General features: G+C 43.2%; 1 pseudogene; it reads right to left on the reverse strand.

The window, feature by feature from the left end:
• Window positions 1-10,856: 10,856 nt before the first annotated feature.
• On the reverse strand, window positions 10,857-106,237 carry LOC136577871 (serine hydroxymethyltransferase, cytosolic-like; annotated as a pseudogene).
• Window positions 106,238-141,054: the final 34,817 nt, after the last annotated feature.

The following is a 141,054-nucleotide window of genomic DNA, read 5'->3' on the forward strand; positions in this document are numbered from 1 at the left end:
AAATGTTCATGTGCAGGAAATGTGTCATGTTTGGAAAGATTACGCCAAGGGGGAGATCATGTATGCAGCACGATCTAGGTATGGGTACGGGGGAGTGAGGGGTTTAGGTCCAAGGGGAATCCCCGAGCTGAACTTTTGCACCCGGGCCCCTGAGCCTTTAGGTACGCCCCTGCTGTATGGTATAAGCTGCCATCAGTCACTGTGGTAGGAGGCGGCGCGCTCTCATTATACTTCTTATATGGAAACTAAAGACTTTTGCAATTTTTGTTTGGCTCCCAATGAACATCGACTTGTATAAAGACTATGGCGCTGATGAATGAAAACCATCTGTGAGAAGAGCTGTCTTTATTGTCCACATCAACCAATCATGGAGCAGCCTTCACTTTACCACAGCAGTATACAACCAATAACCGAACGGCCTTCACTTTACCACAGCAGTAAACAATCAATCACAGAGCAGCCTTTATTTTACCACAGCAGTAAACAACCAATCACAGAGTAGCCTTTATTTTACCACAGCAGTAAACAGCCAATCACAGAGCAACCTTTATCTTACCACAGCAGTAAACAACCAATTACAGAGCATCCTTTATTTTACCACAGCAGTAAGCAACCAATCACAGAGCAGCCTTTATTTTACCACAGCAGTAAACAACCAATCACAGAGCAGTCTTTATTTTAACACAGCAGTAAACAACCAATCCCAGAGCAGCCTTTATTTTACCACAACAGTAAACAACTAATCACAGAGTGGCCTTTAATTTACCACAGCAGTAAACAACCAATCACAGAGCGGCCTTCATTTTACCACAACAGTAATCAACCAATCGCAGAGCAGCCTTTTTTTTTTACCACAGCAGTAAGCAACCAATCACAGAGCAGCCTTCATTTTCCAACAGCAGTAAACAACCAATCACAGAGCAGCCTTTATTTTACCACAGCAGTAAACAACCAATCACAGAGCAGCCTTCATTTTACCACAGCAGTAAACAACCAATTACAGAGCATCCTTTATTTTACCACAGCAGTAAGCAACCAATCACAGAGCAGCCTTCGTTTTTACCACAACAGTAAACAACCAATCACAGAGCAGCCTTTATTTTACCCCATAGTCTCGGGGATCGGCAGTATCACACAGAACTCTAGCCTCTATATCAATAAGGTCCTCCGTAATTTTGTGGAGTCTTTACCATCCTATGTCCAAGACACGACAGACGTTCTGAGAAAATTGGAAGGAATACATGTTTCCGAATCAGTCTACCTGGCTAGTTTAGACGTGGAAGCCTTGTATACGTCTATCCCTCATTCAGGTGGTTTAAAAGCAATACAATATTTTCTCAACCAGAAAGGAAGACATTTTGACCGACACAATGAATTCGTACTGGAGCTTCTACGTTTCATACTTGAACATAACTACTTTCTATTTAATGACAAATTCTCCCACCAGCTCAGGGGTACCGCGATGGGGAGCCCTTGTGCCCCCACTTACGCTAACCTGTACCTGGGCTGGTGGGAGGAAAAATTTGTCTTCAGCGAGTCCAATGCTCAGTGGACCTCTATGGTAGAAATTAGGCTCAGATACATCGATGATGTTCTGATTCTGTGGTCGGGTGAGATCGATTCCTTCAAAAACTTTGTGAGCCATCTTAATAAGAACAACCTCGGATTGAACTTCACCTATGAGATTAACCTCCAATCCATCACATTCCTAGACCTGCGAATCACCAAAACACCAGAGGGATCTCTAGAAACAACTATCTATAGAAAACCCACGGCCACGAATAGCTTATTACATTATCAAAGTCACCATCCGTGGGCCCTCAAAAAAGGCATCCCGAAAGGGCAGTTCTTGAGAGCAAAAAGAAACTGCTCAGAAAAATCTGAATATGAGGCAAGGGCTACAGACATGGCAGAAAGGTTTAGGAAACGAGGTTATCCGGACGAGGTCATCAGGGAGGCACAGACAGCAGCATCAGATAAAACAAGAATAGACCTCCTGACAAGAACAAATAAAAAACAAGATGAGGGCGTTATAAGACTGGTAGCTACCTACGACGACAAGTCAAGCAAAGTCAGAGGAATTATCCAAAAATATTGGAATATCCTCAGACGGGACACGAATCTCATCGATTGTCTATCTGAGAAACCCTCAATAACCTACCGTAGGGGGAGAAGCCTAAAAGATAGACTGGTGCATAGCCATTACGTGTCTCCGCCAGATACACGGAATTGGCTAAATAGTCACCCGATCTTGGGCTCGTACCGATGCTCTGGCTGTAAAGCATGCCCGTTCATGGAAAGAACTAACTCCTTTACCAGCTCGGCTACGGGAGAGACATACACCATAAGAAGCTTCATAAACTGTAGAACTACCTGTGTAGTATACCTGGCGACATGTCCTTGCCCCAGGGATTATGTTGGAAAGACGATCCAACAATTGAGAAGAAGGGTTCTGTCACACATTGGTAACATCTGCCGCGGTGAAAGTACAAGTTTGGCTAACCACATACGTGACATGCATGGAAATGACCCCCACACGGTAACATTTAGAGGTATTGAAGCTCTAAGACCCACAGCACGTAGGGGCCATTTGGATCGCAAACTTCTACAGAAAGAATCACAATGGATTCATCGCCTTAACTCGGTAGCTCCAAATGGTCTAAACGAATGTCTGTCTTTTGTCCCCTTTATCTGAGGTAATTACTACTTACAAGTCATACAAGAATACCTATACTCCTAACAAAAAGATAAGAGCCTCGTGTGGTGCGGAGTGTGGGCTCTCGCCTGCGACCTGGGGGTTGCGGGTTCGGTCCCCGCGTGCGTCGGGTGGCCGGCTCGGGGTTGACTCGGCCTTCCATCCTTCTGGGGTCGGTGGAGTGGGGGCCCAGCTTGGTGGGGGGTAATTGGGTAGTAGTTACCTGAAGGTGCTGCGTGGTGGGTTGGCGCTATACAGATACCAGGATTTATTTATTTATATTAAAAAGCACACCTGTTGAGTCCTCAGTAAGTGTTAAAATGAATTAAATAACAGAACAGAACCATTATATCGGTACCAACGAGATACTAGGATACTTACCTGCATCATCAGGCATCATGACATCCTCATATTTATCCTTTTTTTTTTTTTATTTTTTTATTATGCACTAACCAAATAATGCAAAGTGCTAAATATCATGAAAAACATCAAGGGACAATTTAAACACACTTGTCATCTATGGGGATCTCTTGATTTAGATTTGAGATTGATGCCAAGTGATTATGGAACAGGTTATCACACAGAGAGACACCATCTCCCCTGTTCAGATGCAGAGCGCTCCAGTATATCAAGCGCAGGCGCAGAGCATAGTTGAACGACACTTTGTCCTCTTACAAGCGCCGCGCTCCTGCACGATGTGCGTGTGCGCGTACTCGGCGGCACGTACCGTAATCTTGCATTAGTTACATCTATTTTCAACAGGTCACATGACCGGAGTCCTTAGAAACGCCCCTTGATGACTCGCTTGGCAACTATTGGTGGAGGACAGCACGAGCCCCCAGCAGAGGCGGTGCCAATTGTATTTAAACTCTGGCAGCCAGGCTCGTACCAGGTCTGCCAGAATATCATGAGACACAGATCTCAGCGGTTGCTCTGCGATTGTGTGTGTGTATGTGTGTACATTTGGAGTGGGCAACATCAAGCTAAACACTCCAAACGTTTGCAAAGGCATGAATCAACTTAGGAGGTTAGCTGATTTCCAATGAGCAATGTTATCTAGCTCAGTCAGCTACCTCAGCTGTTTCATAGCACTTGAATAATTTCAATGGGCTATATAGTGGTGAGCTGACCCCCAATGAGCAATATCACCTAGCTCATGCAGCTACCTCACCTGATGCATAACACTTGAACAATTGCAATGAGCTACATAGTGGTTTGCTGACCTTTAATGAGCAATAGTATCTAGCTCATTCAGCTACCTTAGCTGATTCATAGCGCCTCAATTATTTCATTTGAGCTATACAGTGGTTAGCTGACTTTTCAATGAGCAATGTTATCTAGCTCATTCAGCTACCTCAGCTCATTCTCGGCGTTTGAATAACCTTACAGCACTATATGGTGGAAACATATACACTCATCTATAATTGCCTCTTTAACGGCAAACATAACACGCATGACAGCACCGCAGTGCATTACATGTTTCTATGATTGCGACCTAAATTCATCAGACGTCATCATAGACTCAATCGCATATCTGTATCTGAGCAAACATCTCTTTTTCCAGTAAAGTAGCCTCTAACTTGGTAACCAAAGTGGGCTATTATTGCTAGGAAAATTAACTGCTCTTTATCGTAATTTGAGCATCACGCCCCTCGTGCGATCTTGTAAACACCCAGTTATATATCCCTGAGTGGACAATAATACAACATGATACTCTGATCCTGATGAATCGGCTAAATAATTAGGAGCCGAGGAAACGCGTCGATCGTTTTAACAAAAGAAGGCGCATCGATTGCAAAAAAATATCAATCATTGCGCCTTAGGAGTGCAATATCTTCCTAAATATCCACGTTTTTTTGAGAATAACTACGTGTGTACCAGTTTCAACAAATTATAATAAACTGCACCAAAGTAGTGGAATAATTATACGAGACCTTCGGTTTATTCCTTAATACAGTCAAGGCCGAATCTGGGCCAACTGGTTACTCTGTGACCCTTGTATCTCTGGGTGTTCCCTATTACACTTTGATACCTCCACAAAAGAAATAACAAATATCAAAATTACTGTTATTCTTTGCTAACACAGCATTGATAACGGAGGCATTATTTTTAAAAAAAAATTTTGTTGTCATATATGTTTGTCAATTTTTAATAGGATAAATAAAAGTTATTTTTTAATAATAAAAATTAGATTTTCTAGTGGGTCCTTTTCAGTGAATTAATCTATACAATACTAGAACCCTACTGTCTCAGTGAATAGTCTTCCCCCTTGCCGGTTGACATAGGCCACCGCTGTGGCGTTGTCCGTCTGGATGCGTACGCTTTTTCTCTCGAGACTGGGCCCGAAGTGTCGGAGAGTCCGGTAGATGGCTCGCAGTTCCAGGATGTTTATGTGAAGCCTTGCTTCTCTTTGTGACCAAACTCCTTGAACAGATTGGTCCCTCAGTGTTCCGCCCCAACCCGAAAGGCTGGCATCCGTCGTCACTACTGTCCATCGCCTGGGGCCCAAAGGTCGTCCCGCCTGAAGCCTGCCAGGTTTCAGCCACCATTTCAGTGACCCTCGGACCTGAGGGGTTATCTGGATCCGCTGTTCCAGGGTCATCCGGGACCCATTCCAGCGCGACAGTATCAGGTGTTGTAACATCCTTGATCGGAACTGGGCGAAGGGGATTGCCTCGAATGCTGCCACCATCTGGCCCAGGATAGCCATGCAATGTCTGATGGTTAGTGGTTTCCCCTGCATTAGGGACCGAACGCTCTGCCGGAGCTTGTGTGCCTTTGCTTGAGGTAGCAGGATCCGGTGGTGTCTGGTGTCGAATATCATGCCCAAAAATTCCAAACGTTGTGTTGGTATTAAGCATGACTTTTCGCGGTTCACTATCCAGCTGAATTCTTCTAAGGTTTTTATTGTAACGTTCAAGCTCCTGATGTTGTCGTCCCACGATGGTGCTTTTATTAGTATGTCGTCTAGGTATGGAATGGTCGATATACCTTCCGCATGAACTAGCGCCATCACTGCTGCTAGTACCTTCGTAAAAACTCTTGGCGAAGTAGACAGGCCGAATGGCAGCGCCGTAAACTGAAAGTGCCTTCCCTGTGTTTCGAAGCGGAGGAATTTTTGATGTGTTTCCCGAATCGGAATATGAAGATAGGCGTCCTTGATATCTATCGAGGACAGGAATTCCCCCGGCTGCATGGATGTTATCACGGACTTGATTGACTCCATCCGAAAATGTTTTGTCTTGACGAATCGATTCAACCTCCTTAAATCCAGGACCGGCCTCACTCTGCCATCTTTTTTGGGTACTAGAAAAAGGTTCGAGTAGAACCCCTGCCTCTCCTGAACTCCTGGCACCGGTTTCACAACCCCTTGTGCCAGTAGATTCTGTACTGCTTGTTGTAGGTTGGCTACCCCTTCCGGGGTGGTAGGCACTCTGGACTTGCAGAAAAAATTCCGAGGGAAGGTCGTGAATTCGATTGAGTACCCGGATGTCACAATCTCCTGTACCCACTTGTCGTTCACGTGCCTCCCCCATGTCTCCCAAAATTGGGAGAGCCTGCCCCCCACCCTGGTGACACTAGATGGGGGCAGTGTCTCACGCCACGTTTTTTGATCCCGCCGTTTTAGATGTTCCGGGCCGGGATCGCCATGTTTGTTTTGTTTTGAAGGAGGGGCCCCTCTTTGACTCTGTCAGGGTTCTCGTAGATTGGGACCACTGCCCCGACCCTGGGCGGGATGAGAGACGTCGAAAGGGCCTAAAAAACGGCTTCCTTTTTAATGGGACCTTCTCCTTTCTTGCCGGCATTTGCGGTAATGACGTGCTCTTGCCGCCCATGGCGTCCTTTATCATGTCATCCAGTTTGGGCCCAAATAGCCTGTTTCCTTCAAAGGGCAATTTTGTTAGCGCCATCTTGGACGCTGTATCAGCTGACCAGCTCTTCAGCCAGAGTGTTCTCCTTGTCGCTACCAATGCGGCGGACGCCCGGGCCACAAATTTGGCTGCGTCAAGTTGTGCTGTGCATACAAACTTGTTTGCCTGTATGACATTGTCTGTCAGCTCGAGCAACTCACTTGGTGGAGCGCCTGCTATGATGTCTTTTCGTAATTGTTTGGCCCAGGCTGTGAATGCCTTACTGACCCATGCAGCCGCAAAAATCGGTTGCAAGGCCGTGCCTGTGGCTTGAAATACTGTTTTTGCCAAAGTGTCCAGCTTCCTGTCTTGCGGGTTAGCTAGCGTCGCTACTTCGGCTGTTGGCAATGCTGTGCTTCTAGCTAGTCGTGACACGGGTGGGTCGACTACTGGAGGTACCGCCCAACCCTTCTTCAAGCCCCCTGGGAATGGGTACGTAATTTCCCAAGTTTTCCCGGGTTGCCTAAATTTTTTGTCCGGGTTCTGCCATTCCTTGTTCAGGACATCCGAAAAATCCGGGTGGTCAGGAAAGACCTGCCGTGATTTCCTCTGCCGTCTAAACGACACCGTGGAAGGCGCCGTCTCTACTGTTTCCTCCGTAACCTGGAGGGTTTCTCTTACGGATATCACCAGGCTATCCATTAGGCTGGCTAGGCGCGACACTTGCTCCTCGTCTAATTCAGAAGCTGACGAGCCCGCTGAGTGGTCGTAGTCTTCCGACCCACTGTCCTCGCCTGCTGTTTGGGCCGTGTCCTGGGACGCCCGTGAGCAAGACACTCGTGGGGAGTCATGGAGAGACCGGGCCGGTCTCGCAGAATACCGGGACCGTGACGACTGCCTTGATCTATGGTACGTATGCACGGATTCCCTGGAGCCATGAGAGTCCCTGGACCGCCTGGACTTGGAGGATCTGTCTGACCTCCTGGTGCGTCGCGATCTCCGGGGGGAGTCCTCGCTACTGCGGGACCTCCTTTTTTTGCGTGCCCTCCCTCGTGCGTATTCTGAGGACGCGTCGGAGCTGGGCTCTAACCGGCGTAAAATTGCCGCAGAGGATGTGGCTAAGCCGGAAACGGCAGCGGCCAGGGACCTTGCCCATTGGGGTTCAGGCCCTGGCTCCACAGGGGCGGCGGGGGGCACCGGGGTCCCTGGAGCTGCACGTGCCGTGGTACATCTCGCGCAGCGGGGGTCGGTTTGACCGCACGCAAACTTAACGCTGCAAATAGAGCAAGCGTAATGCTTCACCCTCCCTTTGGCCGGGCTGGAACCCTCTGATCTGGGGTTAGACATGGCAAGAGCAACAGCTTCCCGGTATCGGGGCGGCTACGTACTGTTACAGGAAACACGCCTGCAGGGGGGACAGGGAGGGGTGGGGAAACACCGCAAAGTGCTTTGCCTTGGGCAGGGCTTACCCGGTCTAGCAGCTGTTTCCGCAGTTCCCCTGGTCCAGCTGGAGTCTCTGGTCCTGACGCTTGGATGCTGTCGGAGGTCGACGCGGGTCCACCGCACGGTCTGGTAGCGTAGGTGACCCGGCAGGTGTTGTGGCAGGGACTGCTGCGGGGTAGTTGCAGCTATTGGTGCCCGAGACAGGAGGTGCTGCTGCTGTCCGGGTGTTTTTTCTCCGTGGAGGTCTGGATGGCTGCGATGCTTGCCCTCTGATGGTCAGAAGAAACATGCAGTGCTGGGCTCCGGGGTGCAGGCAGAACTAGGTTCAGCTGCTGAGAGCAGTCAGACCCCTGTCTGCCTGCTCTTTTTAAACTTGTCGCGGTCGGAGGGGGCGTGGCTTGCCCTGGAAGTCCGTCCGTGACCCGGAAGTGATGTTTTCCGGCCGGCCGACGGCGCCCCGCCCCCCGGAGCGCCGCGACCGGAAGTGGCTTGCCGGCCGGCGTCCCAGCGTCCTGTCAGCTGCCCTGCTTCAGACCTTGTCCGGGACAGATGCTGCTGCTACTGCTGTACTGCTGCTGCTACTGCCTGCTGCTGCTTCTGCTGAAGGTACCGTGCCTTGCCACTGCCGCCGCTGCTGTCCGTATGGAGTCCCGATGGGGTCTTGTCCGGGGGGCCACAGCCTGTCCGCGCGTCGACCACTCCAGCAGTGCTGCCCCCTATGTGTCACCGTCAGACAGTGCGCACTCCAGGGAGGGGGAGCCCTATGGCTGGCGGGTAACCGACTCAGATGCGCATTGCATGGTCGGGCCCCTTTTTCTTCTCTGGGTGAGACGCCGCAGTAGTGGTGGAGACACCCCCTGCCTGCGTCTCCCCCGGGAGGCCAGTAGAGCCAGGGAAAAGCCCCGACTCCCCGGATTCCCGCAAATAGCCACGTCTGCCTCCTAGCAGACACTAAGCTAAAGACTAATTAGCTGAGTGCCTGCAGGGGGGATATAGCCAGGGGGGAGGATCTAACACTTTTTTGCTTAGTGTCGCCTCCTAGGGCAGTGGCTATATCCCATGGTCTAGGCTGTGGCCCCCAATGATACGGACGAGAAATAATGCCTACATGCCATTTTTCGAGGCGGGGGGGGGGGGGGTTGGAGGAGGTTGTTCTTGTAGCGTACATAGTGACTTAAAAATGACCTTAAAGGGGTTGTCCCACGAAAGCAAGTGGGGGTATACACTTCTGTATGGCCATATTAATGCACTTTGTGATGTACAAATAATGCATTATTAATCACTTACCTGCTCCGTTGCTGGCGTCCCCGTCTCCATGCTGCCGTCTAATTTCAGCGTCTAATCTCCCGATTAGACGCGCTTGCGCAGTCCAGTCTTCTCCCTTCTGAATGGGGCCGCTCGTGCTGGAGAGCTGCTCCTCGTAGCTCCGCCCCGTCACGTGTGCCGATTCCAGCCAATCAGGAGGCTGGAATCGGCAATGGAACGCACAGAGCCCACGGTGCACCATGGGAGAAGACCTGCGGTCCACCTTGGGTGAAGATCCCGGCGGCCATCTTCGCAAGGTAAGTAAGAAGTTACCGGAGCGCGGGGATTTGGGTAAGTACTATCCGTTTTGTTTTTTTTTAAACCCCTGCATCGGGTTTGTCTCGCGCCGAACGGGGGGGCTATTGAAAAAAAAACGTTTCGGCGCGGGACAACCCCTTTAACTTCATTCTATATGTCAGTACCATTACAACGATTCTATATTTATAGAGGTTTTTTTTATGTTTTACTACTTTAAAAAAAAAAAATCCCTTTTTTTGAAAAAGAAAGATGCTTTCTGTAGTTATATTCTGAGCCCCCCGACACCTGTACTCTTCCCTCGATGGGCTGTGATGACTTGTTTTCTGCAGAGCGAGCCGTAGTTTTTAATGCTACCCTTTTTGAGTACAAACAACTTTTCATCACTTTTTATTTATTTTTATTGTGCAGTGGGGTCACCAAAAATGCTATTTTGGCATTATGTTTTTTTCTTTTTTAACAGTGTTTACTGTGCGAGATAAAAAATGTGATACTTAGGAAGTTCAGGCTTTTTCAGATGCGGTGACGACACTTGTGTTTATTTTTTATCATTTTGTGGAAAAATGAGAAAAGGATTTTTTTTTTTAATTTTCCACTTATTTTTTTTTATATTTTATTTCACTTAAATTATACATTTTTTTGTGTTCTTAAGGGACATGAACTTGCAATTGTTTAATCACTTCTACAATATACTGCAATACTTCAGTACTGCAGTATATTGTATTTTTTACATTTACATATTAAGGCCTGCAAAGGCAAGGATTAATATGAATAAAGGGGTTGTCACAGATGTACCACCTCTGCATAACCCCTTCCCCATGCACTAACATACCAAACTGTCAACCCCGGTGTCAGAGACAGAAAGTATTTGCATTCTGCAGGCAGATGTCTTTTATGTGTATCTGACAATTTCTGCACACAGTTCCTGTTTTTCGTGCATGAGGGTCTCCGCACAAGGACCAGTGCTGTGTGCTTGCCCCGAGGTTAAAATTTGGCAGCCAGCCCCTGAGTGTCATTCTAATGCAAAGGAAACCTCTTTGACCAGTGTGTATGGCTGTTGTAGCATAACAATACCAGTAGAGGGAGCTCTTAAGGTCCATACTAGTTTGCAATGAATCCCGTAAGCGTCACGCTGCCGTTGGTCATTAAGAAAATATCCAAAGCTGACAAATACTGCCGCTCTAATAACAACCTGGAAGCATTCCTGTGTGACTGGCATCCTAGAGATCGCTTGAGGGTCTTCATAGGTACATCTAGATTTCTCCACGGCTAATGAGTCATGTGACCACAATGTACAACTTGGACTTCTAAATTGAATACTTTCTGCTGGGAGATTCTTTTTGTATAGCCGGTTCTTGATTGGTCTGTGAATGAGAGATGAGATTTATTAAAACAAGTGCATTAAAAAAGCAGATGATTGGCCCACAGCTAGCAGATCAGCACTTACTGTTCAGAGGCCTTGGGCCCTTTGGAAGGGTTGTTATAGGCAACGGCTCCATTATTTATTTCAACGGTTTTGATAAAACTCTTTTAGATTACTGATTTAATTTACTATCATTTCTGCTCAGCCACAGTGGATACACACACCCAAATCTGCATGTGCAGCTATACCCCGGGCCATCCAACAGGGGGCAGTGAAGGCTGCAAATTATTTTATACATCAATCTGAATTTTTTACACTACAGGTATAGAGGATATATGTTTGATTGGTGGGGTCTACTACTTATTATAAGAACAGGGGTCCCATGCACCTCTTGAATGAATAAAGCAGCGGTCAGGCAACTGCTGGGGACTGCTAGGCACCTATATTGGACTATGTTCGGTAGTCAAATTAAGATGAATATGGCCCCTTATTGACAAGAATATAACTACTATAATACTGCTCCCTATGTGCAAAAATATGTAACTACTATAATACTGCTTCTATGTACAAGAATATCACTATTATAATACTGCCCCAATGTACACGAATATAACTACTATAATACTGCCCCTACGTACAAGAATATAACTACTATAATACCGTCCCCTATGTACAAGAATATAACTACTATAATACTGCCCCCTATGTGCAAGAATATAACTACTATAATACTGCTCCTATTGTCACCGTAGCAATGAAATCCTTTTTCAACTTTAATGAAACTTGTCACCGAAAGGACCAAAAATAATAAAACTTAGGTTTTATTGATTTTTAAATAATAAAAAGGCGTCCTTATATTTTCTCATATGTGCTAAAAGTCACACAATAATTAAAAACAGTAGGGCTTAGATATATAGATGAATACTGCTCTGTCCCAACAATCTAGGTGCATTGGCCGGGAATCAAACCCGGGCCTCCCGCGTGGCAGGCGAGAATTCTACCACTTTTGTATTCCCTGATGTCTTTTTCTATCCAGGGTTACTCAGATTTCTATTTGTCAATGACTTGCGCCACCAGATGTTTATTAAAGTGTGGTGAGGCACTCACTGTCAGTGACCTTGAACACTTTTAATTCTCTATCACAGGGTAGACCTGATGTCCTCTGATTAGTCACGGTACAGTGATGTCTGTTAATTTACAGTCAGTAATATTGTACCTGACACACACATTTACTAGTACTGTCGTCCCATTTATAACAGTTGCTCATTAATATTGCTTGGGTCGTATTTGTTCTTATTATTTCTAGAACAATATCGCGGTGATTGATTTATATAGAAATCACCCCGATATGTCACCATTAGGTGTTAAGTCCGGAGTATGTTTTTGTATAACGCAGACCCAAGCTTATATTGGCTTGATACTCTATGGTATTCCCTTATGCCTATGACTGATCGCATGAGCCATTCATTTCTTATGGCTCATGTGATTATATACCAAGGTTAATTGCAACCAGACGACAGTTTCAGTGATTATCAAGGATAGAGATAAGTTGTTCCAAATAATAGTGTGTTTTCAATATGTTCTCTCTCCTACTTATACATAGGCTCTATTCCGGAGAGATGATGCTCCCACTTGTATAAGTGATTATTACAGGTAGAACATATATAAGATGAATAAAGACAGTGGCTGCATTAAATGGAACAGCTGCAGTATTCATCTATGAGCTACTCATCCTTCAGGATTTAAATAGCTGCAATAAAATGCTCTGTCCCAACAATCTAGGTGCATTGGCCGGGAATCGAACCCGGGCCTCCCGCGTGGCAGGTGAGAATTCTACCGCTTCTACCACTTTTGTATTCCCTTACGTCTTTTTCTATCCAGGGTTACTCAGATTTCTATTTGTCAATATGTTCTCTCTCCTACTTATACATAGGCTCTATTCCGGAGAGATGATGCTCCCACTTGTATAAGTGATTATTACAGGTAGAACATATATAAGATGAATAAAGACAGTGGCTGCATTAAATTGAACAGCTGCAGTATTCATCTATGAGCTACTCATCCTTCAGGATTTAAATAGCTGCAATAAATTGCACATAGATAGTTTGGTGGTAGCCCAGAATGAATTCTAGGCTATCACCTATATCCAATGCCCTTTTGGATAAATCTCTGTCTCTGTACATGCAGTCTGTTGTGATGCACCAACAGCTGCTGACTAGAGTGATAATGATAGACTCTGTCTGTTATAGTTGTAGTTGTATATGTCTACGTGGGTTGCATTATGATGAACATACAACCCCCACATAGATTAGTTCTTATGGAGAGAATCGGCCCATGGAACCTATCCCTCCCTCTCCATCTACGCGTTTCCACAACCTTAGAGATGGTTGCTTCCTCAGGATGGAGCTAACCTAACATGACCAGCCTCTCAGGCTGTCAGGATGTAAAATGAGCAGAGATGGTAAGTGTTGCTATCCCAAGGGTTCTTATACCCAAGGCTCCGCCTACTTCAGGGCGGGGCTTGTATTGTAGGAGCGAATCAGGCTGCAGTCCAATATTTCTCACATTTCCCTTGCGCTCATTTATATGCGCTTATTCGAGTATTACACTTGGCTCCTCCTCGCAACGTAATCACGTAATCCAGGAACATGTCATGGACCGCAGCGTAGGCTGCTCTGTTTGACTGTCTGATCACGTGATGTCATGACGTGCGGGGGGCGTGTTAGACCGGAGGTCCGATCATATACATTTTCCTTATACTCATCTGTAAGTGCTTCTTCGGGTGTTGCCTCCCCGCAGCGTGATCAGCGATCAAAGGACATGTCATAGAGCGCAGCATGAGCTGCTCCGTTCTGACTGTCCGATAGCATGATGCCATAGCGTGCGGGGGGCGTGTCAGACCGAAGGCACGATCATGTGATGCCGTGACGTGCGGGGGGGGGGGGGTGTCCGCTGGCCTGGCACTCCGATCACGTGACATCATGATGTTCGGAGTGTCTATTGGCCTGATCATCCGGTCCCCTGCTCCTGTAAGTTACAGATGGGCGTGTCAGACCGAAGGCACGATCATGTGATGCCGTGACGCGCGGGGGGTGTGTTCCGCTGGCCTAGCACTCCGATCACGTGACATAATGATGCTCGGAGCGTCTATTGGCCTGATCATCCGGTCCCCTGCTCCTGTAAGTTACAGATGGTATTAAATATTCAACCAGCTGTCTCACAGGAGACTCTTAGGGATCGCAGCGAACATTTTAATCCTTCATTCACCTAAACCTGTGACACATAGTTGGACATATTCCTCAGACTGGTAGTCACCCAGTCATACAATGCGCAGAAGATTGGTATCTTTACCGCACCTAGCGATTATCTCACCGAAATTGTGTGTCACTTCGGTTGTACAACTCAAGTGATATATCCGTTATAGGTAATTAGCATATGTTAGACTGCAGCATAATTATTCATGAACACTACAAGACGTTAGTAATCCACCGACTGATTATATATGTGGCAAAAACATTTTCTCTGTTTTTGATATTATGAATCTCGCATTCTGTGACCAGACAGCTGATTCTCTCTCAAGATCAGAGTGTTTGCTTCATCCATAGGGGGTAATAATGGGAATCAATGTCTCATATATGCAAGGACGCATACTTTATAGACGATGAGGTTTATTCTATTGTCAATATCATCAGTTTTTACGTGAGACCATCAAATCAACTTCATATCGATTCTTTTGGGGACATTAATCTCCTTTTACCTCATAGACGAGTCAAAAACAAATGTTACTCATCATTTAGGGATTACGGAGGAATTCCACTAGATTGTCTCGCCAATCTTCAAACATCCCCTCTTCACTGTGGCCTAGTTTTAGTTCTGTATTATACTATTTTCAGACGAATGATGCAAAGGAGAGACATTCATTTAAACCCTTAGGATGAATGGTTTCAAGTCTATATATCCATCCGCACTCTTTTTGTAAAAGCTTCCGGTCCAGATTTCCTCTCCGTCCATTTGGCTTAATCATTTCAATTCCACGGAAGGTAAGTACATCCGGATTGTTTCCGTGCTTGTCCCTAATATGGTTTGCCACACTAGTTTGTTCCCCCCGATTTATGTTCCCTATATGCGCTAATACCCTCCTGCGCAGTTGTTGAGTTGTTCTCCCTACATAATCGAGGGGGCAGGGACACGATGCTACGTAGACCACACCACTGGTTTTGCAGTTGATGTAATCACGTATTTGATATACTTTTCTGGTCGCAGAGCTTACAAAAGATGATTCTCTTTGCATATATTTGCATGCCTTACAGCCTGCACATCTGAAAAAGCCTCTTGGTGGATTACCTGTTACCCAAGTTTGAAGTGTGTTTGGTGTTGATAGATGGCTCCTAACTAGTCAGTCCCTTAAATTCCTGCCCCTTTTGAAGGTTATCAGGGGTCTCTCAGGTAGGTATTGTGCTAGATCTTTATCTTTCAAAAGGATTCCCCAATGTTTGTTTAGAATCTGTCTTACTTCAGCTGAGTGATCGTCATAAGTACCGATTATCCTTATTTTGCCGTCTCCTTCTTTGCTACTTTTATGTTGCAATAAGGTTTCCCTATCCAGATTTTTTACGTGATCACTCGCTGTTGAGATCACTTCTTCTGGATAGCCTCTCACTTCAAAACGATGTGCCATTTGCTTCATCTTTTCCTGGAAATCTTCCTCCCGGGAACAATTCCGTCACGTTCTAATCATTTGCCCCTTCGGAATCCCCTTCTTCAGGGGTATTGGGTGGTGGCTATTATAATGAAGCAAAGCATTCGTTGCAGTGGACTTACGAAAGATTGTTGTTTCCAGAGTTCCTCTTTCGTTTTTTTCAATACATAGATCCAAGAAATTGATGGATATTGAGTTAATCTCTGCCGTAAAAAACAGGTTCAGACTATTCCTGTTCAGGCGTTGGACAAACTCCAAAAATTTTTCTTCGGATCCGGTCCACAATATGAGGACGTCATCTATGAACCTAATCCATAGGTCCACAGATGACGTCCACTCCTCATTCTCCTCATTTTACATCCTGACAGCCTGAGAGGCTGGTCATGTTAGGTTAGCTCCATCCTGAGGAAGCAACCATCTCTAAGGTTGTGGAAATGCGTAGATGGAGAGGGAGGGATAGGTTCCATGGGCCGATTCTCTCCATAAGAACTAATCTATGTGGGGGTTGTATGTTCATCATAATGCAACCCACGTAGACATATACAACTACAACTATAACAGACAGAGTCTATCATTATCACTCTAGTCAGCAGCTGTTGGTGCATCACAACAGACTGCATGTACAGAGACAGAGATTTATCCAAAAGGGCATTGGATATAGGTGATAGCCTAGAATTCATTCTGGGCTACCACCAAACTATCTATGTGCAATTTATTGCAGCTATTTAAATCCTGAAGGATGAGTAGCTCATAGATGAATACTGCAACTGTTCCATTTAATGCAGCCACTGTCTTTATTCATCTTATATATGTTCTACCTGTAATAATCACTTATACAAGTGGGAGCATCATCTCTCCGGAATAGAGCCTATGTATAAGTAGGAGAGAGAACATATTGAAAACACATTATTATTTGGAACAACATATCTCTATCCTTGATAATCACTGAAACTGTCGTCTGGTTGCAATTAACCTTGGTATATAATCACATGAGCCATAAGAAATGAATGGCTCATGCGATCAGTCATAGGCATAAGGGAATACCATAGAGTATCAAGCCAATATAAGCTTGGGTCTGCGTTATACAAAAACATACTCCGGACTTAACACCTAATGGTGACATATCGGGGTGATTTCTATATAAATCAATCACCGCGATATTGTTCTAGAAATAATAAGAACAAATACGACCCAAGCAATATTAATGAGCAACTGTTATAAATGGGACGACAGTACTAGTAAATGTGTGTGTCAGGTACAATATTACTGACTGTAAATTAACAGACATCACTGTACCGTGACTAATCAGAGGACATCAGGTCTACCCTGTGATAGAGAACTAAAAGTGTTCAAGGTCACTGACAGTGAGTGCCTCACCACACTTTAATAAACATCTGGTGGCACAAGTCATTGACAAATAGAAATCTGAGTAACCCTGGATAGAAAAAGACATCAGGGAATACAAAAGTGGTAGAAGTGGTAGAATTCTCGCCTGCCACGCGGGAGGCCCGGGTTTGATTCCCGGCCAATGCACCTAGATTGTTGGGACAGAGCAGTATTCATCTATATATCTAAGCCCTACTGTTTTTAATTATTGTGTGACTTTTAGCACATATGAGAAAATATAAGGACGCCTTTTTATTATTTAAAAATCAATAAAAGCTAAGTTTTATTATTTTTGGTCCTTTCGGTGACAAATAATACTGCTCCTATGTGCAAGAATATAACTACTATAATACTGCCCCCTATGTACAAGAATATAACTACTATAATACTGCTCCTCTGTGCAAGAATATAACAACTATAATACTGCTCCCTATGTACAAGAATATAACTACTATAATACTGCTCCCTATGTACAAGAATATAACTACTATAATACTGCTCCTATGTACAAGAATATAACTACTATAATACTGCTACTATGTACAAGAATATAACTACTATAATACTGCTCCCTATGTACAAGAATATAACTACTATAATACTGCTACTATGTACAAGAATATAACTACTATAATACTGCTCCCTATGTACAAGAATATAACTCCTATAATACTGCTCCTATGTACAAGAATATAACTACTATAATACTGACCAATATGTACAAGAATATAACTACTCTACTACTGCCCCTATGTACAAGAATATAACTACTATAATACTGCTCCTATGTACAAGAATATAACTACTATAATACTGCCCAATATGTACAAGAATATAACTACTACAATACTGCCCCCTCTGTACAAGAATATAACTACTATAATACTGCCCCCTATGTACAAGAATATATCTACTATAATACTGCTGCTATGTGCAAGAATATAACTACTATAATACTGCCCCCTATGTACAAGAATATAACTACTATAATACTGCTTCTATGTAAAAGAATATAACTACTATAATACTGCCCCCTATGTACATTATATTACTACTATAATACTGCCCCCTATGTACAAGAATATATCTACTATAATACTGCTGCTATGTGCAAGAATATAACTACTATAATACTGCCCCCTATGTACAAGAATATAACTACTATAATACTGCCCCCTATGTACACAAATATAACTACTCTACTACTGCTCCCTATGTACAAGAATATAACTACTATACTACTGCTCCCTATGTACAAGAATATAACTACTATAATACTGCCCCCTATGTACAAGAATATAACTACTATAATACTGCCCCCTATGTACAAGAATATAACTACTATAATACTGCCCCCTATGTACAAGAATATAACTACTATAATACTGCCCGCTATGTACAAGAATATAACTACTATAATACTGCTGCCTATGTACAAGAATATAACTAATACTGACCAATATGTACAAGAATATAACTACTATAATACTGCCCCCTATGTACAAGAATATAACTACTATAATACTGCTCCCTATGTACAGGAATATAACTACTATAATACTGCCCCTATGTACAAGAATATAACTACTATAATACTGACCAATATGTACAAGAATATAACTACTATAATACTGCTCCCTATGTACAAGAATATAACTACTGACCAATATGTACAAGAATATAACTACTACAATACGGCCCCTTATGTACAAGAATATAACTACTATAATACTGTCCCCTTTTGTACAAGAACATAACTACTAAAATACTGCCTCCAGTGTACAAGAATATAACTACTATAATCCTGCCCCGTATGTACAAGTATATAACTACTATAATACTGCCCCTATGTACAAGAATATAACTACTATAATACTGCCCCCTATGTACAAGAATATAACTACTATAAGACTGCCCCCTATGTACAAGAATATAACTACTATAATACTGCCCCCTATGTACAAGAATATAACTACTATAATACTGCCCCCTATGTACAAGAATATAACTACTATAATACTGCCCCCTATGTACAAGAATATACCTACTATAATACTGCCCCCTATGTACAAGAATATAACTACTATAATACTGCCTTCTATGTACAAGAATATAACTACTATAATACTTCCCCCTATGTACAAGAATATAACTACTACTGCTCCCTATGTACAAGAATATAACTGCTATAATACTGCTTCTATGTACAAGAATATAACTACTATAATACTGCCCCCTATGTACAAGAATATAACTACTATAATACTGCCCCCAGTGTACAAGAATATAACTACTATAATACTGCCCCCTGTGTACAAGAATATAACTACTATAATACTGCCCCTATGTACAAGAATATAACTACTATAATACTGCCCCCTATGTACAAGAATATAACTACTATAATACTGCTGCCTATGTACAAGAATATAACTAATACTGACCAATATGTACAAGAATATAACTACTCTACTACTGCCCCTATGTACAAGAATATAACTCCTACAATACTGCTCCCTATGTACAGGAATATAACTACTATAATACTGCCCCTATGTACAAGAATATAACTACTATAATACTGCCCCCTATGTACAAGAATATACCTACTATAATACTGCCCCCTATGTATAAGAATATAACTACTTTAATACTGCATCTATGTACAAGAATATAACACTGCTCCTATGTACAAGAATATAACTACTATAATACTGCTCCTATGTACAAGAATATACCTACTATAAATCTGCCCCCTATTTACAAGAATATAACTGCTATAATACTGCCCCCTATGTACAAGAATATAACTACTCTACTACTGCTCCCTATGTACAAGAATATAACTACTATAATACTGCTTCTATGTACAAGAATATAACTACTATAATACTGCCCTCTATGTACAAGAATATAACTACTATAATACTGTTCCCTATGTACAAGAATATAACTACTATAATTCTGCTCCCTATGTACAAGAATATAACTACTATAATACTGCCCCCTATGTACAAGAATATAACTACTATAATACTGCGCCCTATGTACAAGAATATAACTACTATAATACTGCCCCCTATGTACAAGAATATAACTACTATAATACTGCCCCCTATGTACAAGAATATAACTACTATAATACTGCCTCCTATGTACAAGAATATAACTACTATAATGCTGCCCCCTAAGTACAAGAACATAACTACTATAATATTGCCCCTATGCACAAGAATATAAGTACTATAATACTGCCTCCTATGTAAGTGAGCGGTTGCAGCAGAGTGTGAGCGGTTGCAGCATCGGGTGAGTGGTTGCAGCAGCGTGTGAGCGGAGTGTGAACAAGTCTTTCTTCACTACTTCCACAAGTAAATTGTAGATCCCCATTAGGATGAGCTCCATGTCTGGCAATGTCATCCAGTGTGCTACTTGTGCAATGTATGCGGTCCTTGATCAGCCGATCGAGGGTGCATACTGTTGCGCAAGATGCGTGCACGTCGCACATTTAGAAGCCCAAATTCTGGATCTAAATGGGCAACTGGCAACACTGAGAGCCATTGACATCATGGAAAGGAGTTTGGTGCTCACTGAGCAGACACTCGCTGGGGTAGAGGCGGGGGCGGATGGTAGTACGGAAGAGCAGGGGGAGCAGGCAGTCAGCTGCGTGTCAGATAGAAGGAGGCGTAGAGGGAAAAGAACCAGGGAGGCTAGTCCTGAACTGGCACAACCCAACATGTCTGCAACGTTGGCAGATGAGGGCGATGCCATTACAGAGCCAGCACCGCTGCAGCACGACATGACCTCTGAACGCCAGGGGGATGACTGCTACAGTGAGACGGGGACGGGGAGAGCAGGGCAGGCTAGACAGGTTCTAGTGGTGGGGGACTCAATTATTAGGGGGACAGAGAGGGCAATCTGCCATAAAGACCGGGATCGTTGAACGGTGTGTTGTCTTCCTGGCGCTCGAGTTCGACACATCGCGGATCGGATTGACAGATTACTGGGAGGGGCTGGTGAGGATCCAGCGGTCATGGTGCACGTTGGCACCAATGAACAAGTTAGAGGTCAATGGAGGGCCCTCAAAAATGATTTCAGGGACTTAGGGTCCAAGCTCAGGGCGAGGACCTCCAGGGTAGTTTTCTCGGAAATACTACCTGTACCTAAAGCCACACTAGAAAGGCAGCAGGATCTTAGGGAGGTAAACAAGTGGCTCCGGAGTTGGTGTAAGAAGGAGGGATTTGGGTTCCTGGAGAACTGGTCTGACTTTGCTGTCGGCTACAGGCTCTACCGTAGGGACGGGCTGCATCTTAATGGGGAGGGTGCAGCTGTGCTGGGGGATAAGATGGCTAGAAGGCTGGAGGAGTGTTTAAACTAGGGACTGGGGAGGAGGGTAAAATGAGAAATAGTGGGGTAGCCAGTGTAACTAGCGATCCGGGTCCAAGCAAAGGGAATGGGGGTGGAGCTGGGGGTGGGGTTAGTACAGTTAGAACTGATAGATCAGCCATAAGTACGAATAGTAACAAAACAAATTTAAAAAACAAAAAAAATGATATAAATTGTATGACCACGAATGCAAGAAGTCTGATTGGTAAAGTGGGTGAGCTTGAAGCGAGAATGACTGATGAAAACTATGATATAGTCGGAATTACAGAAACATGGCTTGATGATAAGTGCGATTGGGCTGCGAATTTGCAGGGGTACAATCTCTTCAGAAGAGACCGAAGGAACCAGAAAGGGGGAGGGGTATGTCTGTACGTCAAATCAAACTTGAAGCCGAGGCTACGGGAGGATATAGGGGTAGGAGACGAACAGGTGGAATCTCTGTGGGTAGAAATACAGGGAGGAAAAAATAACAAAATCCTGATAGGGGTCTTCTATAGACCACCAAAAGCAACAGAAGAAACTGGGAACTTACTACTAAGGCAGATAGAAGAGGTGTCAAAGCGAAACGAAGTAATTATCATGGGGGACTTTAATTATCCAGATATAACATGGGAAAAGGAAACCTGCAAATCTCATAGGGGTGATGAATTCTTGAGAGTAATTAAAGATAATTACCTGAACCAACTTGTGCAGGAACCAACAAGAGGGAGGGCCATTCTGGACCTAGTGCTAACTAACAAACCGGACCGAATAAAGGGGGTACAGGTCGAGGGGCACTTGGGGAATAGTGACCACAATATAATCAACTTCCAGCTATCAATCAATAGGAAGCCTTATCAGGGAGTGACAAAGAAACTAAACTTTAGTAAAGCAAAATTTGATGAGCTTAGAACTACTATCGGTAACATTAATTGGGACAACATCCTCAAAAATATCAGTACGGAGGACAAATGGGAAAAGTTCAAAAGGATCCTAATCGCCTCATGTGAGCAGTTCATTCCCTTTAAAAATAAAAGAAACTCAACTAAAAGGAAACCAACGTGGCTCGACAAGACGGTAAGAGGGGCAATAAACGAAAAAAAGAAAGCATTCAAATTACTAAAGCAAGAAGGGAGCGAAGAAGCGCTAAAATCATACAGGGAAAAAAAACAAAATATGCAAAGATACGATCAGAACTGCCAAGGAGGAAGCAGAAAGACGGATCGCCAAAGAGAGCAAAAACAACCCGAAGCTATTTTTCGACTACATCAACAGCAAAAGGATTTGCAGGGAGAGCGATGGCCCTTTAAAAAACAATGCAGGAGAAATTATTGATGATGACGAAGGGAAAGCAAATCTACTAAACAGTTTTTTCTCAAGTGTATTCACAAAAGAAAAGGAAATGCCACACGAGATGCAGGGGAATAAAACAAACCCCTCACAAAATATCTCATACCTAACGCAGCAGGAGGTGCGGAAGCGTCTAAAGAAAACTAAAATTGATAAATCGCAGGGCTCAGATGGATTACACCCAAGGATACTAAGGGAACTAAGTGACGAGATAGCTAGGCCGCTATACCTAATATTTCTAGACACTATCAAGACCGGTGTAGTACCATTGGATTGGCGCATTGCCAACGTGGTTCCAATTTACAAAAAAGGGAGCAAAAGTGAGCCTGGAAACTACAGGCCAGTAAGTCTCACTTCAGTAACGGGAAAAATCTTCGAGGGGATTCTGAGAGACGCCATCGATGAGTACCTCAAGGAGAATAAGGGAATAACTCCTCACCAGCATGGATTCATGAAGGGTCGCTCATGTCAGACAAATCTGATCAGTTTCTACGATGAAGTAAGCTCTAAGCTGGACCAGGGAGAATCTATTGATCTTGTATATCTGGACTTCTCTAAAGCCTTTGACACCGTGCCACATAATAGGCTAATATACAAAATGAGGCAGCTTGGACTAGGCGAAAACGTGTGTACGTGGGTAAAAAATTGGCTCAATGATAGAAAGCAGAGGGTGGTAATAAATGGTGCGTACTCTAATTGGACCACAGTCGCTAGCGGGGTGCCACAGGGTTCAGTATTAGGCCCCACTCTGTTCAACATATTTATCAATGACCTTATAGAGGGGCTGCACAGCAAAATATCAATATTTGCAGATGACACAAAATTATACAACATAATTAATGCAACGGAGGACAACGTGCGGCTACAAACGGACATGGATAAGCTGGGGGCTTGGGCAGAAAAATGGCAAATGAAGTTCAATGTTGAAAAATGTAAGACTATGCACATGGGCAGGAGAAACGGATGTCACCAATATTCACTTAATGGGGTACCACTAGGGAAAAGTGATATGGTAAAGGATCTGGGGGTATTAGTGGATAATAGACTAAACTGGAGTAACCAATGCCAGTCAACTGCTGCAAAGGCAAATAAAGTTTTGGGATGTATTAAGAGGTATAGGGGCGAAGGACGAGAACATCATCCTTCCATTATATAAGGCACTTGTCAGGCCTCACATGGAATACTGCGTACAATTCTGGTCACCGGTGCTCAGGAAAGATGTCACAGTGCTTGAGGGGGTTCAAAGAAGGGCAACTAAACTAATACATGGAATGACGGGACTGGAATACCCAGAGCGGCTATCCAAACTGGGACTATTTACTCTTGAAAAAAGAAGGTTAAGAGGCGACCAAATAACCATGTATAAGTACATGCGGGGACAACACATGGATCTCTCCCGCGATCTGTTTACACCTAGGACCACGACGGTAACAAGAGGACACCCGCTACGATTGGAGGAAAGTAGGTTTCATCACCAACATAGAAGGGGATTCTTTACTGTAAGAGCAGTTAGACTGTGGAACTCTCTACCGGAGGAAGTGGTGATGGCAAAATCCACAGAGGCGTTTAAAAGGGGACTTGATGTCTTTCTGGAAAAGAAGGATATTACAGGATATAAATATTAGGTTAAGTGTCAATCCGGGTTTACAGGCAGGTAGGAACTATTAGGGGTTGATCCAGGGAACAGTTTGATTGCCATTAGGGAGTCGGGAAGGAATTTTTTCCCCAAAAGGGCTAATTGGCTTCTGGCCTTGGGGTTTTTTTGCCTTCCTCTGGATCAACACAGTAGGATAGACAGGCTGGACTAGATGGACATTGTCTTCATTCAGCCTTACATACTATGTTACTATGTTACAATGTTACTATGTACAAGAATATAACTACTATAATACTGCTCCTATGTACAAGAATATAACTACTATAATACTGCTCCTATGTACAAGAATATAACTACTATAATACTGCTCCTATGTACAAGAATATAACTACTATAATGCTGCCCCCTATGTACAAGAATATAACTACTATAATACTGCCCCTATGTACAAGAATATAACTACTATAATACTAACCTATATGTACAAGAATATAACTACTATAATACTGCTCCTATGTACAAGAATATAACTACTATAATACTGCTCCTATGTTCAAGAATATAACTACTATAATACTGGCTCCTATGTACAAGAATATAACTACTATAATGCTGCCCCCTATGTACAAGAATATAACTACTATAATACTGCCCCTATGTACAAGAATATAACTACTATAATACTAACCTCTATGTACAAGAATATAACTACTATAATACTGCTGCCTATATACAAGAATATAACTACTATAATACTGCTCCTATGTACAAGAATATAACTACTATAATACTGCCTCTTACGTACAAGAATATAACTACTATAATACTGCCTCTTACGTACAAGAATATACCTACTATAGTACTGCCCCCTATGTACAAGGATATAACTACTATAATACTGCCCCCTATGTACAAGAATATACCTACTATAGTATTGCCCCCTATGTACAAGGATATAACTACTATAATACTGCCCCCTATGTACAAGAATATAACTACTATAATATTGCCCCCTATGTACAAGAATATAACTACTATAATACTGCCCCCTATGTACAAGAATATAACTACTATTATACTGCCCCCTATGTACAAGAATATAACTACTATAATACTGCCCCCTATGTACAAGAATATAAATACTATAATACTGCCCCCTGTGTACAAGAATATAACTACTATAATACTGCCCCCTATGTACAAGAATACAACTACTATAATACTGCTCCTATGTACAAGAATACAACTACTATAATACTGCCCCTATGTACAAGAATATAACTACTATAATACCGCCCTTATGTACAAGAATATAATTACTATAATACTGCCCCTATGTACAAGAATATAACTACTATAATACTGCTCCCTATGTACAAGAATATAACTACTATAATACTGCCCCTATGTACAAGAATATAACTACTATAAGATAAGATGGGGTAAGATGCCCCTATCAGGCAGGTCCAGTCCCATGATCCGTCCATGAGGCTCTACCAGAGCCGTGTACACTGCAAAGTCTGCAGGGGAACCTGAAACCAGAAGATAAAAGTAGAAAAAAGTCCATCAGGTGACGGATCCAGCTCTCCACAACACATCCACAATACCCCGGATGTCCACAGCTTCTGGCAACCTTTATTCAGTCAGGAGCACGTACAAAAGACCCCCGTCTGTGATCGAAGTGTAGCCAGCCCTATATAAGTGACCTGGTCACACTGTAGTTTCTGCACAACGCCTGGTGAGGGCGCTGTTGGGTACGGATAAGCAGTAGAGGGGACACAGTGCTAGATCAGTGCTGCCGTCACTTCATCCACCAGCGAGGAGCCCAGAGATGGTAAAGTGCTGACCTACATTACCAACATATCACCAGTGTATAAGATCGGAAGACTCCCTTAAAGCGACCCTCCAGCCCTGGACAGACGGCCGAGCCGCTATGACTATCTGATGCGCATGTGTGTTAGTATGCAGCCGCAGTCTAAGGATGCGCTCACATGTGTGTTAGTATGCAGCCGCAGTCTAAGGATGCGCTCACATGTGTGTTAGTATGCAGCCGCAGTCTAAGGATGTGCTCACATGTGTGTTAGTATGCAGCCACAGTCTAAGGATGCGCTCACATGTGTGTTAGTATGCAGCCGCAGTCTAAGGATGTGCTCACGTGTGTTAGTATGCAGCCGCAGTCTAAGGATGTGCTCACATGTGTGTTAGTATGCAGCCGCAGTCTAAGGATGTGCTCACATGTGTGTTAGTATGCAGCCGCAGTCTAAGGATGTGCTCACATGTGTGTTAGTATGTAGCCGCAGTCTAAGGATGTGCTCACATGTGTGTTAGTATGCAGCCGCAGTCTAAGGATGTGCTCACATGTGTGTTAGTATGCAGCCGCAGTCTAAGGATGTGCGCACATGTGTGTTAGTGTAAAGCTGCAGTCTAAGGATGCGCTCACATGTGTGTTAGTATGCAGCCGCAGTCTAAGGATGTGCTCACATGTGTGTTAGTATGCAGCCGCAGTCTAAGGATGTGCTCACATGTGTGTTAGTATGCAGCCGCAGTCTAAGGATGTGCTCACATGTGTGTTAGTATGCAGCCGCAGTCTAAGGATGTGCTCACATGTGTGTTAGTATGCAGCCGCAGTCTAAGGATGTGCTCACATGTGTGTTAGTATGTAGCCGCAGTCTAAGGATGTGCTCACATGTGTGTTAGTATGCAGCCGCAGTCTAAGGATGTGCTCACATGTGCGTTAGTATGCAGCCGCAGTCTAAGGATGTGCTCACATGTGTGTTAGTATGCAGCCGCAGTCTAAGGATGCGCTCACATGTGTGTTAGTATGCAGCCGCAGTCTAAGGATGTGCTCACATGTGTGTTAGTATGCAGCCGCAGTCTAAGGATGTGCTCACATGTGTGTTAGTATGCAGCTGCAGTCTAAGGATGTGCTCACATGTGTGTTAGTATGCAGCTGCAGTCTAAGGATGTGCTCACATGTGTGTTAGTATGCAGCCGCAGTCTAAGGATGTGCTCACATGTGCAGTTGTTCAAACTAGAAGTCAACCAAAATGAAGGAAAAAAAATAATAAGGAAGGGGGGGACTGAACCCGTCTTTACGTCTCTCCTTTTATGAGCCTCACCTGTGTGGGCAACTCTGACCAATCACAGCAGGTGTAGTGTCTTAGACTACCGATGTGTACTAATGCACAGTGTGCAGCAGACAGTCAGAGAACCGGTGTGGCCATCTTTGTTTGTCTAGGACTGGAGAGTCACTTTAAGGAGGGTTACATCTAGCTTTAGTTTCCCCACTGAGGCTAGTTTCACACAGCTGAGCGATATTTCAGGCAAGGAAGCTCGTCCCGATATCACGCTTGTGCAATGTCCCCGCGGATGCTAGGCGTTTCGTGTCATAAACGCCTCCCATGACTTCAGTACAATCGCGATCCAATGGGAAACCTCGCATCGCACGCTGTGTGATCTTTCTGGCCCCATTGAAAACGACGGGTGAGGCATTCCGAGGGAACACCCAATCATAGGACATGCAGCGGGGGAGAAGAACAACAAAAAAAAAAGGATGTATATTACCCCGGATCAAAAGAACGTAGTTCATAGTCGTGCGAGATTTGTGCGTCTCACAATACGTGATTTTCTCACCTGTGTGAGGGCAGCCTGAATGACACAAAGACCTCCAATACTGTGGAGTGTAACACGGCATAATGCAGGTGTCCATGACATGCAGAATCCATGGAAAGCTGGATGACAACTGCAATGGCCACCGCAATAGATTCCATTAGTGGTCAGCGCCCAGCATCTATTACCCGATGTAGGGAACCAAGATACCTTGGAGTCTTGGATGTGCAGCTCATTCTTTAAGACCCTTTTACATGGGAACACACATTTGTCAGAAGGTTTATCTCCCCGATCATCGGCCCGCCTGAATGCGCCCCAATCAGCTGATGAACATTCAGAACGCTCGCTCACCGGCTGACTGGATCTTTCATGGGGGCATAAAAATGGTCATTCGTTGGCAGGACATCCTCCGTGTAATTAGGGGGGTGGCTGCTGACAAGAGCTGCTGCTGGTGAAGGATGATCAATATTAGTGACCGGTCGTCCCAATACTAGTGATCCTCCATACCGCGAGCGGCAGAACGAGGACTGATCGGCAGCTACACTGTCAGTCGCTCATTACAGCAATTCACTTTGGTTTAACCCACAGCACACCTCAGGATTCTTCAAACCAATAGAAAAATGACTAATAAGTCCGTGGGATGCACGCCAACAATTTGGGGGTCAGAGCCTCCAGAGACCCCACAAAGATATAGCACAATCTCTCACAAAAAGGTAGTGGCAGCATCCAGGGCGTAGTGCAAAGAAAATGTTTTATTCCTCAGAAAACATGCTACGTTTTCGACCCTCATGGGGTCTTTATCAAGCACTCATTACAGCCAGCAGAGGATCCGTCTTCTGTGTAGAAGCGCCTATAGTGCAGTGAGAGCGCAGCGTCTTGTATGTCTTACCTCTGGATCATTTGTTTCAAGAGGTTCAGGGACCATCTGGTAATGAGATGCCCACAGATCGGCATGCCTGCCATTCATCACCGGGGAGTCGGCCATCATCCTGCCTCAGATACTTCACCCCTGGAACAAAAACACAGTTTTAATCCCGCACCATTTCAAGATCTTTGCTTGCTGTTAATGAATGGAAGCATTCTTGTTTACTCCCAGAGTTGTATCTGGTCTGGGTAATCCTCTGCAAAGCCGGACCAAACAACCAGATACCGGGCTCTAAGGGCACAAGGTAAAGCGTTCTTTAACGCTGCAGGGTGCCGTCTGTTTATTACAGGGAGCCGTGTGGGTGTCATGGTAGCTGGAGGTCTTCTGAAAGGACCCAGGGCTGTGTTCACAGAATGCCTATCAAGCCATCCCTGAGGGGAGGCCAGATCACAGTATGATGTAAAGCATCGCCAGTTGTGGTCCCCTGTGGGGGCTAAAAAGAAAATATTTGAAAAAAAAGTTCATCACTTTATAAAAAAAAATGAGAAAGTAAAAAAACAAACAAACAAACTTTTACCATATTTACAATAAAAACCTAAGTAATAAAACAAAAATACATATTTGGTATCGCTGCGTCCGTAAAAGTCGGATCTATTAAAGTAACACATTATTTATGTCGCATGGTAAAAGTCTGAAATAAAAAAAAACTACAAAATGTCAGAAATGCGCATGTATGTATTCCAAGACGGCACCATCGCAAACTACAGGACAAACCGTACAAAATGAGCCCTCGGACAACGGCGTCGACGGAAAAATAAAAAAGTTACGGCTGTCGGAAGACTGTGGCAGAAAACGATTTAAAAAAATTAAATGTCTGAAAAAAAACAAAAAAAAAACAAAAGTACTACAGCAAAAAAAAAGAGAAAACCTCGCAGTCATCTTACTGACCCATAAAATAAAGTTATGTCATTTTTGTTTCAGTTTTTGTGCCACAGAAACAAGACAAACCAGAAGATGGCGGAATGTAGGCTTTCTTTTTTCATTTTACTCCATTTAGAAATTCTTTAAAAAATTTCAGTACATTAACCCCTTCCCGCTCCAGGACGTACATTTACGTCCTGGAGTGTCCGGGTATGTATGCAGAGAGGGCGCGGGGGGCGACCTCTCTGCATACAGCGATGGCATCAGCTGTTTACTACAGCTGACACCTGCGGGCAATAGCCGCAATCAGCCGTTTGGCCGATCCGGCTATTAACCAATTAAATGCCGCTGTCAGAATACAGCCCAACTCCCCCCCCCCCGCGCTGAGATCGTGGCTGCCAGGGGCCTTCTGAAAGGCCCCAGGGCTGCCTTGAGAGACAGCCTATTAAGCCATCCTCGTGGGGTGACTTGATAGGCTGTCTGTCAGAATGCAGTATGACGTAATGCTATAGCATATTGTAGTCCCCCAGGGGGACTTAAAAGTAAAGTGAAAAAAAGAGCAATGAAGTTTTTTTAATAGTAAAAATAAATAAATAAATAATTTAAAAAAAGGAATAAAAGTTTAAATCACCCCCCTTTTGCCATATCTAGAATTAAAAAGTGTAAATAATAAAATAAAAATACATATTTGGTATCGCCGCGTCCGTAAAAGTCCGATCTATCAATGTAGCACATTATTTACCCCGCATGGTGAACGTCGTCTAAAAAAAAATAAAGAACCCCAGAAATGCACTTTTTCAGTCACCCTGTATCCCCCCAAAAAACGCAATAAAAAGCGATCAAAAAGTCGTATGAATCCCGAATTAGTACTAACGGAAACTACAGGACATCCCGCAAAAAACGAGCCATCGCTGTACTACGTCATCAGAAAAATAAAAAAGTTATTGCGAACACAAGATGACCGCAGAAAATAATTGAAAAAAATTTAATGTCTTTGAAAAAAAAAATAACCCATACAAGTTTGGTATCGCAGTAATCGTACCGACCCATAGAATTAAGTTATCAGGTCGCTTTTCTTGCAGTTTGTGCGCCGTAGAAACAAGACGCACTAAAAGATGGCGGAATGTCGTTTTTTTTTTTCATTTTACTCCACTTAGAATTTTTTCAGTACATTAAATAGCACCATTGAAAAAATACAACTCGTCCCGCAAAAAACAATCATACAGCGAAGGTGATGGGTAAATAAAGGAGTTACGATTTATTTTTATTTTTTTTAAAGGGGAGGAAAAAAATAAAAAAAGTGTTAAAAAATAGGGCGGCATACTTAATGGGTTAAGGGGTACGTTGGGACCAACTTTCATACCCGCTGCGGCTCACCAGCAATCACACAACTGAACTGTACCATAAACTAAATCCATAAGACAACCCCCGTCCACCGGGGCAGAGGCCGACCTCCTCCCCCCTTCCTGACAGCCCCCGCCCGCCGGGAAAGAGGCCGAACACCCTACGACAAACCCCGGCCACCGGGGCAGAGGCCTCCCTCCCTCCCCCCCCCCCTGACAACTCGCATCCGCCGGGGCTGGAGCAGATCTCCCTCCGCTGGGGCCGACCTCCCTCCCCCGACAACCCCCGTCCGCAGCTCCTCCCGGGTGTTATATGTGGTCTCATCCGTCACGTGTGAATACCACCTCACGTGACCCCACTGACAGCCAAATTTATATCACAGTGCGACTGGCCCGCGCACCCCTCAGTGTCCCCAGCTCTTCTGTGGACCCCCTGGCTACCCCCCGTAACCCTCCCCGGTCACTCACCTCTCCGCCGCCCCGTGTCTGCTCCCGACCGCACGACCTTCTCTCTCACACCGTACAACCCGGCACACAGCCTGACAACCCTAGCTGGACGCCGAAATCTCACTGTCCAATCATCCAGAGGCTCATGCAGCGATTGACCAATCACTCTCAAGTATTCCTTCTCACCAGCCAATGAGAGGACGGTAAATTTCACGTGGAAAATAGCAGTTTCTATCAAAGTGACAGGCGGGATGAAGGAAGGAGAATGTGAGAGAGTGATAAATCTCCTGCTGTCCATGCAGGGGCCCCGGCAGCTGCAGCACAGGGGGGCCACAGCTGGACACCATGTGCAGGATATTACCTCAGAAATGCCCTCTAATGGCAGAAGAGGGCAGGACATTGCTGGACTAGCAATCCCTCACACCAGCGTCTGGTCACTGTGTATTACGTCTGCAGTTTGTGGGTGTAATATGCAGGTCCGATCTCCCATAGACTTTACTGTGACTCAGCATGAGAAATACGTGCGCAAAAACATCATGGCGCGCCGCATCTTGGCACACATACCCACCAACACAGGGTATGGGGCATGGCGGCACGCAGCAAGTACCCATGTCACTGCATACCTCCTCGCACACAGCTAACTGCGCCCGTGTGAGAGGCCTTAGGCCGTGTTCACACGCAGCGGATTTGCCGTGGATGTTCCACGCTTTCCCCTCGCACTGACAATCATCCACACGCCGGGGACAAGATCCGCCGCGGACATTGACCTGCGGAGGGGATTGTGGGTCCGCCGAATGCCAATTATAGCGCCGGATTGTGCGCCGATTCACCTCGTCAGATGGGGGTGAATGCTGCACTAAAATCCTCACCAAATGTTGTGCCTTCTGATGCGGATTTTCCCCTGCGGATCGGCTGCGGACATTCCACCGTAATCCGTGCCGTGTGGACATCGCCCTAATGTGCGCAGTGTTACTATGTATTGTACCCCACTCCGAGGGCTTTGGTCCCATTGCAAGACCGGATTCACACCAGTATGTGTTTTTGCGGAATGAAAATTGCGCATTTATACGCGCAACTGCCAAATTAATGTGCGCCAAATATTTTCATTTCCTGCGCTGATGCACAGAAAAATAGAGCATGCTGTGTGTTTGTGTGCACAAAATACGCACTTGTGCGCAAACCCAGTGACATCAATGGGTTCTATTTTCTGCATATTGCACGCACAAAAGTTGAACGCGCACATGCGCCCGTGTGACTCCGGCCTACGGCCTCATGCCCGCGTCGGATTCCGAATGTGTAATCTGGCAGCGTAATCAGATCCAGTGCCCCCCAGAGACCCATACTCACCTGTCCGTGAGTGTCTCGGCCTGCGAGGGGGCGCGCATGCGCAGTGCAGCACATGACGCGCCGGCGCTGGGCTGTGACGTGGATTCCCGTGATACTTCTGTAGTGCTCACAACGGAAGTATCGCGGGACGGGCGGCCTCCATTGACTGCAATGGAAGCCGTCCGTGTGATTTTCCACACAGAACAGAACATGCTGCGATTCTCCCCCGTGAGCGGAATAATCGCAGATGATTTCCGCTCGTGGGCTGCGGAGAATCTTTTGACCTAGTATGTCTACGGACGGACATTGCTGCGGAATTTGTGGTGGTAGGGCGTCTGGCCACGAATACCGCAATGAAAATCCTTCGGTGGGCATTCGGCGTAAGGCTGGTTACAAACGGGCATATATGCATGAAAATTTTGGGCACGCAATGTACAGAAAATAGATCCCATATGCGTTCACGCACAAGTGCGGATTTTGCTTGCGCAATTGCATCTTTCAGAAAAAAAACGCAGCTCGCTCTATTTTTTTTCCACATTTGCAAAAGAAAAGAACACATCGTGACCTCATTACACTGATTGGCCGTTTCATTGGCTGCGGGCATCGTTGCATGTTTTTTTGCACGCACGAATGCACACGCAAATCTTCTTCCGCTGGTGTGACACCGGCCTAAGGCTGGTCTGAGACGCGCCTATTGTAACACGCCCACAATACGTATCCGCCATACGGACATGTCGCAGGTGACATTACAGCCGGACGCCATCAGTGTTTGAGGTTTTGGATTCCGCATATTTTATCTTACTGGACAAACACCGATCCATATCTGTCCAATAGGGAAGAACAACAATACGGAATTCCTGTTTCCTTTGAAATAAACCAAGTGATACAGAAACGGCGAATAACATAAAACGGCGCTAAACGCTGCCGCTGCTTTAAGTAGGAAGAAAACGCATTGAAGAGACCCAAAGCAAATTGTAGAAAGGGGCCCGAGCCGAGAGCCCGTGTGACTATTCTGCTCAGCAGGGGCTGGCTGGCCAAGCACAGAGCACCGGCCCATGAGCAGCGGCCCACCTTGGGGTCTGCTCACACACGGCCGATTTGGTGTGGAATTTCTGTACCATTTTCTGTGGATTTTGATGCGTATTTTGGTGCATATCCACAGCAGATTTCACCCCTTTAACCCCTTAGTGACGGCCCCATCAGGAAACTATGTAGAATTATGCGTCCTCTTAGGATTAATGCCCCTCAGGCTCTGGAAGTGACAGCTCCATGCTGTTCGTGCCCACAGGTAGCCGACAGCATGGAGCTGTCATCCAGGGCTGCGGGCAGTCCCCCCGGCAATGCGATCGGCGCTATCCAATCGATATGCTACTACATTGTGTACGGGCTGCGGGTACCCGGGTCATTGCTAAACGACGGTGCGGGAAATACAAACAAGAAAAAAGGTGTACTGCGCATGACCGCCCGTGTAAGTACGCATTTATGTGCAGTACATTACGCGGCCTTACGCAGGGTCACAGCCGGGCTCACAGCTGGGATCCGCTGCGGGCCTCCGCAAGCGGGTTCCACCTACGGCTGCATGAGCCCGGCGTTATTCAGACCGCTACCTGTAATACGCAATTTACAAGAAGCCCCGGGAACGCTCGCCTTCCTGCAGTTCCAGGAGCAGCTTGTTGAGCGTCTTCTGTGTGAGACTGCCGCACCTCATCAAGCTTACGGAGACTCACGGAACCCCACTTTTTACACCCCATACCCACCACTGAGGTCAAGAAATGACCCCCAAAAAGCATGAGAGGAGGGGAGATACCCGGTTTTATGGCACCATGGGCCCATTCCAACCAGCCTCTGTAATTACCCCTGTCTTCGGAAATATCACACAGTTCGCATTATTACTTTTATCTAAGATTTGGGGAACGCCAAAAAGGGCGCGGAGGGGGGGGTGGTGGATATTTTTAGGGAGTCAATTTTTATTCCATACAAATGAGCAATGCGGCCTGGAATTTATTCAGTTGTGCCCTGCAATTCAACGGGTGTTCCCTCCATTACAGGCCTTGCCATGTTTCCTGTAAGTAGATTAGGGCCACAATGGGTATGTTTTTGAACACGGGACACGTTTGGGGTGAACATCTTCATTCCTATGTACACTGTACAAAAATACTGTGGGGTCAAAATACGCAGTACACACCTAGATGTATTTGTTAAGGGGTCTAGTTTTCAAAGTGGGGTCATTTGTGGGGGTTCTTTATCGTTTTGGCCGCTCAATGGCTCTATAAGTGGGCAATGGGGCCTGGAATTTATTCAGTTGTACCCCGAAATCCGACGGGTATTCCTTTCATTGTAGGCCTAGCCATGTGTCCTGTAAGTCTATTAGGGCCACAATTGGTATGTTTCTGAACACGGGACAAACAGGGGTATCCATTTTGGGGTGAAAGTCTTCATTTATATGTGTGCTGTTCAAAAAAAACTGTTTTAAATTGATGCAATTGCCCAAAAAAGGAAAATCATAATTTTTTCTTACTGCTTTGCTTAGATCTATTCAAAAATTCTAGGGTAAAAATACACAGTACACCCCCAGATGAACGCGTTAAGGGGTCTAGTTTTCAAAATGGGGTCATTTGTGGGGGTTCTCTTGTAGTAGACATGATGATTAGTTAGCGTAAAAGGTCTATTGATTTGTACTAAACTAGAAGTATTACGCAGCTGTAGCGATTTAACTCTATAGAGGCAAATGGCTGCATAATCTCATTATGGTAATTGCTGGACAATGGCATGGTGAAAGATGTGTGTTTTATAACTTCAGCCTAATATAAAGCTCTACTGCATAAGGAAAGAGTTAAATCACATTCCTATACTGTGTGTTTCCCCAGCTCTACCTCCCCTATACCGAAACTTCCCCCCACACAGAAACTTCTCAAACAAAGACTGCCACGTACACTGAGACCGCATGCTGAGAGGACAAAGTCCACACTACACTGGACTTGAGAGAAGGTGGGGAGGGAGGCGGGGAATTCTATATGACCCAGCGAATAAGAAAATGTATACGTTACTGATGTAATCTGTTAAACGCCCATAAAGGGCAGGTATTATGTGTTTCAATAAATTAGGGCTCTGGGGATTATAACTCCAGAGAGACCTGGTTGAGATTCAAGGCTGATGACTTGTGTCCGATTGGTTTCTTTCATTATGTGTGCACACTATACAATTAGGAAGCTACAGAATACCCTGAAACCTGCTGGAGGAAAATATGATCCAGTTCACTCTATGGTTTTAGCCACTCAAGAGCTCTACAAGCGTGCTATGGGGCATAAAAGGTCTTCAAGGAAAATTTATGTTCTAAAAGCCACCGACTACTCCTTTCATTTTGGGCCCCATTGTGCATGCGGACATAATATAAGGGCCACAATGGGTATGTTTCTGAAAACAGCACAAACAGGGGTTTCCATTTTGGGGTGCAAGTCTTCATTCATATGTGTGCTGTACAAAAAAAGCTGTTTCTAAAATGACAGAATTGCCAAAAAAACGAAAATCCCATTTTTTTCCTTTTGCTTTGCTTGAATTCATTCAAAAATTGTCAAAATACACAGTACACCCCTATATAAATTCGTTAAGGAGTCTAGTTTTCAAAATGGGGTCATTTGTGGGGGTTCTCTATGGTTGTGGCCGCTCAAGTACTCTACAAGTGTGCTATGGGGCCTAAAAGGACTTCAAGCAAAATCTATGTTCTGAAAGCCACCAAATACTCCTTTCATTTTGGGCCCCGTTGTGCATCCAGACATAAGATTAGGGCCACATTGGGTATATTTATAAAAACAGGACAAACACGGGGATCCATTTTGGGGTGCAAGGCTTCATTCATGTGTGTGCTGTACAAAAAAAGCTGTTTTTAAAATGACAGAATTGCCACAAAAATGAAAATCCCAATTTTTTCCTTTTCCTTTGCTGGAATTAATTCAAAAATTGTGGGGTCAAAATATGCAGTACACCCTTAGATAAATTCGTTAAGGGGTCTAGTTTTCAAAATGGGTCATTTGTGGGGGTTTTCTATGGTTTTGGGCACTCAAAAACTCTACATGTGTGCTACGGGGCCTAAAAGGACTTCAAGCAAAATTTCTGTTCTGAAAGACACTGACTACTTCTTTCATTTTCGTTGTGCATCGAGACATATGATTAGGGCCACAATGGGTATGTTTCTGAACACGGGACAAATGTGAGTATCTATTTTGGGGTGTAAATCCTCATTTTCATGTAAACTATAGGAAAAAATAGGTCTTTAAAATAACATATTTGCAAAAATATGAAATTTTACTTTTTCTCCTTTAAATTGAATTAATTCCTGAAAAAACTGTGGGGTCAAAATACTCATGACCCCCTTCAGTCAATACATTAAGGGGTGTAGTTTTTAAAATGGGGTCATTTGTGGGGGTATCTATTATTTTGACACTCATGAGCCTTTCCAATCTTGGCTTGGTGTAGGAAAACAAAGTGTTCCTCGAAATGCTGAAAAGTAATGTTAAATTTGTACGTCTCCTAAATGGTTAAAAAAAAACACAATTTTTTTAAATGTGCATCCAGAATAAAGTTAAGTGATTGAAATATATATTAGCAAAAATTTGTACAGTATGTTTGCACATATTTGCGTAATTACCGTTGAAAATGTGAAAAAAATGACAATTTTTTCAAAATTTTCCCAATATTGGCACTTTTAATAAATATTCCTAAATACTATCAGTCTATTTTTTTCACCTATATGAAGTACAACATGTGGCGAAAAAACAATGTCAGAATCACTTGGATATGTAAAGCCTTTATGGAGTTATGCTATGTTAAGTGACACGTCAGATTTTCAAAATTTGGCTCCGTCACTAAGGCGCAAACAGGCTTCGTCACTAAGTGGTTAACTGAAGGAGTTACATCTATTGCAGATCTGCACCCAAATCTGTGTCAAAATCTGCACCAAAAGATGGAGATTTTTGGTGCCGATTTTCTGTAAATTTTTTCAAGGTTAAAGATCCACACAAATCCACTACATGTGAATATATCCTTAGGATGGGAATACACAGCACAGCCGCCGCACCCAGCCAAACCACAGCCACACAAATCCACTGCATGTGAATATATCCTTAGGGTGGGAGTACACAGTGCAGCTGCCGCACCCAGCCAAACCACGGCCACAACAAATCCACTACATGTGAATATATCCTTAGGGTGGCAATACACAGTGCAGCTGCCGCACCCAGCCAAACCACGGCCACAGCAAATCCACGACATGTGAATATATCCTTAGGATGGCAATACATAGTGCAGTTGCCGCACCCAGCCAAACCACGGCCACAGGAAATCCACTACATGTGAATATATCCTTAGGATGGCAATACACAGTGCAGCTGCCGCACCCAGACAAACCACGGCCACAGGAAATCCACTACATGTGAATTTATTCTTAGGATGGGAATATACAGTGCAGCTGCCGCACCCAGCCAAACCACGGCCACAGCAAACCCACTACATGTGAATATATCGTTAGGATGGGAGTACATAGTGCAGCTGCCACACCCAGCCAAACCACGGCCACAGCAAATCCACTACATGTGAATATATCCTTAGGATGGCAATACATAGTGCAGCTGCCGCACCCAGCCAAACCACGGCCACAGCAAATCCACTACATGTGAATATATCCTTAGGGTGGGAGTACACAGTGCAGCTGTTGCACCCAACCAAACCACGGCCACACACATCACTGCAGCCAAGGACCACCGTGGGTGGACGTGGTTTAGCCTAGAGTAGTCAGCACCCCCATTGTCTTTACACCTTTTACCCGTTTACAAATACAGCACCAAAACCACGTTTATACCATAAATACAGCACCACAGCCAAGTTCATACCATAAACACAGCATCAGAGCCAACCTCTAACATGAATACAGCATTAGATCCCAGCTCATAGCATAAATATGGCACCAGAACCAATCTAATTACATAAATACAGTACCAGAAAAAGCTCATAACAAATAAAGTAGCAGTACCAAGCCGATTACATGAAAACAGCCATAGAACAAAGCTCATAACATGAATACAGCACCAGAACCCCTAAATAAAATATATATATATTTTATAAGACAACCTTTATGGCAGACGGTGGATCTGTTGTAGAGTCCAACCATACCCAGGCTGTTTCTTCTGAAAGCACAGACACTTTATTGCACCAGTGCATGGGTTCAGTTGGAATCTCCATAAGACCGAACCAACAACAAATGCCAACATCCTCTCTTAGACAATCAACACAAAGACATTCCTTTGTTACCAAAATACAAGCTAGTTGGTTACACTTCACTACAGTATTAGGCCTCCTTCCCAGTACAGTATTAGGCGGGTCGGACACTGCATTCGGGATTCCCGCAGTGGAGTTCGACCCTGTGCCCAGCCGGTGACTCCTGCATACCTGTCTGGTGGCTTCTGTTCAGTGCTGTAAATGTGTTGCCTGGTATTCCGTCGCACATGCGCAGTAGCCACCGGCGCTGTGTGATGACACGGATCCCACGATACTTCCACAGTGCTCATTGTTGAAGTGCAGTGGGACAGACAGCTTCCAATGACTTTAATGGAAGCTGGACGTGCGAGCCCACACAAAATTGCAGCATGCTGTGATTTCTCACCCGTGAACAGAAAATCGCATTTTGCCATAGCATAACTTTGGGCTGGATTTGCTGTGGAATCTGGAGGCGGAATCCCACTCCGGATTTCACAATACAAATCCGCCCATGTGAAGAAGGCCTTACATAGGCACAGTATGCCTGCCCTAAAATAGGTATACTTCCGCCCTCCTTTTAACAACACCCACCATCTTTCTTTCCTTAACTCTTTCTTATCCTAATCCCAGCTGCCACAGATCAGCTCTAGTATACCTCTAAACGAATGGCGCACTGCCTGAGCATGTGTAGTCGTTGCTTCACTCATTTCAACGGAGCTGACAAAAACATCAAAAAGAGGTGTGGGGACACCTAGAAGGTAAGGAGACTTATAAGGCCATGCAAGCTCTTCTGAGTAATTTATGCAAATAAGGAAGATGGAATTACTACCTCTGCAGCGCCACCACCAGGATAAAAAGCAAACAAAAAACGTAAATCAACATATATTCAATTCAAGGGAAGAGGGAGCTGCCCCTCCCTGTACAGCCGGATGCAAAGTCTGAAATTGAAAGTCCTCCTTTATAAAATAGTTGGTTTTGCTAAAATGGCGCAATTGGTAAATTACTTTATTCCATATATAAATAAAATTAGTCATATATTAAACGCACGCATTAAAAATATTGATGATAATGGTAGAATCAGTATAAAATCTGCCCAGAAGGGCTGCAGCCGACCTCCAGGGATTAGAGATAAAACAAAGACCCCATAAAATCCATCAGCAGGCTAAAAATCACGCTTCTTCTATGAGAAGTCGAGGGAGATGATGACGACTTACCATCTAGAAGCGCTGGCAACGTTTGGACATGTGACCTGGTAACAGAGAAGAGGGGCACTGAGGCTCCCCACAGCGCTAGTCCGGAATATAAGCACTCAGTCCTCGCTGTTCCTTATCTTTCTCCTCCCCTGCCCTAATCTAGCAACCGAACATCACACCACCCTCAGCCATGACAAAGTAACATTAGGCTGTACAAATGCTATATAGAGGACGTGCTTTTTATGTGGATTTTTTTTTGTTTAAGATTTTAATGCTTTAATTACATATTTAACCAGAATGATTTTAAACTCTCAGGAAAAAGCTCTGCTTGAAGCGTCAAATATCTTGACTTCGTACTGAATCCAAAACTTTTTTTAAGCCCGCTGACACCAACAGCTTCCCGAGCTACAAAAGTGCCCACTATAAAAAGTGGAGCACAAATATACCTTACGTCTCGTTCAAAAGACTCCGACGGCCCTGGGAAGCTCTACTGGGTAAATGGATCCCCAACATCCCCAAACACACCCACAAATGGATGTCCTATTGCTTCCTAGCTGTACGGATCGCAGTCGCCCGCTCCTGGAGAAAAACCTCAGTTAGTATGGACTTTGTGAAAACTAAATTATCTTGGATCATGGTCAATGCGAAGCTGGCAGCCATTCTTATGGATCGGGAAGGGTTGTACAAAAAAACGTGGGCGTCCTGGTACCATTATTCGCAGACTATGCCCCTATGGATCCCAACAGCCAGAGCTTTGACCCTTCCAGGGCAGTCTAGTTAACCTTCAAGCATTACATCTAGTCACCCAACAGATCTATAAGGAGCATGGCTCCAGCCAGGTTAATAGAATACATTCATTTTTATTTTTCCTTTTCAGGCTCACCCACATAATAAATCATATTACAGCCTCATCCCTTATTTCCCTTTCGTTTTTCCCTTATGTGTTCCTCTTGTGTTCCCCCACTCGTTACTCTCATTGATGGTTCTCTAATGTTTATACTGATTAATCTGATTAGGAGTTGCAGTAATTGAAGAAGTGAAAATTGACACTTTACTTTTATTTTACTTTGTATGTTTATTAAAAACGATATCTGGCAATATAACTCCTGATGTATCTGTCCAATCTACTTGCCGGTGGACTTTACACATGACTGGAATGTTGGCATTCCTGATTGATATATTTTGGAACATCATAAAACCAATAAATATTTTGTTAAACAAAGACGGAATTGCACAAAAAATGAGAATTTCATCTTTCAAAGTAACACTATAAAGGAGAGGCTCAGACAAAAGGAATCCCCATATAGCCTGGTATCATCAGCATTCACTACATTTAATGAGGCAACTAATGAAACCCAACAAGATTGTTGGAAGAAAAAAGGAGCAGATGAGCAGGACCTCCAGGGATTTAGCCTCAGCCTCATCACAACGTATAATCCCTCGCACTCCGCCATCCGGGAAATACTCAAGAAACGCTGGCCAGTCCTCCTACAGGACCCACACTTGGTAGATGTCATGCCGCCTGAGGCACGTATCACCGTTTGGAAGGCAAAATCAGTTAAGGCTGTGGTCACACGGGGCACAAATATCACGGTATGACCACAGTAGGTACGCATAGAAATACTACGAGATTTCCGCGGCAGAAATGCAGATTCAAAACCCCCGCCATTCACCGCCTGTATTCCGTTGTGGCCATCTCTCCCCATAGAGAGGAGAAAGGCTGCCGCGGAAACGGCGATACAATTGACATGTCGCGGCTTTGAATTCCGCGCGGCATATCAATTTCAGGGCGGCTTGGCCGCAATAGCTTCTTCACAGCGTGTGGACAAGATTTTTGCAAATCTTGTCCACTTTGGTGGTTAGGCTCAGACTTAAGTTTGCCGACGGAATTTCTGTACGGAAAGCTTGCATGGAAATTCTGCTGCAATTCGGCCCCGTGTGAACCCAGCCTAAGAACTGTCTAGCACCAAGCAGACTGAAGGTAGCCAAGATGACCGGACACATTGCTGATAGTTCTTCCCAGATATAGTTGGTTGTTTCAGATGTCTCAAGAAGAACTGCAAATGCTGCTCAAGGATCGTAAACAAAACCACGGAATCTTTGATTTACACTACGGCCGAAAATTGTAAAATACGGTTGTTCACTAATTGTTCTTTGGACTAGCTGTCTGCTCATATATATGTCCTCCTTGGAAGTTAAGATGTGATTTGGGTTAGCTGCATCGGTGGTCAGAGATGGGAGTGTAATTAAAGTCTTCACTCCCATTCAAATCAATCTAAGAAAAAAGTTTTATCGTAAAAAATAAAGGACACGCAAAGTAAAAAAAAAACCTTTTCCTATAATTATAATAAAAAGGTCAAAACAACCCCCCCTCCCCCAAAACATATCAAAACATAACCCAGAGTAGCACTCTTTTGGTCAACCTTGTTTCCAAGTAAAAATATAATAAAAAGCGATCAGAAAGACACATGTGCTCCAGTCATGCCAGTCAGAAGATGCAGAATATGGCAAAAGAAAATCTATATTTTTTAAAAGTAGTACAAGAAAAAAAAATATGTAAATAAATGTGGTATTATCATAATCCTACTGACCCCCATAATAAAGTTACCATGTTATTTTTGGGTCGGGGACATGCGTGTGACATGCGTGTGAGATGAGCTAACACGCAAGAGGAGTTTTGCAACAAAGGTCACAAAAGCCGAGAGTCCATCTGGGCACACAGTTCATGCCACATTCTTCAGCTCCACCCTCCAGCTACTGAGGTGAGCTTGCAGGGGTCATCCTCAGGGGTTGCCGCTGCTTGCTGATCTTCGCCGCGAGTGGAATCGGGGCCTCCTCTCTCCACTTCTGGCAGCTTGGGCAGTGTCACTCCGGACTGCCGACGCTTAGGAAATGCTGCAAGGGTGGTAGCGCTGTTCGCTGGGGCACCTGTGCTCCCTGCTACAGGCGGAAGACCTGCTGAAGTTTAGGCGGTGCCGCGCTGAGACTGTGCCAAAGTACCACTGTAGTGACCCAGAGGGTCTTACAGGGTGGACATACAGGTAACAAATCCCAAATATCCCTGCTATGAGTTTCTTGGGAGACGTAGGAGGTATCCTGAGGGAGAAAGACGTTTTCCTCTACACTTCGGGTTAGAAAATAGTCTGCCTGGCAACAGCTCATTCTAATTGACTGTCTATTAGTAAATTCCCTGATTGGTGGAGTGGAAGGAGACGAGTCAAGTCCGGGAAAGTGAGCAGAGTATAGGAGGAAGTGAGTCAGAGAGAGAAAGAAAAGTTCGGGAAAACTACAGGAAGGGGGAGTGTGTCATTGGAGATGGAGGAGACAGGAGGCAGAGAGATGAGCTGCCGCAACTAAACCGTTACCGGAGGTTAGGAGGGGAAAGAAAGTGACCGGAAACACTGAAAGGAGTAGAGTACAGGAAGGAAAAACCTGCGAAGTGTAAACTTCTCCGTAAAACTAAGAGAAAATGGAAGTGTAGTCAGCCCGGCACTAGTCCCTCCATACTGTTAGTCAAAAAAAGAACCTTCCGGAGAACAACCCCAGATAACAGACCGGCGGGTTCATTTCTCCAAGCAAGGCAAGGAGTCAGTAGTGGTTGTATGCTACTGTTACCTACAGGAAGACTGTACAAGTTACTACTGTGTCAAAATCTGCAAAGTGCATTATTCAAGAGACTGTTTTATAAAGTGTTGAGTAAACTGTGTACCTTCGGGTTACCCCTAATGTACCGTGGATTTGTCTCATCATTCGCACAATATCAACATAAGTCCACCTTCAAAAGGTATTGGCATCACGAATTGACAAGCCCCTTAAACATACAGAAGTTTATTACAATCTGTATACTGCATGAGTAGTTCCCAGAGACGGAGTAGACACCATTGTTGACCACGCAAAAGCTAGCACATCCACTCAGGCTACCTGCACCCTTCTGCTCACTGCACTGTGTCACCAGCATACCCCCGCTGGGGATTCCCCTTCACTGGAAGATGCTGATCTCACTACACCAGGCTGCACTTCAGCAATAAGGCAGGGGATCCTGGCCATCCCCGACTTCCCACAGCCTGTTGGTGCCCCATAATAGAATTCAGGAGACCCAGGAAAGCCCTAGTTTGTTTGGGACTGCGCTACAAGCTATCTCTACAGGAGGCCTGCTTTTCATACACTTTCTTTTCTATTTTATGAGCAATCACTGCCACCATCTGGTATAAATGAATGAATCTACATTTCCATATATAATCTAGGGACACTTTTCATAATGATCTAAAGCACTTTGTTTTAAACAGTTCAAGCAGGGGTTCCTTCTCCTCCAAGTTTGCCAGTTCGGTTTCTTTTCATATCCTATTTTAGACATACTAATTACAAAGATAACAAGAAACAAAAAGAGAGGCGCTAGACCTCCTAAATTGACATATTTTATTGTAGCTGCAGCCAACCCACAACAGGGAGCAGACAACACTGACTGTCGGATCGTCTTCTACACCTCAAGCATCTCAGCTTTCACTCTTACCTAACAAAGTGACCCAGAACACCTTACCTAAGCAATACATTATACCTCAAGATGCTAGCTCATCATCTCCCTGCTCCCAAGATATGAGGACAAGCTATACTCCATCACGCATCCCCTCCTTATGGAGCATAAATCCTATACCTTGTTTAACGAAGAAAGAAGTGTAGTTGCCAGAAGTCTATGATGCTGTCCCCTCCGTAAGTGTCATACATGTAATGTCTTTTGTAGGTGCACTGTGCAAAAGTGTCTTGTCATTCTTTTATGTGTATTGAACAGCTGCAGCAAATGGGGAGATGCTTGCAACATATCAATTTGTGGTGAGAGTGAAGATATAAATAGGAGTGCTTGGAGTGTGTGACAGGGGTTCTGCTTGGTTCTTCGATTCTGGGAGTTCCATTTTGAGAGTGCCAGGCACATGGGAGTACCTTCAACTCCCATGTGGTGAAGAATGGAGAAAGAAGAGCGGTTCCCGAATATCTGTATGCTAGTTACCGTGCCGTAGTTAGCCCCAAGGGAGAGAAAGCATGATTGTGTTGGTGGTGAGTTAAGGCCAAGTCCCCGTGCAGAGGTACTTTAATTCTGCTGTTCCTGCACGGCCATCCTGTGCCTCAGGATCACCCATAGAGGTACTTTAATTCTGCTGTTCCTACACGGCTGTCCTATACCTAGGGATTACCATCTAGAGGTGCTATAATATTGTTGTTTGTCTGCACATCTGTTCTGTGTAAACTGTGCCTTTCATCCAGTGTTTATACGACGTTACGTTTTGCCAGGCCCTAACCCTTCCCAGGGACCTGAGGTACGTTATACCAGTCTGCAGCTCAATACTTTACCGCCAAGGGTCATTCCGGTGGGTAATGGAACGGTGGCGTCAACAGTGACAACCCCTATACCTGTTCGCAAAGTTATCTGGCCATCTCTTTCCGAGTGGTGCCCGGAAAAGGCCCAGCGCTGCCCTGGCTATGTGCATCCCTCTGGGAGGGAGTATGGTTCACTATGACCAGTGTTCATCTTGACTTCCCAGCTCCTCAACATACGCCCTGTGTCCAGGGTCACCCTACGGGACGCTGCATTGGATCACATTTCACCTGAGGCACTAAAAGCTGTTTCATGACCTTAAAGACACCATTCAAAAGATAATAGAGAAGCCATTTCCTCTATTCCCAGTGATATCATGGCCATAGGTGAACGTACTTCACACCTTGAGAAGAAGATGGAGGATTTAGTGACGGCTCACAGCACACTAGGATGCACAGAATGACATTGCAGCAATAACACTGAAGCTGCAGACTTGGAGGATAGATCGAGGAGGAATAATATAAGATTCAGAAACATTCCAGAAACCGTTAATGACTCTCAACTCATAGATTTCCTCACAGATCTCTTTGCTGCTTTTGTTCCTGATGCTCAACAATCCGACCTCCTCATTGATAGAGTTCATAGGGTACCCAAACCTAAAACTATACCTGCAGGAGCGCCCACAGAGGTACTCACAAGGTTACATTTTTTCCATCTCAAGGATGTTCTCCTAAGGCTGGGATCTCACAGGGTGGAATCCCACAGGAAATTTTGCAGTTTGGTCGCAGCGAAAAAGCGCAAGATTTCCTCTGGGAAAGTGCTGCTTCAAGACCTGCAGAACTTAGCCACGGGTTTTGGAGCGGCTTGCTCGCATGCTTTCATGTTGCAGCTGGCACTCCTATAGAGCACTACCGAATTGGGAAAAAAAATTGACATAATGCAGCCAGGGGATCCGCACCACAGTGCCAGCTTCTGCCAGCTTTGCCACAATGGATTGGCTATCCCGTGTGGACAAGATTTTTGACAAATCTCGTCCTCGTGGCTGGCTAATCCAGGGATTAGCATCCACAGGCGGATTTGCAGCAGCGAAATTCCGGACAGAATTTCCGCGCCAAATTTGCCCTGTGTGAACCCCACCTAAAGGCTCAAACTAAAAACCTCCGGGACCCCTTCCAGCAGATTTCCCTTTTCTCAGACCCATCACCTGCCACACTAGCTAAAGGGAGAGAATCTGAAAATTTACATTTCTAAGAGAAGAAAAAATACCCTACAAATTGGGGTTTCTAGTGAAGTTCCAGATTTTCAAAAATGCAGTTATACACAATACCTCTTCTCCTAAGGAATCGGAACCCATGTTCACCAAATAGTCTATTACCACACCCAGGGAAGACTCCAAGACCACACCAAGAAAACGGCCTCCATCCCTTAGTCAGGAATGGTCTAAAGTTCCTCAAAAACATTCCTCCAAAACCTCTGTTTGAAAACACACAATAGTCACTCAATTGTTTCTGCCATGTTTGACATTTCGAGGAACTTGTGTGACCTTTTTTTCCCCTTCTCTTCTTCCAGACACGTAACGTAAAATTCCATATTTGTCCCTCTCTACCCTTGGCAAAGCTTAAGCCTAAGTCTTACGTTTTTTCTTCTGCTGATGTTCACCCCCTCCCGCCTCGAAAGTCTAGTATTAAACAAGGTGCTGCAATAATCTGTGCAGATTTTAATATTGTCCCCAAAAGGGTCATATCTCCAACTAACACAACTCAAGATTCACAAGATCTAATTTTCAAAGATGAGTTGTACGACGTCTGGCGAATACAACTTGCTAATGAATGAGACTATTCTTTCTTCTCACACTCCCATAAAATATATTTATGCATTGATTACTGTATGGTAGATAAATGGCTACTGCAGAAAATTCTGTTCTCTAAGGCCGCCTGCAGACGGGTGGAAATTCCGCTGCGGGATTTCCCACGGAATTTCTGCCCATGGAAGCTGCCATAGGATTGCGTTAACAAATGCAATCCTAGGCAGACGGCCACGATTTGTCCGCGCGAAATCTCGCGTGGCAAACAAATCGCGGCATGCTTTATTTCTGTGCTGGACTCGCAGAGCCCCGCAGAGAAATCTCACTCCCCGGCTGCCGGCTCCGGTCTGCATATGCGCCGGCTGCCCGGCAGCCGGTACATCAAACAGCCGGGGCCACGGGAGCAGGTGAGTATGCGCTGCTCTCTTCAGGGGCTCAGGTCGGGTCCCGCTGTGAGAATTCTCGCAGACGGATCCGACCCGGCCGTCTGCAGGCGGCCTAACATAGATATCATGTTTTGGTAAGACCATGCCCCTATATCTATATGTATTAAAGAGGAATGTAATCTACCCTCGTCATCCTCTTGGAGACTTAATCATTTCCCACTTAATATAAACTTTGGGAAAAATTTGGAGATATACTTCCATTTAAATGACATCAACGATACTTCGAGTACATCTGAACAAATCCCTGGGATCGGACAGTCCAACTAATGAATACCAGTTATTAGTATTACTTATAGTACCAGTGAATTTATAGTGTTGTGAATGACATCATCACATGTAACTCACTGAAGGACCTGTGATGACGGTTGGGGATGGTCAAAATTGAAGGACCTGTGATGATGTCCCCATCATGTGATCAGGGGCGGAGCATGTAACTTACTCTCCATGAAGGATCTTTGATGTTGTCACAGTCATGTGATCAGGGATGGAGCATGTAACTCCCTCACTCACAAACAATTGGTGGTTAGTACTTTGATTATAAAATATCTGCCAGCAGTATTGCCTCATATCTTTTAAAAATCTTTAACCACGCAGTTCAAAAGGACTCCTTTCTGGGGGTGTGGCCTGACCGCGGAGTAAGATGGCTGCATAGAGCTTGTGCTCCATCCCCACGGCACTCTTCTAGGCACCTAACAGCCGCAATCTTCCCGGAAAATGGGAAAACTAACTAAAGAAAAGACCAGAGAACACTCAGGGACCCCCCGTCTCGCCCGAGGTCAGCCTGACATGCAGCGGTACCTCAAGGAGAGGAGCGCCCGCTCTCCACACGCTGCAGGCAAGATGGCGCCGGCGGCTGCAGCGGCGCTGTGCACAGCGCAGGAGGGAGAGATCTCCTCAGATGGAGAAGAGGACAAGCCCCCATCAAAGGGCTTCATGAGAGATCTGCTTGCGACCACCATGGGGCCACTGCTAGCGGAGCTGACAGCTATAAAGGAAGAAGAAGTGAGAAGTATGGGGAGGAGGGTGGAAGACCTGGAGGGCTCCACTGCTAATTTCACTAACCACACAGGAGAACTGGCTGCAGTGGTAAAAGAGCAACACACTCACCTCAACAGAATGCTCCTTATGCAAGAAGACTTGGAGAACAGGAGCCGGCGTAACAACGTACGTATAAAGGGCCTGCCGGAGTCCTGGGCTTCTGAGGCGTTACATAAAGTCACCATGGAAATTTTCGCGGGCTTGCTGGGAGAAGATAGAGCATCGGAGATCTCGATCGAGAGGGTACACAGAGCCCTGAGACCGCAGCCGGCCCTGACAGACCCCCCAAGGGACATACTGTGCAAACTTCTGTCCTTCCCTGACGCGGTCGCAGTTTTGAATGCGGCTCGCAGCACCAGAAACCTCCAATACGAGGGCACAGATATCCAGATTTTTCAAGATCTCTCACCAACAACCTTGGCCAAGCGCAGGCTACTACGCCCTTTATTGGAAGCGCTAAAATCCAAGAATATCAAGTACGCTTGGCTTTTTCCTTTCGGAATAGGAGTGACCCACAAGGGAAAGAGACTTAATATACGATCACCGGAGGATCTACAGGGGAGCTGGCACCATTTGGGTCTGGAACCCATAGACCTCCCCAATTGGCTTCCCTTACCAGAGTTCCCAACTCTTTCCCATCTGCATACACAAGAAGTCTGTCGCACGGCTACGTCCTCAAAGTCTGCCCGTGGCAAGCAGAGAAAGAAGCAAAGAGAAGAGAATGCTACCTGTGACACCTGATCCCTTTGGACAAACGTCCTCTTTTGACACAGGAACATGGGCGACAAAATCTCCTCGACGTCCATGGAGACGTGTTCCTGGAGGATCCGAAGGGGCCTGTTTGCTGGACTCTACCGGTTTGACCTCTGACTCTTACTTTCAAGTTGGTCTTTTCAGTTCTTAGCTTCCAGAAGCGGGACTTTTCCCCCTTTTCTTTTCACTCTTTTGCAAGTGCCTTTTTTGTGCCTCCCCCGATCAGGCAATAGTTAATATTCTTAGTTAATATTATTATTTTTCTCTTTTTTTCGTCACCCCAAGTTTACGGTTGGGCTCCAGTATTTTGTGGAACTCACCCGTAATACCTAAACATTAGATACTGTTGACGCTTTAATCTATTGATATAGTTACTAATATTGTATATACCCTCCTTTCCACTTCCCATCTTTCCTAACCCTTCCCTTCCCTTCCCTCCCCCCTGTCATACAACCCGATAGCAAATTACTATTGATAATAATTCCCGAAGAGGCGGGCCGCCTTGCAACGACTGTACAGGCCCAGATTATACCTACACGTATAGTGCTGGCATTTGACTACCTAATATATATACTTTTCTTGGTTTCAAGGCTGCAACTAACGGTCCGGATCAACAATGAACACCCCGAGGGTCGCGGAGCCATTGAGAGTCACGTCCTTCAACGCCCGGGGCTTGAATACGCCTCAAAAAAGGTATAGTGTATTACACATGGTTAGAAAATTTAACACAAAAATACTCCTCCTACAAGAAACGCACTTTAAAGCTGACAACAGCTACCACCTCCCTGGGAGAATTTTCTCCAAGAGTTTTCATAGCACACATCCCATCTCCGCCTCAAAGGGGGTGTCCATTATGCTCCATAGGTCTATTGCATTCTCCCTGAAGGCTAAATACTCAGATAAGATGGGCAGAGTATTATTCTTAAAAGGTTCCATAGAAAACAAAAAGTTAACAATAGCGAATTTATACGCTCCCAATTCCAACCAAGTAGGTTGGTTGATCGAACAACTCAACACTTTAAAAGAATAAGCCGAGTGCCCAATTGTGCTAGGAGGGGACTTTAATGTCTTCCTCAATCCCACATTAGACTCATCTAAAGGCAGATCGTGGATCGCCCAGAGACAAGTTAGTAAACCTATTAAAGTACTCCAGGAGGTGGGAGTCGTGGACACGTGGCGAACAATCAACCCCTCGACAAAAGATTTTACATTTTTCTCCCAAGTCCACACCTCTTTCCAGAGACTGGACCACATATTTGTCTCTCAAGACATTTTGACAAAGGTAAAGGGGGCTAGAATAGAACCTATTTCCATCTCGGATCATGCCCCAATACATGTAGACCTTAGCCTCACTGCGGAAGGACACAGGGAATGGATTTGGAGATTGAACACCTCCCTATTAGACTCGGGGCTGGAGAGGGACCGCCTTCTCATGTATGCTAGAGGAATTCTTCCAATTAAATGACACCGGCGACCTAGATTTCCTGGTTGTATGGGAGGCTCACAAGGCGTACATGAGGGGCCTGTTCATCTCCTGAGGCTCAAAAATTAAAAAGCAACAACAGCTCGAGATCGACAGACTCCTAACTAGGATAGCGAAAACGGAACGACTTTCCAAACTATCCCAAGTAATAAACAACCTGGAGGAACTAACGGATTTAAGACGAGAACTTAAGTCCAGGCTAGATTCTAGATACAACAAGAAGCACTTGTACCTTAAATATAAGTTCTATGCCCATGGCAACAAAGGGAGCAAGTTGCTCACATCTATGATTAAGAAGGCCAAAACCAAAAACCACATTTCTTCCATTAAAGATCACACAGGGAAATCCAGATCCTCATCAAAAGAAATAGCAGAGGCCTTTCAAAGATTCTACACAGAACTTTATAACTTAAAATATCCGGACCCCAACATAAACCCCATCTGCAACAAGGAACAAATCGATCTTTTTTTTAAACTCAGTAGACCTTCCTAAGGTGGAGGATTCCGAGGCCCAAGCCTTAGCGCTCCCCATCACCTTACAGGAGGTAGAGGATATAATAAAAGATAGCCCCACCGGTAAGAGCCCTGACCCTGACGGCTACCCAGTACAATATTACAAGACTTTTAAAGAGACACTTGCCCCCAAGCTAAAAGACCTGATGAATGCCCTTATGTTGGGTTAACCATTACCCAAGCAAGCAGAGGAGGCGCATATAGCGCTTATTCATAAAGAGAACAAAAAGCCGGAGCTCTGTGGCAGTTATAGGCCCATCTCTCTTATCAATGTAGACGTCAAGTTTTGGGCTAAACTATTGGCCAAAAGAATCGAAAACCTAATTCCTTGTTTAATCGATAGAGAGCAAGCGGGTTTTGTTAAAAATAGAGAGGGTAGAGACAACTGCTACAAACTGCTCCACGCTATCAGATATGCGCAAACACACAATATAGAGTTAGCACTTGTTGGAACAGACGCCGAGAAGGCGTTCGATAGGGTGAGCTGGACTTACATGGAGAGAGTGCTGACCCACTTCAATTTTCCACCCCCCTTCCTCGCTGCAATCTTCTCCCTATACAAGGAACCATACGCCAGACTGAAGGTCAATAACCTACTTTCTCCTGCATTTTACATTAGGAATGGCACCCGTCAGGGCTGCCCGCTCTCCCCGACCCTCTTTATTCTTTCGCTGGAACCTTTGTTGAGGAGCATTAGGTTAGCCCCGGGTATCAAGGGACTGAAAGTTGGCTCAGCTAACCTAAAAGCGGCTGCATTTGCAGACGATATGATGTTTGTAATATCTGAGCCAGAAATAGGAATCCCAAACCTGATCACCCACCTAAACTCCTTTAGAATTATATCAAATTTCAAGATAAATTATTCCAAATCCACCATTCTAAACATATCTATCTCACCGGAGCGCTGTCGCCGTCTTAAGTCCAGCTCACCCTTCGAATGGTCTGAAACTTCAATAGACTATCTCGGCATAAAAATTACGAAAAAAAACTGAAGACCTATATAGCGCTAATTTTACTCCCCTGTTATCCCAGGTCAAATCCCTACTACAGAGATATGACACGCCGTATGCCTCATGGTTCGGCAGGAAAAATATCTTAAAAACATATATACTATCGCAAATTCTTTATAAACTAAGATTGCTCCCTATCCATCTCCCACAATCCTTCTTCAAAGCCTTACGCTCCGCCTTCACAGGGTATACATGGAGGCAGAAAAGACCGAGACTGGCCTTCAGCCTTATGGTTAAAAGGAAAACCGAGGGGGGGATTGGTTTGCCATGCGTCCACGACTTTTACCAAGCGGTCCAAATTAGATACTGGATAGACATAACCTCTCCCTCTGGAGATAAATTATTACACTCTTTGGCCATAGGCAGGGAAAGTGACACCTTACTTGAGGATCTATGGTACCCCACAAAAAAAGTCTATAGGGCCAAAAACTTTAGTCCATTGCTACGTGGCCCCTGTGAGATTTGGGATAAATTTAGGCAGACTCTAGCACCAGATACATCCCCCACAGCTCCGCTGAGTATCTTAAGTAAACATCTAGGTAGGTCAACTGACAGATGTTAGAGCCCTCTGGAGGAAGTTTACCCCTCTGAGAGTAAAGGAGTTACAGTTACTTGCCCACAAACAACCTGATGAGATCCTGACTACCCTAGCGCCGCAGATTTCCCTCTCTTTCCTACAAAGGGCACACATACTCCAGGCTTTTAAGGAGTTTCAGAAATCCTCTAAGTCCACCAAACCAGAAACCCCATTTGAAAAAATACTAGTTAGTGACCAGCCAAGAAATAAATCTATCTCTATTATCCGCAATAAGATCCTTAACTCGGAGATATCCTACAAACCAGCCTTCCTGACTCTCCCTCACTTCATCAGATATCAAACTGATTCTGCAAACCGCCTTTGGACATTCACCCTGCATATTGCTCCAGGAAAGTCACTACAAAATCATGGTCAGATGGTACAAGACCCCACAGTGGCTCTTTATACATAAACTAGCGGACCATGACAAATGCTGGAGGTGTAACGTGGAGACGGGGTCATATAGCCATATCTGGTGGGAGTGTAGGGAGCTGACCACGTTGTGGAGTGAGTTGGGAGGTGGGCTACACCTCCTTAAACCCAATTTCCATATCACAGCGGAAGCATTATTCCTCTGGAGACCCTCGGTGAACTTCCATCCCTTGAAGGACAAATTGCTGGCTTTTCTACTCGATGCCGCAAAAACCCTAATCTCATCCCTCTGGCTCCAAAGAGTGCCCCCTACTCTGGCATCTTGGAAATCAAGAGTGGACTCCATATATAATATGGAAGAACTACATAGTTGGAATACAGGAACACATGAGGGATTTATAAACACTTGGCACCCCTGGAGGCAAATCAACCTCATCTAAACTTTACCCTCCACCTGATAGTTGGGAGGAGTGGATGGCAGAGACCCCCCCTGGAACCACTACCCTGCCTACCTTAACTTAACCCCCTAACCTTTGAGACTTTGCCCCAGACGGTTAAAGGACCATCCAGGCTCGGATCATTATCAAAATGGCGACACGACCCACGGCCTGCATAATCTAGAGAAAGCTCCTATGATTCGGAACCGTTCTACTGGAGGAGCAGCCAGGTAACCATATTCTAAGACAGTCTGCCTTCTCCGCTTCTTATGCTTCCCCTACCCCACTCCCCCCTTCTTACCCTTTCCTTTTACCCTTATATACCCCCTCTTACTTATTACTAAAGTTGATAATTTTATGTTTCTCTCACATGTAAAAAATTTGGAGTTGATCCTGGTGTAACATAGCACCTTTTAGGGGCTCTCTCCGAGCCAGGTGAGACCTCATTTTATTTCTCACCATACACCAGTTATTCCACCAACAGATGCATACTACACTCGGTTATGTACAAGGATGATCAGAGATGTGAGATTTAGGTGTATTACGTAATTTGGAAAATTTCAATAAAACTTGATTTAAAAAAAAAAGGACTCCTTTCTCTATGAAATGCTAAACACATCAATTATCACACTCTTGAAAGCAGGTAAATTGCACGCTATTCCTGGAAATTGTAAGCCCATTTCTTTATTAAATTCTGATATAACATTTTTTGCCAAGATTTTGGCCACATTCGACCAAGCTTATTCCAAACCGATCAAGTAGGCTTACAGACACGCTTCTATAGCATTGCTATAGAAAGCGCCGGCCCCGTGTCCACGAGCAGAGAACCATTGCAATTGTCCGCTTGCGGCTGGCAATTCGCAGCATGCTGCGAGTTGCCGCGATTCTCTGCGGTCAGCCTATCTGTCAGATAGGCTGACCGGCGGAGATTTGTCTGCGGCTCAGGCTCCCGCGCAACGTCTGTGGACAGAGGACCTAAATACCTTCTTTCCCTTGCAAATTTTTAAGAGTTCTTCGAAACATTCTATGGTATTTTAATTAGTACCAATGAAAAATGCAGCTTGTCACACAAAAAACACACTCGGCCAGCTATGTGAATGGGGAAATAAAATTCATGATTTTTTTGAAAGTATGGAGGAGAAATGACTGCCCATTTACACGGGCCGACAGTGGCTTGGTTTTTAGGTGAGCTAAAAACCAAGTGACTCCAAGAGGTGAGCAATTTCTTGCTCAGTGCCCTGTTGGTGGTCGCGTATACATGGGACTACCATTGCCCCAAATCACTCTTTGCAGCGATGATTTGAGTGATAATCATCCATGTAGAGGTACCTTTAGGCCCAATGTCTACAGGCGGATTTGTTTTGTGGAATCTGCACGGGGCACCCGCACTTCAATTTACACATGCAATGGAAGCCGTCCAATCTGTGGCCCGTCTGCAGCAAAGCAGGAGTAAAAAAATAAAAACCTGTATTGTGCATGTGCGCCGGCACACTGGCTGTCAGTTCTGCACACATTTGCAGTGCAGAAAAAAGAAGAAAGGCACAGATACGCAGGGTCGCAGGCTGGGGGCAGGTTTAGATTCCGCTATGGGCTTCCGCATCGGTAATCCGACCCACCCATGGACATGAGGCCTTAAGTTGTTTTCATGTAGCATTTCATGTCCAGCAGTGGTTCCACCCCAGGTTTCCGTCTTCGGTGCCGAAAGCTGTATAGGGACCGAAATCAGGATGGAGCCAGGACAGAACCATCCGGCTCGATATGTGAGGAGGAGGAGACCTCTTTGGTCTGTATTTCGCATGGTTTCCATCCCTGTTAGTCTTTATAGCTGGATAGAAAAGCGCTGATGATGATGCTTTTCTATCCAGCTTTAAATGCTGACAGGGAATGAATGTAATTGGAGTTAAGTGGCCCTACTGAGATTCCTACACGGGGCCCCATCTACAAGGAATTAAAGATTTCATAAATGTTACAAATGGAAATGTTTATACGGTTAATTTGCTGTATGACTAAACAGCAGCTGTAACTTATATGTGGACCTTGTAGAATTAAAGGGTAGCTGTCCCCTTCTATAAGCACTAAGTATGATGCTTATAGGACAGGTCCTGCGGAGTCCCGGGATGTAATGTTTATACTTACCAGGCTCCCCGGGAAGTCAATGCTCCATCTATCAGCGTGACTCTTCATTCAGTCTGTGTGCGCACTCCCAGAGAGAACAGTGGAGTGCGTGCAACAGCGTGGGAATGGGGAGTATATACATTACATCCCCGGACTCCGCCGGACCCATCCTATAAGCATGTGTCTTAGTTTATGGTGCTTATAGGAGGGGACAAGTTCTCTTTAAAGAGTTTGTATGAGATGGGAATAATGGGTCTGACTGGGCATGAGCTGTGATACCAGATGCTACATACTGACAAGAGTGGCGCTGTTTTAAGATAAAAAGGCCCCTTTTACCCAAATCTCACACATCTTTCTTTCTTACTAGTATAAACCAGACGGCACACAGGATATATTTCTAAGGTTGTTTATTTCCAGTATATACTTTTATTATATCGCTAGTATTATTACACTGTTTTCCTATCACTGTTGTTATAATATCACTAGTTTTATCATTCTACTATTATTATTCCATCACTATTATTACTATTATGCTATTGTTACTCTAACGCTATTATGTTGTATATAAAGCTATCAGACTACTGCTACAATCATTAGACCATTTTTACCCTATCACTAGTATTATAAGGTTACTGTTATTATCAGTGTACTATGGTTTTCTATTACTAATTCTAAGATGTCTAACCCTAACATTGTTGATCCAGAAGAAGGCGAAAAAACCCTGGACACATTCAGCCAATTGGTGACCAGGGAAAAATTCCTTCTTGACCCCGAGAAAAGGCGATCGGTCCTAGAACCCCGGATCAAAGCCTCTGAAAGAATTTACAATTTCCTGTTATATTATTTAACCTACAACTACTATTATTACATTGTTTACATAGAAGGTAATTATTTTTTATAATTACTAGTATTACACTATTATTACGCTTGCTTCTACTATTAATACTCCACTATTAGTAATATTACACTAACCCTAATGCAATAGTTATTGATCCAGAAGAAGGCGAAAAAACCCTGGACACATTCAGCCAATTAGTGACCAGGGAAAAACTCCTTCTTGACCCCAGGAAAAGGCGATCGGTCCTAGAACCCCGGATCAAAGCCTCTAAAGTAATTAACAAATTCCTAGTTAATATTATATTATAAACCTTATTAACACTATTATATTATGATTTTAAGGAGTATTATTACTATTGTTTATAAATACTAATATTACACTATTATCAGTTATATGCTAATACTATTATTATTCCACCATTACTAATATCACACTATACCTGACCCTAAAACTTTAGATCCAGAAGAAGGCGAAAAAACCCTGGACACATTCAGCCAATTGGTGACCAGGGAAAAATTCCTTCTTGACCCCGAGAAAAGGCGATCGGTCCTAGAACCCCGGATCAAATCCCTTCCTACTATTATTGCTGATCTTATTTTTATTATTCTACTATTAATTTATTTTTGTTACTATAATTACTATTATAAAGATTATTATTATATTATTATTACTATTGCTGATGTTACTACAATAGTTCAGAGGTGAAGGGTGCTTCACAGGATCGTCCACATGATGTTCTTCTTGCCCCACATGCGGGGGCTGCCGTGGTGGATGGAGCGCTGCCTGATCCTGCTTCTTCTGAGTGACCGGTCCTGAATCCCTCTCAGTGGGTCAGATGGAACATCACTGCTGGATTCCTGGTCCTCTTCTTCCTCATCCTCAGGATCTTCTTCCTCTCTTTCCTCCTCATCCTCTATGTCCTCCTCTTTTTCTTCCTCTCTTCCCTCCTCCTTCATCTCTTCTTCCTCATCTTTTTTTCCTCTCCTCTTCTTCCTCGTCTTCATCCTCCAGCCCTTCACAGAGCATGCGAGCGATGGCTGCTCTTGCTCGCAGTGCCAACTCTTCCCTTGTTGGTCTTGGTCTGATGACTTCTTTAATAGTTGGCCGATATTGTTTCTGGGCTTCAGGGTTTGTTGGCATGAGGCGCTTAAAAAAGAGTGGATCAGTACATTATGTGCTCAGGTGACTACATATATACATCTCCATGATAGCTGGCACGTTTACTCACCTCCTTCTTGAAGAGAGGGGACGGTAGGAGTTGCATACATTTCATCACCAGTCGGTACTCCTCCGCCGACGTGACGCTGGCATAAGCTGAAGAGAAGGAACAAGCAGATAATGAGCTCAATCATGAATGTAGAGGAAGAGGCACAAAACTGACCAATATATGTAACCTGCTCACTGCTCAGAGTAGGACGTATAAAAGGTCAGTTATCCAAACCGGCTGCAATTACCGATCCCCGGGACAATATGTTTTAGAGAAGTGGTTGTCCAGGTGGGCAATCTTTTATAATCTGAGCTCACCACTAAGGTCAAGTTCACAACTGCTGTGTGCCTTGTGTCCTCACTGCATCAATCAATAAATGTGCCAAACGTATCCATCAGGATCCACTCACCCAACAGAGACCAAAAGAGCCTCCCTTCAGCCTCTGTTCGGTCAGTAGATCTCAGTACCATTTTTGAGTCATGGAATCGTATGGTAAACAACACAACTCAATATACACCTATACAAGAGAAATCTATATATACTACCCTGTATATGTTTTATTAAAGTGGGAGCCTATAAGCTACATATCCCATGGAATTCCTATACATCGGAAGGTATTCCAGCCTTCCATCAGTGGTTTATGTTGGAATCAAATGTACCAGCAGGGCACTTGACTGTATATACCGTCTAATGTACAAACCCTTAAATGTGGCTACACAAGAGGACATAAACCAAAAAAGGAAAACGCCTATCACACCATAATATAAAACAATATCTTTACTGTAATCACAAATTCATGAAATCATAAATGAAAATACTTAACCCATGCAAGGGGGCGCCCCAGACGAAGGCAGCTGTTGTGCCAAAACATGTTGGGTGCACCCTGAACCCTTGCTTGGGTTAATTATTTTGCCCCCTGCCTACCTGTTGTCATGGCCCTGGCAGAGCTATCCCTGACAGCAGATGATAAAGATAATGAAGAGTCTTACCTGATCGAAAGCCGAGGCTGCTAATCTCTGTAGACCACATTGTTTCTGATAATCTGCATCACATCCAAAGCACAAAGAAAAAAGTGGTGAGAAAAGTTCTTCCGGCACAAGTCACTATATGTAATGTGTAACGTACCAAACCCCTGCGCCGGCAATGTGGTTAGTGCTGTGGTCTTACCGCACTGGGGTCAAATTGACTAAACCCCCTGCATACAAGTATATTTGGCGTAAGTCGACGGACAGCACATGGCCCGTTATTGGGCTATGAGTACATGTACATTGACAGATTTTCACACAGATCAATCATCTGCGGTAAAAAAAACTAATTACATGCTGTTTTCCTGTCCATTTCACAGACATGAAATAGCATATGCCAATGCATGTAGGTGTGCTGTGCCCGTTTACATCAGATAGCACATGGACAGCGTGCTGTCTAATGCACGTAGTACCTGAGTCTCTTGGATGCAACTATCATTCATAGCTAGTGTGTGCCTTTCCATCAGACAACATCTGCATTGAGTTTGTATCTTTTTCCTCAATAGGCAGGCTGTTTAAATATAGTATAATGCAATACCATAATATTGCATTATACTGTATGAGCGATCAGAAATCCGCAAGTTCACTTTACCCCACTTACAAATTTTTAGAGCTATGCTGCATATACAGTACTTATATACACAAAGAGCTATGCTGCATATACAGTACATATATACACAGAGCTATGCTGCATATACAGTACATATATACACAGAGCTATGCTGCATATACAGTACATATATACACAGAGAGCTATGCTGCATATACAGTACATATATACACAGAGAGCTATGCTGCATATACAGTACATATACACACAGAGCTATGCTGCATATACAGTACATATATACACACAGAGCTATGCTGCATATACAGTACATATATACACACAGAGCTATGCTGCATATACAGTACTTATATACACAGAAAGCTATGCTGCATATACAGTACATATATACACAGAGCTATGCTGCATATACAGTACATATATACACAGAGAGCTATGCTGCATATACAGTACATATATACACAGAGAGCTATGCTGCATATACAGTACATATATACACAGAGAGCTATGCTGCATATACAGTACATATACACACAGAGCTATGCTGCATATACAGTACATATACACACAGAGCTATGCTGCATATACAGTACATATATACACACAGAGCTATGCTGCATATACAGTACATATATACACACAGAGCTATGCTGCATATACAGTACATATATACACAGAGCTATGCTGCATATATAGTACATATATACACACAGAGCTATGCTGCATATACAGTACATATACACACAGAGCTATGCTGCATATATAGTGCTTACCGTATATACCGGCGTATAAGGCGACGGGGCGTATAAGACGACCCCACAACTTTCACCTTATACGCCGGTAATACAGTGGAGAAAAAAAAAATCATTACTCACCTCCCCCGGCATTCTGTCGCGCTCCGGCAGGATGTCGCTCGCTCCGGCAGGATGTCGCTCGCTCCTCGTCCCCGCCACAGCATTGCTTTCTGAATGTGGGGCTTGAAATCCCCGCCTCCAGAAAGCTAATACACACGCCGTCAGCCAGTTACAGCCATTCAATGACATCATTGAATGGCTGTGATTGGCTAAAACACACGTGGCTTCAGCCAATCACACTATTCAATGACATCATTGAATGGGTGTGATTACTAACACACGTGCGCCTTCAGCCAATCACAGCCATTCAATGAGGTCATTGAATGGCTGTAACTGGCTGACGGCGTGTGTATTAGCTTTCTGGAGGCGGGGATTTCAAGCCCCGCATTCAGAAAGCAATGCTGCACCGGGGACGAGGAGCGAGCGACATCCTGCCGGAGCGCGACAGAACGCCGGGGGAGGTGAGTAATGATTTTTTTTTTTTTACACTTTTTTTTTTGTATTACCGGCGTATAAGACGACCCCCAACTTCAGAGCAGATTTTTCGGGGTTCAAAAGTCGTCTTATACGCCGGTATATACACAGAGCTATGCTGCATATACAGTACATATATACACAGAGAGCTATGCTGCATATACAGTACATATATACACAGAGCTATGCTGCATATACAGTACATATATACACACAGAGCTATGCTGCATATAAAGTACATATATACACAGAGCTATGCTGCATATACAGTACATATATACACACAGAGCTATGCTGCATATACAGTACATATATACACAGAGCTATGCTGCATATACAGTACATATATACACACAGAGCTATGCTGCATATAAAGTACATATATACACAGAGCTATGCTGCATATACAGTACATATATACACAGAGCTATGCTGCATATACAGTACATATATACACACAGAGCTATGCTGCATATACAGTACATATATACACACAGAGCTATGCTGCATATACAGTACATATATACACACAGAGCTATGCTGCATATACAGTACATATATACACAGAGCTATGCTGCATATACAGTACTTATATACACAGAGCTATGCTGCATATATACACAGAGCCATGCTGCATATACAGTACATATATACACAGAGCTATGCTGCATATACAGTACATATATACACAAAGCTATGCTGCATATACAGTATATATATATATACACACAGCTATGCTGCATATACAGAGTACTCATATACACAGAGCTATGCTGCATATACAGTACATATATACACAGAGCTATGCTGCATATACAGTACATATATACACAGAGCTATGCTGCATATACAGTACATATATACACAAAGCTATGCTGCATATACAGTATATATATATACACACAGAGCTATGCTGCATATACAGAGTACTCATATACACACAGCTATGCTGCATATACAGTACTTATATAAGTTTTACAGGACATTATTTGGTACATTAAATGGTAACATTAAAAACTATAACCGCCATGAAAAAAAAATAAAACGACAAAAAAATCGGAACATTATGACACTTAGAAGTGGGAGACACAAAACATGAAAATGAAGAGGCAAATAATGGCTGTGTCCTCAAGGGGTTAAAGATGGGTTCCTGCTCTGTAAGACTGAGCGACCCTGTATTACATGACACCCAGTTATTTACATGAGCACCATGTAGTGCTACACTAATCCTGCTGGGGGCAGTCACCTGGTGATAGCTGCAGGATCCATGTAATCAACTGATCACCAGCAGGTCTGTGCTATGAAAGGAGGGAACCCTGTGAATGGCACTAGGGGGCGCTATCCTCATATAATCAGATCATGTTAGTATACCGGACCCCCACCGTTGTCGGAGTAGGAGAGCTCAATGCCAATTGATTTAAGGAGGTTCATGAGCTCCATAGCGCCCTCAGAAGTTTAGAAAGTGACTGCGACCCCCTGTTCATAGCACACCTAAAATACGAGACCCCACAAAATAAGTGGTATAGAGACAAAAATATTTGTTCATTACATAACCGCCCCGGCTCCACCCACAAGTCCTTATACCGGAGACGTCTTTGGGTTACATTACAGGGAGATAATACAACAGAGCCAGCAGGAACTTTCCAGAACTCTGAATTAAAGGGGTTGTGCCAAGCTATAAAGAGCCCCCTCTCCACAGGATCCACAGGAGGGGGTAACTTTATGATCAGCGGGGGTCTGACTGCTGGGAAACCCACCGATCCCAAGAACACAGTTCTGGTCAGTCCCTGAGTGAATGGAGCCATCGGCCCCCCACTGATAATTTGGGATAAACTTATACCTTGGCACAACCCCTTAGAACATAGAAGAGACATCATTCCATTACCTGAGATCACGCAGAAACGTGCGGTTGTCCGTCGTCACTCACTGCTGAGCTCTAACAGACTGAGCACAAGTGACAGTTGGAAGACTTTCAAACACCAATGCTGCGATCCTATTGGTCGGTCACTGATGCTGTCGCCATGGTGACAGATGTAACTGCAGATTCACTATATGGATATCCTTATATAAAAGGCGTCACATTTAATGCTTTAACTACTGGAAATTTTTTGAGTTTCCGTTTTTTTCATCTCCTCTATCCAAGAGCTAGAACTGTTTTATTTTACAACTCATCACTTTCTGCTGGTTTGGTTTTGCAGGACAAGTTGTACTTTTTAATGGTAACATTTAATGTGCCGTATAATATATACATTTTTCAGTGGGGTGAAATGGAAAATAATGCCTACATACCATTTCGAGGGGGGTTGGGGGTTGGAGGAGGTTGCTCTTGTAGTGTACATAGTGACTTAAAAATGACCTTAACTTCATTCTATATGTCAGTACCATTACAGCGATTCTATATTTATAGAGTTTTTTTTAGGTTTTACTACTTTTTAAAAAAAAAATCCCTTTTTTTGAAAAAGAAAGATGCTTTCTGTAGTTATATTCTGAGCCCCCCGACACCTGTACTCTTCCATCGATGGGGTGTGAGGACTTGTTTTCTGCAGAGCGAGCCGTAGTTTTGAATGCTACCATTTTTGAGTACAAACAACTTTTCATCAGTTTTTATTTATTTTTATTGTGCAGTGGGGTGACCAAAAATGCTATTTCGGCATTATGTATTTTTCTTTTTTGACAGTGTTTACTGTGTGAGATAAAAAATGTGATACTTAGAAAGTTCAGGCTTTTTCAGATGCGGTGACAATTGTGTTTATTTTTTATCATTTTGTGGAAAAATGAGAAAAGGATTTTTTTTTTTAATTTTCCACTTATTTTTTTTTACATTTTATTTCACTTAAATTGTACATTTTTTTGTGTTCTTAAGGGACATGAACTTGCAATTGTTTAATCACTTCTACAATATACTGCAATACTTCAGTACTGCAGTATATTGTACTTTTTACATTTACATATTAAGGCCAGCAAAGGCAAGGATTAATATGAATAAAGGGGTTGTCCCAGATGTACCACCTCTGCATAACCCCTTTCCCATGCACTAACATACCAAACTGTCTACCCTGGTGTCAGAGACAAAAAGTATTTGCATTCTGCAGCCAGATGTCTCTTATGTGTATCTGACAATTTCTGCACACAGTTCCTGTTTTTCATGCATAAGGGTCTCCACACAAGGACCAGTGCTGTGTGCTTGCCCCCAGGTTAAAATTTGGCAGCCAGCCCCTGAGTGTCATTCTAATGCAAAGGAAACCTCTTTGACCAGTGTGTATGGCTGTTGTAGCATAACAACCTGGAAGCATTCCTGTGTGACTGGCATCCTAGAGATCGCTAGAGGGTCTTCATAGGTACATCTAGATTTCTCCACGGCTAATGAGTCATGTGACCACAATGCACAACTTGGACTTCTAAATTGAATAGCTGCTACTGGTAGATTCTCCTTGTATAGCTGCTTCTCGATTGGTCTGTGAATGAGAGATGAGATTTATTAAAACTAGTGCATTAAAAACGCAGATGATTGGCCCACAGCAACCAGATCAGCACTTACTGTTCAGAGGCCTTGGGCCCTTTGGAAGGGTTGTTATAGGCAACGGCTCCATTATTTATTTCAACGGTTTTGATAAAAGCTTTTTTAGATTACTGATTTAATTTACTATCATTTCTGCTCAGCCACAGTGGATACACACATCCAAACCTGCATGTGTAGCTATATCCCAGGCCATCCAACAGGGGGCAGTGAAGGCTGCAAATTATTTTATTCATCAATCTGAATTTTTTACACTACAGGTATAGAGGATATATGTTTGATTAGTGGGGTCTACTATTTATCAGAAGAACAGGGTCCCATGCACCTCTTGAATAAATAAAGCAGCAGTCAGGCAAATGCTGGGGACTGCTAGGCACCTATATTGGACTATGTTCAGTAGTCAAATTAAGATGAATATGGCCCCTTAACTACAAGATTATACCTACTTTAATACTGCCCCCTATGTACAAGAATATAACTTCTATAATACTGCTCCTAAGTGCAAGAATATAACTACTATAATACTGCCCCCTATGTACAAGAATATAACTACTATAATACTGCTCCCTATGTACAAGAATATACCTATTATAATACTGCCCCCTATGTACAAGAATATAACTACTATAATACTGCCCCCTATGTACGAGAATATAACTACTATAATACTGCCCCCTATGTACAAGAATATAACTACTATAATACTGCCCCCTATGTCCAAGAATATAACTACTATAATACTGCCCCCTATGTGCAAGAATATAACTACTATAATACTGCTCCTATGTGCAAGAATATAACTACTATAATACTGCTCCTATGTGCAAGAATATAACTACTATAATACTGCTCCTATGTGCAAGAATATTACTACTATAATACTGCCCCCTATGTACAAGAATATAACTACTATAATACTGCCTCCGATATACAAGAATATAACTACTATAATACTGCCTCCGATATACAAGAATATAACTACTATAATACTGCCCCCTATGAACAAGAATATAACTACTCTACTACTGCTCCTATGTACAAGAATATAACTACTATAATACTGCCTCCTATGTACAACAATATAACTACTATAATACTGTCCCCTATGTACAACAATATAACTACTGTACTACTGCTCCCTATGTACAAGAATATAACTACTATAATACTGCTCCCTATATACAAGAATATAACTACTATAATACTGCCCCTATGTACAAGAATATAACTACTCTACTACTGCTCCTATGTACAAGAATATAACTACTCTACTACTGCTCCTATGTACAAGAATATAACTGCTCTACTACTGCTCCTATGTACAAGAATATAACTACTATAATACTGTCCCCTATGTACAACAATATAACTACTATAATACTGCCCCCTATGTACAAGAATATAACTACTATAATACTGCTGGCTATGTACAAGAAGATAACTACTATAATACTGCTCCCTATGTACAAGAATATAACTACTATAATACTGCTGCCTATATACAAGAATATAACTACTATAATACTGCTTCCTACGTACAAGAATATAACTACTATAATAATGCTCCCTATATACAAGAATATAACTACTATAATACTGCCTTCTATGTACAAGAATATAACTACTATAATACTGCCTTCTATGTACAAGAATATAACTACTATAATACTGCTTCTATGTACAAGAATATAACTACTATAATACTGCCCCCCTATGTACAAGAATATAACTACTAACATACTGCTCCTATGTACAAGAATATAACTACTATAATACTGCCCCTATGTACAAGAATATAACTACTATAATACTGACTAATATGTACAAGAATATAACTACTATAATACTGCCCCCTATGTACAAGAATATAACTACTATAATACTGCTGCCTATGTACAAGAATATAACTACTATAATACTGCTCCCTATGTACAAGAATATAACTACTATAATACTGCCGCCTATGTACAAGAATATAACTACTATAATTCTGCCCCCTATGTACAAGAATATAACTACTATAATACTGCTGCCTATGTAGAAGAATATAACTACTATAATACTGCTGCCTATATAAAAGAATATAACTACTATAATACTGCTGCCTATATACAAGAATATAACTACTATAATACTACTTCCTACGTACAAGAGTATAACTACTATAATACTGCCCCCCTATGTACAAGAATATAACTACTATAATACTGCCCCCCTATGTACAAGAATATAACTACTATAATACTGCCTCTTACGTACAAGAATATACCTACTATAGTACTGCCCTCTATGTACAAGGATATAACTACTATAATACTGCCCCCTATGCACAAGAATATAACTACTATAATACTGCCCCCTATGTACAAAGAATATAACTACTATAATACTAGCTCCTATGTACAAGAATATAACTACTATAATACTGCCCCTATGTACAAAAATATAACTACTATAATACTGGCCCCTATGTACAAGAATATAACTAGTATAATACTGCCCCCTATGTACAAGAATATAACTACTATAATACTGCCCCCTATGTACAAGAATACAACTACTATAATACTGCCCCCTATGTACAAGAATACAACTACTATAATACTGCCCACTATGTACAAGAATATAACTACTATAATACTGCTCCCTATGTACAAGAATATAACTACTATAATACTGCTCCCTATGTACAAGAATATAACTACTATAATAATGCTCCCTATGTACAAGAATATAACTACTATAATACTGCTGGCTATGTACAAGAAGATAACTACTATAATACTGCTCCCTATGTACAAGAATATAACTACTATAATACTGCTGCCTATATACAAGAATATAACTACTATAATACTGCTTCCTACGTACAAGAATATAACTACTATAATAATGCTCCCTATATACAAGAATATAACTACTATAATACTGCCTTCTATGTACAAGAATATAACTACTATAATACTGCCTTCTATGTACAAGAATATAACTACTATAATACTGCTTCTATGTACAAGAATATAACTACTATAATACTGCCCCCCTATGTACAAGAATATAACTACTAACATACTGCTCCTATGTACAAGAATATAACTACTATAATACTGCCCCTATGTACAAGAATATAACTACTATAATACTGACTAATATGTACAAGAATATAACTACTATAATACTGCCCCCTATGTACAAGAATATAACTACTATAATACTGCTGCCTATGTACAAGAATATAACTACTATAATACTGCTCCCTATGTACAAGAATATAACTACTATAATACTGCCGCCTATGTACAAGAATATAACTACTATAATTCTGCCCCCTATGTACAAGAATATAACTACTATAATACTGCTGCCTATGTAGAAGAATATAACTACTATAATACTGCTGCCTATATAAAAGAATATAACTACTATAATACTGCTGCCTATATACAAGAATATAACTACTATAATACTACTTCCTACGTACAAGAGTATAACTACTATAATACTGCCCCCCTATGTACAAGAATATAACTACTATAATACTGCCCCCCTATGTACAAGAATATAACTACTATAATACTGCCTCTTACGTACAAGAATATACCTACTATAGTACTGCCCTCTATGTACAAGGATATAACTACTATAATACTGCCCCCTATGCACAAGAATATAACTACTATAATACTGCCCCCTATGTACAAAGAATATAACTACTATAATACTAGCTCCTATGTACAAGAATATAACTACTATAATACTGCCCCTATGTACAAAAATATAACTACTATAATACTGGCCCCTATGTACAAGAATATAACTACTATAATACTGGCTCCTATGTACAAGGATATAACTACTAAAATACTGCCCCCTATGTACAACAATATAACTACTCTACTACTGCTCCCTATGTACAAGAATATAACTACTATAATACTGCTCCTATGTACAAGAATATAACTACTGTAATACTGCTTCTATGTACAAGAATATAGCTACTATAATACTGCTTCTATGTACAAGAATATAACTACTATAATACTGCTTCTATGTACAAGAATATAACTACTATAATACTGCTTCTATTTACAAGAATATAACTACTATAATACTGCCCCCTATGTACAAGAATATAACTACTATAATACTGCTCCCTATAAACAAGAATATAACTACTATAATACTGCCTTCTATGTACAAGAATTTAACTACTATAATACTGCCCCCTATGTACAAGAATATAACTACTATAATACTGCCCCCTATGTACAAGAATATAACTATTATAATACTGCCCCCTATGTACAAGAATATAACTACTCTACTACTGCTCCCTATGTACAAGAATATAAGTACTATAATACTGCTCCTATGCACAAGAATATAACTACTATAATACTGCTTCTATGTACAAGAATAAAACTACTATAATACTGCTTCTATGTACAAGAATATAACTACTATAATACTGCCCCCTATGTACAAGAATATAACTACTATAATACTGCTCCCTATAAACAAGATTATAACTACTATAATACTGCCCCCTATGTACAAGAATATAACTACTATAATACTGCCCCCTATGTACAAGAATACAACTACTATAATACTGCCCCCTATGTACAAGAATATAACTACTATAATACTGCTCCCTATGTACAAGAATATAATTTTGTCACAGTAGGGTTCTGTAGTGTCTCTAAAACATAACTTTTAATCAAAACTAAAATAAAAAGGAATTTGTACCACAAAGTCCTAAATTCTAGACACACAATTACATAAAAAAGCTGCACCCCTATATTTTAGAAGGGGAAAGCAGTGTATGAAACGCCTAGGAAACCAATAATTTTGTATCAACGGTATCCAAATTTCTATCTCTGTATTCGTTGGTACAAGTCCTAGAGCTAAAACAATTAGAAATTGGGTCGGCTCACTAAAGATAGTGTTCCCGGCTTATTAGGACAACTGCAGCTAGTCAGTAGATGGAGGACATATATCCGTTTTATAGAGCCCAAACGTTAATCCTCCCATAGAGAAAAAGCTGCCTTTAGTGTCACAAAAAATGCCGTGAGTGTGATAATGATCACACTAATTAAGCTAGTTCCAAAGGGAATCAGGCATAAAGCTGGCATTAAGGCATATGGCTCACCGGAAAAGGAATATTTTTGTGAGCTGTAGCCTATCAAAGAGCCATGCAGTACGCCAAACTGCCAATTCAATTACTTCGTAGGTTCAAAAATAGTTGGTTTGTTCAAACATAGTTGGTTCAACGCGTTTCGGCTAAAAATGGCGTAGCCTCATCAGGAACCATCAAAGATTTTTTAACCAAAGAAACAGCTTCTGGCTAATAAGTTAATCCCGAGGTTGGGTAACAAAAACAGCTTCTGGCTAATAGGTTAATCCCCAAATCGGGAAAAAGTAACCTCTTACAAGAGGGAGGTAGTCAATCCTAACACTAGGTAGATCAAAAAATAAAGTAAACCCAGTTTCCCCCCTGGTAAGAAAGCAGGAACAAAATAACAAAGTATCAGCACCAGCCTCAGTGGTAGGCTGGCAGCTATGTACAAGAATATAACTACTATAATACTGCTCCCTATGTACAAGAATATAACTACTATAATAATGCTCCCTATGTACAAGAATATAACTACTATAATACTGCTGGCTATGTACAAGAATATAACTACTATAATACTGCTCCCTATGTACAAGAATATAACTACTATAATACTGCTGCCTATATACAAGAATATAACTACTATAATACTGCTTCCTACGTACAAGAATATAACTACTATAATAATGCTCCCTATGTACAAGAATATAACTACTATAATACTGCTGCCTATGTACAAGAATATAACTACTATAATACTGCCTTCTATGTACAAGGATATAACTACTATAATACTGCTTCTATGTACAAGAATATAACTACTATAATACTGCTGCCTATATACAAGAAAATAACTTCTATAATACTGTCCCCCTATGTACAAGAATATAACTACTAACATACTGCTCCCTATGTACAAGAATATAACTACTATAATACTGCCCCTATGTACAAGAATATAACTACTATAATACTGACTAATATGTACAAGAATATAACTACTATAATTCTGCTGCCTATGTACAAGAACATAACTACTATAATACTGCCCCCTATGTACAAGAATATAACTACTATAATACTGCCCCCTATGTACAAGAATATAACTACTATAATACTGCTGCCTATATAAAAGAATATAACTACTATAATACTGCTGCCTATATACAAGAATATAACTACTATAATACTACTTCCTACGTACAAGAGTATAACTACTATAATACTGCCCCCCTATGTACAAGAATATAACTACTATAATACTGCCCCCCTATGTACAAGAATATAACTACTATAATACTGCCCCCCTATGTACAAGAATATAACTACTATAATACTGCCCCCCTACGTACAAGAATATAACTACTATAATACTGCCTCTTACGTACAAGAATATACCTACTATAGTACTGCCCTCTATGTACAAGGATATAACTACTATAATACTGCCCCCTATGCACAAGAATATAACTACTATAATCCTGCTCTTATGTACAAGAATATAACTACTACAGTATTGCCCCCTATGTACAAGGATATAACTACTATAATACTGCCTCCTATGTACAATAATATACCTACTATAGTACTGCCCCCTATGTACAAGAATATAACTACTATAATACTGCCCCCTATGTACAAGACTATAACTACTATAATACTGCCCCCTATGTACAAGAATATAACTACTATAATACTGCCCCCTATGTACAAGAATATAACTACTATAATACTGCCCCTATGTACAAGAATCTAACTACTATAATACTGCCCCCTATGTACAAGAATCTAACTACTATAATACTGCCCCCTATGTACAAGAATATAACTACTATAATACTGCCCCCTATGCACAAGAATATACATACTATAATACTGACCCCTATGCACAAGAATATACATATTATAATACTGACCCCTATGCACAAGAATCTAACTACTATAATACTGGCTCCTATATACAAGAATATAACTACTATAATGCTGCCCCCTATGTACAAGAATATAACTACTATAATACTGCCCCCTATGTACAAGAATATAACTACTATAATACTGGCTCCTATGTACAAGAATATAACTACTATAATACTGCCCCCTATGTACAAGAATATAACTACTATAATACTGCTCCCTATGTACAAGAATATAACTACTATAATACTGGCTCCTATGTACAAGAATATAACTACTATAATACTGCCCCCTATGTACAAGAATATAACTATTATAATACTGCCCCCTATGTACAAGAATATAACTACTCTACTACTGCTCCCTATGTACAAGAATATAACTACTATAATACTGCCCCCTATGTACAAGAATATAACTACTATAATACTGCTTCTATGTACAAGAATAAAACTACTATAATACTGCTTCTATGTACAAGAATATAACTACTATAATACTGCCCCCTATGTACAAGAATATAACTACTATAATACTGCTCCCTATAAACAAGATTATAACTACTATAATACTGCCCCCTATGTACAAGAATATAACTACTATAATACTGCCCCCTATGTACAAGAATACAACTACTATAATACTGCCCCCTATGTACAAGAATATAACTACTATAATACTGCTCCCTATGTACAAGAATATAACTACTATAATACTGCTCCCTATGTACAAGAATATAACTACTATAATAATGCTCCCTATGTACAAGAATATAACTACTATAATACTGCTGGCTATGTACAAGAATATAACTACTATAATACTGCTCCCTATGTACAAGAATATAACTACTATAATACTGCTGCCTATATACAAGAATATAACTACTATAATACTGCTTCCTACGTACAAGAATATAACTACTATAATAATGCTCCCTATGTACAAGAATATAACTACTATAATACTGCTGCCTATGTACAAGAATATAACTACTATAATACTGCCTTCTATGTACAAGGATATAACTACTATAATACTGCTTCTATGTACAAGAATATAACTACTATAATACTGCTCCCTATGTACAAGAATATAACTACTATAATACTGCCGCCTATGTACAAGAATATAACTACTATAATTCTGCCCCCTATGTACAAGAATATAACTACTATAATACTGCTGCCTATGTAGAAGAATATAACTACTATAATACTGCTGCCTATATAAAAGAATATAACTACTATAATACTGCTGCCTATATACAAGAATATAACTACTATAATACTACTTCCTACGTACAAGAGTATAACTACTATAATACTGCCCCCCTATGTACAAGAATATAACTACTATAATACTGCCCCCCTATGTACAAGAATATAACTACTATAATACTGCCTCTTACGTACAAGAATATACCTACTATAGTACTGCCCTCTATGTACAAGGATATAACTACTATAATACTGCCCCCTATGCACAAGAATATAACTACTATAATACTGCCCCCTATGTACAAAGAATATAACTACTATAATACTAGCTCCTATGTACAAGAATATAACTACTATAATACTGCCCCTATGTACAAAAATATAACTACTATAATACTGGCCCCTATGTACAAGAATATAACTAGTATAATACTGCCCCCTATGTACAAGAATATAACTACTATAATACTGCCCCCTATGTACAAGAATACAACTACTATAATACTGCCCCCTATGTACAAGAATACAACTACTATAATACTGCCCACTATGTACAAGAATATAACTACTATAATACTGCTCCCTATGTACAAGAATATAACTACTATAATACTGCTCCCTATGTACAAGAATATAACTACTATAATAATGCTCCCTATGTACAAGAATATAACTACTATAATACTGCTGGCTATGTACAAGAAGATAACTACTATAATACTGCTCCCTATGTACAAGAATATAACTACTATAATACTGCTGCCTATATACAAGAATATAACTACTATAATACTGCTTCCTACGTACAAGAATATAACTACTATAATAATGCTCCCTATATACAAGAATATAACTACTATAATACTGCCTTCTATGTACAAGAATATAACTACTATAATACTGCCTTCTATGTACAAGAATATAACTACTATAATACTGCTTCTATGTATAAGAATATAACTACTATAATACTGCCCCCCTATGTACAAGAATATAACTACTAACATACTGCTCCTATGTACAAGAATATAACTACTATAATACTGCCCCTATGTACAAGAATATAACTACTATAATACTGACTAATATGTACAAGAATATAACTACTATAATACTGCCCCCTATGTACAAGAATATAACTACTATAATACTGCTGCCTATGTACAAGAATATAACTACTATAATACTGCTCCCTATGTACAAGTATATAACTACTATAATACTGCCGCCTATGTACAAGAATATAACTACTATAATTCTGCCCCCTATGTACAAGAATATAACTACTATAATACTGCTGCCTATGTAGAAGAATATAACTACTATAATACTGCTGCCTATATAAAAGAATATAACTACTATAATACTGCTGCCTATATACAAGAATATAACTACTATAATACTACTTCCTACGTACAAGAGTATAACTACTATAATACTGCCCCCCTATGTACAAGAATATAACTACTATAATACTGCCCCCCTATGTACAAGAATATAACTACTATAATACTGCCTCTTACGTACAAGAATATACCTACTATAGTACTGCCCTCTATGTACAAGGATATAACTACTATAATACTGCCCCCTATGCACAAGAATATAACTACTATAATACTGCCCCCTATGTACAAAGAATATAACTACTATAATACTAGCTCCTATGTACAAGAATATAACTACTATAATACTGCCCCTATGTACAAAAATATAACTACTATAATACTGGCCCCTATGTACAAGAATATAACTACTATAATACTGGCTCCTATGTACAAGGATATAACTACTAAAATACTGCCCCCTATGTACAACAATATAACTACTCTACTACTGCTCCCTATGTACAAGAATATAACTACTATAATACTGCTCCTATGTACAAGAATATAACTACTGTAATACTGCTTCTATGTACAAGAATATAGCTACTATAATACTGCTTCTATGTACAAGACTATAACTACTATAATACTGCTTCTATGTACAAGAATATAACTACTATAATACTGCTTCTATTTACAAGAATATAACTACTATAATACTGCCCCCTATGTACAAGAATATAACTACTATAATACTGCTCCCTATAAACAAGAATATAACTACTATAATACTGCCTTCTATGTACAAGAATATAACTACTATAATACTGCCCCCTATGTACAAGAATATAACTACTATAATACTGCCCCCTATGTACAAGAATATAACTATTATAATACTGCCCCCTATGTACAAGAATATAACTACTCTACTACTGCTCCCTATGTACAAGAATATAAGTACTATAATACTGCTCCTATGCACAAGAATATAACTACTATAATACTGCTTCTATGTACAAGAATAAAACTACTATAATACTGCTTCTATGTACAAGAATATAACTACTATAATACTGCCCCCTATGTACAAGAATATAACTACTATAATACTGCTCCCTATAAACAAGATTATAACTACTATAATACTGCCCCCTATGTACAAGAATATAACTACTATAATACTGCCCCCTATGTACAAGAATACAACTACTATAATACTGCCCCCTATGTACAAGAATATAACTACTATAATACTGCTCCCTATGTACAAGAATATAACTACTATAATACTGCTCCCTATGTACAAGAATATAACTACTATAATAATGCTCCCTATGTACAAGAATATAACTACTATAATACTGCTGGCTATGTACAAGAATATAACTACTATAATACTGCTCCCTATGTACAAGAATATAACTACTATAATACTGCTGCCTATATACAAGAATATAACTACTATAATACTGCTTCCTACGTACAAGAATATAACTACTATAATAATGCTCCCTATGTACAAGAATATAACTACTATAATACTGCTGCCTATGTACAAGAATATAACTACTATAATACTGCCTTCTATGTACAAGGATATAACTACTATAATACTGCTTCTATGTACAAGAATATAACTACTATAATACTGCTGCCTATATACAAGAAAATAACTTCTATAATACTGTCCCCCTATGTACAAGAATATAACTACTAACATACTGCTCCCTATGTACAAGAATATAACTACTATAATACTGCCCCTATGTACAAGAATATAACTACTATAATACTGACTAATATGTACAAGAATATAACTACTATAATTCTGCTGCCTATGTACAAGAACATAACTACTATAATACTGCCCCCTATGTACAAGAATATAACTACTATAATACTGCCCCCTATGTACAAGAATATAACTACTATAATACTGCTGCCTATATAAAAGAATATAACTACTATAATACTGCTGCCTATATACAAGAATATAACTACTATAATACTACTTCCTACGTACAAGAGTATAACTACTATAATACTGCCCCCCTATGTACAAGAATATAACTACTATAATACTGCCCCCCTATGTACAAGAATATAACTACTATAATACTGCCCCCCTATGTACAAGAATATAACTACTATAATACTGCCCCCCTACGTACAAGAATATAACTACTATAATACTGCCTCTTACGTACAAGAATATACCTACTATAGTACTGCCCTCTATGTACAAGGATATAACTACTATAATACTGCCCCCTATGCACAAGAATATAACTACTATAATCCTGCTCTTATGTACAAGAATATAACTACTACAGTATTGCCCCCTATGTACAAGGATATAACTACTATAATACTGCCTCCTATGTACAATAATATACCTACTATAGTACTGCCCCCTATGTACAAGAATATAACTACTATAATACTGCCCCCTATGTACAAGACTATAACTACTATAATACTGCCCCCTATGTACAAGAATATAACTACTATAATACTGCCCCCTATGTACAAGAATATAACTACTATAATACTGCCCCTATGTACAAGAATCTAACTACTATAATACTGCCCCCTATGTACAAGAATCTAACTACTATAATACTGCCCCCTATGTACAAGAATATAACTACTATAATACTGCCCCCTATGCACAAGAATATACATACTATAATACTGACCCCTATGCACAAGAATATACATATTATAATACTGACCCCTATGCACAAGAATCTAACTACTATAATACTGGCTCCTATATACAAGAATATAACTACTATAATGCTGCCCCCTATGTACAAGAATATAACTACTATAATACTGCCCCCTATGTACAAGAATATAACTACTATAATACTGGCTCCTATGTACAAGAATATAACTACTATAATACTGCCCCCTATGTACAAGAATATAACTACTATAATACTGCTCCCTATGTACAAGAATATAACTACTATAATACTGGCTCCTATGTACAAGAATATAACTACTATAATACTGCCCCCTATGTACAAGAATATAACTATTATAATACTGCCCCCTATGTACAAGAATATAACTACTCTACTACTGCTCCCTATGTACAAGAATATAACTACTATAATACTGCCCCCTATGTACAAGAATATAACTACTATAATACTGCTTCTATGTACAAGAATAAAACTACTATAATACTGCTTCTATGTACAAGAATATAACTACTATAATACTGCCCCCTATGTACAAGAATATAACTACTATAATACTGCTCCCTATAAACAAGATTATAACTACTATAATACTGCCCCCTATGTACAAGAATATAACTACTATAATACTGCCCCCTATGTACAAGAATACAACTACTATAATACTGCCCCCTATGTACAAGAATATAACTACTATAATACTGCTCCCTATGTACAAGAATATAACTACTATAATACTGCTCCCTATGTACAAGAATATAACTACTATAATAATGCTCCCTATGTACAAGAATATAACTACTATAATACTGCTGGCTATGTACAAGAATATAACTACTATAATACTGCTCCCTATGTACAAGAATATAACTACTATAATACTGCTGCCTATATACAAGAATATAACTACTATAATACTGCTTCCTACGTACAAGAATATAACTACTATAATAATGCTCCCTATGTACAAGAATATAACTACTATAATACTGCTGCCTATGTACAAGAATATAACTACTATAATACTGCCTTCTATGTACAAGGATATAACTACTATAATACTGCTTCTATGTACAAGAATATAACTACTATAATACTGCTGCCTATATACAAGAAAATAACTTCTATAATACTGTCCCCCTATGTACAAGAATATAACTACTAACATACTGCTCCCTATGTACAAGAATATAACTACTATAATACTGCCCCTATGTACAAGAATATAACTACTATAATACTGACTAATATGTACAAGAATATAACTACTATAATTCTGCTGCCTATGTACAAGAACATAACTACTATAATACTGCCCCCTATGTACAAGAATATAACTACTATAATACTGCCCCCTATGTACAAGAATATAACTACTATAATACTGCTGCCTATATAAAAGAATATAACTACTATAATACTGCTGCCTATATACAAGAATATAACTACTATAATACTACTTCCTACGTACAAGAGTATAACTACTATAATACTGCCCCCCTATGTACAAGAATATAACTACTATAATACTGCCCCCCTATGTACAAGAATATAACTACTATAATACTGCCCCCCTATGTACAAGAATATAACTACTATAATACTGCCCCCCTACGTACAAGAATATAACTACTATAATACTGCCTCTTACGTACAAGAATATACCTACTATAGTACTGCCCTCTATGTACAAGGATATAACTACTATAATACTGCCCCCTATGCACAAGAATATAACTACTATAATCCTGCTCTTATGTACAAGAATATAACTACTACAGTATTGCCCCCTATGTACAAGGATATAACTACTATAATACTGCCTCCTATGTACAATAATATACCTACTATAGTACTGCCCCCTATGTACAAGAATATAACTACTATAATACTGCCCCCTATGTACAAGACTATAACTACTATAATACTGCTCCCTATGTACAAGAATATAACTACTATAATACTGGCTCCTATGTACAAGAATATAACTACTATAATACTGCCCCCTATGTACAAGAATATAACTACTATAATACTGCTCCCTATAAACAAGAATATAACTACTATAATACTGCCTTCTATGTACAAGAATATAACTACTATAATACTGCCCCCTATGTACAAGAATATAACTACTATAATACTGCCCCCTATGTACAAGAATATAACTACTATAATACTGCTCCCTATGTACAAGAATATAACTACTATAATACTGCTCCCTATGTACAAGAATATAACTACTATAATAATGCTCCCTATGTACAAGAATATAACTACTATAATACTGCTGGCTATGTACAAGAATATAACTACTATAGTACTGGTTCCTATGTACAATAATATAACTACTATAATACTGCCCCCTATGTACAAGAACTTAACTACTATAATTCTGCCCCCTATGTACAAGAATATAACTACTATAATAATGCTCCCTATGTACAAGAATATAACTACTATAATACTGCTGGCTATGTACAAGAATATAACTACTATAATACTGCTTCCTATGTACAAGAGTATAACTACTATAATACTGCCCCCTATGTACAAGAATATAACTACTATAATACTGCCTCTTACGTACAAGAATATACCTACTATAGTACTGCCCCCTATGTACAAGAATATAACTACTATAATATTGCCTCCTATGTAAAAGGATATACCTACTATAGTATTGCCCCCTATGTACAAGGATATAACTACTATAATACTGCCCCCTATGTACAAGGATATAACTACTATAATACTGCCTCCTATGTACAAGAATATAACTACAATACTGCCCCCTATGTACAAGAATATAACTACTATAATACTGTCCCCTATGTACAAGAATATAACTACTATAATACTGCCCCCTATGTACAAGAATATAACTACTATAATACTGCCTCCTATGTACAAGAATATAACTACTCTAATACTGCTCCTATGTACAACAATATAACTACTATAATACTGCCTCCTATGTACCAGAATATAACTACTATAATACTGCCTCCTATGTACAACAATATAACTACTATAATACTGCTCCTATGTACAACAATATAACTACTATAATACTGCCCCCTATGTACAAGAATATAACTACTATAATACTGCCTCCTATGTACAAGAATATAACTACTCTAATACTGCTCCTATGTACAACAATATAACTACTATAATACTGCCCCCTATGTACAAGAATATAACTACTATAATACTGCCTCCTATGTACAACAATATAACTACTATAATACTGCCCCCTATGTACAAGAATATAACTACTATAATACTGCCCCTATGTACAAGAATATAACTACTCTAATACTGCTCCTATGTACAACAATATAACTACTATAATACTGCCTCCTATGTACAAGAATATAACTACTATAATACTGCTCCCTATGCACAAGAATATAACTACTATAATACTGCCCCCTATGTACAAGAATATAACTACTATAATATGTACGTAAGGACTCCCCCGAGGTGAATGTGTTGTGCGCTATAACCTGCAGGACAGTCTACGGCCACTTCTTCTTTCTTGATGAAACAATTGGGGATTTCGTACCTGGACGCTACGGATATGGCTTCAGCCGCAGCTGGAACAGGAAATCCCAGGGTTCATCTTCCAACAGGACGGGTGAAGTGAGAAGTCAGCTCGATAGGCGACTACCAAACAGATGGGTTGGTCAGGCACATGGTGACGTCAGTGAACTGCTTCCTTGGCCTCCACGTTCCCCGGACCTTCCCTTGTATTTCTCTGGGGGAGTGTTACTGTTTATATGCCCCCCTTATCACCCACTATGTGTGATCAGTGGCATCACGGAAGCCATCGCATCAGTCGTGATTTGCTACAACATGTATGATCGGGCTCACACGGCCAAAAGCGTTAAGTGCCACAGGGCTCCTGCAGCGCTTTACTGGCCGTGATCCTATGTACGTCTGCATATGGCGGCAAAATTGCACTGTGAATGGGCTTGTACTCACGCAGGCAGTCATGAAGAGTACACCTTGTATTTTTTTTTTTGTTTATATTACCTATAGCGTTGCATATGGGCGGCGTGTATACGCATCATCGCTAAGCAATATAATTGCATACGGGTGCGGGTATATACTCAACAGGGAACAATGGTCTTCCCGCCACGAGGTTTAAATAAAGTGTTAATCTTTCTTCTCCGAAGTATTAGGATTTTGGTGTAGTAGAGAACTCTGATTCCAGCCACTGTAGCAGGATGCCGGCAGATTTAGTACTTTCCTATCACCACAAAATAAAGTGCACCAAATACGGTGAACTTCACACAATTCATCAGATGGCTGATAAAGCATATTCCTGCAGCGGCTCTTAGTAAGGCTACTTGGGAGCATCTGCCATTCACGTTGGAGTTGTCTGAATGCAGCCCATGTGTGGGAACATCCACATAACATGAACTACTCACTTTGATGAATGAAATGTGCAACTTTCTTGAAGTTGTCTTCTCGGAATCCTCGGGAAGGCCACTGGGATGAAGAGCCCTCTTGTCACCTGCCGAGGGCACAGGTAGCGGAAAACATTCATCAATGACATGGTGCAGTCTGCGTGGCTTAGAAAGACTTCAAAATAGATTTCACATCCGAACCTCTGACTGACATTAATCAGGTTTAGTTCCTCATGAATCCACAGGATACGGATCCGCTGCCCCGTTTCCATAGTTGTATCACTTACTTCACACCTCCAATAGAGCTGCACTCACCTGGGCAGGTGTTCTTGTTGCAAGCAATGGCGCAGGCTTCAAGGACCTTCTCTGCTCTTCCTCCATCTGTCTTCTTGTTCTTCAGGTCCACGAGGATGAGATGATTATTAGAACCTCCTGTGAAGTGACGGAGCACACATTTATGTCCAGTAATTCTGACAAAACAAGAAGCAGTTAGAGTTGTTTCAACCAAGTTAGAGGGGTTGTCCCACTTCTTGCCATTTGGCTGCAGGAAACAGATAGTTCCGTATACTGCACAGTGACTCGCAGTGATATAGGCCAAGTCTTGAACCATTCAATAAGACTTAGCATGCAGTACCAATCTAGGCCACCGTGCAATGTACAGCGCTGTCTGCCATCTAGAGAGACATACTCCGTGATGTCCCGCGGCGTTCTGGTCCTCTAGGACCTGACGCCGGCGCCAGTGCACAGGGCAAGGAGGCTCAGGAAATTTAAAAACTCTCTACTCCTGGCTAGTATGAGTAGCTGAGAGCAGGGAGCTGTCACCAAGAGCAGCTGTATGCGGTTCTCGGTCACATGATCGCTGCTATCCAATGGATAACAGCGATCATGTAAAAGTTTAAAAAAAGTGTAAAAAAGTTTGTTTCATCTCCCCTCGTGCATCATATCCATGAGGGGAGATGAAATGATATACCTAGGGCCCCCGGATTAATCTGCAGACCTTACCCCGGCATCTGCACACGTGCCCATCTCCAAAATGGTGGACGCATGCACAAAAGCCGTGGATTGCCAGGGTAATCTAAAATCTCCGTGCTCCTGGCTACCAAATATAGCCGAGAGTCTGGAGTTTACACGTGAATGTCGCTATCCAATGGATAACGGCGATCACTTTAATTTAAAAACTAGTTAACGTTTCACTTTCCATCTCTGATCCGATCCATGAGGGGAGTTACGTACCTAAGGTCTCTGGCGAGGTCCTTTGATCTTTATCCGTGGTTCTCTCCCTAGATTTGGCGCATGCACCAGTGCCAAAATTGCAGATGCAAGTGCAGTAGTTGGGGAGGGCCTGGGAAATGTAAAATCTCCTTGCTCCTGGCTACTAAAGGCAGCCGAGAGCCTGTAGCAGTGACCGAGGGCCCCGGTGAGCGGTCTCAGTGGATAATGGCGATCAGGTAAAAGTTAAAAGACAGTTGAAGTTTGATACTTTGTTCGGTTTGGGCCCCGTTGTGTATACAGACATACAATTAGGGCCACAATGGGCATGTCTCTGAAGACAGGACAAACAGGGGGATCCATTTTGGGGTGAAAGTCTTCATTCTGATGCGTGCTGTAAAAAAAAAAAAAATGTTTTTAAAATGACACAATTGCCAAAAAAATGAAAATCACAATTTTTTCCTTTCTGATTTGCTTAGATTTATTCAAAATCTGTGGGGTCAAAATATGCAGTACACCCCTAGAAGAATTCGATAAGGGGTCTAGTTTTCAAAATGGGATCATTTGTGGGGATTCTCTGTCGTTTTGGCTGCTCAAGGGCTCTACAAGTGGACAGTGGGGCCTCAAACAGAATGCCATGCTCTTTCAGTGTTTTACTTTGATTCCCTACATTTGGTATATACACATTTTCTTTTGGGTCCATGTTGTCTTTTTTTGAAGTGCCGCATGCTTAAGGTATGGCGTTTAACATACTTCTCTCTATAGGAAATACACTAAAAACAAAAAAACACTAAAGCCTCTAAAATAAAATCTGTCTCGTCTATTGGGGGACACCGCTTAGGACCATGGGGTATAGCTACTGCCACTAGGAGGCAGACACTAAGCAAGAAAGTGTGAGCTCCTCCTACCAGCTGTTCCCCTCCTGCAGGCACCAAGCTAGCCAGTTTGTACGCAAGCAGTAGGAGCAGCAAGTAGACAAGCGAAAACCATAAACAATGTAACAGAGTTTAGAACCACGTGTTGAAGGGGTGAGCTCTGGGACCTCTTCCTGAGGGCTTATTTACACGAGCGTATATCAGCCGTCGTTTTCATGGCTGGCTGCTACACGCTTTCATCTGAGCACTCCCCCCCCTCCCACTCACCGACTCTGTTTCTCTCCTCCCCTCGAGCGGTTTCAATGGGAGTAGGCAGAACAGGGGAGGAGCTTCACCGACCCTTGTCCATAGCCAGCAATGGGAGTGGGCGGGACAGAGTGTCGCTTAGCTCCGCCCACATCCCACCCACTCCTATTGCAGACACTGGACTGGAGGAGAGAGGCAGAGAGCCGGTGAGGGGAGGGAAGGGGGCAACTGCTTAGATGTAAGCGTATATCGGCTGGGCGTGAAAACCTGACCGGTATACGCTCGTGTAAATAAGCCCTCAGCCTGTGATGTCACATTCATCCGTGCCATGACATTTATATAACTCATTCCCATTCAACTGAATGAAACTGAGCAGCAATACAAGTAACCAGCACTACACACTGCGCAACACTGTGTCTGGTATCCAATAAAGAGGCCGCAGCGCTCACCCAAGCATCGCATCCCCATTAAAAAGCTGATGCCAGAAGTCAGCCCACTCCACTGATTTGACAATATCGAATACCCAGAAAACCCCTTTAAACAAACACCCGATATCACTGGGTGCCACATATTGCTTCATGCTTCCTACAGTTTCTTAGTGGTGGACCTGTTCATGGTGAACAACCCGCTCATTGATGAGCAGCAGTGATTTCTTACATTCCCCCCCGTGTATCGGCACATCTGCTCTGTAAAACATTCCCTTCTATAATATCATAATGCGGAAACTGTAACAAATCTCACCAGTAACAATGTGATAACCGAGCTCTTCCAATGCACTTGCCAACGCCCGGCAATTAGAGAGAACCTGTTTCTGGTACAACCTGAACTCTGGGGTCATCGCTTGTTTTAGTGTCACAGCAATACCTGTAATAGATCACCATGTGGAATATATCTGATGAAACCATAAACGTTTGGTGGGTGGTGGATACACCATAAAGCCCATTTAATGTCGGTGGGTCGTACCTGCAATAGCGTGATTATGGGGTCCACCTTGTAGGCCAGGAAACACAGCTTGATTGATCAGGCTCTCATAATTGTACATCATTTCCTTCCCCGTCTTTGGATCCAGACTGCGGACGCCTGAAGAAATCACATCAGTTCAGCATTCGTAGAAGTCCCTCATTCCATCTCCCTGAGGAGAACAACTCACCCTTCCGGTAAAAGATAACGCCAGCTTGGCAGCCGCGCAGGGTCTTGTGGGTTGTGGTGGTCACAACATCACAGTGTTCAAAAGGAGAAGGCACGACTCCGGCTGCCACCAACCCGCTGATGTGCGCCATGTCAGCCATGAGAATAGCATTGTTTTCATCAGCAATCGCCCTCATCCGAGCATAGTCCAAATCCCGGGAGTAGCAGCTGACGCCTTAGACAGGGAAAGGAAAAATATCACAAGGTTCAAAACTCTTTATTGTAAACTTTTACAACAATACAGGTGACACATTTGATGAATTGATGTAAATCGATGATGGAGGTTGTAGTACTCACCAGCAATGATCAGTTTGGGATGAAACAAGCGGGCATTTTCCTCTAGTTTGTCGCAGTCTATATAACCGGTGTTTGGATTCACCTGTATAAGGCCTCATGTCCACGGGGAAAATCAGGCCCGCTACGGATTCTACATGGAGAATCTGCAGCAGGTCCCTCCTGCCCCGCGGACATGAGGGCTGAAAATAGGAATTTAAAAGAATTAACTCACCCGCAGCGGACCGGGAAGGTCTTCTCTTCCTCACGGCCGGATCTTCTCTTTCGGCCGGCGGATGAACTCGGCACGCCGGTGGCACTTCGCCGGCGTGCCGCGCGCATGCGCCGGGCACATCCGCCGAGCCGACGCAAAAAAGATCCGGTCGTGAGGAAGAGAAGACCCTCCCGGCCCGCTGCGGGTGAGTTAATTCTTATTTTAGGTCTCCCGCGGATCTAGACGGCTTCCATAGGCTTCAATACAAGCCTGCGGGAGACCCGCACGAAAATGGAGCATGGTCCAGATTTTCTCATGCTCCGTTTTTTTTTAAATCCCTTTTATTGACCATCCGCGGGTATTTATCTACCCGCGGGTGGTCAATGCATCCCGGATTTTAATTCTTCTTTTGCCCGTGGACATGAGGCCTAAGAGTGTGAAACGCGGCCGCATAAATCATCTCATAATAGAAGAGCCGTATAGACAGAGTGCATGAAACCACTAAATAAGTCACATACAAGGATGTACTCAGTGTAACGGCCATCACTAGAGCTCTGCAAGGACCCGCTGCAATGGCTGCTTACCTAGTAAGGCATAGATTCAAAGAAGATGGATGTGGTGGAGATTTTCTTCTTGCCAGTCATGAAGCCCCCCATGGGGTAAGATGCCCCTATCAGGCAGGTCCAGTCCCATGATCCGTCCATGAGGCTCTACCAGAGCCGTGTACACTGCAAAGTCTGCAGAGAACCTGAAACCACAAGATAAAAGTAGAATAAAGTCCATCAGGTGACGGATCCAGCTCTCCACAACACATCCACAATACCCCGGATGTCCACAGCTTCTGGCAACCTTTATTCAGTCAGGAATATGTACAAAAGACCCCCGTCTGTGAGGGAAGTGTAGCCAGCCCTATATAAGTGACGCAGTCACACTGTAGTTTCTGCACAACGCCTGGTGAGGGCGCTGTTGGGCACGGATAAGCAGTGAACAGGACACAGTGCTAGATCAGTGCTGCCGTCACTTCATCCACCAGCGAGGAGCCCAGAGATGGTAAAGTGCTGACCTACATTACCAACATATCACCTGTGTATAAGATCGGAATACTCCCTTAAAGCGACCCTCCAGCCCTGGACAGACGGCCGAGCCGCTATGACTATCTGATGCACATGTGTGTTAGTATGCAGCCGCGGTCTAAGGATGTGCTCACATGTGTGTTAGTATGCAGCCGCGGTCTAAGGATGTGCTCACATGTGTGTTAGTATGCAGCCGCGGTCTAAGGATGCGCTCACATGTGTGTTAGTATGCAGCCGCGGTCTAAGGATGCGCTCACATGTGTGTTAGTATGCAGCCGCGGTCTAAGGATGCGCTCACATGTGTGTTAGTATGCAGCCGCGGTCTAAGGATGCGCTCACATGTGTGTTAGTATGCAGCCGCGGTCTAAGGATGCGCTCACATGTGTGTTAGTATGCAGCCGCGGTCTAAGGATGCGCTCACATGTGTGTTAGTTTGCAGCCGCGGTCTAAGGATGCGCTCACATGTGTGTTAGTATGCAGCCGCAGTCTAAGGATGCGCTCACATGTGTGTTAGTATGCAGCCGCAGTCTAAGGATGCGCTCACATGTGTGTTAGTATGCAGCCGCAGTCTAAGGATGCGCTCACATGTGTGTTAGTATGCAGCCGCAGTCTAAGGATGCGCTCACATGTGTGTTAGTATGCAGCCGCAGTCTAAGGATGCGCTCACATGTGTGTTAGTATGCAGCCGCAGTCTAAGGATGTGCTCACATGTGTGTTAGTATGCAGCCGCAGTCTAAGGATGTGCTCACATGTGTGTTAGTATGCAGCCGCAGTCTAAGGATGTGCTCACATGTGTGTTAGTATGCAGCCGCAGTCTAAGGATGTGCTCACATGTGTGTTAGTATGCAGCCGCAGTCTAAGGATGTGCTCACATGTGTGTTAGTATGCAGCCGCAGTCTAAGGATGTGCTCACATGTGTGTTAGTATGCAGCCGCAGTCTAAGGATGTGCTCACATGTGTGTTAGTATGCAGCCGCAGTCTAAGGATGTGCTCACATGTGCAGTTGTTCAAACCAGAAGTCAACCAAAATGAAGGAAAAAAAATAATAAGGAAGGGGGGGACTGAACCCGTCTTTACGTCTCTCCTTTTATGAGCCTCACCTGTGTGGGCAACTCTGACCAATCACAGCAGGTGTAGTGTCTTAGACTACCGATGTGTACTAATTCACAGTGTGCAGCAGATAGAGAACCGGTGTGGCCATCTTTGTTTGTCTAGGACTGGAGGGTCACTTTAAGGAGGGTTACATCTAGCTTTAGTTTCTCCACTGAGACTAGTTTCACACAGCTGAGCGATATTTCAGGCAAGGAAACTCGTCCCGATATCACGCTTGTGCGATGTCCCTGCGGATGCTAGGCGTTTCGTGTCATAACTGCCTCCCATAACTTCACTACAGTCGCGATCCAATGGGAAACCTCGCATGGCACGCTGTGTGATCTTTCTGGCCCCATTGAAAACAACGGGTGAGACGTTCTGAGGGAACACCCAATCATAGGACATGCAGCGGGGGAGGAGAACAAAAAAGAAAGAATGTATATTACCCCGGATCAAAAGAACGTAGTTCATAGTCGTGCGAGATTTGTGCGTCTCGCAATACGTGATTTTCTCACCCATGTGAAGGCAGCCTGAATGACACAAATCCCTCCTATACTGTGGAGTGTAACACGGCATAATGCAGGTTTCCATGACATGCAGAATCCATGGAAAGCTGGATGACAACTGCAATGGCCAACATAATAGATTCCATTAGTGGTCAGCGCCCAGCATCTATTACCCGATGTAGAGAACCAAGATACCTTGGAGTCTTGGATGTGCAGCTCATTCTTTAAGACCCTTTTACATGGGAACACACATTTGTCAGAAGGTTTATCTCCCCGATCATCGGCCCGCCTGAATGCGCCCCAATCAGCTGATGAACATTCAGAACGCTCGCTCACCGGCTGACTGGGTCTTTCATGGGGGCATAAAAATGCTCATTCGTTGGCAGGACTTCCTCCGTGTAATTAGGGGGGCGGCTGCTGACAAGAGCTGCTGCTGGTGAAGGATGATCAATATTAGTGACCGGTCGTCCCAATACTAGTGATCCTCCATACCGCGAAAGGCAGAACGAGGACTGACTGGCAGCTATACTGTCAGTCGCTCATTACAGCCAGCAGAGGATCCGTCTTCTGTGTAGAAGCGCCTATAGTGCAGTGAGAGCGCAGCGTCTCGTATGTCTTACCTCTGGATCATTTGTTTCAGGAGGTTCCAGGACGATCTGGTTATGAGATGCCCACAGATCGGCATGCCTGCCATTCATCACCGGGGAGTCGGCCATCATCCTGCCTCAGATACTTCACCCCTGGAACAAAAACAGTTTTAATCCTGCACCATTTCAACATCTTTGCTTGCTGTTAATGAATTGAAGCATTCCTGTTTACTCCCAGAGTTGTATCCGGTCCGAGTAATCCTCTGCGAAGCCGGACCAAACAACCAGGTACCGGGCTCTGAGGGTACAAGGCAAAGCGCTCTTTAACCCCTTAACACTGCAGGGCGCCGGCTGTTTATTACAGTTGACACCCGCCGGTAATGGCTGCAATCAGCCACGCAGCTGATTGGCGCTATTTACCCTTTAAATGCCCTGAACGATGTTCGTTGGTCCCTTATTGCCCCCCTTCCCTCAATGAGATCGCAGGGAGCCGTGTGGGTGTCATGGTAGCTTGAGGTCTTCTGAAAGGACCCAGGGCTGTGTTCACAGAATGCCTATCAAGCCATCCCTGAGGGGAGGCCAGATCACAGTATGATGTAAAGCATCGCCAGTTGTGGTCCCCTGTGGGGGCTAAAAAGAAAAAATTGGAAAAAAAAGAAGTTTCTCATTTTTTTTTGTAAAAAAAAAACCAAAACAAACTTTTACCATATTTACAATAAAAACCTAAGTAATAAAACAAAAATACATATTTGGTACCGCTGCGTCCGTAAAAGTCAGATCTATTAAAGTAACACATTATTTATGTCGCATGGTAAAAGTCTGAAATTAAAAAATTGTACAGAATGTCGGAAATGCGCATGTATGTATTCCAAGACGGCACCATCGCAAACTACAGGACAAACCGTACAAAATGAGCCCTCGGACAACGGCGTCGACGGAAAAATAAAAAAGTTACGGCTGTCAGAAGATGGCGGCAGAAAACGATTTAAAAGAATTAAATGTCTGAAAAAAAAACAAAAGTACTACAGCAAAAAAAAAAAAAAAAAGAAAACCTCGCAGTCATCTTACTGACCCATAAAATAAAGTTATGTCATTTTTATTTCAGTTTTTGTGCCACAGAAACAAGACAAACCAGAAGATGGCGGAATGTAGGCTTTCTGTTTTCATTTTACTCCACTTAGAAATCCTTTAAAAAAATTTCAGTACATTAACCCCTTTCCGCTCCAGGACGTACATTTACGTCCTGGAGTGTCCGGGTATGTATGCAGAGAGGGCGCGGGGGGCGACCTCTCTGCATACAGCGCTGGCATCAGCTGTTTACTACAGCTGACACCCGCGGGCAATAGCCGCAATCAGCTGTTTGGCCGATTGCGGCTATTAACCAATTAAATGCCGCTGTCAATTCCTACAGTGGCATTTAAAGCCCCCGAACGCTGTTCGGGGGTCTCATACAGCCCCCCCCCGCGGTGAGATCGGGGGAGCCGTGCAGATGTCATGGCTGTCAGGGGCCTTCTGAAAGGCCCCAGGGCTGCTTTGAGAGACAGCCTATTAAGCCATCCTCGCGGGGTGGCTTGATAGGCTGTCTGTCAGAATGCAGTATGACGTAATGCTATCGCATATTGTAGTCCCCCAGGGGGACTTAAAAGTAAAGTGAAAAAAAGAGCAATGAGGTTTTTTTAATAGTAAAAAAAAAAAAAAAGTAAAACTTTAAATCACCCCCCTTTTGCCATATCTAGAATTAAAAAGTGTAAATAATAAAATAAAAATACATATTTGGTATCGCTGCGTCCGTAAAAGTCCGATCTATCAATGTAGCACATTATTTACACCGCATGGTGAACGTCGTCTGAAAAAAAAATAAAGAACCCCAGAAATGCACTTTTTCAGTCACCCTGTATCAAAAAAAAAAAAAACGCAATAAAAAGCGATCAAAAAGTCGTCTGCATCCCGAATTAGTACTAACGGAAACTACAGGACATCTCGCAAAAAACAAGCCATCGCTGTACTACGTCATTGGAAAAAGAAAAAAGTTTTTGCGCGCACAAAATGACCGCAGAAAATAATTGAAAAAAATTAAATGTCTTTGAAAAAAAAAATAACCTATCCAAGTTTGGTATCGCAGTAATCGTACCGACCCATAGAATGAAGTTATTATGTCACTTTTGTTGCAGTTTGTGCTCCGTAGAAACAAGACGCACTAAAAGATGGCGGAATGTCGTTTTTTTTTTTTTTTACTCCACTTAGAATTTTTTAAAAGTTTTTTTAGTACATTATATGGTACATTAAATAGCACCATTGAAAAATACAACTCATCCCGCAAAAAACAAGCCCTCATTCAGCGACGTCGATGGATAAATAAAGGAGTTACGATTCTTTTAAGGGGGGGGTGGTGAAAAAATGTAAATGGGGGGAAAAAGGGCGGAGTCATGAAGGGGTTAAATAGAACCACTGAAAAATACAACTCGTCCCGCAAAAAACAATCATACAGCGAAGGCGATGGGTAAATAAAGGAGTTACGATTTTTTTTTTTTTTTAAAGGGGAGGAAAAAAATTAAAAAAAAGTGTTAAAAAATAGGGCGGCATACTTAATGGGTTAAGGGGTACGTTGGGACCAACCTTCATATCCGCTGCGGCTCACCAGCAATCACACAACTTAACTGTACCATAAACTAAATCCATAAGACAACCCCCGTCCACCGGGGCAGAGGCCGACCTCCTCCCCCCTTCCTGACGGCACCTGCCTGCCCGGAAAGAGGCCGTACACCCTATGACAAACCCCGGCCGCCGGGGCAGAGGCCGACCTCCCTCCCCCCTGACAACCCGCATCCGCCGGGGCTGGAGCAGATCTCCCTCCGCCGGGACCGACCTCCCTCCCCCGACAATCCCCGTCCGCAGCTCCTCCCGGGTGTTATATGTGGTCTCATCCGTCACGTGTGAATACCACCTCACGTGACCCTACTGACAGCCACATTTATATCACAGGGCGACTGGCCCGCGCACCCCTCAGTGCCCCCAGCTCTTTTGTGGGCCCCCTGGCTGCCCCCCGTAACCCGCCCCGTGTCTGCTGCCGGCCGCACGACCTTCTCTCTCACGCCGTACAACCCGGCGCACAGCCTGACAACCCTAGCTGGGCGCCGAAATCTAACTGTCGTACAACCCGGCACACAGCCTGACCAACCAGAGCTTGGCGCCGAAATCTCACTGTCCAATCATCCAGAGGCTCATGCAGCGATTGACCAATCACTGTCAAGTATTCCTTCTCACCATCCAATGAGAGGACGGTAAATTTCACACGGGAAAACGCAGTTTCTATCAAAGTGACAGACGGGATGAACGAGGGAGAATGTGAGAGAGTGATAAATCTCCTGCTGTCAATGCAGGGGCCCCGGCAGCTGCAGCACAGGGGGGCCACAGCTGGACACCATGTGCAGGATATTACCTCAGAAAGGCCCACTAATGGCAGAAGAGGGCAGGACATTGCTGGACTAGCAATCCCTCACACCAGCGTCTGGTCACTGTGTATTACGTTTGCAGTTTGTGGGTGTAATATGCAGGTCCGATCTCCCATAGACTTTACTGTGACTCAGCATGAGAAATACGTGCGCAAAAACATCATGGCGCGCCCCATCTTGGCACACATACCCACCAACACAGGGTACGGGGCATGGCGGCACGCAGCAAGTACCCATGTCACTGCATGCCTCCTCGCACACAGCTAACTGCGCCCGTGAGAGAGGCCTTAGGCCATGTTCACACGCAGCGGATTTGCCGTGGATGTTCCACATGGCCCCTCGCACTGACAATCATCCACACGCTGGGGACAAGATCCGCCGCGGACATTGACCTGCGGAGGGGATTGTGGGTCCGCCGAATGCCAATTATAGCGCCGGATTGTGCGCCGATTCACCTCGTCAGATGGGGGTGAATTCTGCACTAAAATCCTCACCAAATGTTGTGCCTTCTGATGCATATTTTCCCCTGCGGATCGGCTGCGGACATTCCACCGCAAATCCGTGCCGTGTGGACATCGCCTTAATGTGCGCAGTGTTACTATGTATTGTACCCCACTCCGAGGGCTTTGGTCCCATTGCAAGACCGGATTCACACCAGTATGTGTTTTTGCGGAATGAAAATTGCGTATTTATACGCGCAACTGCCAAATTAATGTGCGCCAAATATTTTCATTTCCTGCGCTGATGCACAGAAAAATAGAGCATGCTGTGTGTTTGCGTGCACAAAATACGCACTTGTGCGCAAACCCAGTGACATCAACGGGTTCTATTTTCTGCATATTGCACGCACAAAAGTTGAACGCGCACATGTGCCCGTGTGACTCCGGCCTACGGCCTCATGCCCGCGTCGGATTCCGAATGTGTAATCTGGCAGCGTAATCAGACCCAGTGCCCCCCAGAGACCCATACTCACCTGTCCGTGAGGGTTTCGGCCTGCGAGGGGGCGCGCATGCGCAGTGCAGCACATGACGCGCCGGCGCTGGGCTGTGACGTGGATTCCCGTGATACTTCTGTAGTGCTCACAACGGAAGTATCGCGGGACGGGCGGCCTCCATTGACTGCAATGGAAGCCGTCCGTGTGATTTTTCCACACAGAATAGAACATGCTGCGATTCTCCCCCGTGAGCGGAATAATCGCAGATGATTTCCGCTCATGGGCTGCGGAGAATCTTTTGACCTAGCATGTCTACGGACGGACATTGCTGCGGAATTTGTGGTGGGGGGGCGTCTGGCCACGAATACCGCAATGAAAATCCTTCGGTGGGCATTCGGCGTAAGGCTGGTTACAAACGGGCATATATGCATGAAAATTTTGTGCACGCAATATACAGAAAATAGATCCCATATGCGTTCACGCACAAGTGCGGATTTTACTTGCGCAATTGCATCTTTCAGAAAAAAAAACCTGCAGCTCTCTCTATTTTTTTTTCCACATTTGCACAAGAAAAGAACACATCGTGACCTTATTACACTGATTGGCCATTTCATTGGCTGCGGGCATCGTTGCGGGTTTTTTTGCACACGCAAATCCGCTTCCGCTCGTGTGACACCGGCCTAAGGCTGGTCTGAGACGCGCCTATTATAACACGCCCACAATACGTATCCGCCATACGGACATGTCGCAGGTGACATTACAGCCGGACGTCATCATGTTTGAGGTTTTGGATTCCGCATATTTTATCTTACTGGACAAACACCGATCCATATCTGTCCAATAGGGAAGAACAACAATACGGAATTCCTGTTTCCTTTGAAATAAACCAAGTGATACAGAAACGGGCGAATAACATAAGCAGTGCTAAACGCTGCCGCTGCTTTAAGTAGGAAGAAAACGCATTGAAGAGACCCAAAGCAAATTGTAGAAAGGGGCCTGAGCCGAGAGCCCTTGTGACTATTCTGCTCAGCAGGGGCTGGCTGGCCAAGCACAGAGCACCGGCCCATGAGCAGCGGCCCACCTTGGGGTCTGCTCACACACGGCCGATTTGGTGTGGATTTTCTGTACCATTTTCTGTGGATTTTGATGCGTATTTTGGTGCATATCCACAGCAGATTTCACCCCTTTAACCCCTTAGTGACGGCCCCATCGGGAAACTATGTAGAATTATGCGTCCTCTTAGGATTAATGCCCCTCAGGCTCTGGAAGGGACAGCTCCATGCTGTCGGTGCCCGCAGGTAGCCGACAGCATGGAGCTGTCTTTCCCGGGCTGCGGGCAGTCCCCCCGGCAACGCGATCGGCGCTATCCAATTGATATGCTACTACATTGTGTACGGGCTGCGGGTACCCGCGTCATCGCTAAGCGACGGTGCGGGAAATACAAACAAGAAAAAAGGTGTACTGCGCATGACCGCCTGTGTAAGTACACAGTTATGCGCAGTACATTACAGATGGGATCTGCTGCGGGCCTCCGCAAGCGGGTTCCACCTACGGCTGCATGAGCCCGGCGTTATTCAGACCGCTACCTGTTATACGCAATTTACAAGAAGCCCCAGGAACGTTCGCCTTCCTGCAGTTCCAGGAGCAGCTTATGAGCGTCTTCTGTGTGAGACTGCCGCACCTCATCAAGCTTACGGAGACTCACGGAACCCCACTTTTTACACCCCATACCCACCACTGAGGTCAAGAAATGACCCCCAAAAAGCATGAGAGGAGGGGAGATACCCGGTTTTATGGCACCATGTACCCATCCCAACCAGCCTCTGTAATTACTCCTGTCTTCGGAAATATCACACAGTTTGCATTATTACTTTTTCTAAGATTTGGGGAACGCCAAACAGGGCGCGGAGGGGGGGGGGGTGGATATTTTTAGGGAGTCAATTTTTATTCCATACAAATGAGCAATACGGCCTGGAATTTATTCAGTTGTGCCCTGCAATTCAACGGGTGTTCCCTCCATTACAGGCCTTGCCATGTTTCCTGTAAGTAGATTAGGGCCACAATGGGTATGTTTTTGAACACGGGACACGTTTGGGGTGAACGTCTTCATTCCTATGGGGTCATTTGTGGGGGTTCTTTATCGTTTTGGCCGCTCAATGGCTCTATAAGTGGGCAATAGGGCCTGGAATTTATTCAGTTGTACCCTGAAATCCGACGGGTATTCCTTTCATTGTAGGCCTAGCCATGTGTCCTGTAAGTCTATTAGGGCCACAATGCGTATGTTTCTGAACACGGGACAAACAGGGGTATCCATTTTGGGGTGCAAGTCTTCATTTATATGTGTGCTGTTCAAAAAAACCTGTTTTAAATTGATGCAATTGCCCAAAAAATGAAAATCATAATTTTTTCCTACTGCTTTGCTTAGATCTATTCAAAAATTGTAGGGTAAAAATACACAGTACACCCCCAGATGAACGCGTTAAGGGGTCTAGTTTTCAAAATGGGGTCATTTGTGGGGGTTCTCTTGTAGTAGACATCATGATTAGTTAGCGTAAAAGGTCTATTGATTTGTACTAAACTAGAAGTATTACGCAGCTGTAGTGATTTAACTCTATAGAGGCAAATGGCTGCATAATCTCATTATGGTAATTGCTGGACAATGGCATGGTGAAAGATGTGTGTTTTATAACTTCAGCCTAATATAAAGCTCTACTGCATAAGGAAAGAGTTAAATCACATTCCTATACTGTGTGTTTCCCCAGCTCTACCTCCCCTATACCGAAACTTCCCCCCACACAGAAACTTCTCAAACAAAGACTGCCACGTACACTGAGACCGCATGCTGAGAGGACAAAGTCCACACTACACTGGACTTGAGAGAAGGTGGGGAGGGAGGCGGGGAATTCTATATGACCCAGCGAATAAGAAAATGTATACGTTACTGATGTAATCTGTTAAACGCCCATAAAGGGCAGGTATTATGTGTTTCAATAAATTAGGGCTCTGGGGATTATAACTCCAGAGAGACCTGGTTGAGATTCAAGGCTGATGACTTGTGTCCGATTGGTTTCTTTCATTATGTGTGCACACTAGACAATTAGGAAGCTACAGAATACCCTGAAACCTGCTGGAGGAAAATATGATCCAGTTCACTCTATGGTTTTGGCCACTCAAGAGCTCTACAAGTGTGCTATGGGGCATAAAAGGCCTTCAAGGAAAATTTATGTTCTAAAAGCCACCGACTACTCCTTTCATTTTGGGCCCCATTGTGCATGCGGACATAATATAAGGGCCACAATGGGTATGTTTCTGAAAACAGCACAAACAGGGGTTTCCATTTTGGGGTGCAAGTCTTCATTCATATGTGTGCTGTACGAAAAAAGCTGTTTTTAAAATTACAGAATTGCCAAAAAAACGAAAATCCCATTTTTTTCCTTTTGCTTTGCTTGAATTCATTCAAAAACTGTGGGATCAAAATACGCAGTACACCCCTATATAAATTCGTTAAGGAGTCTAGTTTTCAAAATGGGGTCATTTGTGGGGGTTCTCTATGGTTTTGGCCGCTCAAGAACTCTACAAGTGTGCTATAGGGCCTAAAAGGACTTCAAGCAAAATCTATGTTCTGAAAGCCTCCAATTACTCCTTTCATTTTGGGCCCCGTTGTGCATCCAGACATAAGATTAGTGCCACATTGGGTATATTTATAAAAACAGGACAAACAGGGGGATCCATTTTGGGGTGCAAGGCTTCATTCATGTGTGTGCTGTACAAAAAAAGCTGTTTTTAAAATGACAGAATTGCCACAAAAATGAAAATCCCAATTTTTTCCTTTTGCTTTGCTTGAATTTATTCAAAAATTGTGGGGTCAAAATATGCAGTACACCCCTAGATAAATTCGTTAAGGGGTCTAGTTTTCAAAATGGGTCATTTGTGGGGGTTTTCTATGGTTTTGGGCACTCAAAAACTCTACATGTGTGCTATGGGGCCTAAAAGGACTTCGAGCAAAATTTCTGTTCTGAAAGACATTGACTACTCCTTTCATTTTGGGCCCCATTGTGCATCGAGACATAAGATTAGGGCCACAATGGGTATGTTTCTGAACACGGGACAAATGGGGGTATCTATTTTGGGGTGTAAATCCTCATTTTCATGTAAACTATAAAAATATGTCCTTAAAATAAGATATTTGCAAAAATATGAAATTTTACTTTTTCTCCTTTAAATTGAATTAATTCCTGAAAAAAACTGTGGGGTCAAAATACTCATGACCCCCTTCAGTCAATACATTAAGGGGTGTAGTTTTTAAAATGGGGTCATTTGTGGGGGTATCTATTATCTTGACACTCATGAGCCTTTCCAATCTTGGCTTGGTGTAGGAAAACAAAGTGTTCCTCGAAATGCTGAAAAGTAATGTTAAATTTGTACGTCTCCTAAATGGTTAAGAAAAAACACAATTTTTTTTCAAATGTGCATCCAGAATAAAGTAAACTGATGGAAATATATACATTAGCAAAAATTTGTAAAGTATGTTTGCACATATTTGCGTAATTACAGTTGAAAATGGGAAAAAATGACAATTTTGTCAAAATTTTCCCAATATTGGCACTTTTAATAAATATTCCTAAATACTATCAGTCTATTTTTTCCACCTATATGAAGTACAACATGTGGCGAAAAAACAATGTCAGAATCACTTGGATATGTAAAGCCTTTATGGAGTTATGCTATGTTAAGTGACACATGTCAGATTTTCAAAATTTGGCTCCGTCACTAAGGCGCAAACAGGCTTCGTCACTAAGGGGTTAACTGAAGGAGTTACATCTATTGCAGATCTGCACCCAAATCTGTGTCAAAATCTGCACCAAAAGATGGAGATTTTTGGTGCCGATTTTCTGTAAATTTTTCCAAGGTTAAAGATCCACACAAATCCACTACATGTGAATATATCCTTAGGACGGGAATAGACAGCGCAGCCGCCGCACCCAGCCAAACCACGGCCACATAAATCCACTGCATGTGAGTATATCCTTAGGGCAGCAATACACAGCGCAGCTGCCGCACCCAGCCAAACCACGGCCACACAAATCCACTGCATGTGAATATATCCTTAGGATGGGAATACACAGTGCAGCCGCCGCACCCAGCCAAACCACAGCCACAGCAAATCCACTACATGTGAATATATCCTTAGGATGGGAATACACAGTGCAGCCGACGCACCCAGCCAAACCACAGCCACAGCAAATCCACTACATGTGAATGTTGGGGGTCTTTTCAAAGGAGACCAAGTGCTAATGTTGCCTGGGTCCAAATTAGTATAAGCAATTAACGAGCGCTCGGAGAAGACGTGCTGACAACACAGAGTGTGTGATCAAAATGACTTCTAGTTTATTGAAGCAAATACATCAGGTTATATAGACCATAGAACACTGTCCAGGCAGGATGGGCTTATCTCGCGGTCAGCATATAATTGCAAGAATACATTCCTTCTTAATGAGCTATTGTAAAGGGAAAAAAAAGAAACTTAGAGACAGGACATCTTGTTAGTTTTTACCACAGGATGTTCTTGTTACTAGATAAGAAAGACCTTGAACATTTTCAGAGGAGTTAGTTTTCCGGGCCACCTGGTCCTTATCTATCTTACCCAAAGCACATTTTGTATTTAAACAATTTATTCGTATTTTGATAGCTTAGCAACTAAATTAACCCCTTACATCTCCCCCATTCTGGACATAGGGTCCACTATCATGCTAGGTACTCCACCCGAGTGGTGCCGGCTCCTGCCAGATTCCCTAGAGTCATGTGGTGGTCCCAAAGTCCATCTGGGTTAGAGTTTAGCAAAAGCCTTTTCACTACATTTAGTGACACATGAAATTACAACTTTTATGGCTATATACATACATAATAAGTCATCACAATTTGTAATATACTTTGTACAATTCCCATGAACCACCCTCCTAAACCAGAGAACCAATTGGCAGGGTTCAAAGAACTAAATGTGTTACCCCACCAGCTATCTCTGGTTTCTGAGTTTTCATTTGTCCGTGCAAGCAGTTTTTTTCGACGGAACAGGAACAGCCAGGAAAGGAAAACTAGTGGCACCAGGTGTGTGTACAAGTCCAACAGTCTTTCACCTGTGAGGTGTTCAGTCCATCTACCAGTATTTGGTGGTGTCTAACAAAGTGGTTCTGGGCATTGTCATTTTGCACCCTCTCACAAGGGCGAAGTATGGAGTGAGGAGTCCAAAAAGTCCATCAATAAACAAAATGTCCTTCATTTTCCTTCTCATAGGGGGGGCAAAGCAGGGCGTGAAAAGTCCCATTAGTCCCAAGACAACCAACAGTTCCTTCAACTTTCACCGAAGTAGGTGTGGTCAGCAGGCCTTTATAGGGCCCCTTGAATCTGGTCCCTAGGGATTTCCGGACACGCCTCTTTACGACCACCCAGTCTCCAGGTTGTAGGGAGTGAGATCCCTTTAAGTTGTCTGGGTTTGGAATGGGAAAAAAAGGCTAGATTCTGGGTTATTGTTAGTTGGTCACACAGGTGCTTTACATATCCGGCTATTGTGTCATAGCCCTGCTGTAGGGCCTGTGGATGATACAGCCCCAATCTTGGCATAGAGCCAAACAACACTTCTTTTAACTTAAGCGTACCATTTAGTCTTTTAACTTTGTTGGAACTCTGCGGGTGGTATGGGGTGTGAAACGCTTGTTCCACCCCAAGGGCTGACATCACCTCTCGCATCACTTCACCTGTAAAATGTGTACCTCTGTCACTCTCAATTGTCTCTAGTACCCCGTATCTGCGGATTACCTCATTCATGAGCTTCTGTGCGGTAACCTACTTATTTACTTTAGTAACGGGGTAGGTCTCCGACCTGAAAAGAAATCAACAACAACAAGCACATATTCATACCTCCCAACAAGTGGGAGCTGAGTGTAGCCAATTTGCAATCCCTGAAATGGGTAGAGTGGTCTAGGCAAGTGTTGTGTGGCAAATTTACTTCTGCCCTGTTGCTTAAGGCAAAGATCATGCAAAATTGGACAAATGATGCAGCAGCTACAGAAAACCCAGGAGCCACCCGTCCTTGTTCAAGCGTCGACATCATTGCTACTTTGAGAGGTGCGTCTTTCCGGGCATCAGCTGGGCCATCATGGGGCACAGGGACTGTGGTGGGCAAGTTCTGTTGACTGTTCGCCATACACCGTCCCGTTTCTGCTGTTCCCATATTTAGTCCATTTGTCTTTTCCTTCCTTGCTGGCTTGTAACTGTAAAGTCTTTAGCATATCAAAGTCCAAAGTTTTTATCAAAGTCCAAAGTTATTGTTAAATTCTTCTTTTCTTCCACGGCTTGAGGGCCGCTGCTTTTGCTGTGCTGTCGGCGAGGGTTTCGTCTCCCGCTTCTCCATTGTAGAAATCGGTGTGAACTCTCCATTGCCAGGCAGTAGTAGTAGGGTTTCCATGAGACTCTGCACTGCTGCACCATTCTTAATTGGCTGCCCTACTGAGATAACAAGCTGTCTGGCCTTCCATATTGGGCCGTAATCATGAGCTATGCCAAATGCATACCGGGAGTCAGTGTAAATGTTTGCCATCTTACCTTCTGCCACTCTACATGCCTCAGTTCCGCTTCTTGTGCTGAGACATGCGGGGGCATTCTGCTTTTAGGACATCTTGTTGTGTGACCACTGCAAAACCTGTTACAAACCTTCCCTCGTCATTTAGGTATCTGGATCCATCCACAAACGGCTCAAACTGGGGGTTCTGCAGGGGCTTGTCTGTGACATGCGCAAACCCAGCCGTTTCCTGGGCCATGAGGGCCACACAGTCATGCTGGTTTCCGATGTCAAATGCCTCCTGTTCGTCAGTCAGGGAGTTGTAAAACAACTGATCCCCTGTACTTACTCCCCCATTTTGAATCTACGTCACCTAATGGAAGTAAGGTGGCTGGATTCAAGGTGGTGCACCTTTGGCTTGAGATGTTCGAGGAGGAATGCACTGCGAGTTCCATTGTATCTGTCTGGCAAGAGACAGATGTCTACGGCTTACCTGAGTCAGGATACCATGTATGTCATGTGGGGTGTAGATCACCATGGTGTGATCTAGGACAACGTCAGAACTTTTGTCCAGTAGTGCCTGGACTGCTAGAACCGCTCTGACGCATGATAGAGACCCTCTAGCCACCGCGTCAAGATGGGCACTGTAGTATGCTACAGGTCGCTTTTTTTTGTCACCATGCATTTGTGTCAGTACAGTGGTGGTGTGTCCCGCCATCTCAGTGACGTACATCTGGAAAGGTTTGTCATAGTCTGGCAGCTCCAGTGCGGGTGCACTGGTTATCTGTACTTTCCCCGCGGGGTCAGGGCAAATGACCGTGAACCCAAACAGTCGTACAGAGGCTGCATGGTCATGGAGGCAGAGCGTGTCCACGACCGCCAGTATGAGTCCAGTCCCAAAAATGTACGCAACTGAGCATGGGAGGTGGGAAGTTGCATGTCACTAACCACCTTCGTGCGTTCCGGCGTCAGGTGTCTAGTACCTGGACCTAGGCAGTGGCCAGGAACACTATGTGAGATTTGCAGAACTGAAATTTGTCTTTGCTAGCTTTGCAGCCATTCTACTCTGATGGAGGAAACACAAAAGGCTTAGAGATGCATTGAGGCAACTATTTGGGTCAGGAGCACACAAAAGTAAGTCATCAACATATTACAAGAGGGCGGTGCCCTCGGGAATTGGCCAGGCATCTAATACCAGCTTCATGCATCTGGTGAACTGGTTTTGGGCTATTCTGTGCCCCTTATGGCAGCACTGTCCAACAGTACTGCTTTCCTCTGAAAATAAATGCAAACTATTACTGACAGTAATGGCACTTTAAACTCTTTCTCTTTAACGGGGAACAAAAGGGGTATTGGCTGGGAAGACACATTCCTTAAGGGCTTTAAGTTAACATAAAGAAGAGACAGTGTCTGCAATTGCATCTTCCTGGACATGTGCCAGGGGGTAAACGGACCAAGGGGGCTAAAGGCTTATTCCTCTGCGTGCGTAAGAGTGAGGACAGGGAGAGGTGTCGCTTGGTCTGCTGCCATCCGACAGAAGGTCAGGTGACTTTCAGACCCGGGGTGTATACGAGCCTCACCAGACGGGTGAAGTTTGATACAACATCCCAAGGGTCCCATCACGTCAGTTCCCAATATGCTTTCAGGACCTTCCAGCACAAGGAAGCGCGTGAGGCATCGTGGCCCTTTAAACATTACCTCAAGCGGTTCAGTTTCTGCCAGCTGAATTGGCACTCCTGAAACCCCTCGCACCGATTACCGCTAGACAATCAGGCTTGTATTCTATTTCAAATAGATCAGAACTTTGTAAAAAAAAAAAAAAATTAAAAATAGCTGACCTGCAACACCTAGATCATCTATGTCTTCTCCTCCCCCCCTTTGAACTAGGGTACTTAATCGGAAGAAGAATAGCCGGGTTCAAGGTAGTAACAACAGTGAAAAGAATGACAAGAGCACATTGTAGCTGGATATGACGGGCCAGAAATAAGTGCCTGGGTTGCACTTGCGTGTATATGCTCCGGGTGTCATGGTGGGGGGGTTGAGGACCACTAGGGGTAGTTCAATACCAACTCAGAAGATTTGTCAACCATTGCCTGTACTGCTGCCACCGCACAAACACATGAGGGAGCTCCTTGAGCCACTGGATCCAGCCTCATGGAGTAGTATCCAAGTGGCCGTGGTTGTCCTCCATGCTTTTGTGTCAATACTGTCGTCACGTGGCCAGAAAATTCAGTACAGAAAAGAATAAAGGATAAAGTGTAAAAGGGTGAGAAATGAGCTTCAGGGGTGAGAGAGAGAAAAGAATGATTGAAAGACAGTCATAGAGTAGTTGCATAAGAGCAGAAACAGAGTGGATCCATGGGCGGCAGTATGAAACAAGGCCCAGAAAGGTGCGGAGTTTGGCAGCAGGTGTAAGTACAGGTATGGCCGTTTGCGCGTTTCTCCTACAGAACATTCTCTCAGAGACAGTATAATTGTGGCTTGTTGGCAGGCTTCCAAATTATCAGCACACAGCGCCTACATGCGGTGGGTGGCTGACTAACATCTCATCAGCACACAGCACCTACATCACACATTTTACATTCATTACAGTCTGAACACGGGTCATTAACTCTCATCCGTTCATGCGGTCAAGTCTCATTCAAATGTTAGTAAGAGTTCACACAGGACGTAACGCGTATGATGCAACTGTCCTCATCTTGCAAACAAATGCATTCAATCACTCCCACCTCCCCCTGGAATCAGTCAAACTGTAACTGTTTGTAACACTAGAGAAGTATACCAGATTCCACAACAACCACTTTATCACTAATATTTTCCAAAAAAAAAAAAGGAACACACATTTAGCAATCATGCACACGTCCAACCAATCACAGAACTGACATTTACATAAAGAGCAAAAATATACCTTAAAATCCCTATATATTTTCTATTTTTAAAACCATATAATTCACGTAATTCATTACAAGTATCAGCGTCTGTCTTTCTTCTATGACTTTGAATTTTACCTCTCTATGAAACAGATTTTTGGAAAGCAGCCAGAACATTCAGACTTTAACAACATTAACCATTAGTAATTATAAGAGGTATATTTCTTTGCACAGACTATCAAACACAGACGGCAGGGGAATAGTTAAACACATAGAAGAGACAACATGCTAAGCGCTTCTAACAGCGCAACATTTTTAACTCCTGTTATTCTTAAAAGTCCCCACCGACGTGAGTAGGGTATAACTTTCTTGTAGAAGACTAAGACGTATAACAAAGATTAGATTACATAACATCAAGACATACAAGACAAACAATATTGGTTATTTGTCACATAATTGTCCACAGATTCTGCATGAACTTGCTTTATGTCCCAAAGGAACACAAACTATAAAGGATTCCCTCTGATAACTGCCGTATCTACACTTGCCTCAATCCATCTTATCTAATCATACTTTTATCCAACCTTTGACTATCTCTGAATCTTTCCCAAACCTGTTGGTCTAAGATTCCCAAAATTCTAAACACCTGCTTTTCTCAACAATTTGCTACATTCTCTCCCCACGGCTAACTTGCTTTCTCTGACCTTTTGCTATTTCTCTAGCTGGTTCCATATAGGCATACTACTTGCCCTGTATGTTTCCCATATTGTCTGTTCTTTTTTTTTTTTTCCTAAACCGGCGTCTCTGATATCTTGTAGGCTTACCCTTCCCTCACTCCTATAGGGGTAAAATAGGTTTTAGACCATCCTGCCCCTATCTTAATATGCTCACTATTCTTCACTAAGTATACAAGACACTATATCACGCAGTACTTTATAGGAGAACACGCAGTCTTCCTTGTCCTGGAATAGTTTTACAGTGTCTTCCAGCAATCCCACAGATTACTTCGGAGGGTTAAGGGGAGACCACACTTCGCCTCTCAGAGAACTTTTGGTGATGTTATAACAAAACCAACAAAAACAGATAATTGCCAACGTGATACAAACAATCAGTACAGAAACTTCAAGAATTCCCTCAGACAACATGGCATAAAACAACAGGGTATGAGTTCTTCCGTCTATTACAGTTTTATGAACATCATACGTTAAAACATGGCGGAGTACTCTTATAAATACATGCAGCGACTAACCTTCTGTCAACGATGAGCCCAAAATCAGGGGAACCCAGAATCAAAGTGGCAAGTCAAGGGCCTACCTTTCACTGGTGATTTTTGGAGTCTGGGGTTCCGTGATCCTGGTCCCATGGTGTTGGCAGTTGGCGTTGTCAGATATCGGCTGCAGGTAAAGAATAAATTCCACCCCACGTTCTGGCGCCAAGTAACTGTTGGGGGTCTTTTTAAAGGAGACCAAGTGCTAATGTTGCCTGGGTCCAAATTAGTATAAGCAATTAACGAGCGCTCGGAGAAGACGTGCTGACAACACAGAGTGTGTGATCAAAATGACTTCTAGTTTACTGAAGCAAATACATCAGGTTATATAGACCATAGACCACTGTCCAGGCAGGATGGGCTTATCTCGCAGTCAGCATATAATTGCAAGAATACATTCCTTCTTAATGAGCTATTGTAAAGAGAAAAAAAAAGAAACTTAGAGACAGGACATCTTGTTAGTTTTTACCACAGGATGTTCTTGTAACTAGATAAAAAAGACCTTGAACATTTTCAGAGGAGTTAGTTTTCTGGGCCACCTGGTCCTTATCTATCTTACCCAAAGCACATTTTGTATTTAAACTATTTATTCGTATTTTGATAGCTTAGCAACTAAATTAACCCCTTACATGAATATATCCTTAGGATGGCAATACACAGTGCAGCTGCCGCACCCGGCCAAACCACGGCCACTGCAAATCCACTACATGTGAATATATCCTTAGGATGGGAATATACAGTGCAGCTGCCACACCCAGCCAGACCACGGCCACAGCAAATCCACTACATGTGAATATATCCTTAGGGTGGGAGTACACAGTGCAGCCGCCGCACCGAGCCAAACCACGGCCACAGCAAATCCACTACATGTGAATATATCCTTAGGATGGCAATACACAGTGCAGCTGCCGCACCCAGCCAAACCACGGTCACAGCAAATCTACTACATGTGAATATATCCTTAGGGTGGGAGTACACAGTGCAGCTGCCGCACCCAACCAAACCACGGCCACACACATCACTGCAGCCAAGGACCACCGTGGGTGGACGTGGTTTAGCCTAGAGTAGTCAGGACTCCCATTGTCTTTACACCTTTTACCCGTTTACAAATACAGCACCAAAACCACGTTTACACCATAAATACAGCACCACAGCCAAGTTCATACCATAAACACAGCATCAGAGCCAACCTCTAACATGAATACAGCATTAGATCCCAGCTCATAGCATAAATATGGCACCAGAACCAATCTTATTACATAAATACAGTACCAGAAAAAGCGCATAACAAATAAAGCAGCAGTACCAAGCCAATTACATAAAAACAGCCACAGAACCAAGCTCATAACATGAATACAGCACCAGAACCCCTAAATAAAATATATGGCAGACGGTGGATCTGTTGTAGTGTCTAGATACAGACGGAGACACTTATTTACACTTCCATCTATTGGAGGATTGCAGGGACTCTTATAACCCAACTGCATAGACTTAGAAATCACTTTTCAGCCTTAGTTATCCTTTAATTGACCATGGAGTTTACTTCTCTGTCGTTCAGCCTGGATCGCTGGGAGAAACAGGACCTGGCAAGATGACATCACTGGGTCACATGACCGGGATGAGTCATGTGACCTTCTAGATACAGACAGAGACACTGTTTTACACTCCGGGGCACATGTTAAGGAGAGCTTTTAAGGCTTCTTGGTATGCTTGGAGGAGCGGGATGCTACTGTAAAGAATGATGTGCTGTATTTCTTTATTGATGGCTTAAATAGGATGCTGTGCCTGGCCAGTGGTCTCTCCGCCCTTGGGAGGCGGAGTTATAGACTGAATTGAAGTTCATTGGCTGCAAGGCTACATACCCCCAAGAAAGGGAGGGTTTACACCACTATAAGAACCTAACCTGACACAGAGCTCATTCATAGCTACCTGCCTACCACTGAGGCTGGTTGCTGCCATTTTTTTATTTTGTTCCTGAAAAATCTTTTCTGGGGGAAACTGGGCTTATCTTTTTTCTAACCTAGTGATAGGATCGTCTATCTCCTCTGAGTGAATGCAGGGTATCTCCCCACCTTGGGATTTACCTCTCAATCTTCAATCCTGCAGTTTTATTTTCTGTCAGGAAGCGGATATATTTGTTCTCATTAATTGGTAGAACAGTCCACTTTCTATTTAAAGAGGGGTGAGTCTCGTTTTCGGGACTTACCGATCTCTTTATAGCTGACTTATTGATCCATAATTGATGTTTCCTGATGAGGCTACGTTTATCGTAGCGGAAACGCGTCGAGCCCAGTTAAGCATTTTTTCAGCAGTTGTTGTACTGCACTTTGTGGCCATACATTGGCTTATAAGAACGCCATGTTGAGCCATAACGATTGACGATTGTCAGCTTAAAAAATCTTTCTCTTCTTCGACTAGCCGTAAAAATTGTGTCTCATCCCAGCCAAGAGACACAAACCACGGCCTGTTGATGAAATCGACAGCATTCATCTTCATTGAGTAGCTGTACTATCTGTTCACTATGATGGGAACAATCGAGCTAGTTCCATTGAGCCAAACTTGAATAATCTGTCTCAAGTTGTATACGATATTAAACTTGAGAAGTATCGGGAATTCCTGATTTCCCGATACTCTGTAACTATACACTCTTTTCAAGGGTGGCTCATTGGCTGTTCTTTCCCCAGAAGTTGCTAGGGGTTAGACATTTTAACATTTTTTGTTTATGTGTCTGTAAGCTAGGACTTTGACTAAACAGAATCCTTTTTATGTAAGACTGTAATTAAAAGTTACGTTTTAGAGATACCTGAGAACCCTCACTGTGACAAAATAAAGAATTATCCAGGTGTTCCCCCTGCTACTGCGAAACCTGTAATACATTTTAATATGGCAGGCTTTCTCTCCATAGACAGAGATCATACCAATTGGCTGGCAGAGGCTAACTCTGTCTTCTCAGACAGGGAATTTAATCCGCAACACAATCACACGAATCTGAAAATGTGTTTCAAACATCTAAACACAGTGTACAAAGAGTACACACGCAATTGGTGGGAGGTTCAGGGGCTGTCCAAATATCTGGAACATCAGATTGTGCCTCGAGGTCTTCGTTCTCCTCTGCTCCCGCCCCTCAAATGTCGCACTACGGAATTTATGCAGAAATGGGATAAGGCTAATACAGAATCATCTCTTAGACTTATCCAGATACTATTAGAAGAAGAAAAAGCAAGTCTAGAAAAGAACTCCAAAATACTCAATGACGCCATCGACACGGCTAAAACATTTGCTAATGATCCCGAGTTCCCTACTAAAGAGAAACAATTGCAGGACAGCATTGATAAGTATGTGACATATCTCAAAGAGAAGAAACATAGATACTTTATGAGGGACCTTCAGGACTTCAGAGAAAATAGGATATATAGGGGTCCTGATTTAAAATCAGGGACGGACATTAGCTCTTCAGAGGCTGAAGTATCAGAAGGTGAAAATAGTTCATCACACCTGAATAGGAGTTATTTTTTAGGCGTAGGCAGAGGCCGTCCGAGGGGGCGGGTTCGAGGCAGGGGAAGACAATCAGTGACAAGAAACACAAACTTTTTGGCACAACCAATAGGACAATACTTCATGAGAGAAAGGAGGGATCCAAGCAATCACTGAGAAATCCCGTCAATAATCATGGAGTATCTGATCCTATAGGCAATACATGTGCTAATAAATCATCTTTAAAAACAAATGAGTTTCTTTTTGTGACTGAATATTCGGTCCCCAGAATCACAGAAGACACTGGGAACTTAAGTGTAACATCCCAAGGTAACCAAATAAATGAGACCAATTCACTGACACAAGAGACTCCCCCTACTCTCACCATTGAAGGGATTACAAGGGATGTGAGTAATGATTCCCCAGGTGATAAAACGAAAACAAATAAACAGGTCCCCAATGCACCTATGGGTACAACAGTAACTGAAGATAAAATGAAGGTCATTAATCTCTCCACACACAGTTTGACCACACACCAGGTTTCGGTGCTAGAGAGAGGCCTGTCTTTCGTCCCGGCAAGCCGATTCGATCGGTTTGCCTGGTCGAAAGACATAGCTCTCTTTCTTCGCAAGCTAAGATGGCGAAAATTCTTTGCGGTACAGAACCGAGTTAAAGCCAACGAACTGGGTCTAGAACCTCAGGACCTTCCGGGCCATGATGCCCTGGTTTCGCTAGAAAGAGATCAAGGGAAAGCAGAAGGGATAGGTCCATTTACGGAACTAAAGAAAAAAAGTACCAGGAACCCTCCCCCTAATACCTCCACATACATCGATATATTTGAGAAAATAATTCTTAATGAGATTAAAGAAATTCCAGTCCCAGAGCGTATACGTAATAACCTTACAACTGAAGAATTAAGAGCTCTGGAGTCTTTAGAAAAAAACGATGATCTAATAATAAAACCCTCCGACAAGGGGGGTAATGTCGTGGTACTAGACAGGGTACAATATGTCAGTATGTGTGAGAATATTCTCAATGATATGGCGACATACAGAAAACTAACATCGGACCCTACAGATCTCTTTGGGAAGGAATTGATGCAAATTCTACAAACAGCTAAAACTTGGGGATGCATCGACTCCACAGAATTTGAATACTTAGCACCCATTCACCCTAAGATCTCCACCTTTTACAGCCTACCTAAGGTTCACAAGGGTTTTCCCCCCCTTAAAGGTAGGCCTATTGTTTCCGGTCTAGACAATATGACCCAGAATTGTGGGATCTATATTGACCGAATTTTACGTCCCTTTGTCACTGCGTTACCATCTTACGTACGTGACACAACGGACGTTTTGAGATTGATAGACGGGATACATGTCGAACCAGATACCCTACTTGAAAGCTTAGACGTTGAGGGTCTCTATAGCTCCATCCCTCACGAAATCGGAACTGAGGCAGTGGGCTATTTCCTGAAACAGAGAGGCACAGCCTTCAATCGCCACAATCAATTTGTGATTGATCTGTTGACATTTGTTCTAACGAAGAATTACTTTCTGTTCAACAACCATCTCTTCCACCAGCTCAGGGGCACTGCGATGGGGAGCCCCTGCGCCCCATCTTACGCAAATTTGTTCCTGGGCTGGTGGGAGGCTCAGATGGTGTTCACAGATCAATACTCACAATGGACGGAGAAAGCCATTATGTGGCTTAGATATATAGATGACATTCTCGTCCTGTGGTCTGGCACTAAGGATTCCTTTATTGAGTTTGTGGATGTATTAAATCAGAACTCCATAAATCTAAAACTCACCATGGAAGTGCAATCTGAATCAATTACGTTTCTAGACATTCGGATTATAAAAACCCCCAATGGATCTTTACAATCCACTCTGTTCAGGAAGCCCACTGCCTCAAATAGCTTACTTGCATGGGAAAGTGCCCACCCCTACTCTTTGAGAAGTGCAATCCCCAAGGGCCAGTTCTTGAGACTTAAACGAAACTGTTCCGAAGAGAAAGACTTCCAACATCAAAGTAATCATCTAAAGAAAAGATTCGCGGACAGAGGTTACCCAAGCAATGCCGTGGATAAGGCATATCAGTTCTCTACTACACAGAATAGATCATCCCTGCTGATACCTAAAAGCAAAAAAACAGATGAGCAAATTCGCATTATTTCCACATTTGACACAGGAGTTCCATTTATGCGAGAACTTCTTTTGAAACACTGGGGGATTCTCCAGGATGATCCGGACCTAAAAACTATCCTACCCAGTACACCCCAGTTAACATTCAGGAGGGGGAGAAACATTAGGGACAGGGTAGTGAAAAGTCACCTACAAACGCCTCATCCGGACACATGGTTAAACGGTTTTAAACCTATGGGAACATTTCCGTGCTCCCACTGTCATGCCTGCGCAAATATTCAAAAAGGAGATAAAATCATCAGTGCGAGTACCAGCAGATCCTATAACCTTAGAGAATTCATCAACTGTCGAACCTCCTTTCTTGTCTATATGGCAAGCTGTCCATGTAAAAAGAACTACATTGGGAAAACGAAACAAGAGTTTAGACGACGAATATTGGCACATGTGGGAAACATCAGACGGGGGGAAAAACCCCCCGTGGCTATCCACATGAGGGACTTTCATCATGGAAACCCCGACTTGTTAAAATTCCAGGGAGTCGAATCCATAAAGAGCTTTGGACGTTGCGGCGATCTTGACAAAAGATTACTACAAAAAGAGGCACAATGGACGTTTCGCATAGACTGTGTACAGCCCAAAGGGCTCAATGAAACGCTATCATTCTCAAGCTTCATCTAAGAACCAACAATTGTTTTAATCACTACACTTACCTTCAATTCCTTCTTCAAATTACCATCCGTAATGCTCTGCCAGCATATTAATATTCAGCCATTTGGTTCTCTGCCCATGTTATATAAACTCCCCTTTCTCCCTTTCCTTATTTCTAAAAGCCATCATATATCTATACGAAGATACCGCATCCATATCAGATACAGACTCAACATCTGTTAACTGATGCTGAAGATTTCTCCGACATTATTCCTCAAGGATGTGGCGTTCATTGCCAGCTACTATTATCGAAGCATCCTGTCCCTTATAAACGTTCTGCTACCGTTCTCTCATCCAGAATAGGTATCATTTAATGATATAAATAAATATAGTATTCTTCAAACTACTGAATGAGCTGAGGAACCGAGATGAGGCACGGAGCAGCCTTATTGGGATTTAACAGTAATAAAATTATGTAAACAGCAGGTCCAATAATGATATTACGATCCTGCTCTCCACTTGCTCTCTGTTATAGGAGGAGGATTCTCTATGTGGATAAGCTATGCCTGATTGCATGACCGGAGATTCCAGTACTGCGAGTCCATAGAGGAATAAAAAAAAAAAAAAGAGAAAAAATAAAATAAAAATGACATCACTGGGTCACATGACCGGGATGAGTCATGTGACCTTCTAGATGCAGACGGAGACACTTATTTACACTTCCATCTATTGGAGGATTGCAGGGACTCTTATAACCCAACTGCATAGACTTCGAAATCACTTTTCAGCCTTAGTTATCCTTAATTGACCATGGAGTTTACTTCTCTGTCGTCAGCCTGGATCGCTGGGAGAAACAGGACCTGGCAAGATGACATCACTGGGTCACATGACCGGGATGAGTCATGTGACCTTCTAGATACAGACAGAGACACTGTTTTACACTCCGGGGCACATGTTAAGGAGAGCTTTTAAGGCTTCTTGGTATGCTTGGAGGAGCGGGATGCTACTGTAAAGAATGATGTGCTGTATTTCTTTATTGATGGCTTAAATAGGATGCTGTGCCTGGCCAGTGGTCTCTCCGCCCTTGGGAGGCGGAGTTATAGACTGAATTGAAGTTCATTGGCTGCAAGGCTACATACCCCCAAGAAAGGGAGGGTTTACACCATTATAACAACCTAACCTGACACAGAGCTCATTCATAGCTACTTGCCTACCACTGAGGCTGGTTGCTGCCATTTTTTTATTTTGTTCCTGAAAAATCTTTTCTGGGGGAAACTGGGCTTATCTTTTTTCTAACCTAGTGATAGGATCGTCTATCTCCTCTGAGTGAATGCAGAGTATCTCCCCACCTTGGGATTTACCTCTCAATCTTCAATCCTGCAGTTTTATTTTCTGTCAGGAAGCGGACATATTTGTTCTCATTAATTGGTAGAACAGTCCACTTTCTATTTAAAGAGGGGTGAGTCTCGTTTTCGGGACTTACCGATCTCTTTATAGCTGACATTGACCCATAATTGATGGTTCCTGATGAGGCTACGTTTATCGTAGCGGAAATGCCTCGAACCCAGTTAAGCATTTTTTCCGCAGTTGTTGTACTGCACTTTGTGGCCATACATTGGCTTATAAGAACGCCATGTTGAGCCATAACGATTGACGATTGTCAGCTTAAAAAATCTTTCTCTTCTTCGACTAGCCGTAAAAATTGTCTCATCCCAGCCAAGAGACACAAACCACGGCCTGTTGATGAAATCGACAGCATTCATCTTCATTGAGTAGCTGTACTATCTGTTCGCTATGATGGGAACAATCGAGCTAGTTCCATTGAGCCAAACTTGAATAATCTGTCTCAAGTTGTATACGATATTAAACTTGAGAAGTATCGGGAATTCCTGATTTCCCGATACTCTGTAACTATACACTCTTTTCAAGGGTGGCTCATTGGCTGTTCTTTCCCCAGAAGTTGCTAGGGGTTAGACATTTTAACATTTTTTGTTTATGTGTGTGTAAGCTAGGACTTTGACTAAACAGAATCCTTTTTATGTAAGACTGTAATTAAAAGTTACGTTTTAGAGATACCTGAGAACCCTCACTGTGACAAAATAAAGAATTATCCAGGTGTTCCCCCTGCTACTGCGAAACCTGTAATACATTTTAATATGGCAGGCTTTCTCTCCATAGACAGAGATCATACCAATTGGCTGGCAGAGGCTAACTCTGTCTTCTCAGACAGGGAATTTAATCCGCAACACAATCACACGAATCTGAAAATGTGTTTCAAACATCTAAACACAGTGTACAAAGAGTACACACGCAATTGGTGGGAGGTTCAGGGGCTGTCCAAATATCTGGAACATCAGATTGTGCCTCGAGGTCTTCGTTCTCCTCTGCTCCCGCCCCTCAAATGTCGCACTACGGAATTTATGCAGAAATGGGATAAGGCTAATACAGAATCATCTCTTAGACTTATCCAGATACTATTAGAAGAAGAAAAAGCAAGTCTAGAAAAGAACTCCAAAATACTCAATGACGCCATCGACACGGCTAAAACATTTGCTAATGATCCCGAGTTCCCTACTAAAGAGAAACAATTGCAGGACAGCATTGATAAGTATGTGACATATCTCAAAGAGAAGAAACATAGATACTTTATGAGGGACCTTCAGGACTTCAGAGAAAATAGGATATATAGGGGTCCTGATTTAAAATCAGGGACGGACATTAGCTCTTCAGAGGCTGAAGTATCAGAAGGTGAAAATAGTTCATCACACCTGAATAGGAGTCATTTTTTAGGCGTAGGCAGAGGCCGTCCGAGGGGGCGGGTTCGAGGCAGGGGAAGACAATCAGTGACAAGAAACACAAACTTTTTGGCACAACCAATAGGACAATACTTCATGAGAGAAAGGAGGGATCCAAGCAATCACTGAGAAATCCCGTCAATAATCATGGAGTATCTGATCCTATAGGCAATACATGTGCTAATAAATCATCTTTAAAAACAAATGAGTTTCTTTTTGTGACTGAATATTCGGTCCCCAGAATCACAGAAGACACTGGGAACTTAAGTGTAACATCCCAAGGTAACCAAATAAATGAGACCAATTCACTGACACAAGAGACTCCCCCTACTCTCACCATTGAAGGGATTACAAGGGATGTGAGTAATGATTCCCCAGGTGATAAAACGAAAACAAATAAACAGGTCCCCAATGCACCTATGGGTACAACAGTAACTGAAGATAAAATGAAGGTCATTAATCTCTCCACACACAGTTTGACCACACACCAGGTTTCGGTGCTTGAGAGAGGCCTGTCTTTCGTCCCGGCAAGCCGATTCGATCGGTTTGCCTGGTCGAAAGACATAGCTCTCTTTCTTCGCAAGCTAAGATGGCGAAAATTCTTTGCGGTACAGAACCGAGTTAAAGCCAACGAACTGGGTCTAGAACCTCAAGACCTTCCGGGCCATGATGCCCTGGTTTCGCTAGAAAGAGATCAAGGGAAAGCAGAAGGGATAGGTCCATTTACGGAACTAAAGAAAAAAAGTACCAGGAACCCTCCCCCTAATACCTCCACATACATCGATATATTTGAGAAAATAATTCTTAATGAGATTAAAGAAATTCCAGTCCCAGAGCGTATACGTAATAACCTTACAACTGAAGAATTAAGAGCTCTGGAGTCTTTAGAAAAAAACGATGATCTAATAATAAAACCCTCCGACAAGGGGGGTAATGTCGTGGTACTAGACAGGGTACAATATGTCAGTATGTGTGAGAATATTCTCAATGATATGGCGACATACAGAAAACTAACATCGGACCCTACAGATCTCTTTGGGAAGGAATTGATGCAAATTCTACAAACAGCTAAAACTTGGGGATGCATCGACTCCACAGAATTTGAATACTTAGCACCCATTCACCCTAAGATCTATACCTTTTACAGCCTACCTAAGGTTCACAAGGGTTTTCCCCCCCTTAAAGGTAGGCCTATTGTTTCCGGTCTAGACAATATGACCCAGAATTGTGAGATCTATATTGACCGAATTTTACGTCCCTTTGTCACTGCGTTACCATCTTACGTACGTGACACAACGGACGTTTTGAGATTGATAGACGGGATACATGTCGAACCAGATACCCTACTTGCAAGCTTAGACGTTGAAGGTCTCTATAGCTCCATCCCTCACGAAATCGGAACTGAGGCAGTGGGCTATTTCCTGAAACAGAGAGGCACAGCCTTCAATTGCCACAATCAATTTGTGATTGATCTGTTGACATTTGTTCTAACGAAGAATTACTTTCTGTTCAACAACCATCTCTTCCACCAGCTCAGGGGCACTGCGATGGGGAGCCCCTGCGCCCCATCTTACGCAAATTTGTTCCTGGGCTGGTGGGAGGCTCAGATGGTGTTCACAGATCAATACTCACAATGGACGGAGAAAGCCATTATGTGGCTTAGATATATAGATGACATTCTCGTCCTGTGGTCTGGCACTAAGGATTCCTTTATTGAGTTTGTGGATGTATTAAATCAGAACTCCATAAATCTAAAACTCACCATGGAAGTGCAATCTGAATCAATTACGTTTCTAGACATTCGGATTATAAAAACCCCCAATGGATCTTTACAATCCACTCTGTTCAGGAAGCCCACTGCCTCAAATAGCTTACTTGCATGGGAAAGTGCCCACCCCTACTCTTTGAGAAGTGCAATCCCCAAGGGCCAGTTCTTGAGACTTAAACGAAACTGTTCCGAAGAGAAAGACTTCCAACATCAAAGTAATCATCTAAAGAAAAGATTCGCGGACAGAGGTTACCCAAGCAATGCCGTGGATAAGGCATATCAGTTCTCTACTACACAGAATAGATCATCCCTGCTGATACCTAAAAGCAAAAAAACAGATGAGCAAATTCGCATTATTTCCACATTTGACACAGGAGTTCCATTTATGCGAGAACTTCTTTTGAAACACTGGGGGATTCTCCAGGATGATCCGGACCTAAAAACTATCCTACCCAGTACACCCCAGTTAACATTCAGGAGGGGGAGAAACATTAGGGACAGGGTAGTGAAAAGTCACCTACAAACGCCTCATCCGGACACATGGTTAAACGGTTTTAAACCTATGGGAACATTTCCGTGCTCCCACTGTCATGCCTGCGCAAATATTCAAAAAGGAGATAAAATCATCAGTGCGAGTACCAGCAGATCCTATAACCTTAGAGAATTCATCAACTGTCGAACCTCCTTTCTTGTCTATATGGCAAGCTGTCCATGTAAAAAGAACTACATTGGGAAAACGAAACAAGAGTTTAGACGACGAATATTGGCACATGTGGGAAACATCAGACGGGGGGAAAAACCCCCCGTGGCTATCCACATGAGGGACTTTCATCATGGAAACCCCGACTTGTTAAAATTCCAGGGAGTCGAATCCATAAAGAGCTTTGGACGTTGCGGCGATCTTGACAAAAGATTACTACAAAAAGAGGCACAATGGACGTTTCGCATAGACTGTGTACAGCCCAAAGGGCTCAATGAAACGCTATCATTCTCAAGCTTCATCTAAGAACCAACAATTGTTTTAATCACTACACTTACCTTCAATTCCTTCTTCAAATTACCATCCGTAATGCTCTGCCAGCATATTAATATTCAGCCATTTGGTTCTCTGCCCATGTTATATAAACTCCCCTTTCTCCCTTTCCTTATTTCTAAAAGCCATCATATATCTATACGAAGATACCGCATCCATATCAGATACAGACTCAACATCTGTTAACTGATGCTGAAGATTTCTCCGACATTATTCCTCAAGGATGTGGCGTTCATTGCCAGCTACTATTATCGAAGCATCCTGTCCCTTATAAACGTTCTGCTACCGTTCTCTCATCCAGAATAGGTATCATTTAATGATATAAATAAATATAGTATTCTTCAAACTACTGAATGAGCTGAGGAACCGAGATGAGGCACGGAGCAGCCTTATTGGGATTTAACAGTAATAAAATTATGTAAACAGCAGGTCCAATAATGATATTACGATCCTGCTCTCCACTTGCTCTCTGTTATAGGAGGAGGATTCTCTATGTGGATAAGCTATGCCTGATTGCATGACCGGAGATTCCAGTACTGCGAGTCCATAGAGGAATAAAAGAGAAAAAAGAGAAAAAATAAAATAAAAATGACATCACTGGGTCACATGACCGGGATGAGTCATGTGACCTTCTAGATGCAGACGGAGACACTTATTTACACTTCCATCTATTGGAGGATTGCAGGGACTCTTATAACCCAACTGCATAGACTTCGAAATCACTTTTCAGCCTTAGTTATCCTTAATTGACCATGGAGTTTACTTCTCTGTCGTCAGCCTGGATCGCTGGGAGAAACAGGACCTGGCAAGATGACATCACTGGGTCACATGACCGGGATGAGTCATGTGACCTTCTAGATACAGACAGAGACACTGTTTTACACTCCGGGGCACATGTTAAGGAGAGCTTTTAAGGCTTCTTGGTATGCTTGGAGGAGCGGGATGCTACTGTAAAGAATGATGTGCTGTATTTCTTTATTGATGGCTTAAATAGGATGCTGTGCCTGGCCAGTGGTCTCTCCGCCCTTGGGAGGTGGAGTTATAGACTGAATTGAAGTTCATTGGCTGCAAGGCTACATACCCCCAAGAAAGGGAGGGTTTACACCACTATAAGAACCTAACCTGACACAGAGCTCATTCATAGCTACTTGCCTACCACTGAGGCTGGTTGCTGCCATTTTTTTATTTTGTTCCTGAAAAATCTTTTCTGGGGGAAACTGGGCTTATCTTTTTTCTAACCTAGTGATAGGATCGTCTATCTCCTCTGAGTGAATACAGAGTATCTCCCCACCTTGGGATTTACCTCTCAATCTTCAATCCTGCAGTTTTATTTTCTGTCAGGAAGTGGACATATTTGTTCTCATTAATTGGTAGAACAGTCCACTTTCTATTTAAAGAGGGGTGAGTCTCGTTTTCGGGACTTACCGATCTCTTTATAGCTGACTTATTGATCCATAATTGATGTTTCCTGATGAGGCTACGTTTATCGTAGCGGAAACGCGTCGAGCCCAGTTAAGCATTTTTTCAGCAGTTGTTGTACTGCACTTTGTGGCCATACATTGGCTTATAAGAACGCCATGTTGAGCCATAACGATTGACGATTGTCAGCTTAAAAAATCTTTCTCTTCTTCGACTAGCCGTAAAAATTGTGTCTCATCCCAGCCAAGAGACACAAACCACGGCCTGTTGATGAAATCGACAGCATTCATCTTCATTGAGTAGCTGTACTATCTGTTCACTATGATGGGAACAATCGAGCTAGTTCCATTGAGCCAAACTTGAATAATCTGTCTCAAGTTGTATACGATATTAAACTTGAGAAGTATCGGGAATTCCTGATTTCCCGATACTCTGTAACTATACACTCTTTTCAAGGGTGGCTCATTGGCTGTTCTTTCCCCAGAAGTTGCTAGGGGTTAGACATTTTAACATTTTTTGTTTATGTGTCTGTAAGCTAGGACTTTGACTAAACAGAATCCTTTTTATGTAAGACTGTAATTAAAAGTTACGTTTTAGAGATACCTGAGAACCCTCACTGTGACAAAATAAAGAATTATCCAGGTGTTCCCCCTGCTACTGCGAAACCTGTAATACATTTTAATATGGCAGGCTTTCTCTCCATAGACAGAGATCATACCAATTGGCTGGCAGAGGCTAACTCTGTCTTCTCAGACAGGGAATTTAATCCGCAACACAATCACACGAATCTGAAAATGTGTTTCAAACATCTAAACACAGTGTACAAAGAGTACACACGCAATTGGTGGGAGGTTCAGGGGCTGTCCAAATATCTGGAACATCAGATTGTGCCTCGAGGTCTTCGTTCTCCTCTGCTCCCGCCCCTCAAATGTCGCACTACGGAATTTATGCAGAAATGGGATAAGGCTAATACAGAATCATCTCTTAGACTTATCCAGATACTATTAGAAGAAGAAAAAGCAAGTCTAGAAAAGAACTCCAAAATACTCAATGACGCCATCGACACGGCTAAAACATTTGCTAATGATCCCGAGTTCCCTACTAAAGAGAAACAATTGCAGGACAGCATTGATAAGTATGTGACATATCTCAAAGAGAAGAAACATAGATACTTTATGAGGGACCTTCAGGACTTCAGAGAAAATAGGATATATAGGGGTCCTGATTTAAAATCAGGGACGGACATTAGCTCTTCAGAGGCTGAAGTATCAGAAGGTGAAAATAGTTCATCACACCTGAATAGGAGTTATTTTTTAGGCGTAGGCAGAGGCCGTCCGAGGGGGCGGGTTCGAGGCAGGGGAAGACAATCAGTGACAAGAAACACAAACTTTTTGGCACAACCAATAGGACAATACTTCATGAGAGAAAGGAGGGATCCAAGCAATCACTGAGAAATCCCGTCAATAATCATGGAGTATCTGATCCTATAGGCAATACATGTGCTAATAAATCATCTTTAAAAACAAATGAGTTTCTTTTTGTGACTGAATATTCGGTCCCCAGAATCACAGAAGACACTGGGAACTTAAGTGTAACATCCCAAGGTAACCAAATAAATGAGACCAATTCACTGACACAAGAGACTCCCCCTACTCTCACCATTGAAGGGATTACAAGGGATGTGAGTAATGATTCCCCAGGTGATAAAACGAAAACAAATAAACAGGTCCCCAATGCACCTATGGGTACAACAGTAACTGAAGATAAAATGAAGGTCATTAATCTCTCCACACACAGTTTGACCACACACCAGGTTTCGGTGCTAGAGAGAGGCCTGTCTTTCGTCCCGGCAAGCCGATTCGATCGGTTTGCCTGGTCGAAAGACATAGCTCTCTTTCTTCGCAAGCTAAGATGGCGAAAATTCTTTGCGGTACAGAACCGAGTTAAAGCCAACGAACTGGGTCTAGAACCTCAGGACCTTCCGGGCCATGATGCCCTGGTTTCGCTAGAAAGAGATCAAGGGAAAGCAGAAGGGATAGGTCCATTTACGGAACTAAAGAAAAAAAGTACCAGGAACCCTCCCCCTAATACCTCCACATACATCGATATATTTGAGAAAATAATTCTTAATGAGATTAAAGAAATTCCAGTCCCAGAGCGTATACGTAATAACCTTACAACTGAAGAATTAAGAGCTCTGGAGTCTTTAGAAAAAAACGATGATCTAATAATAAAACCCTCCGACAAGGGGGGTAATGTCGTGGTACTAGACAGGGTACAATATGTCAGTATGTGTGAGAATATTCTCAATGATATGGCGACATACAGAAAACTAACATCGGACCCTACAGATCTCTTTGGGAAGGAATTGATGCAAATTCTACAAACAGCTAAAACTTGGGGATGCATCGACTCCACAGAATTTGAATACTTAGCACCCATTCACCCTAAGATCTCCACCTTTTACAGCCTACCTAAGGTTCACAAGGGTTTTCCCCCCCTTAAAGGTAGGCCTATTGTTTCCGGTCTAGACAATATGACCCAGAATTGTGGGATCTATATTGACCGAATTTTACGTCCCTTTGTCACTGCGTTACCATCTTACGTACGTGACACAACGGACGTTTTGAGATTGATAGACGGGATACATGTCGAACCAGATACCCTACTTGCAAGCTTAGACGTTGAGGGTCTCTATAGCTCCATCCCTCACGAAATCGGAACTGAGGCAGTGGGCTATTTCCTGAAACAGAGAGGCACAGCCTTCAATCGCCACAATCAATTTGTGATTGATCTGTTGACATTTGTTCTAACGAAGAATTACTTTCTGTTCAACAACCATCTCTTCCACCAGCTCAGGGGCACTGCGATGGGGAGCCCCTGCGCCCCATCTTACGCAAATTTGTTCCTGGGCTGGTGGGAGGCTCAGATGGTGTTCACAGATCAATACTCACAATGGACGGAGAAAGCCATTATGTGGCTTAGATATATAGATGACATTCTCGTCCTGTGGTCTGGCACTAAGGATTCCTTTATTGAGTTTGTGGATGTATTAAATCAGAACTCCATAAATCTAAAACTCACCATGGAAGTGCAATCTGAATCAATTACGTTTCTAGACATTCGGATTATAAAAACCCCCAATGGATCTTTACAATCCACTCTGTTCAGGAAGCCCACTGCCTCAAATAGCTTACTTGCATGGGAAAGTGCCCACCCCTACTCTTTGAGAAGTGCAATCCCCAAGGGCCAGTTCTTGAGACTTAAACGGAACTGTTCCGAAGAGAAAGACTTCCAACATCAAAGTAATCATCTAAAGAAAAGATTCGCGGACAGAGGTTACCCAAGCAATGCCGTGGATAAGGCATATCAGTTCTCTACTACACAGAATAGATCATCCCTGCTGATACCTAAAAGCAAAAAAACAGATGAGCAAATTCGCATTATTTCCACATTTGACACAGGAGTTCCATTTATGCGAGAACTTCTTTTGAAACACTGGGGGATTCTCCAGGATGATCCGGACCTAAAAACTATCCTACCCAGTACACCCCAGTTAACATTCAGGAGGGGGAGAAACATTAGGGACAGGGTAGTGAAAAGTCACCTACAAACGCCTCATCCGGACACATGGTTAAACGGTTTTAAACCTATGGGAACATTTCCGTGCTCCCACTGTCATGGCTGCGCAAATATTCAAAAAGGAGATAAAATCATCAGTGCGAGTACCAGCAGATCCTATAACCTTAGAGAATTCATCAACTGTCGAACCTCCTTTCTTGTCTATATGGCAAGCTTTCCATGTAAAAAGAACTACATTGGGAAAACGAAACAAGAGTTTAGACGACGAATATTGGCACATGTGGGAAACATCAGACGGGGGGAAAAACCCCCCGTGGCTATCCACATGAGGGACTTTCATCATGGAAACCCCGACTTGTTAAAATTCCAGGGAGTCGAATCCATAAAGAGCTTTGGACGTTGCGGCGATCTTGACAAAAGATTACTACAAAAAGAGGCACAATGGACGTTTCGCATAGACTGTGTACAGCCCAAAGGGCTCAATGAAACGCTATCATTCTCAAGCTTCATCTAAGAACCAACAATTGTTTTAATCACTACACTTACCTTCAATTCCTTCTTCAAATTACCATCCGTAATGCTCTGCCAGCATATTAATATTCAGCCATTTGGTTCTCTGCCCATGTTATATAAACTCCCCTTTCTCCCTTTCCTTATTTCTAAAAGCCATCATATATCTATACGAAGATACCGCATCCATATCAGATACAGACTCAACATCTGTTAACTGATGCTGAAGATTTCTCCGACATTATTCCTCAAGGATGTGGCGTTCATTGCCAGCTACTATTATCGAAGCATCCTGTCCCTTATAAACGTTCTGCTACCGTTCTCTCATCCAGAATAGGTATCATTTAATGATATAAATAAATATAGTATTCTTCAAACTACTGAATGAGCTGAGGAACCGAGATGAGGCACGGAGCAGCCTTATTGGGATTTAACAGTAATAAAATTATGTAAACAGCAGGTCCAATAATGATATTACGATCCTGCTCTCCACTTGCTCTCTGCTATAGGAGGAGGATTCTCTATGTGGATAAGCTATGCCTGATTGCATGACCGGAGATTCCAGTACTGCGAGTCGATAGAGGAATAAAAGAGAAAAAAGAGAAAAAAAAAAAAATGACATCACTGGGTCACATGACCGGGATGAGTCATGTGACCTTCTAGATGCAGACGGAGACACTTATTTACACTTCCATCTATTGGAGGATTGCAGGGACTCTTATAACCCAACTGCATAGACTTCGAAATCACTTTTCAGCCTTAGTTATCCTTAATTGACCATGGAGTTTACTTCTCTGTCGTCAGCCTGGATCGCTGGGAGAAACAGGACCTGGCAAGATGACATCACTGGGTCACATGACCGGGATGAGTCATGTGACCTTCTAGATACAGACAGAGACACTGTTTTACACTCCGGGGCACATGTTAAGGAGAGCTTTTAAGGCTTCTTGGTATGCTTGGAGGAGCGGGATGCTACTGTAAAGAATGATGTGCTGTATTTCTTTATTGATGGCTTAAATAGGATGCTGTGCCTGGCCAGTGGTCTCTTGGGAGGCGGAGTTATAGACTGAATTGAAGTTCATTGGCTGCAAGGCTACATACCCCCAAGAAAGGGAGGGTTTACACCACTATAAGAACCTAACCTGACACAGAGCTCATTCATAGCTACCTGCCTACCACTGAGGCTGGTTGCTGCCATTTTTTTATTTTGTTCCTGAAAAATCTTTTCTGGGGGAAACTGGGCTTATCTTTTTTCTAACCTAGTGATAGGATCGTCTATCTCCTCTGAGTGAATGCAGAGTATCTCCCCACCTTGGGATTTACCTCTCAATCTTCAATCCTGCAGTTTTATTTTCTGTCAGGAAGTGGACATATTTGTTCTCATTAATTGGTAGAACAGTCCACTTTCTATTTAAAGAGGGGTGAGTCTCGTTTTCGGGACTTACCGATCTCTTTATAGCTGACATTGATCCATAATTGATGGTTCCTGATGAGGCTACGTTTATCGTAGCGGAAACGCGTCGAACCCAGTTAAGCATTTTTTCCGCAGTTGTTGTACTGCACTTTGTGGCCATACATTGGCTTATAAGAACGCCATGTTGAGCCATAACGATTGACGATTGTCAGCTTAAAAAATCTTTCTCTTCTTCGACTAGCCGTAAAAATTGTGTCTCATCCCAGCCAAGAGACACAAACCACGGCCTGTTGATGAAATCGACAGCATTCATCTTCATTGAGTAGCTGTACTATCTGTTCACTATGATGGGAACAATCGAGCTAGTTCCATTGAGCCAAACTTGAATAATCTGTCTCAAGTTGTATACGATATTAAACTTGAGAAGTATCGGGAATTCCTGATTTCCCGATACTCTGTAACTATACACTCTTTTCAAGGGTGGCTCATTGGCTGTTCTTTCCCCAGAAGTTGCTAGGGGTTAGACATTTTAACATTTTTTGTTTGTGTCTGTAAGCTAGGACTTTGACTAAACAGAATCCTTTTTATGTAAGACTGTAATTAAAAGTTACCTTTTAGAGATACCTGAGAACCCTCACTGTGACAAAATAAAGAATTATCCAGGTGTTCCCCCTGCTACTGCGAAACCCGTGGATCTGTTGTAGAGTCCAACCATACCCAGGCTGTTTCTTCTGAAAGCACAGACACTTTATTGCACCAGTGCATGGGTTCAGTTGGAATCTCCATAAGACCGAACCAACAACAAATGCCAACATCCTCTCTTAGACAATCAACACAAAGACATTCCTTTGTTACCAAAATACAAGCTGATTGGTTACACTTCACTACAGTATTAGGCCTCCTTCCCAGTACAGTATTAGGCGGGTCGGACACTGCATTCGGGATTCCCGCAGTGGAGTTCGACCCTGTGCCCAGCCGGTGACTCCTGCATACCTGTCTGGTGGCTTCTGTTCAGTGCTGTAAATGCATTGCCTGGTATTCCGTCGCACATGCGCAGTAGCCACCGGCGCTGTGTGATGACACGGATCCCACGATACTTCCACAGTGCTCACTGTTGAAGTGCAGTGGGACAGACAGCTTCCATTGACTTTAATGGAAGCTGGACGTGCGTAGCCCACACAAAATCGCAGCATGCTGCGATTTCTCACTCGTGAACAGAAAATCGCAATCGATTTCCACTCGTGGGCAGAAAATCGCATTTTGCCATAGCATAACTTTGGGCTGGATTTGCTGTGGAATCTGGAGGCGGAATCCCACTCCGGATTTCACAATGCAAATCCGCCCATGTGAAGAAGGCCTTACATAGGCACAGTATACCTGCCCTAAAATAGGTATACTTAAAATTGAAAGTCCTCCTTTATAAAATTAGTTGGTTTTGCTAAAATGGCGCAATTGGTAAATTACTTTATTCACTATATAAATAAAATTATAGTCATATATTAAACGCACACATTAAAAATATTGATGATAATGGTAGAATCCGTATAAAATCTGCCCAGAAGGGCTGCAGCCGACCTCCAGGTATTATAGATAAAACAAAGACCCCATAAAGTCCATCAGCAGGCTAAAAATCATGCTTCTTCTCTGAGAAGTCGAGGGAGATGATGATGACTTACCATCCAGAAGCGCGGGCAGTGTTTGGACATGTGACCTGTTAACAGAGAAGAGGGGCACTGAGGCTCCCCACAGCGCTAGTCCGGAATATAAGCACTCAGTCCTCGCTGTTCCTTATCTCTCTCCTCCCCTGCCCTAATCTAGCAACTGAACATCACACCACCCTCAGCCGTGACAAAGTAACATTAAGCTGTACAAATGCTATATAGAGGACGTGCTTTTTATGTGGATGTTTTTATTGTTTAAGATTTTAATGCTTTAATTACATATTTAACCAGAATGATTTTAAACTCTCAGGAAAAAGCTCTGCTTGAAGCGTCGAATATCTTGACTTCGTACTGAATCCAAAACATTTTTTAAGCCCGCTGACACCAACAGCTTCCCGAGCTACAAAAGTGCCCACTATAAAAAGTGGAGCACAAATATACCTTACGTCTCGTTCAAAAGACTCCGACGGCCCTGGGAAGCTCTACTGGGTAAACGGATCCCCAACATCCCCAAACACACCCACAAATGGATGTCCTATTGCTTCCTAGCTGTACGGATCGCAGTCGCCCGCTCCTGGAGAAAAACCTCAGTTAGTATGGACTTTGTGAAAACTAAATTATCTTGGATCATGGTCAATGCGAAGCTGGCAGCCATTCTTATGGATCGGGAAGGGTTGTACAAAAAAACGTGGGCGTCCTGGTACCATTATTCGCAGACTATGCGCCTATGGATCCAAACAGCCAGAGCTTTGACCCTTCCAGGGCAGTCTAGTTAACCTTCAGGCATTTCATCTAGTCCCCCAACAGATCTATGAGGAGCATGGCTCCAGCCAGGTTAATAGAATACATTTATTTTTATTTTTCCTTTTCAGGCTCACCCACATAATAAATCATATTACAGCCTCATCCCTTATTTCCCTTTCGTTTTTCCCTTATGTGTTCCTCTTGTGTTCCCCCACTCGTTACTCTCATTGATGGTTCTCTAATGTTTATACTGATTAATCTGATTAGGAGTTGCAGTAATTGAAGAAGTGAAAATTGACACTTTACTGTTATTTTACTTTATATGTTTATTAAAAACAATATCTGGCAATATAACTCCTGATGTATCTGTCCAATCTACTTGCCGCTGGACTTTACACATGACTGGAATGTTGGCATTCCTGATTGATATATTTTGGATCATAAAACCAATAAATATTTGGTTAAACAAAGACGGAATTGCACAAAAAATGAGAACTTCATCTTTCAAAGTAACACTATAAAGGAGAGGCTCAGACAAAAGGAATCCCCATATAGCCTGGTATCATCAGCATTCACTACATTTACTGAGGCAACTAATGAAACCCAACAAGATTGTTGGAAGAAAAAAGGAGCAGATGAGCAGGACCTCCAGGGATTTAGCCTCAGCCTCATCATAACGTATAATCCCTTGCACTCCGCCATCCGGGAAATACTCAAGAAACGCTGGCCAGTCCTCCTACAGGACCCACACTTGGTAGATGTCATCCCGCCTGAGCCACGTATCACCTTTGGGAAGGCAAAATCACTTAAGGCTGCGGTCACACGGGGCACAAATATCACGGTATGACCACAGTAGGTCCGCATAGAAATACTACGAGATTTCCGCGGCAGAAATGCAGATTCAAAACCCCCTCCATTTACCACCTGTATTCCGTTGTGGCCATCTCTCCCCATAGAGAGGAGAAAGGCTGCCGGGGAAACGGCGATACAATTCACATGTCGCGGCTTTGAATTCCGCACGGTATATCAATTTCAGGGCGGCTTGGCCGCAACAGCTTCTTCACAGCGTGTGGACAAGATTTTTGCAAATCTTGTCCACTTTGCTGGTTAGGCTCGGACTTAAGTTTGCCGGCGGAATTTCCGTACGGAAAGCTTGCATGGAAATTCTGCTGCAATTCGGCCCCGTGTGAACCCAGCCTAAGAACTGTCTAGCACCAAGCAGACTGAAGGTAGCCAAGATGACCGGACACATTGCTGATAGTTCTTCCCAGATAGAGTTGGTTGTTTCAGATGTCTCAAGAAGAACTGCAAATGCTGCTCAAGTATCGTAACCAAAACCATGGAATCTTTGAGTTACACTACGGCCGAAAATTGTAAAATACGGTTGTTCACTAATTGTTCTTTGGACTAGCTGTCTGCTCATATATATGTCCTCCTTGGAAGTTCAGACGTGATTTGGGTTAGCTGCATCGGTGGTCAGAGATGGGAGTGTAATTAAAGTCTTCACTCCCATTCAAATCAATCCAAGAAAAAAGTTTTATCGTAAAAAATAAAGGACACTCAAAGTAAAAAAAAAAACCTTTTCCTATAATTATAATAAAAAGGTCAAAACAACCCCACCTCCCCCAAAACATATCAAAACATAACCCAGAGTTGCACTCTTTTGGTCACCCTGTTTCCAAGTAGAAATATAATAAAAAGCGATCAGAAAGACACATGTGCTCCAGTAATGCCAGTCAGAAGATGCAGAAGATGGCAACAGAAAATCTATATTTTTTAAAAGTAGTACAAGAAAAAAAATCTGTAAATAAATGTGGTATTATCATAATCCTACTGACCCCCATAATAAAGTCACCATGTTATTTTTGGGTCGGGGACATGCGTGGGACATGCGTGTGAGATGAGCTAACACGCGAGAGGAGTTTTGCAACAAAGGTCACAAAAGCCGTGAGTCCATCTGGGCACACAGTTCAGGCCACATTCTTCAGCTCCACCCTCCAGCTACTGAGGTGAGCTTGCAGGGGTCATCCTCAGGGGTTGCCGCTGCTCGCTGATCTTCGCCGCGAGTGGAATCGGGGCCTCCTCTCTCCACTTCTGGCAGCTTGGGCAGTGTCACTCCGGACTGCCGATGCTTAGGAAATGCTGCAAGGGTGGTAGCGCTGTTCCCTGGGGCACCTGTGCTCCCTGCTACAGGCGGAAGACCTGCTGAAGTTTAGGCGGTGCCGCGCTGAGACAGTGCCAAAGTACCACTGTAGTGACCCAGAGGGTCTTACAGGGTGGACATACAGGTAACAAATCCCAAATATCCCTGCTATGAGTTTCTTGGGAGACATAGGAGGTATCCTGAGGGAGAAAGATGTTTTCCTCTACACTTCGGGTTAGAAAATAGTCTGCCTGGCAACAGCTCATTTTAATTGACTGTCAATTAGTAAATTCCCTGATTGGTGGAGATGGAGGAGACGAGTCAAGTCCGGGAAAGTGAGCAGGGTGTAGGAGTCAGAGAGAGAAAGAAAAGTTCGGGAAAACTACAGGAAGGGGGAGTGTGTCATTGGAGATGGAGGAGACAGGAGGCAGAGAGATGAGCTGCCGCAACTAAACCGTTACCGGAGGTTAGGAGGTGAAAGAAAGTGACCGGAAACACTGAAAGGAGTAGAGTACAGGAAGGAAAAACCTGCGAAGTGTAAACTTCTCCGTAAAACTAAGAGAAAATGGAAGTGTAGTTGGCCCGGCACTAGCCCCTCCATACTGTTAGTCAAAAAAAAGAAACTTCCGGAGAACAACCCCAGATAACAGACCGGCGGGTTCATTTCTCCAAGCAAGGCAAGGAGTCAGTAGTGGCTTTATGCTACTGTTACCTACAGGAAGACTGTACAAGTTACTACTGTGTCAAAATCTGCAAAATGCATTATTCAAGAGACTTTTACAAAGTGTTGAGTAAACTGTGTACCTTCGGGTTACCCCTAATGTACCGTGGATTTGTCTCATCATTCGCACAACATCAACATAAGTCCACCTTCAAAAGGTACTGGCATCACGAATTGACAAGCCCCTTAACCATACAGATGTTTATTACAATCTGTATACTGCATGAGTAGTTCCCAGAGACGGAGTAGACACCATCATTGACCACGCAAAAGCTAGCACATCCACTCAGGCTACCTGCACCCTTCTGCTCACTGCACTGTCAGCAGCATACCCCCGCTGGGGATTCTCCTTCACTGGAGGATGCTGATCTTACTACACCAGGCTGCACTTCAGCAATAAGGCAGAGGATCCTGGCCATCCCCGACTTCCCACAGCCTGTTGGTGCCCCATAATAGAATTCAGGAGACCCAGGAAAGCCCTAGTTTGTTTGGGACTGCGCTACAAGCTATCTCTACAGGAGGCCTGCTTTTCATGCACTTTCTTTTCTATTTTATGAGCAATCACTGCCACCATCTGGTATAAATGAATAAATCTACATTTCCATATATAATCTAGGGACACTTTTCATAATGATCTAAAGCACTTTGTTTTAAACAGTTCAAGCAGGGGTTCCTTCTCCTCCAAGTTGGCCAGTCCGGTTTCTTTTCATATCCTATTTTAGACATACTAATTACAAAGATAACAAGAAACAAAAAGAGAGGCGCTAGACCTCCTAAATTGACATATTTTATTGTAGCTGCAGCCAACCCACAACAGGGAGCAGACAACACTGACTGTCGGATCGTCTTCTACACCTCAAGCATCTCAGCTTTCACTCTTACCTAACAAAGTGACCCAGAACACCTTACCTAAGCAATACATTATACCTCAAGATGCTAGCTCATCATCTCTCTGCTCCCAAGATATGAGGACAAGCTATACTCCATCACGCATCCCCTCCTTATGGAGCATAAATCCTATACCTTGTTTAACGAAGAAAGAAGTGTAGTTGCCAGAAGTCTATGATGCTGTCCCCTCCATAAGTGTCATACATGTAATGTCTTTTGTAGGTGCACTGTGCAAAAGTGTCTTGTCATTCTTTTATGTGTATTGAACAGCTGCAGCAAATGGGGAGATGCTTGCAACATATCAATTTGTGGTGAGAGTGAAGATATAAATAGGAGTGCTTGGAGTGTGTGACAGGGGTTCTGCTTGGTTCTTCGATTCTGGGAGTTCCATTTTGAGAGTACCAGCCACATGGGAGTACCTTCAACTCCCATGTGGTGAAGAATGGAGAAAGAAGAGCGGTTCCCGAATATCTGTATGCTAGTTACCGTGCCGTAGTTAGCCCCAAGGGAGAGAGAGCATGATTGTGTTGGTGGTGAGTTAAGGCCAAGTCCCCGTGCAGAGGTACTTTAATTCTGCTGTTCCTGCACGGCCATCCTGTGCCTCAGGATCACCCATAGAAGTACTTTAATTCTGCTGTTCCTACACGGCTGTCCTATGCCTAGGGATTACCATCTAGAGGTGCTATAATATTGTTGTTTGTCTGCACATCTGTTCTGTGTAAACTGTGCCTTTCATCCAGTGTTTATACGACGTTACGTTTTGCCAGGCCCTAACCCTTCCCAGGGACCTGAGGTACGTTATACCAGTCTGCAGCTCAATACTTTACCGCCAAGGGTCATTCCGGTGGGTAATGGAACGGTGGCGTCACCAGTGACAACCCCTATACCTGTTCGCAAAGTTATCTGGCCATCTCTTTCCGAGTGGTGCCCGGAAAAGGCCCAGCGCTGCCCTGGCTATGTGCATCCCTCTGGGAGGGAGTATGGTTCACTATGACTCGTGTCCATCTTGACTTCCCAGCTCCTCAACATACGCCCTGTGTCCAGGGTCACCCTACGGGACGCTGCAGTGGATCACATTTCACCTGAGGCACTAAAAGCTGTTTCATGACCTTAAAGACACCATTCAAAAGATAATAGAGAAGCCATTTCCTCTATTCCCAGCGATATCATGGCCATAGGTGAACGTACTTCACACGTTGAGAAGAAGATGGAGGATTTTGTGACGGCTCACAACACACTAGGATGCACAGAATGACATTGCAGCAATAACACTGAAGCTGCAGACTTGGAGGATAGATCGAGGAGGAATAATATAAGATTCAGAAACATTCCAGAAACCGTTAATGACTCTCAACTCATAGATTTCCTCACAGATCTCTTTGCTGCTTTTGTTCCTGATGCTCAACAATCCGACCTCCTCATTGACAGAGTTCATAGGGTACCCAAACCTAAAACTATACCTGCAGGAGCGCCCACAGAGGTACTCACAAGGTTACATTTTTTCCATCTCAAGGATGTTCTCCTAAGGCTGGGATCTCACAGGGTGGAATCCCACAGGAAATTTTGCAGTTTGGTCGCAGCGAAAAAGCGCAAGATTTCCTCTGGGAAAGTGCTGCTTCAAGACCTGCAGAACTTAGCCACGGGTTTTGGAGCGGCTTGCTCGCATGCTTTCATGTTGCAGCTGGCACTCCTATAGAGCACTACCGAATTGGGAAAAAAAATTGACATAATGCAGCCAGGGGATCCGCACCACAGTGCCAGCTTCTGCCAGCTTTGCCACAATGGATTGGCCATCCCGTGTGGACAAGATTTTTGACAAATCTCGTCCTCGTGGCTGGCTAATCCAGGGATTAGCATCCACAGGCGGATTTGCAGCAGCGAAATTCCGGACAGAATTTCCGCGCCAAATTTGCCCTGTGTGAACCCCACCTAAAGGCTCAAACTAAAAACCTCCGGGACCCCTTCCAGCAGATTTCCCTTTTCTCAGACCCATCACCTGCCACACTAGCTAAAGGGAGAGAATCTGAAAATTTACATTTCTAAGAGAAGAAAAAATACCCTACAAATTGGGGTTTCTAGTGAAGTTCCAGATTTTCAAAAATGCAGTTATACACAATACCTCTTCTCCTAAGGAATCGGAACCCATGTTCACCAAATAGTCTATTACCACACCCAGGGAAGACTCCAAGACCACACCAAGAAAACGGCCTCCATCCCTTAGTCAGGAATGGTCTAAAGTTCCTCAAAAACATTCCTCCAAAACCTCTGTTTGAAAACACACAATAGTCACTCAATTGTTTCTGCCATGTTTGACATTTCGAGGAACTTGTGTGACCTTTTTTTCCCCTTCTCTTCTTCCAGACACGTAACGTAAAATTCCATATTTGTCCCTCTCTACCCTTGGCAAAGCTTAAGCCTAAGTCTTACGTTTTTTCTTCTGCTGATGTTCACCCCCTCCCGCCTCGAAAGTCTAGTATTAAACAAGGTGCTGCAATAATCTGTGCAGATTTTAATATTGTCCCCAAAAGGGTCATATCTCCAACTAACACAACTCAAGATTCACAAGATCTAATTTTCAAAGATGAGTTGTACGACGTCTGGCGAATACAACTTGCTAATGAATGAGACTATTCTTTCTTCTCACACTCCCATAAAATATATTTATGCATTGATTACTGTATGGTAGATAAATGGCTACTGCAGAAAATTCTGTTCTCTAAGGCCGCCTGCAGACGGGTGGAAATTCCGCTGCGGGATTTCCCACGGAATTTCTGCCCATGGAAGCTGCCATAGGATTGCGTTAACAAATGCAATCCTAGGCAGACGGCCACGATTTGTCCGCGCGAAATCTCGCGTGGCAAACAAATCGCGGCATGCTTTATTTCTGTGCTGGACTCGCAGAGCCCCGCAGAGAAATCTCACTCCCCGGCTGCCGGCTCCGGTCTGCATATGCGCCGGCTGCCCGGCAGCCGGTACATCAAACAGCCGGGGCCACGGGAGCAGGTGAGTATGCGCTGCTCTCTTCAGGGGCTCAGGTCGGGTCCCGCTGTGAGAATTCTCGCAGACGGATCCGACCCGGCCGTCTGCAGGCGGCCTAACATAGATATCATGTTTTGGTAAGACCATGCCCCTATATCTATATGTATTAAAGAGGAATGTAATCTACCCTCGTCATCCTCTTGGAGACTTAATCATTTCCCACTTAATATAAACTTTGGGAAAAATTTGGAGATATACTTCCATTTAAATGACATCAACGATACTTCGAGTACATCTGAACAAATCCCTGGGATCGGACAGTCCAACTAATGAATACCAGTTATTAGTATTACTTATAGTACCAGTGAATTTATAGTGTTGTGAATGACATCATCACATGTAACTCACTGAAGGACCTGTGATGACGGTTGGGGATGGTCAAAATTGAAGGACCTGTGATGATGTCCCCATCATGTGATCAGGGGCGGAGCATGTAACTTACTCTCCATGAAGGATCTTTGATGTTGTCACAGTCATGTGATCAGGGATGGAGCATGTAACTCCCTCACTCACAAACAATTGGTGGTTAGTACTTTGATTATAAAATATCTGCCAGCAGTATTGCCTCATATCTTTTAAAAATCTTTAACCACGCAGTTCAAAAGGACTCCTTTCTGGGGGTGTGGCCTGACCGCGGAGTAAGATGGCTGCATAGAGCTTGTGCTCCATCCCCACGGCACTCTTCTAGGCACCTAACAGCCGCAATCTTCCCGGAAAATGGGAAAACTAACTAAAGAAAAGACCAGAGAACACTCAGGGACCCCCCGTCTCGCCCGAGGTCAGCCTGACATGCAGCGGTACCTCAAGGAGAGGAGCGCCCGCTCTCCACACGCTGCAGGCAAGATGGCGCCGGCGGCTGCAGCGGCGCTGTGCACAGCGCAGGAGGGAGAGATCTCCTCAGATGGAGAAGAGGACAAGCCCCCATCAAAGGGCTTCATGAGAGATCTGCTTGCGACCACCATGGGGCCACTGCTAGCGGAGCTGACAGCTATAAAGGAAGAAGAAGTGAGAAGTATGGGGAGGAGGGTGGAAGACCTGGAGGGCTCCACTGCTAATTTCACTAACCACACAGGAGAACTGGCTGCAGTGGTAAAAGAGCAACACACTCACCTCAACAGAATGCTCCTTATGCAAGAAGACTTGGAGAACAGGAGCCGGCGTAACAACGTACGTATAAAGGGCCTGCCGGAGTCCTGGGCTTCTGAGGCGTTACATAAAGTCACCATGGAAATTTTCGCGGGCTTGCTGGGAGAAGATAGAGCATCGGAGATCTCGATCGAGAGGGTACACAGAGCCCTGAGACCGCAGCCGGCCCTGACAGACCCCCCAAGGGACATACTGTGCAAACTTCTGTCCTTCCCTGACGCGGTCGCAGTTTTGAATGCGGCTCGCAGCACCAGAAACCTCCAATACGAGGGCACAGATATCCAGATTTTTCAAGATCTCTCACCAACAACCTTGGCCAAGCGCAGGCTACTACGCCCTTTATTGGAAGCGCTAAAATCCAAGAATATCAAGTACGCTTGGCTTTTTCCTTTCGGAATAGGAGTGACCCACAAGGGAAAGAGACTTAATATACGATCACCGGAGGATCTACAGGGGAGCTGGCACCATTTGGGTCTGGAACCCATAGACCTCCCCAATTGGCTTCCCTTACCAGAGTTCCCAACTCTTTCCCATCTGCATACACAAGAAGTCTGTCGCACGGCTACGTCCTCAAAGTCTGCCCGTGGCAAGCAGAGAAAGAAGCAAAGAGAAGAGAATGCTACCTGTGACACCTGATCCCTTTGGACAAACGTCCTCTTTTGACACAGGAACATGGGCGACAAAATCTCCTCGACGTCCATGGAGACGTGTTCCTGGAGGATCCGAAGGGGCCTGTTTGCTGGACTCTACCGGTTTGACCTCTGACTCTTACTTTCAAGTTGGTCTTTTCAGTTCTTAGCTTCCAGAAGCGGGACTTTTCCCCCTTTTCTTTTCACTCTTTTGCAAGTGCCTTTTTTGTGCCTCCCCCGATCAGGCAATAGTTAATATTCTTAGTTAATATTATTATTTTTCTCTTTTTTTCGTCACCCCAAGTTTACGGTTGGGCTCCAGTATTTTGTGGAACTCACCCGTAATACCTAAACATTAGATACTGTTGACGCTTTAATCTATTGATATAGTTACTAATATTGTATATACCCTCCTTTCCACTTCCCATCTTTCCTAACCCTTCCCTTCCCTTCCCTCCCCCCTGTCATACAACCCGATAGCAAATTACTATTGATAATAATTCCCGAAGAGGCGGGCCGCCTTGCAACGACTGTACAGGCCCAGATTATACCTACACGTATAGTGCTGGCATTTGACTACCTAATATATATACTTTTCTTGGTTTCAAGGCTGCAACTAACGGTCCGGATCAACAATGAACACCCCGAGGGTCGCGGAGCCATTGAGAGTCACGTCCTTCAACGCCCGGGGCTTGAATACGCCTCAAAAAAGGTATAGTGTATTACACATGGTTAGAAAATTTAACACAAAAATACTCCTCCTACAAGAAACGCACTTTAAAGCTGACAACAGCTACCACCTCCCTGGGAGAATTTTCTCCAAGAGTTTTCATAGCACACATCCCATCTCCGCCTCAAAGGGGGTGTCCATTATGCTCCATAGGTCTATTGCATTCTCCCTGAAGGCTAAATACTCAGATAAGATGGGCAGAGTATTATTCTTAAAAGGTTCCATAGAAAACAAAAAGTTAACAATAGCGAATTTATACGCTCCCAATTCCAACCAAGTAGGTTGGTTGATCGAACAAGTCAACACATTAAAAGAATAAGCCGAGTGCCCAATTGTGCTAGGAGGGGACTTTAATGTCTTCCTCAATCCCACATTAGACTCATCTAAAGGCAGATCGTGGATCGCCCAGAGACAAGTTAGTAAACCTATTAAAGTACTCCAGGAGGTGGGAGTCGTGGACACGTGGCGAACAATCAACCCCTCGACAAAAGATTTTACATTTTTCTCCCAAGTCCACACCTCTTTCCAGAGACTGGACCACATATTTGTCTCTCAAGACATTTTGACAAAGGTAAAGGGGGCTAGAATAGAACCTATTTCCATCTCGGATCATGCCCCAATACATGTAGACCTTAGCCTCACTGCGGAAGGACACAGGGAATGGATTTGGAGATTGAACACCTCCCTATTAGACTCGGGGCTGGAGAGGGACCGCCTTCTCATGTATGCTAGAGGAATTCTTCCAATTAAATGACACCGGCGACCTAGATTTCCTGGTTGTATGGGAGGCTCACAAGGCGTACATGAGGGGCCTGTTCATCTCCTGAGGCTCAAAAATTAAAAAGCAACAACAGCTCGAGATCGACAGACTCCTAACTAGGATAGCGAAAACGGAACGACTTTCCAAACTATCCCAAGTAATAAACAACCTGGAGGAACTAACGGATTTAAGACGAGAACTTAAGTCCAGGCTAGATTCTAGATACAACAAGAAGCACTTGTACCTTAAATATAAGTTCTATGCCCATGGCAACAAAGGGAGCAAGTTGCTCACATCTATGATTAAGAAGGCCAAAACCAAAAACCACATTTCTTCCATTAAAGATCACACAGGGAAATCCAGATCCTCATCAAAAGAAATAGCAGAGGCCTTTCAAAGATTCTACACAGAACTTTATAACTTAAAATATCCGGACCCCAACATAAACCCCATCTGCAACAAGGAACAAATCGATCTTTTTTTTAAACTCAGTAGACCTTCCTAAGGTGGAGGATTCCGAGGCCCAAGCCTTAGCGCTCCCCATCACCTTACAGGAGGTAGAGGATATAATAAAAGATAGCCCCACCGGTAAGAGCCCTGACCCTGACGGCTACCCAGTACAATATTACAAGACTTTTAAAGAGACACTTGCCCCCAAGCTAAAAGACCTGATGAATGCCCTCATGTTGGGTTAACCATTACCCAAGCAAGCAGAGGAGGCGCATATAGCGCTTATTCATAAAGAGAACAAAAAGCCGGAGCTCTGTGGCAGTTATAGGCCCATCTCTCTTATCAATGTAGACGTCAAGTTTTGGGCTAAACTATTGGCCAAAAGAATCGAAAACCTAATTCCTTGTTTAATCGATAGAGAGCAAGCGGGTTTTGTTAAAAATAGAGAGGGTAGAGACAACTGCTACAAACTGCTCCACGCTATCAGATATGCGCAAACACACAATATAGAGTTAGCACTTGTTGGAACAGACGCCGAGAAGGCGTTCGATAGGGTGAGCTGGACTTACATGGAGAGAGTGCTGACCCACTTCAATTTTCCACCCCCCTTCCTCGCTGCAATCTTCTCCCTATACAAGGAACCATACGCCAGACTGAAGGTCAATAACCTACTTTCTCCTGCATTTTACATTAGGAATGGCACCCGTCAGGGCTGCCCGCTCTCCCCGACCCTCTTTATTCTTTCGCTGGAACCTTTGTTGAGGAGCATTAGGTTAGCCCCGGGTATCAAGGGACTGAAAGTTGGCTCAGCTAACCTAAAAGCGGCTGCATTTGCAGACGATATGATGTTTGTAATATCTGAGCCAGAAATAGGAATCCCAAACCTGATCACCCACCTAAACTCCTTTAGAATTATATCAAATTTCAAGATAAATTATTCCAAATCCACCATTCTAAACATATCTATCTCACCGGAGCGCTGTCGCCGTCTTAAGTCCAGCTCACCCTTCGAATGGTCTGAAACTTCAATAGACTATCTCGGCATAAAAATTACGAAAAAAAACTGAAGACCTATATAGCGCTAATTTTACTCCCCTGTTATCCCAGGTCAAATCCCTACTACAGAGATATGACACGCCGTATGCCTCATGGTTCGGCAGGAAAAATATCTTAAAAACATATATACTATCGCAAATTCTTTATAAACTAAGATTGCTCCCTATCCATCTCCCACAATCCTTCTTCAAAGCCTTACGCTCCGCCTTCACAGGGTATACATGGAGGCAGAAAAGACCGAGACTGGCCTTCAGCCTTATGGTTAAAAGGAAAACCGAGGGGGGGATTGGTTTGCCATGCGTCCACGACTTTTACCAAGCGGTCCAAATTAGATACTGGATAGACATAACCTCTCCCTCTGGAGATAAATTATTACACTCTTTGGCCATAGGCAGGGAAAGTGACACCTTACTTGAGGATCTATGGTACCCCACAAAAAAAGTCTATAGGGCCAAAAACTTTAATCCATTGCTACGTGGCCCCTGTGAGATTTGGGATAAATTTAGGCAGACTCTAGCACCAGATACATCCCCCACAGCTCCGCTGAGTATCTTAAGTAAACATCTAGGTAGGTCAACTGACAGATGTTAGAGCCCTCTGGAGGAAGTTTACCCCTCTGAGAGTAAAGGAGTTACAGTTACTTGCCCACAAACAACCTGATGAGATCCTGACTACCCTAGCGCCGCAGATTTCCCTCTCTTTCCTACAAAGGGCACACATACTCCAGGCTTTTAAGGAGTTTCAGAAATCCTCTAAGTCCACCAAACCAGAAACCCCATTTGAAAAAATACTAGTTAGTGACCAGCCAAGAAATAAATCTATCTCTATTATCCGCAATAAGATCCTTAACTCGGAGATATCCTACAAACCAGCCTTCCTGACTCTCCCTCACTTCATCAGATATCAAACTGATTCTGCAAACCGCCTTTGGACATTCACCCTGCATATTGCTCCAGGAAAGTCACTACAAAATCATGGTCAGATGGTACAAGACCCCACAGTGGCTCTTTATACATAAACTAGCGGACCATGACAAATGCTGGAGGTGTAACGTGGAGACGGGGTCATATAGCCATATCTGGTGGGAGTGTAGGGAGCTGACCACGTTGTGGAGTGAGTTGGGAGGTGGGCTACACCTCCTTAAACCCAATTTCCATATCACAGCGGAAGCATTATTCCTCTGGAGACCCTCGGTGAACTTCCATCCCTTGAAGGACAAATTGCTGGCTTTTCTACTCGATGCCGCAAAAACCCTAATCTCATCCCTCTGGCTCCAAAGAGTGCCCCCTACTCTGGCATCTTGGAAATCAAGAGTGGACTCCATATATAATATGGAAGAACTACATAGTTGGAATACAGGAACACATGAGGGATTTATAAACACTTGGCACCCCTGGAGGCAAATCAACCTCATCTAAACTTTACCCTCCACGTGATAGTTGGGAGGAGTGGATGGCAGAGACCCCCCCTGGAACCACTACCCTGCCTACCTTAACTTAACCCCCTAACCTTTGAGACTTTGCCCCAGACGGTTAAAGGACCATCCAGGCTCGGATCATTATCAAAATGGCGACACGACCCACGGCCTGCATAATCTAGAGAAAGCTCCTATGATTCGGAACCGTTCTACTGGAGGAGCAGCCAGGTAACCATATTCTAAGACAGTCTGCCTTCTCCGCTTCTTATGCTTCCCCTACCCCACTCCCCCCTTCTTACCCTTTCCTTTTACCCTTATATACCCCCTCTTACTTATTACTAAAGTTGATAATTTTATGTTTCTCTCACATGTAAAAAATTTGGAGTTGATCCTGGTGTAACATAGCACCTTTTAGGGGCTCTCTCCGAGCCAGGTGAGACCTCATTTTATTTCTCACCATACACCAGTTATTCCACCAACAGATGCATACTACACTCGGTTATGTACAAGGATGATCAGAGATGTGAGATTTAGGTGTATTACGTAATTTGGAAAATTTCAATAAAACTTGATTTAAAAAAAAAAGGACTCCTTTCTCTATGAAATGCTAAACACATCAATTATCACACTCTTGAAAGCAGGTAAATTGCACGCTATTCCTGGAAATTGTAAGCCCATTTCTTTATTAAATTCTGATATAACATTTTTTGCCAAGATTTTGGCCACATTCGACCAAGCTTATTCCAAACCGATCAAGTAGGCTTACAGACACGCTTCTATAGCATTGCTATAGAAAGCGCCGGCCCCGTGTCCACGAGCAGAGAACCATTGCAATTGTCCGCTTGCGGCTGGCAATTCGCAGCATGCTGCGAGTTGCCGCGATTCTCTGCGGTCAGCCTATCTGTCAGATAGGCTGACCGGCGGAGATTTGTCTGCGGCTCAGGCTCCCGCGCAACGTCTGTGGACAGAGGACCTAAATACCTTCTTTCCCTTGCAAATTTTTAAGAGTTCTTCGAAACATTCTATGGTATTTTAATTAGTACCAATGAAAAATGCAGCTTGTCACACAAAAAACACACTCGGCCAGCTATGTGAATGGGGAAATAAAATTCATGATTTTTTTGAAAGTATGGAGGAGAAATGACTGCCCATTTACACGGGCCGACAGTGGCTTGGTTTTTAGGTGAGCTAAAAACCAAGTGACTCCAAGAGGTGAGCAATTTCTTGCTCAGTGCCCTGTTGGTGGTCGCGTATACATGGGACTACCATTGCCCCAAATCACTCTTTGCAGCGATGATTTGAGTGATAATCATCCATGTAGAGGTACCTTTAGGCCCAATGTCTACAGGCGGATTTGTTTTGTGGAATCTGCACGGGGCACCCGCACTTCAATTTACACATGCAATGGAAGCCGTCCAATCTGTGGCCCGTCTGCAGCAAAGCAGGAGTAAAAAAATAAAAACCTGTATTGTGCATGTGCGCCGGCACACTGGCTGTCAGTTCTGCACACATTTGCAGTGCAGAAAAAAGAAGAAAGGCACAGATACGCAGGGTCGCAGGCTGGGGGCAGGTTCAGATTCCGCTATGGGCTTCCGCATCGGTAATCCGACCCACCCATGGACATGAGGCCTTAAGTTGTTTTCATGTAGCATTTCATGTCCAGCAGTGGTTCCACCCCAGGTTTCCGTCTTCGGTGCCGAAAGCTGTATAGGGACCGAAATCAGGATGGAGCCAGGACAGAACCATCCGGCTCGATATGTGAGGAGGAGGAGACCTCTTTGGTCTGTATTTCGCATGGTTTCCATCCCTGTTAGTCTTTATAGCTGGATAGAAAAGCGCTGATGATGATGCTTTTCTATCCAGCTTTAAATGCTGACAGGGAATGAATGTAATTGGAGTTAAGTGGCCCTACTGAGATTCCTACACGGGGCCCCATCTACAAGGAATTAAAGATTTCATAAATGTTACAAATGGAAATGTTTATACGGTTAATTTGCTGTATGACTAAACAGCAGCTGTAACTTATATGTGGACCTTGTAGAATTAAAGGGTAGCTGTCCCCTTCTATAAGCACTAAGTATGATGCTTATAGGACAGGTCCTGCGGAGTCCCGGGATGTAATGTTTATACTTACCAGGCTCCCCGGGAAGTCAATGCTCCATCTATCAGCGTGACTCTTCATTCAGTCTGTGTGCGCACTCCCAGAGAGAACAGTGGAGTGCGTGCAACAG

Source organism: Eleutherodactylus coqui, chromosome 8 (assembly GCF_035609145.1).
Source record: "Eleutherodactylus coqui strain aEleCoq1 chromosome 8, aEleCoq1.hap1, whole genome shotgun sequence".
In the NCBI taxonomy this organism is placed as follows: domain Eukaryota; kingdom Metazoa; phylum Chordata; class Amphibia; order Anura; family Eleutherodactylidae; genus Eleutherodactylus; species Eleutherodactylus coqui.